Source organism: Pelodiscus sinensis, chromosome 4, assembly GCF_052426305.1.
Source record: "Pelodiscus sinensis isolate ZL-2025 chromosome 4, ASM5242630v1, whole genome shotgun sequence".
Lineage (NCBI taxonomy): Eukaryota > Metazoa > Chordata > Testudines > Trionychidae > Pelodiscus > Pelodiscus sinensis.
In genome coordinates, this window is record NC_143055.1 from 76,971,961 (window position 1) to 77,116,139 (window position 144,179).

Genomic DNA, 144,179 nt, shown 5'->3' on the forward strand with positions numbered 1-144,179 from the left:
TGGCCCCTGTCGGGCCCCTTGACCCTGCCTGGAGCCAGCGCTCGACCTGCCCTTGCTGCTGCTCCATTAACTCCCTCACCAGCCTTTGTTGTTCTTTCTGTTGCTCAGCCATTTGTTGGAGGAGCTGAGTTTGTTGTTGCTGCTGCTGGCGCTGGTTATCAGCCAGCCACTCCAGCAGCTTCCCTGCATCCATCTCCGTAACCTCAGTTGCCCTCAATCTACCTCGTCCTTTGGGTCTATACATCCATACATACGGTGCACCCCTATCCGCTACGGTGCACCCCTGTCTCCCCCCCTTTTTTTTCTTTTTTATATATATATATATATATATATATATATATATATATTTTTTTTTATTTTATTTTTTTTTTTTAAACGCACCCCCACTATACTACTCCTACACCCCCTTTTCCCCTTGGGGCAGTGCCCACATTCTCCACCAGTGTAACCGAGTCTCTCTTCGGGGGCCACCGGGCACGCCCCTCCCTGAGTCCGAGGGTCCCCGCCTTCGTTTGCCTGGCACCTCCCGATCCCGGTCTCTATCCTGTCGTCCCCCTGGACGCGGGCCCCCCCGTCGGTCCTCCCGGGGCCGACAGCCTCACTGCCTCTGCCTCGGCTCCGGTGCTGGATCCTCTCCGGTCCGCTCCCCGGCCGTTCCTCCCCTGGTGGGGCTTGGCTCCGTCCGGCTCCTCTCCGCTCCGGGCGTCCCCGCTGCGCAGTCGGCTCCTGCTGCTGGGCTCCCCGCCGCTCCTGCTGCTGGGCTCCCCGCCGCTCCCGGTGGGGTCCTGCTCGGGTCCTGCGGAGGAGGCTGAGAGCAGAATCCTCCCTGCTCTCCCCAAGCCTCCCTTGCTGCTCCTTCCTCCCCCCTTTTGAATTCCCCGCCCGGCGTCTGGCCGGCCCCCGCCCTTCCGGGCGCCGGCCCTGCGCTCCTGGGTCCTAGCGCTGGCCGGGTTCCAGCCGCGCCGTCTTGCGCATGCGCGCCAGTCACGCCGGGTTCCCCTTGCCCCGCCGGCTCCGGCACGCGGGGCTGGGTTCCTGTCCCCCGCTGACCTTCCCCGTGGGGCGCGGGGCCGCGGTCCCCGTGGCTGGGAGTGCGGGGGTAAGTTCCCCCGTCACAGGGCTTATCAGCAAACATTTAACAGTATATTAATTTGACAACAATCTTACATTTCTTACAGTGAAGGCATTTCTCCAGTTACAGAATTAATTGTTTGCATAGTTCTGCACACTTCAACTGAGTAGATTTCATAACATAATGTTCTAAGAATGATGCCCAAGGTACTTATAGCAGCATAATTTAAATGGAACTGTAAACAACTTATTTCAGTCAACCAGAACAAGATTATCTTCAACAAATGTTGCTGACTATTTCAACAACAACAAAAATGTTTTTATATTCAAAATTGTAGAGCGAATGGATGATACAATTTTTGTATAAACTGAAACTTTAATAGATGAGGACTTAAAAATACAAAACAATCCCTTTTCCTACAACAAACCTTCCCCCAGTAATGTTATGATTACTTTGTTGACAAGTTGTTTTGCATAGCAACACGAATAAATCAGAACATAAAATATATTAAAACAAGTGTTCTATCATGCAAAAAGAAATAAAATATTTAAAACCTAGATTTAACATTCCCTTCATCCTTCAACTCGTAAAGTTGAATTAAAACTTATCTTGATTCAATGACTTGTAGACCAATAGACTATACAATTATTTGAAACCCTTAGAATCCAGTTTTTGCTCTACAATCATCCAGAAAGACAACACTGGTATCTTCCAATATATTTTCTTGGAAATATTCCACATTATTCTTTGTTTCAGATGTAGAACAACTATGATGAATTTTCTCTGTTGTCAGAAAATAATTGGAATTAGGAATATTTGCCTGTTTCTTGCAAGAGTGAAGATCTATTAATCAGTTTAATAGATAAAATGCCAGAGATACATCTTCTTACAGTATTTTTATTAACTAGTAGCACCATCTGCTGGTCCAGGCAATCCTTTCAAATTTTAGAAAATGCTGTGGAGAGTGATCCAGCCAAAATGACACAAAATGCTATGGAGAGTAATAGGTAGTTTTTCAGTCCCTATGCAGTGAAAGAAAAAAAAAGAAAAGAAAAATGTAAAAATACTTGCATACAAGATAGTGGGGTTCTTTTTTTAAAAAGGGGAGGGAGAGAGTAAAATGAAAGTGAAGTTAGTTGTTTACAATAAATTGCATGAATAAGTGGGTTTCTGGGAATGGCATTTATCAAAAGCAAATGTTAAGTGAATTCTTATGGAAAGTTAATCCAGAGTTCATATAACATGAGTGCTTACAATAAAAGAATTACTCATCCAGTCAGGGAAAATAACATGATTGATGTGTCCATTTAAATCCAAAAGCCCTATAAAAGGGAATCTTTTTTGTTGATGTCAAAGACCTCAAAGATTGTTCACAAAGAAGTTCACAGTGGGTACTCTAAACAAACATTACTTTTATATAGGAATTAATCACAAGAACTATTCAGCAAATAATTTGGAGTATTTTTGAGAAATTTCATCCTATTCAAGGACAATTCTCAAACAGCAAATTAGCTGATCAGATTCTTCTAAATTAACTGAACAACTTGAGTTCTAATCTTGGTTTGGATGATGACTTGCTGTATGATGTTGGGTGAGTTAACCTCTTTGAGCCACACTTTCCTCATCTTTAGTGCTTGGACAATGGTATTTACCACCTTTATTTAAAGTTATGTATATGTGTTTATGGGTGTATCTACATGTCAGTACATGGCCTGTGGCATGGTTGTAGCTGACTCAGATCAGCTGACTTCAGCTCACAAATCTCAAAAATTGCAAAGTAAATATTTGGGCTCGATCTGCTGCCTGGGCTCAGAACCCCTGCTGGAGGAGGGAGGCATGAATTTCAACACCCAACCTCCGGTCAACTGTTTGAGCTCTGAGTCCCAAGAGGCTGCAGGCATCTATCACAGTGTGGATATACCCACAATCACGTCCTTAAGTATGTGAGTTGTCCGATTGAAATAAAAAAAACAATTTCTTGTATGTGCATCATCTTACATGTCAAATATCTCTGAGGATCTCGGCTTTAGGCCCCTTTCCAGGAAAAGCACTTAACTGCCATTGACTTTAAGGAAAATGGTTTTTCCATTTTTTCCAGAATAAAAACAAAATTAGAATTTTATGTAAATTTTACAAACTAGAAGCAAGCAAAGGTTGTTCAATTAGGGAAAACAAATTCTTATGTGTCATCCAATTGTAGACACTTAGAATTTTCCTGAAACAGAAGAGACTAAAAACGGAATACTGCTAAAATTAATCTTTCAAAATGTAAACATGTTAAAGTATATTTTTTAAAATTATAGCATAGCACATTATCTATGCATGAGACTTCAAAAATCTTCTTTCAGATATAGCATTAATGGAGTACTATTTTTGGATATCTATGTTGGTCCTTGTCAATCTAAAAGATGTTTAATACTCAAAAACAATCTTTAATTTTTTTTAAATATCAATTTGTTGTTGAACTCCTGATCCCGCTAGCAGTCCTTCATGCTGTGTCTCAGCTTTTTATGCAGATGTGGAATTCAATTTTTCATTGTTCTAAAGTGAATGAAAGCTCCCCCTAGTCACATCAAACCTTATCTTCCAAAAATTACTCTTGCATGACAACGAACCTTGCTCCATGTTGTATCTGCCCACTTATGAAAGGCACAGAAGAAGTCTCATGATACAGCATAGTACCATATATCAGGGGTTCCTAACCGTTTTGACATGCGGACCAGTAAATCCATTCACGAGCTTTTGGAGGACTGGTAACATTCATTTACATATTTGCATATTCATTAAGAAAACGATGAATATTCAAATAAGTTGTTTCTTGTCCCCCTAATGCCTCCAATTCCAGCGTTAGCAAAGCTTTTGATACAGTCACCCACAATATTCTTGCCAGTAAGTTAAGGGAATATGGATGGGATAAATGGACTGTAAGATGGATAGAAAGCTGGCTAGACCAGGGTTTCCCAAACTTTTTACTTTAGTTGGAACCCGTTTTTTTCAGTACTGTTTTTTGCAGCCCCAAAACATAAACACATATAAAAAAAAAGAATGAGGGGACCCGGCGCCACATGAGCACTCCAGGAGGAGCAGAGCAGATTGGGGGTAGGGTATCTGGCTAGAAGGGAGGGTGCAAAGAGGGGTAGGGTTGCCAGGTGTCCAGTTTTGTACCTGACAGTCCGGTATTTGAAGGTTTTGTCCGGGAAAGAAATTGAGAAATTACCAGACATATAAAATACCTGGTATTTTCTAATTAGGTACGTTTTATTATAATTAGGTGTATCAGTCCTTAGCTGCGAACTGCCTGGCTAGTAGATGTGCTCACGCTGTCTGTGTGTGTCTACCTGCCAGGCACTTCGCAACTACTCCAGGGAGTGTGTGTGTGTGTGTGTGGGGGGCAAAATGGAATCCCCGGCCAGACTCACTCGTCTGCATGTGCCCGGGGCAGTCCCGCTCCCCCCGCTCCCTTCTCCTCCTGATGTCCCCAGTCCAGCCCTGCTGCTCCCGGCCAGCCCTGCTTCCGACGACCAATCTCCCCTGGTCAGCCCCGCTCCCCCGACGGTCACCCCCCCCCCGACCAGCCCCGCTGCCCCTGTCCAGCCCTGCTTCCAGCAGCTGGTTCTCCCGTCCTCCTCCTCCTGATCTCCCCAAGCCAGCCCTCCCCAGCTCCTGTCCAGCCCTGGTTCTGCCGCCCGCCCCCTCCATCTCCACAGGACAGCCCCACTTCCCCCAGCCCTGCTTTCACCGCCTGCCCGGATCTCCGCGGGACAGTGCCACTGCCCCTAACCTTGTTTCCAGGCAGCCGGTTCCCCACTACCTCCTCCCAGCTCGCCCTGCTCTGCTCCCCTCCTGGCAGCCACGCTGAGGCCCGGTATTTTTTTCCTGTGGCCTGGTACTGGGCTGCGGCCCATAGTTTGGGAAACGCTGCCATGTATCATCAAGTCTCAGGTTTCACATGCAATTCTTGATGTTAGATACAGGTAAAGTTAAGACACCATTGGACTTACTTTTATTTCGTTAAATACCAGGACTCCCCACATAGCAGCTATAAAACCAGGACCCTAAAGAAAAAAGGTTAGCCATTATAGCATTTCTTAAAAATGGGCAATTTTATCAATACTTAATTCAGACCCTTTTTTTTTTTCCTGTAATGCAACTGTAAATGTTCATGAACAAAACAAACATTGTACAGATTTCAAAGGAAGGATCAATAAATCCTGCAGGAGGAAGAAAAGGGGGATGACATCTGAGGAGTAGGTACAATCTGGACCAAAATCAGACTGCAGAGACAGTATCTCGAACCTGCCACTTCATTCGTTCTTGATATTCTCCAAACTAGTAAATCTCACCTCAATCTCATCCATAGTTCAGATTGGAGGAGGCTATTCAGGTTTCTGCACATGATCTTAGCAGTTACCAAGATTATTTCTAATATTTACTTCATTTCTATAACTAACTAGTTGAACAAACTTAAAAAACAACAAATAGTCTGGCAGCACTTTAAAGACTAACAAAACATGTAGATGGTATCATGAGCTTTCATGGGCACAGCCTACTCGAACAAAGTTTGCCTTAAACACTCACTGTAAAAGTGAAAGACTAAAAATACATCTTCTTTTATCTATCAGTAATCGGAATTGTCCACATTAGGGATATGAATGTTTAACCGGTAAGCCTTAATGGATGAGGCTGGAGCAGCTCTCTCCTTGCCATGGGCAGTGGTCTGCTACAGTCCCGTGGGGAGGCCTACTGCAGACAGGGGTTGCTCCAGTTGTTCACTGGACCTGAGCAAAATTAAAGAGACTGACTCTCTTACTTAAAAGCTACTCATTCATTTAGCTCTGGAGACACCTAGTTCACCCCTTGATGCCACCCAAGATGGCTGTTGTCACAATTACACATGTTCCCAAAAGCCAAAGGCAGTGTGGAAGACATAGCAGTATGGATCTTAAGAAAAGGCCACAGACTGGCTGCACAGACTCAATCCCTCAATGTTGCAAATAACCCCCCTACCCCAAAATTAAATAATAATGACACAATATACAACCTTTAAAAAAAGCTACTTACAGCAGTGATTATTGGAAAGCTGACCACTGCACTGAGGTAGCGATTAGCTAGGAACCAGCAACAATTCGCTATTGCCCAAAGTACACCAGAAACAAACCCTAGGAACAACATATTCCAGTCAAAAAACTATGTACAACAACATATAGACGGGCAGTGAAAGACATTACAATTTACTACATGAAAATGTAAAATGGAATCTGAACAGTATGTTGAATACGGATTATCTAAATCTAACCTTAAGGGATAAAATAAACCTCTCCAAGTGAAATGGTTGCAGAGTGTTTCTGGATGACAAATTAGGTGGTGACACAATTCAGAGAAACTGCAACTGTATTTCCACCCAGTGGTTCGGCAAGGGCACTGATAGTCAAACTTCCAGTTGCTCTTGCAATGGACGCTCTCTCTCCCAAAATTCCACGTGAGTGAGGGAGGGCAGCAGCTGTGAGCTTCAGGATGGGGGTTTTCATCCCGTTCCCCGGACACTAAGGGAGCGAGAGGACAGTACTTGAATTCTGTCTGGCGAGCACTTTCACCTCACTCCCTGGTAGTCTGGGGAATGGGAAGAAAAGGAAACCACTTCCCAGAGTGCATGGCTGCTGCCTCCCCTCCCAAAATTCCATCTTTGTTCTCTCTCTTTCTTCTTCTTACAGGGGGGAATTTCAGACTGAACCGTTTCTTCCCTACGCTGTATTCCCAGCACTATTAGGCCAAGGCTCACCTTTCCTCCGTCCCTCCCTTCTGTATAACTGTTACAGTTACAAGGTACCACACAGCACTTTCAATGCAAACTTACTTTGTTCTTAAGGTTACAAAGAAAAAACATTAAAAACCAATAATAACCTGCACATGTGCTAATAAGCTTACTAGAGCTTACCCAATGCTAACATGGATTTTGGGGAGAGCTGTCCTTCAATCTTCCTCCCAAGGAGATTCCCTGTGGTTATAAGTTCAGCTCAAAGCAAATACCCAGTCTTATGAGGTCTCACTTGAGCCTGTCCTTCCAACCTATCCTAGGTTTGGGACTTTTTGAGGACCAGGAGTCCCATCCATTTACTAGATCAAAAATAAGGCTCTGGGACAGAGTAAAACCAGGTGATCAGTTAACCCCCCTTTTCTTTGTCTATTAGTCTCTACAGAATCTGGTTGAACCAATGTATGTTTACCTTTCACAGGCTTCAAAAGGCCGAAAATGGAGGAAGTGTATTAGTATCCCCCTTCCTACTAAAGAAGGTACATACAATAACAACACACAATTGCATTTTTAAAGAAGTATACCCCAAAGATATTAAACTTTAATTAATTTATTTAAGTTTATCTAAATTCCTTAAAGTTTGTTCAGGATATTACTGGATATTGTCTATCACAGCTAGCCCAGTCCTGGTTGGAGATGTGGCTTGATCTCCTGTGTGGATTTTCTAAGATCCACAGCAGGAACTGACAAACATCCAGGACTGATATAAAACATATTCTAAATTCATTTACAACACAATGTTTGCAATTAATAGTGCTAATTAAATTTAGTATCTTAACTGTTTCTGTTACTCAACATAAAGACAAAGTTTGAAGTGTGCCTTAATGTTACTAGGAACAAAATTTAAAAGGTGGGCTGAAAAGAGAACTTCTGCTGAAATCAAAAGTATCATTCTTTGTCACAGGCAGATTTAATTATTATACTTTTGTTCTCTTAGCACTTACAGCAAAGCCAGACAGCAGAAATTCAGGCACAGGACTCTCCTCCTCTTCCTGATTTGAACAACATATTATTTTATAAATGGCAATGAGATTGGTAATAATGCATTATTGTACTACGTGAAAGAGCACATACATGGAGTAATTAACTGCTTTAGTATTGTATTGCTGCTCAGAAAACTGGTTTTGCATTTATATGTGGGTCTAGATATTGTTTAGCATGGCTTTTTGTTTGTTGGTTTTTCTGTGTTCATTGGATGTTATTCATGGCATTAAATTATTAAAAAAATCAATTAATCACTGATCGTTTAGTAACAGGACATTAGTTTGAGTTTGAAGTAAGTATCTTTTCGCTTAAGACTATTTAAAATATATGGGTGTCACAAAAATCCTACTAGATACTGAGTTCTGGAAAAATATAGGTAATCCAAATGGATCAACCAATACTGAATTTACAGCAACTACTGTTGATTCAGTTTCTTTTTATTTTTCTTACGTTTGCAGTGACAAATTCTTCACCATCTGGCCTTTCACTAAGAGGATTTTTTTTCCTCATTCCTACCCTAAAGAAGTTGTAAAATTTTCAAAGGTCAGTATACTAAGTAGATATCAGATACAATTAGCTGGGCAATGTGTTCTCAGTTCCGGCGAAGTGTTAGAACATCTTTAACATGCAACATCACATTTCAAATTGGACCACAATTTGTCATGGTCTCCCAACCATTTCACATATGCTCTTTCAAATGATACCAAAAGTCAAGCAAATGTACTTCCAAGATTAACCATAATCCCAAGAATATTGTTTGGAATAATTACAGTAGTACAGTTTAAATGATTAGAGGAAGTAATTTACATTAATAGATACTTTATCAAATAGTCATACCTGGCATTATGACTTCAGGGTAAACTTTAGGTTTATTTTTCATGACTGCACAGTAAATCAAAAAGTATATGGTGCTTGTAAGAAAGATTCCACTGAAGTGTGCAAAGACATAGTCTAAATCTGAAACAGAAAAGGCACAAAGGTAAAGATATAAAATCACAGTTATGGTAAACATTGTTACTAAACTACGCTATGTTTCACACTGAGTGCATGAATACAAAAATGTGTAAGAAACTAACAACATGAAATCTGGCCATTGTTCATCCATTTTAAATAAAACAAAAATAAGACAAACGAAGGGTGTGTCTACACTACAAAGTTAATTCGAACTAACAGCCGTTAGTTCGAATTAACTTTCATAGCGTCTACACATGCAAACTGCTAGTTCGAACTTAATTTGAACTAGCGGAGCACTTAATTCGAACTAGGTAAACCTCATTCTACGAGGACTAACGTCTAGTTGGAATTAAGTAGTTTGAATTAAGGGCTGTGTAGCCACTTAATTCGAACTAGTTGGAGGCTAGCCCTTCCCAGGTTGCCCTGGTGGCAACTCTGGGCCAAACCAGGGAAACTTTTCTGCCCCAATCCTGGCCCCGGAGCCCTTAATGGGGCACGGTCTGGCTACAGTGCTCATGCCAGTTGCAAGCCTGCCAGTACCCAGCCAGCAGACCCTGCACCTGGCACGACATGAGCCAGCCACCCGCTGCCACCCAGCCTTCCACCTCTTCCTAGGACCAGGCTGGCAGTTCCCTGGAGCCTGTCCGAGGCCACAAGAGGGGGGTGCCCGCTTGGTCTAGTGCGGAGATCGTGGACCTCATAGAGGTTTGGGGGGAGGCCTCCAACGTCCACGACCTCCACACTAGGCACAGGAATGCAGCCATCTAGGGCAGGAGAGCTGCCAGACTGGCCACCAAAGGCCACATGCAAACCCAGGAGCAGGTTTGCGTGAAAATCAAGTTGGTCCAGTGAGACCCCCAACTCTGAGCTTAGAACATAAGAACAGCCGTACTGGGTCAGACCAAAGGTCCATCTAGCCCAGTAGCCTGTCTGCTGACAGCGGCCAGCACCAGGTACCCCGGAGGGAATGGACCGAAGACAATGACCAAACGATTTGTCTTGTGCCATCCATCTCCAGCCTTCCACAAGCAGAGGCCAGGGACACCGTTCCTACCCCCTGGCTAATAGCACTCCATGGACCCAACCTCCATGAATTTATCTAACTTCTCTTTAAACTCTGTTACAGTTCTAGCCTTCACAGCCTCCTGTGGCAAGGAGTTCCACAGGTTGACTATGTGCTGTGTGAAGAAGAACTTTCGCTTATTAGTTTTAAACCTGCTGTCCAGTCATTTCATTTAGTGTTCTCTAGTCCTTCTATTATGGAAACTAATGAAGAACTTTTCTTTATTCACCCACGCCACACCACTCATGATTTTATAGACCTCTATCATATCCCCCCTCAGTTTCCTCTTTTCTAAGCTCAGAAGTCCCAGTCTCTTTAACCTCTCTTCATATGGGACCCTAATTATTTTAGTTGCCCTTTTCTGAACCCTTTCCAAGGCCAAAATATATTTTTTGAGGTGAGGAGACCATATCTGCAAACAGTATTGAAGATATGGCGTACCATAGTTTTATACTTCTCCTCCTCCTTCTTCCCCTGGCTTCCCTCTTCCAGCTCCCTCCTCCCAGGTTTCCCCCTCCCCTCTTCCACCCTCTCTCTTCCCCTCTCCCATCTCCTTTTCCCAGTCTCCGCAGAGGTTAATCCTCCCCCCCAGTTTTGTTAAATAAAAGGAGTTTCTATTTTTCAACACACGTGTCCTTTATTTTTTCATCAGGAAGGGGGGCTAAGGAGGGGTAAGTGGAAGGAGGTGAGGGAGGAATGGGGCACGAGCCCCCGATGGGGAGGACTCCTGTGGGCTCCTTGGGGTGGAAGCTCTTCTGCAGGGCCTCCTGGATCCTGACAGCCTCCCGATTGACCCCCCCGGATGGCAGCCTGCGGCAAGCTCAGCCGGGCTGGTGGCCGAGTGCTATGATGTGCCGAGTGTGGGCACTCAGGACACTCCAAGAAAGGACTGCTTTGCTGTCCCTCATCGAGGTAGACAAGCAAGCGGGGAACCCTGAGAACTGTCTGTCTGGGGTGGGGGTCAGGTCCCTTTAAGCACAGTCCTCGGCTAGCCTGAGGCAGCAGCTCCACGCTCTAAGTCCTAACCTGATGCCCTGCCAGCACTGGTTCTGGCCAGCCTTAACTTCAGTTCAGGGGCCACTCAATGTGGACATGCTATTTCGAATTAGCAAAACGCTAATTCGAATTAGTTTTTAGGTCTAGATGCACTAGTTCGAATTAGCTTAGTTCGAATTAACTAATTTGAATTAAGTTAGTTCGAATTAGTGCTGTATAGTAAACATACCCACGGGAAGTAAATTTGTAGCATTATCCACGTGATACAAACACGACTGCAAATAGTACAGGTTAGACCTCCCTCGTCTGGCACCCTTGGGACCCGACTGGTCCCGAACAAGGGGATTTGCTGAATGAGAGAAGGTCCCTCCCAACATGGCCCATGTGGCCCCTGGCTAGGACTTCAGTCCAGCTCCGCTGCTGCCTAATGGCTCTGGCTCCCCAGGCTGCAGCTCCGTGGCTGTTGCTGCTGGAACCAGAGCTTTGCATCTGGGACTGGAGCTCCATGGCTGCTGTGGTCGGGGCTCTGGGGCCGGAGCTCTGCAGCTTCTCCTGGCCCGTGCTACTCAGCCACAGGGGCCAGAACTCCCTGCTACACTGCCCACCTGCCCTCCCACCCCCCAACACAGGGCTCCTGGCTGAATTGCTGCCCTTCCCCCTCCCCACTCTTGCCCTGCGGCCTGAACTCTTTATACCTGGGCTCTGTGGTCCAGGAACATCCTTGGTCCAGCAGAGAGTCCCAGTTAAGGGAGGTAACCTGTACTCTAGATAAAGTCAATCATGCAGGCTAAATTATATAAGGGGGTTGACACTGCCATAAAACCATAAAATTCTAGGGCTAGAAGGGACCTCAAGAATGTTGTCATCGTTGTTTCTCTCCTCTAGATCCCCTCCTATTTTCCTTGTTTTTTATAGTGTGGAACCCAGAATTGGGCAATTTGAGTTTAAATTCTGTCCTCCAAAGCGCTTGTAATGCCTCTCAGCTAGGTTTCACCCATACATTTAATAAGCTTCTTTTCCACTCCATTATCCAATTCATTAATAAAAATATTGATTAGTGCTGGACTCAAGACAGACCCCCATGTGATCCCACTATATTTGTCTTTCCACTTTGACAGTGAACCATTAAAAATTGCTGAGTACAATATTTCAACTCGCTATGCACCCACTGTACAGTACCTTCATCTAGCCCACATTTTCCTATTTTCTTTATAAAGTCACATGGTGCTGTCAAAAGCCTTATTAACGTAGCATGTCTACTACTTTTCTCCTATCTACTAGGACTGTAATCCAGTCAAAAAAAGAGCTCTTTTGGAAAAAGACTTCTTCCTCGTAGCAAGACGATTACCAATGTCAGAAAAGCCCCTCTGTTCTTTGTTTTCTTTTGGAAGAACATGACTGCAGTGTGGACTTAATTCAAGCTTTTTTCAGAAAAATGGCCGTAGTGTAGACATATCCCGAGTCAAGACTCAATCCTCACCTTATTCAATTACCTCTCAAAATCCCATTTCTACATCACCTACAAAGCATGTAGTTAAAATATATCTAGAAAGTGGGAAACCCATAATCCAATCCACCTGCTCCAATGACTTTTCAACAGGATCGTCCCAGCACTGGCAGAGAGGGGAGAATTGAACCTAGATTTTACCTATCCCTAGTGAGTGCTCTGATGGCTGGGCACAATCTCCATCTCTTTTTCCTCACATGACCAGATTTTGAATGGGATTTAATCCGGTGGCGTGTGAGTACCTCTGCTAGAGTAGGCCCTGCATACAAGTTAGGTGATCGAACGTTAATCTTCCTCTGGTTTGTGGACTGTTCTGTAGCTAAGATAGGAGGGAGATGCTCAGAAGCAGAAACATAGGGATAGAAAGAGCTATTATGCTGATAATTTAGGTACTCAGTGAGTTTAAGCACATATAAGCTACGTCTATACTGCATGATTATTTTGGAATAAGTTATTCCGGAAAAAAGTCTCTGAAATAGCTTATTCTGAAATAGCACGTCTACACAACAGGAAAGCCTGGAAATTAGTCCGAAAGAGGCTCCCCTAATGTGGGTGTGCTACCTCGATTTAGAACCCCAGGAAGCACTAAGGAGTAATTACTTTGGATGGCCCTGGGTGAGAAGTTATTTTGAAATCGCATCCGTGGAGCCTCCACACTCCTGCTATTCTGAAATAGCTATTTCGGAAGAGGCGTTATTCCTCATGGAATGAGGTTTACAAATACCAAAATAAGCCGCCCACTATTTTGAAATTATTTTGAAATATAGTAGCCCAATGTCTGTGACTCTGTAACGGTGTAACGCTTGGTGTTGCCTCTGGGTGGTGCTGTTGCTTCTGTAACGTCCTTCACCTCCTACGTGGTGCTTGGCTGACATCTGAGTGGCGCAGGAGTCAGCCGGGCGCCACGGCGGGAGGGGAAGGGAGGTGGTGCGGTGACATACACGGCCAGGGGGTGGGGCCTGGCCGTGTATGTCACCGCCCCACCTCCCTTCGCGCTCCCCTTAGTCTCCCGCCGTGGTGCTTGGCTCAATTCTGTGCCGCTCAGCCGGGCCGCCGCTTGCTCCCTCGCTCAGCCGGACCACTCCTGCGCTGCATGGGGAGTGCAGAGCCCAAACAGTCGCTTGCGCCACTTGCTCACGCGCAGCGGCCTGGCTGAGCGGCACAGAAGTCAGCTGAGCACCATGGCGGGAGGCGACGGGGGGCGGGGCGCTGACGTGCGCCGTGACAGTGGCTCCAGGCCCCACCCCCTGCCCGTAAACATCACTGCCCCTCCCCCTTCGCCTCCCGCAGTGGCGGTTGGCTGACTTCTGCGCCTCTCAGCCGGGCCGCCGTGCGGGAGCAAGTGACGCAAGTGACCGTTTGGGCTCTGCGCTCCCCAAGCTGTTTGGGCTCTGCTGTTCCCTGAGTGAGAGGCAGGAGGGGGAGGAGAGCTGAGAGAGAGAGGGGGAGGCAGTAGGAGGAGGAGAGAGAGACAGAGCGAGAGACTGGAGGCTCAGGAGAGAAGACCGACGTGGAGGAGAGACCTGAAAATCCCATCTTATGACGGGCGAATTGGCTAGTTTTGAAATAACAGGCTAGCTGTGTAGATGCTCACATAGTTATTTATTCCGAAATAACGCTGCTGTGTAGATGTACCCATAGAGTTTAGAGGGAATTTTGTGGTTCACAGTAAAGCCTAAAAGTGGGACTGGGTTGCTTAAACCTCACATGTAAGCACCTGTGTTTTTGACTCAAGAAGAAAAGGAATCCCTTGTTTCGGTTCTAATGCTGCACTGCTGAGTTTGTTGTGTGAACAGACATACTCTTCCCTTATATGTGCTATCTAGATTCTCCACTTGGCGTGTACTTATCATCTGATGAAGAATGCAGGAGCCAAGAGATTCATTGTCCACCTACCTAATCAGTGACTTTGGCTCATTATTGCTGCAGCAGTGTGAGCACACCAATTTATGAAGGCACCACGCCAACAAGAAATTGCAAGAGAATGACAATAGTATAATGTGCTTGCATGAATTGTTGGAAGATAGATAAGAAGCACCTAAGACTGCAATGAAGAGGATGGGTCAACCCTGAGGAAGGATGGCTTGAAATGCTCCTTATCAGCTCCGTTAGTAGGTACTAAACCACTTTCTCTCCCCTGGCTTGGGCTGGGCTCATGCCCTCAACAGACATACTTCTGGCACTGTGCTGGCCAGGCTGGAGGAACATGGAGTAGTAAATCCTTGTGTTCTCTCACACTCCCCTCAGGTAGAATTAATGCCTCTGGAAGCCTACAAGCTAGGGAAAGTAACTGAACTTGCCGGCTGCAGCTAAATGCATTGCCACTCTGAAAGCCCGTGGTCTCTCTATTTTCCCATATTTGATGATTACCCCCATTAAGTGTGAGGATAATTAATACAAACATCAAGTAAATATATTTTATGCACAGTAAAAGCAGAACATGAGCTGAAAAATGGATGAAGAAACCAAACATTTATATTAATTTGGTGCCTAACCTATTTGGAATATTGCCTACCAATGCAGTTGTGAAAATCTATAAGCCACATAATACACCACCCATAAGCAAAGTAAGTAGAAAATCTGACTAAATTTCAAAATGTTTAAGAACATTTTGTTGTGAATGAAATGGTGTCCAAACATCAGTGAAGTTTGGCATACACTGGGGCTGAGTGACCATTACCACACAACTTCTATGGTCATTTACACCTGAGCAAAATGGGTGTCAAACACTACCAGATCGGAATGGAAGTGATTGCATCCAGTTTGCACAGTTATAAATGACTAAAACTAGGCAGGAGGGCTGATAGCTTCCACGAGCCCCAGGGCAAGAAGTGTGGGAGAGGGCCTGGCTCTGCATCCCAGAAAAGGCAATTTAAAGGGGCCTGGGGCTCCAGCCATTACCTGCCAACGGGGCGAGGTAATGGAGAGTAAGATGCACTGATTCCTTTGTTGTCACATAATACCAGGAGGCAAAGCAAAAATCACCAAACCCATGTACAAAACTAATTGCTATACAGTAATTATAAGGTGAAATAAAAATGGCTCATTGGCTTTTACCAAATTGACTTGCTCCAGTGTATAATGTCCCATTTCTTCTACCATGGTCCTTGATGTAGAGCACTGGCACAAAACTGGAACCATAGAATATTCCAGCTACTACTGCTAGGGTACAACCTCTTGAGAGAGTGAAAAGAAACCATTATTAACCAGTACGCTGGATAATAACTTAAGGCATATGCAGGATTAGAATAATACTATATAAATCATGCTGAACATGCAAATTGCTAGTAATGATTTAGAATTTACACTTCTGTCACATGATTTTTATATGCGAGAGTAGTGCTTAGAGCAGAAGTGGGGAAAAAAAATCAGTCAGGGGCCGCACACAAGTGAGAAGCAAAAAACAATACAAAAAAAAACCCACCACAAACTCTCACTGACTAGAGGAGACACTCCCCACAATGCTCTAGCATATCAGAGTCTAGGAGGGCTCAGGCTACTAGATTGTGTGTGCTCCATGGTGATGTGGCAGGGGCTGGAGTGCCAGTGCAGGCTCTCCAATGCTGGGTGGGACCCTGAGCCTCAGAGGCCGGATCCAAGGAGTCTCTGCCCTAAAGAGTGGACAGTCAAGATTAATGAAAAACCACAACAACTAAATTACAGCAAGGGAGGTTTAGATTGGACATTAGGAAACACTTTGTCAGGTGGTTAAACACTGGAATAATCTATCTAGGGAGGCTGTGGAATCTCCATCATTGGAGATATTTAAGAGCACGTTGGATAAATCTCTATCAGGAATGATCTAGATGGTGCTTGCTCCTGCTGTGAGGGCAGGGGACTGGACTAGATGACCTCTCAAAGTCCCTTTCAGCCCTATGATTCTATGAATTTTACAAAGATGTGCTGGTAGATGTGAACACTTAGAACCACACTACATGTTGACCATTAAAGAGCTCATATTCATAGATTTTAAAAGCAAACTGAAGAATTAAAAGGACACACACTTTTATCCATTTAAAATGTATCTACGTTGTTTTGCAGTTAAACCTCTTTATTGCAGCACTAACATTTATAAATGTAAACTTAAAAAACAAAAAATAGTGTGCTAACACTTTAAAGACGAACAAAACATGTAGATGGTATCATGAGCTTTCGTGGACATAGCCCACTTCTTCAGATGACCGGACCTTTGTGTAGTTGATGGATTCCCACTCCATACGGCTGAATGCAGTGCCTTGCAAGTTCAAAAGCTTCAGAGGGGTAGCTGAGTTAGTCTGTCCAGGATAAACTTAAAAAACCAATAAATGGTCTGGTAGCACTTTAAAGACTAACAAAACATGTAGATGGTATCATGAGCTTTCGTGGGCACAGTCCACTTCTTCAGATGACTGGACCAGACTATTTGTTGTTTTTTAAGTTTATCCAGTACAGACTAACTCAGCTACCCCTCTGAAGGTTTAGAAATGTATTATTCATGCGTTACAAGTGTGACTATGCTTCATAGAGTACAGAAGTTCCTTTACTGTTTTGTAACAACTTTAAGAAACCCAGGTCAACTAGGCAGAATGAAGAAAAGAAAAGGTAACTACTTACATTACTCTTTTTTGTACTGGAGAAAGACTGTCCACCCATGAAGCATCAGAATAAGTATTTTCAGAATTGTTGACTGACTGCAGACAACAGTTACAATTTTAGTGTAAAATGTTTTGGAAAACATAAAAAAAGGCAAGTTTTGCTATAAATTAGGACAGTTACACATTAGGAAAAAACCCTCTGAACTAAGGTCAGGAGACATGGGTTTAGGGATAGGCCCAAGCCAAAAAGATTGGATCAGGATATCAAATGCTTCAGTAGTTCCTGGTTCTGGGCCTTGACTCAACATACTGTAGAGAGAGAATCCACTTACAAATTTGCTACTGAATTTAGTTTTAAATTTAAAAACATGTTTTCCCTTAAGTTTGCTGGGTGCTGCAATCCAGAAGTTTTGTTTGTTACTCCATTTTCAGTGTTGTTGACTATGCAGGTCCTTTGCCTTCACCATTTCATATGCATACCATTTCTATGTGTTCCCACCTTCCCATGCACATGCTGAATCCTTCTCTAATACAAGCTAATTCAGTGTCATTCTGCTTCCTTTGCTTCTCCTGATGAGGATTCCCTTGATATGGAGGAATCCCAGTGTGCATAATTGGCTCCTATACTTCCTTCCTGTGGTCCCCAGTTCAGGCAACATAAGGAGGGGGGTTAGAGCCTGACTGGAACGTGCTGTGCTCAAGTTATCCTTGCCTGGTTCATGTGCCCTATGAGACAATAGTCATCTGGCACCAGCCTCAAGTCTCTAACCTGTGCCCAGGCAAGGACCAAGAATCAAAGAGTCAATTACCTCTCTTAGCATGTGGACTGTGCTGTACAGCAAGGAATCTAGCTGTCAAGATTCATTGTTTGCTTGCTTGTATCTAACGGTGTACTTCTACAACTTCCAAAAGTTGTAATTAAAATTATTTCCCCTCTCTGACATGAAAGGATATTCTTAATCATTCATAAAACCCATGTCATAATGGGAAAGGATTCATGAACCTATAAAACATGCCAAGCCAGTAACAACAAGAATACAAATCTTTTTCTGTTGATAAAATGCATTGATCTTAGAAGACTCATAATTTGAAGTTTGTATAAATGGGCATCTCTGTTTGACCATGAATGTTGACAGATCTGGTTAACATCAAGTAATAGCTTTTCTTTTCTTTCTGCAGATGCATGGAATATTTTCAGTGATGTAAAACAGAGTACTTACACTCTCATTCAGTAGTGGGGTGGCTTCTGATGAAACTGAAGAGCTTTGAACTTCACTTTTTACAAAAAGAAATATGATAGTGCTATGAGGAGAAAAAGACATTAAAATATACCAAATATTCATTTGCGAGGTCATAACATTGAATATCCGAGGGCACAAACAAATAGTTAAAGGCATACTCCTCATTTTCATTTTGTTCCTGTTTTTCATCTTTCATTTGACAATGTCACATTTCAATGTATCTTGAAATGAACTCTTAGCTAGCATGATTACTCTTATTTATTAATTTAAAGGATAAGTATATAATCTGATCAAATCTACTTTTAAAAATTTAGTACAGTCCTTATAGTTATCCCTATCATAATAATAGGGTACAAATACCACTCTTCTGAGATATCATTGCATTATTTTTCTAAAGATGTTTGTCATAGCCACACACTGTATTTTCAAAGTATAGCAGATGTACACTGGGATGTCCTAAAAGCTGAGAGAAAGGAGGAAAAAAGGATGAGACCCTCTTTCTAAAAAAAGCAAAAGCATATTACATTTACCATAACTAGGATTTAAGGAGAGTAACTAAACAGTTCATAATGAGAATGTGTTAACACACATTTACATTCACAGTCTCTGTGCAGCTGGCTCAACAGCTTTCTGCACTTTTTTTGGCCTGGGATGTAAACAGAGAATAGAAACTCTAAAACCATTTCCTCTGATTTGTTTAAGTGCTACATGTTTTTCAGTTAAATTAAACTGGAAATATTAAGCCCCTCTTCAGATGGATAAAAGTGGGGGATGTTCAGGATTAGACAGAGGTACCAACATATTTAACTTTCATTTGATCAGGTAAATATGTGCAATCAGGATTAGCAGGGTTTATTTTTTAGTGCCAAGGAATGACGGGCATCATGAATAGTTCTTCTCCTTCCTGAGAGGACAGGAAGGAGTATTGGGAAGAAGGGAATGTCAGCTTCCTCAATGAAGACCAGGCAAACACACACTGTCCCCCCTCCAGGCCTCTGAGGCTTAGAAGAGATGCTTAAATCATGAGTTCCATCCTCCCTAAGGCTATGTCTACACTCGCGGCTTCTTGCGCAAGTATTATGCAAATGAGGCTAAGCGTGGAATATCGCTGAGCCTCATTTGCATACCTAATGAGCCACCATTTTTTTCAGAAGAGGCTCTTGCCTTGTCTACTTGCCTTGCCCCTTGCGCAAGAAAAACTCTCTTGTGCAATGCCATTCTTCCTGAAAAGTAATAGGTGTAACGGCGTTGCGCAAGAGGGTTTTTCTTGCGCAAGGGGCAGTGTAGACGCTCCTTCTTGCACAAGAGCCTCTTCTAAAAAAAATAGTGGCTCATTAGGTATGCAAATGAGGCTCCGCGATATTCCACACTTAGCCTCATTTACATATTACTTGCGCAAGAAGCCGCGAGTGTAGACATAGCCTAAGTGTTTGAAAAGTGTTTTGCAAAGAGTATCTGCTCCCATATATAAAGAAAGACTTGAAAGCCCTAGAGGTGAGATGTGAAGGATGCCATGGTTGGGAAATTCCTGGAAGCATGGCTTCAGAGCTTCACTACTGGGGGGTTGCCAGAGCCTCTGGGGACAAGAGACAGTGTGGATGCCCCTAGATTCAGATGAATCCACAGAGTCTACTGGGTTTGAGGAGGGGTCCTGTGGCCTAGTCTATGGAAAGGGGGAAAGAAGAAGCAAATTCCACCCCTGAAGGATTGATATAAGACAGATACCACCAGGAGATGATAGTTTTTTCCATGGAAGACTTTGCCAGACAACAATTAGGAAAGTGAAACATTTGAGGAATGTAACTATGACATCAATTATTCTACAGCTGGGATAGTATTTAACATGTCCATTGGCAGAAAAATGTTCTCCATTTATCAAGAACTATTTTGCCACTGAACTGGAATTCACATTTGTCTAATTCTGAAAATATTTCTCTATCATCCTGGATAAGACAACTTACTAAGTTTTAAACGATCTGCTTTTACAAAATTTATTCAACTTGCAAAAATCCTCTCCTATAAAATCAATACATCAGTTTTTAAATCTGATTTTTCAGATCAAAGGACTTGTTATTGGGAATAATATTTACCTTAACACTGAAAGTCCAGCTCCGATATAATTTAAGATGGGTTTTGATACCTCTTCTGGGTCAATTCCAAACCAGCCGAATCTGGAACATTTAACCACAGTTGCATTTGATTCCATCTATGATATACTTACAAATTTTAAATTAGAGTTCAGACTTGGAAATCCTTATTAATGCAACAGTCTTGCCAGACCCCTGGGTAAGGTGGGAGCCCTGCTTTGCACCACTGGAAGGGGCAGGGCTTTAGGCAGAATGGGCAGGGCTGGGCATCCCTCAGCATTGCCCAAAGAGTGGTGCATCACTCTAGAACCAATTTAAAGGGCCCATGGCTCCGTCTAGTCCTTTTGCCCCCACCATCTGCGAGCTTGTTAATGCAAGTAGTTCCACTGAAATTCAGATTACCAGAACTGGATTTGTGTTTAGTGAAGTTTTGCCAAAAGGTATATAATTGCCCAAGAGAAAAAAAAATTTAATCCCGCACAATTATGATAAAGAAAATAATGAAAGTACAAATAGCATTTCACATGCACATGACAAATATAATTGCATTTAATCAGATAAGTGAGCATCTAGGCTCTTTTGCAAAAAAGATGCAGTAAAACATTTTCTTCTTCTTGAGACTCTCACAAATAAGGAAGCACAATGGATTACAATTAGACTGAATATTTTAGTGGGAGAAAGAATTATTTTCTATTTGATACTTCTTTTATATTCTTGGCAAGTGTTTTCATTAGAGTTGTTAATGAAAAAATGACAGCAATCATGGAATGAATTTAAAGTTTAAATGCGGTTACCTTGAGCTTGCCCAGCCAGTTAGTAAATTAAAAGAAGCCCAGATTAAGAGCCCAAGACCTAAACCAATGGTTTTGACAATAGGGACAACTGTAATGTTACCTGCAATGTGGAAAAAAACAAAAGCAAAATTATTCTCTTGCTAAAATATTTTGGTTTTAAAATTAAGAGGTTGTATTGTATTTTGAACTGCAATGTGGTTTATATTAGAGATGTAAGCGACTATTTGACTATCCGATAAGCAAAAGCTTATCAGATAGTCGACTAGTTCATCGACTAGTTGCTCCCCAGCCCCGCCACCGCCTCTTGCAGTGAGGGGAGGAGCAAGAGCTGGAGCCAGTTTAAAAGCCGGTTTCCCCCAGCACAATCTCCGCAGAGGGTAGGGGATTAACAGGGGCTGGGCACAAGCCAGGAATCAGTTAATTCCTAATTCACGCCCAGTCTCAGACACTGCAGCTCTGCTCTTTAAATGTATTAAGAACCTGATGGCTCTTAATACATTTAAATATCAGAAGCGCAGCGGGAGAGGCGGGAGTTTAGTGAGAGGCAGTGCAAGCCAGGACAGCTGATTCCTGACTCGCGCTGGGTCTCCCCCCACTGAGCTGTAGCCTTTTAAATGTATTAAGAGCACGTGGGCTCTTAATACATTTAAAAATCAGCTCAGCAGGGGAACCCAGCACGAGCTGGCAATCACTGGTCCCCGCTCGCACTGGGTCCCCCCGGCTGTGCTTCAGCCTTTTAAATGTATTAAGAGCCTGATAGCAGAGCTGAAGCAGGATTAGCTGCTGGGACCGGGAGCTAACCATGCTGCAGCACCCCTGCTTATCAACTAATCGACTAGACTAGTTGATTAAACTATATTTAACATCCCTAGTTTATATGACCAGATCTTTTGAACACCACCACACACAATATGTGGTACAAAATGATGTTAAATATTTAACAAGTGCATGCACAAACAAACAAAAAAACCTCAACCTTTATTCAGTTCTTCATCATCCACCATTTTAAAAGCTAGCCTTCGTGTGAGTTTAGTGCTTACAAAAGGAAGATGCACACACCTCAGACCTATAAGAATCCTTGGTATTCTGGTCCTAAATCTCTCTTAAAAAGAGAATGCCATTTATGTTTTAGGAATAAAAAAGGCCTGTATTTCTGAGTTTTTATATTTGCCCTTATCTACTACAGGCAGTCCCCGGGTTACATGGATCCGACTTACATTGGATCCTTACTTACAAATGGGGTGAGGCAACCCCGCACTAGCTGCTTCCCCCCAGCAGACTAGGGAGATGCGAAGCTAGCACCTCCCTCCCCCCCAGCAGACCAGGGAGACGCGGAGTGGCTTTTCTCAGCAGACACCTCAGCTTGAGAATAAAGGACTGAGGGAAGTGAGGTGTGGGAGAATAAAACTGAGCTCTGGAGAAATGTTTGGCTAGAGTTTCCCCTACAATATGTACCAGTTCCGACTTACATACAAATTCAACTTAAGAACAAACCTACAGTCCCTAACTTGTACTTAACCCGGGGACTGCCTGTATATATTTGAGAGTTTGTCTGTCTGTTCAAGAATTCCTCCTAAACTATAAGGCTGTGTCTAGATTGCACCCCTTTTCCGTAAAAGGATGCAAATTAGACACAGCGGAATTGCAAATGAAGCGGGGATTTAAATCTTCCCCGCTTCATTTGCATAAACATGGCTGACGCTTTTTTCCAGCTCGGGGCTTTGCTGGCAAAAAGCGCCAGTCTAGACGGGGATCTTTCGGAAAATAAAGCCTTTTCCGAAAGATCCCTTATTCCTGATTTTAAAAGGCTTTATTTTCCAAAAGTTCCCCGTCTAGACTGGCGCTTTTTGCCGGCAAAGTCCCGAGCCGGAAAAGAGCGGCAGCCATGTTTATGCAAATGAAGCGGGGAAGATTTAAATCCCCGCTTCATTTGCAATTCCGCTGTGTCTAATTTGCATCCCTTTTACAGAAAAGGGGTGCAATCTAGACACAGCCTAAGAACTAGGATCACCAAATTTGGCATACAGCTTTTTCTTATAACTTAAAGCAAGGTAAGACTTCGGTTGTGGCAGGAAAATGAGATGTGCCTGGAATGGGATTGCTTCTCATAAAACCATAAAGAAAAGAGAAAGAATTACCAGGCAGGTGAAAGAGGATGGCTGGGGGTGCACTCCCCCATGTCTGGGACTGTCTCAACCCTGAGTCTTCAACTCTCACCTGACCCCAAGCTGCTGTGGTGAGAGAGGGCTGAGGTAGTCCTTTCTCTCTGGAGCAGCCTGCATTCTGAACCCCTCATTACCACCACAGAGCAATGATATTAATGAAGAAAAAAAGAGTTAAGAGCCTGAGCAATGCCAGGTAAATATTTGAGAGGGAAGAGCCTTAGCTTGGCCCATCCCTGCGGCCAGGGGGAGGGAGCTGGCCCAGGCTTGGCCCAGACTAACCCTCTGGCAGCCTGGGGGAAGGGACAGCCAGTGCTGGCCTGGCCTCAGGGGGGCCCGGTGGCTGGGGGGGAGAGAACCGGGGCAGTCCAGGGATGCCACGCCTCAGCCTGGCCTTCCCTAGCGGCCATGGGAAGAGCTGGGACTGCTGATCCTCAGAGAGGGGGTTTGGCAAGCAAAGTTTGAGCCGGGGGTGCAATCCCCTAGTGGCCATTTAAAATGTAAGCCTTTATCCTATCTTGCTGTATAGATAAGGTAACTTCAGCATCCTCTGTTTCTTCAGCCCTTATGAAATATGGGTATTATTTGGTACCTGTATAACTTTTAGTTTTTAAATAAGGCTATAAAAACTACTATCAGTGATAAAATTATAAAATACCACGTTCACAGTAATACACACAATAATGGCAGAGATCCAACAGTGCTGACAATAACAAAGATCTGTTTAGTATATCAATTATTTCAATGTTATTATCTCTGCCTCCTATAAGGAATTAGTTGTATTGTGTCTCTGAAGAAGTAGGATCTGTTCCTCTTTACCTGTAGCCCATACACAACCCCCAACCATAGCAAGAGGCCAAAACCTAGGGCTATTCCGAATAAGGTTCACCACCAACGATACTATCCATATCGCAGCACAGAGAATCCATTGGAAGAACATTCCTAGGTAGAAAACAGATATGTTAATGGTTACAATATTTTCCACAAGGTTATAATCTGGGGTAAGATATTAGCAAGCAACTAGTTATTTCTGAGTTCTCACATTCTCTGTACACTTGCTAACTATGCTTACGTGGATAAAGTTAATATAATCCCGATCCTCAGGTGCACATGAGCTCTGGTTGGCTCCTTGAAGAGGATCGAGTTAAATTACTTTCCCCCTTCAGTCCACTCTCCACCACAAACACATTAGAGTAGCTTCTAGGCTGGTTTAACTTGCACTGTGGGGTCCTAGAGCTATTTCATTAACACATAAGGAGGTTTGGCTGTATGCTCTGGCCAAACCTCCTCTACCTCCCAGCAGATCCTGTACTTGGAGTGGCTAAGCATGGGTGACATATTTGCTGGTTTTATGCACCTTCCCAGGAATTCCCTTACAAAAAGGAAATCCTTGGTTGAATATTTAAGCAAACTTTTTGTCACTTTAGCAGTGCTGAATTGGCATAAAAAGAGGATAAAACAGAGGCTAGGATTCAACCTGAAAAGCAGATATGGTTACAGAAAAGGAACCTGTGATAAGTCTTTTTTGATCATGGCACAGTGAAACCAATGAACAATAATATGCCTTCATATATACACAGATACAGCACAATCCCAGTGCAAAGCAAGTGAAGTGCTGTGGTAAAATCATAAATAGCAAGTAGGAAACTAAAGGGGTTATTTTGTGTTATCAGATTGCCAAGGCATACACACTCAAGCTTCCATTTCTTATTGCTTTTTATGTTATCTACAATAATAGGACTCAAGGGATGGCAATATTTAATACATCACCAGCTATCAAGGATAAATACACACTTCAGTGTGTACTTGAAAATCTGCAAACTGGTGGATTGAAAGGCACTTCACTTTTTGCTTTTCCATCTTGCAGCCCACCTGTAGTTTACTCTGTCACTCCTAAGTGGATGGCAACAAGGGCCTCTAAAAAGTGTTTCTGATTGTTTTTACTAAAAGCATTGTTGTGAAGAACAAATGCTGTACTTCCATCACCTCACTCTCTATAGCTTTAGGCTGAGCTGGACCTAATATTGATCTAGCTCAGTAGTCTCAATAACCAGACTCCACATTCTTTCTGCTAGTGTGTAAAACATAAACATTGTCCTTTCAAGTAATAAAACACAGAAACTATTTACCATCTCCAGTATCAAATTTCTTAACAGGTACAAAGTTTGTCCCAAATAAAAAGACAGCAATCGCAGAAGAGGTAAAGCCGATAGTGAGGTCTGTGCCACTGTTATTGACAGAGCTGTTATTTGCCCTCCAGTTGTTCATTTTGGGTCTGAAAGTGCTTCTTGTTATGGTGCTGTTTTAACGAAGATCCATTCAGGCAGCTTCTGAAAACAGACCAGAATTAAACCAATATATGTCATCGGATCATAACAGTCCTACAGGAGCATGATTTTTAGTAATGGGGGAGTTTAAAAAAACCTCCTGCTTTTCTACCTCCCCGAAACTGGAAAAAACTGTAGGAATAATATAGTCTAATGAGCTACTGCCATATAATTTAAATAAGGGGGAAACAAAAAGAACACACATGAAATACAGTATCATCTCAAAAGCAACTTCAAGCAGACAAGCCTTTGGAGATATAAAACATGAATAGTTAAAGAACAGATAGAGACATAATACAGAATTATGAATGCTCAAATGTATCTAGCTTAAAGGAAGGTCCATGGTTCTTTATAGAGAGGTGCGAATATTGGAACATTAGAATGATCCCAGCTCTAGAATGCTGCTATGGGAAACCACCTGGAACCAAGTAGGCTGATGTCTTTTGGGTTTGCATGACAGCAAATATTAGGCATTTCAGTGTAATCATCTTCCTACAGTGGAGGAAGTCTTGGCAGTGAGAGTCTAGTCCTACCACACTGCCTAGCAACCAGAATGGAGGGGAATGTGGGCAGTGCAGTGGTTCCAGAGTCAGTATGGAAGCTCAGGACTGATAGAATTTAAGGGGCAGAACCCTCAGTTTTTCTCTGTGGAGTGTAAGGGGGACTCGATGGGTTACTTTCTTAAATCTCCATAGAAACTTGGGAAGAACTCAGTGAGGGAAAGCTTATTAAGGTTTTCCTCACCCACTAGCCCCACTGCTTTGGACCTCCTTTCCACAGGAAGGGCTGCTTTGGACCTCTTTAAGTAAAATTTTTCTGAAATGTAATTTAGCCTTAGCAAGGGGAAAATGGTTTTTCATGGGTTTTTTGGTAGATTTAAGTCACAGTTTAATGTAAAGCTATTTCATGTTTTTTCTTTATTTCACTTATGTAAACTAGTATTTTGTTTGTTTGCTGACACAAACACTACTGAAATGCTGTTTAATGTAGGTAGAAGCATTTAACATGTTTGCTCACTGAGCCATTGTATTAATCTGCAAGTCAAGTAGGAGATCATATTTGCTCCTGCAAAAGAAAAATCTTACTCGTAGGAACACTGACTATTGGTTTTCCTGCTTTCATTACATTTCTGCAAATACAATATGCAATCCTGTAGCTTTTATTCTCATAAAACATGATAGTGCTTTCAGCTGCTTTTCAAAGGGGGGAAAGTTTGTGCTCTTTTGAACTTCACTACTGTGTATAAAGGAGCCCTGAAATGTTTTTATTTATGCCCAGGAGACAGAGACTGTGTCTAGACTGTAGGATTTTTTTCAAAAAAAAAAAAAAAAAAAAAATAGCCTTTTTTCGAAAAAACTTCACCTGCGTCTAGACTACAGCCACGTTCTTTCAAAGTTAAATCAAAAGAACGCTGCTTTTCTTTCGACGGCGGTACTCCTCATTTCACGAGGAAGAATGCCTTTTTTCAAAAGTGCTCTTTCGAAAAAAGGCGTTCTTGAATGCAAACAGGGCTTTTTCTAAAGAGAGCATCCAGACTGCCTGGGTGCTCTCTTTTGAAAAAGCGGCTCACTTTTTTGAAAGAAGAGATTGCAGTCTATATGCTCTTTTTCGAAAGTATCTTTCGAAAAAGCCTCTTTCGAAAGAGGCTTGCAGTCTAGACGTAGGCAGAGTGTGCAGTGGAAAACAAGAGATAGTTGTGCTTGTTTCTGACATTTAAATTGTTATATTGTGTGCTTTGGAAGACGATGTATGACTTGAGAAGTATTCACACTAAAGGTTGGACCTCCCAGGTCCAGCACTCTCGGGACCTGACCAGTCTCAAACAAGGGAATTTGCTGGACAGGGGAGTCCCTTGCCACTGGTCCCCAGCCCACAGCTGGATCCATTTCCAGCCCTGGCTGGTCACTGGCTCTGCAGGGCTGCCTGCCACCAGCCCAGGCTTGGCTTGCTCCTGAGATGTGGTGGCCGCATCTGCTATCTGGCTGCTGCCAGGCCCAATTCTCTTGCTGGGAACATCAGGAGAACATCCGTTCTCTGACTTGGGAACATCCGTTGTTTTTCCGGACCATGGATGTTGCTGGACCAGAAAGCCCTGGTTTAGGGAGATGTAATCTGTACATCACAAGTACAAAAGAAACCTCTGATTAAACTGTAAGTTTATAATTTTCTGTTTTCCTTAAAACCTATTTGTCTACAGCACTTAGAAGAAATGATAATTTTAAGATTCAGCACTTTCACTTCATTTAAGGTTTGAAAAAGTTTCCAATAGTCAGACAAAGTCTTCCAACAACAATTAGAGGAACAAAGAAGACAAGGCTTGTCATTTCTGCTAATTCAAAGCCAGGAGGAGCGGGGGGAAGGAGGAGAGGGCACAAAGCAGAAAATGAATTTTGTACATGAAGGAAAGGAACCTTCCAGTCTCCTTGCATACATCCTAAAAAAGGACACAAGGTAATGTTTTTTTTTTGATGATCACCTCTAAAGACTGAAGTGTCAAGGTTGCTTACTATTGATATAATATAAATACTGTTTTAAGGCAGGACACTGACAGCTACTAAGTATGCTCTAAGTAAGGAAACTCCAATTTTCATATATACACCCAGACCCTGTCTGCAGATTCTACACAATTTTATGTACTTTCTCTTTCTTACAAAAACTGGTCATTGCAATGCTCTTTTTTCTAATAATTCCTGATTCATCAACATTACTCACATGAGCAACTGCAGTTTGTCCATCTATGAATCAAATTCACCTAGCAAGAGGCTCTCATTACTAAATCAGGACCTTACTAAGTCTCCGTCACATCTCACCCAACCAAAGCAGTGGAATGAAAGCCAGGGTGGACTCAGGGCTTGAAGTATTGTACCTGGTTGTGGTTCAGTTCTGACAAGGACAACATAATGTTGCTAGGCTGGGGAGAGCAGCAGCCAGAAGAGTTGGCAAAACTCACATTGGCTTCCTTCACAAGAGGAGTATGATTTGCATTTATCAAACAGGAACATAACTTGGAGTTGATATTTGATCCTTGGTTGACTTATTGCTCCTACCCTTTCCTGTTATAGTCCAGGTTTGTTAACCTCCCAGACACGCCAAAGATTATCTTTTTCCTCTGGGTTGAGGTGAGTATGAACTGAGGGGGAATCTATTTACAGGCCACCCTTTGTTTATGAGTACGCTGATCTGGCACAGCTGGTCCTGCCCTACCACAGGGCTGACCACCCCTCTGCTGGCTGGCCCTTTACAGGGATTTGCAAAGGGCATGTTAACTGGTTATTAGGTAAGGATGCCAGTAAGGCTAATGTTTACAGGATAACCAGTTAACCTTTCACATCCCTAATTCTTCCAGATGTTGGGGTGACAGCAGCACTGCAGGATAGACGGTTGCTATAGTCTCTGTAGAAATCTTCCGTTCCCCTTCAGAACAAGGGGAAATCTGGGGTGTCCTGTTAAATGTGCTTTAAGTGTGTTTTGTATTGCCAATAGCAAGGCTGATGATCTGACAGCATTAGCAAGATTTTGAGCTGGTATAAACTGACACTGATTCATTGATGTCAGTGGAGTTTTGGTAATTTACACCAGCTGAAAATCATGTCCCATATTTTCATTGTATTTCTTTAGAAAATATCCCACCGTTAATTTGTGGGCCACAAAGAAAACACTTACAATACAGCATTTACAATTTGCTATGCTTCCTGTAGTTAAGTGTGAAGACAGGGATCCTACCCCAAAAGAACTTTCATCTCAAGATGGATGAAGGATGCTGTTAAGACTTCAGAGAAATTTTAGCTTGCTCTGGGATATGGAGCTTTGCTAATAAAACAGATGCTTTTTGAGGCTGCATGCATTATTGACACTTCATTCCTGCCCTGGTATCCTGGACCCCTTAACTTCATTCATCTGAAGAAATAGGTTGTGCCCATGAAAGCTCATGATACCATCTACATTTTTTGTTAGTCTCTAAGGGTACATCTACACTGCGGGCTAAAGTCAAGTTAAGAGATGCAACTTCAGCTACATTAAGGCTGTGTCTAGACTGCATCCCTTTTCTGTAAAAGGGATGCAAATTAGACACATTGCAATTGCAAATGAAGCTGGGATTTAAATCCCCCCTGCTTCATTTGCATAAATATGGCTGCCGCTTTTTTCCGGCTCGGAGCTTTGCCGGAAAAAAGCTCCAGTTTAGACACGGATCTTTCAGAAAATAAAGCCTTTTCCAAAAGATCCCTTATTCCTTATTTTAAGCCTGCCAGGGTGGAGATCATGTACCTTATTCAGGTTTGGGGGGTATGCCCCCAACGTCCATGATCTCTGCACTAGACAGAGAAATGTGGCCGTCTATGGCAGGATAGCTGTCAGCCTGGCAACCAAAGGCCACATGTGAAGCCAGGAGCAGGTCTGCATGAAAATCAAGTTGGTCCCATGAGACCTCCAACCCTGAGCTTCCCCTTGCTTCCCCCAATTTTTAAGGATTTGTTTCCCAGTCAGAGTTCTTGTACAGATGACCTAAGGTAAAATTGTCACTTGGTGGAATTGGGCTCAGCTTCAGAGACTTCAATAAAGCTGTGCTCATCTATATCAGCAGATATTTCATCCTTTTATCTCAATCACTCCAGAAGAATTAACTAGGTGAATTACTATATTCAGATCATTAACATACCCACAAAAACAGTGTAAACACCATACATACTCGCTTTCATTCACTTCATTCATTGCCTTTACATGATTAAATTTATTTTAATTATTGAAATTTCTTAATTTAAATAGCATTAGCTTGCTTTGATTTTAATGATATGGTTATATGGATTGAATTTTTTACTCTGTCAGTCCAACTGATGGCTTTAGTTTCATTTTTCTCTCCCCCCCCCTTTTGTTTATGAAATTTAACATTTCCTTTACAAATGTTTCCTCTCTTCATGTTCTGTTTTCGCTAGTGTGACTCTCCTTGCAGTCACTTTGCTCCCATTATAAAATCCTAAGCACATATCCATGTTTTCCTTTACTTACAATTGTTTCTTTGCAATTCCGACTTCCTGCACTGACTTGTTCTGCAGAAACTCCTGGGATCCAGCTGTAGCTCCTCCTCCTCATGTGATCAAGGCTCCCCCTTCTCTTGCATTTATTTATTGTCTTTGAGGCACATTTGCTACGGAAGGGAATGTGTAATACTACATATGTGCTGAGCGGGTCGGGGAAGGCATAACTCCCACATTGCAAATAAAGCACAATAGCCTTCTGATGCTGACCTCTATACCCCATCGTCTTCCCTTTTGTGGCTCCGATGTACAAGCAGCTGCTTCATGTCATGTGTTTGGGTCTGATCACGAGTCTAGGGCGCTGACAGGAGCAGGAGGAGGAGCCTGGGCTGCAATAGCTAAGGCAGTTTGGGTGCAGTGTTTGAAAAGTGCAGGCTTAATTTAACTCCATTTTTTTTTATTTCCAATACTTAAAGCATTCTTAACACCCCTCCCCCCAACCCTTTAATGCTTTGAAAGGAGACAGGCATACCACTGATATGTGCCTGCAGCTTTAACTAGCTAGTAGTTTAATTTTGTTGTGGGGAGATATACGTTGATAGATAAATAGACAGAGCCCTATCATACTAAAAAAGAATGAAAAGAACGTTCTTGAGGTTTCACAGTTAAATGCTTAAAATGTAGGAAATGCCAGAAGGAAGGTTGCTTGTGCAATGTTTATTCAGCCCCTTTGTGCCTGTGCATTAAAATACAGCCTTTAATTACTATTTTTTTCCTGCATCATTCAACGCTCAGGATGTATGGTGCTCAATGATTGAGCTGCTAATCAATATTCAGTTTTCTCCTTATTCCATGAGTGATCCCAATCCCAAGCCTGATTTACTGCACACTATTCCAACCCTGCTCTGGCAACAGGGTTGTTAACTTCCTGACAGGTGCTTCTGTAGAGCTTCTCTCTCTCATTTCTGAATGCTCCACAAACATTAATATTTTATTTTAACAATGCTCTGGTGAGGTAAGGGGGTGATACACATTTTACACATGTGGAACTGAGAGTTTAAGATCAAAAGTTTCTGACAGTTTTTAGTGCTCAATATTGATAGAGATGTAGCCGTGTTAGTCTGGTGTAGCTGAAACAAAATACAGGACTATGTAGCACTTTAAAGACTAACAAGATGGTTGATTAGATAAATGATAATCATCTAATAAACCATCTTGTTAGTCTTTAAAGTGCTACATAGTCCTGTATTTTGTTAGTGCTCAATATGGCTTTTTCAGAGGATTTGCAATTTTTATAATCACTTCTTAAGGTCAAAGCATCACTGGAATCTATTTCTTTTGCAGGAATGAGCATTCAGCTGTTCTGAAAAACTAGTTCTATGGGGGTGAAGCTTGACAACCCCAAAATTAGGAAGACATAATTAGTGGTCACGTGTGAAAGTTTTGGTTTAAATGGCTTGTCCAGTATCACTCTGTGGTAGAAACAAGGAATAGAATTTCCTGGGTGGGTTCTTGTGGAAAATCTACTGAGTGCTTATGTAATTAGAGACTGATTGGATCATAATGCACAAGCAGGCAGAATTAAGGTTGTGCCTTAATTATGGACTTTTCAACTTCCCCTTTCTGTTTCACTCCACTCCCACCTGCTGCTGTTCATTTCTCCCTCCCCCATTCTACTTTGCTGCTTACTCAATTTTGTCTCCTATATTCAAGTTTAAAGTATGTCTTCATCTTGTTTGTTTCTTCACTTTTTTTTTCAAATTAAGGTTCAATTCTATTAGTGTGTGAGATGCTTATGTTTTCAGAAATAAAACAACAAAGTTCATGCCTGAAATAATTCCTTAGAAGTTGAGGTATGCATGAGCAAAACCTTGCTTGCATCTTTCATTATGGCTATTTCTATTGTATGGATTGTGGGTTGCCTGAGGATGGCATAGATCTGATACACAGAGCTTTACCACGGTGCACAAATATGTTCTCTAGATAAATGCAACCAAGAACTGTCACAAAACTATAGGTAATTTTAAATTCACTTAGTGAAAACAGTGGCAGGGTTGTACCAAGGGGAGAGGGATTTTTATGTAAAAGTAAGTTGGAATGGGGGAGAACAAAATGTCTTGCACTGATAATTGGCTGATTCTTTGGTTGTGACTGCCCTGGCTGATTTCTATCTGGATTGGTTCCATGGAAAGGAATCTTTGAGAATACTTGATGGATGGTCATATTTTCCAGCCTTCATCATCTCTCACCAAATTCCTAATGCTTGTTCCAATACAAACTGCCTTGGGAAAGCTATGTTATCACATGAAAGGATTGGGAAAAAGATAATGCAGTGACATTGGCTGATTTTATACACAGGTAAGCAGGGTCTGCATCAATGCTTTCAGTACAGCCAGCTGGAATGGAAAAGGAATCCTGGGTGTGGTTTTGCTCACTTGGTTGTTTAGCCCTGTAAGGTATTCAACTGTTATGTAAATACAGTTCATGCTAGAATGGGAAAGAAATCCTGGATGTGGCTATGTAATTACAGTTCAGGCAGGTTGCTATAGGCCTGATAGATATTTAATTGTTAGAATGGTATTTTGCCTATTGTAACTAATTTGGCTGTTGTGGGGTCACAATCCATGTTAACCCTAAATGTAGGAATTATAAAATATGATCACCAGTGCTTGCGGTTATCGGGAATTCAGAAAAGTATGTGTTTAACTCAGTCAAAGGAGAGACACTGTCAGTGTAAAGAATCCCGGATGATCCCCCTGTCGCACCCCAAAAATGTAACCCTTCTGCCAGGTAGTGCCAGCAGCAGCCAGGGCTAGGTTCAGTATCTAGGGGCTCCTTTTCATCCATCCAAACACAGAACTGGCTTGAACTCCCACCCAGTAACCTGGGAAATTAACACACCATCGCTAGGCACCTCTGGGAGGCAAAGTGTCCCCACTCACATGCACAGAGTCTGAGTGTAGGAAAGAAACTTTTAATGAAAGAGGGAGAGAAGTTACGTGGCATTAATTTGGGAAAACATCACAAACAGAGTTCACAACCAAACCACAAGTAAACGTTCCAGCTCAAGTAGGTTTGACCATGTCCTTTGCCTCTTAGGCTCACAAGTCCAGCTATTCAAGTGTCCTATTCGTATGCCCAACTCTTCTCTGAACCCCACTCACAGTTGCTGCCCTTGGTCAGGAAAGACCAGACTTCAGAGGTGATCCCTGGAGGAAGGGATAGGAGGCATCTCACCCACTCTGCTGGTCACTCGCCATCCACCTACTTGCTGCTCTCTGGCACCGCTTTGCTGGCCGCCTGCCTGCTGCTCACCACTGCTACCGCTGGCCAATCCCATCAGCTGCCTGCTGGCTGCTTGCTCCAACCATCCTCCCCATTGCTGCCTGCCACTGCTCCCAGCCTCACTGGAATATTGGTGAATCCAACGTCTTTCTGAAGGTAGGTGAGACAATATGTGAAAGCAAACTGTCCTAATCAGTAACTGTTATATCATTATTATTTGTTTACATTATCTTACCAGCTGGAGGCCCCAATTAAGTTTGGGGCCCCTCTCCTGTCAGTAAAACACAGAATCAGAGACCTGTAGTAGTACCAGTATATTCTAAAATTATCATATATCGAATAGATTTTTAAATACAACTGGCCTCCTGTGATAAGGCATACAAACGTGCAATGGGCAGGAAATTGTTTAAGGAGCTGCTATGGGCTCAAGAGCTCAACTCCATCACACCTGCAAGGTATATCAGGCCTGCAAGAAGGGCCTTAGGAGGGAGAAGTCCTGCTTAATTGGTGGCTGCTGCCTTGGAAAAGAGGCCCGGCACTGAATTAATATTCCAGAACTCTTACCAGTAACTTGCCTGTGGGTGCTGAAATGTGCTGTTGTGAGGTCACAATCCATGTTAACCCTAAATGTAGGAATTATAAAATATGACCACCAGTGCTTGCAGTTATCGGGAATTCAGAAAAGTGACAGGGAAGGGAGTTTGGGTTTGCAGTGGTTATTTTTGTCTGGCTTAAGATGGGGTAGAGTTCCACAGCATTCAGCTGAAAGCCACAGGGGCTCGTTGCACACACAGGGATACTTGTGAGAGGCTGAGTCCATTACCCGCCTCCTCTCCAGTCAGTTCTGAAATCAGTGGTCATTATAATGTACTAAGGGACCAGTCTTCAGCTACTGTCTCTTATCAGCTTTTCATTCCACTTCTGCAGCACTTCAGGTTGAGTACACTGAGGTCATTTTACTGGTCCAGCTGGTCAGATGTGCGGGTGCCCCTGAGATTATTGTGATAGTGTCTCGACTGTCCTTGGCATGTGGCAGGCTGATACTGACTGACTTGTAGAAACAGAATTGGAACATAAGAATGGCCATATTAGGTCAGACCAAAGGTCCATCTAGGCCAATATCCTATCTTTCAACAGTGGCCAATGCACTGCCAGAGGGCCTGAAGCACTGCCATGCTGTTAGAAAATATTGGTGACTGGCATCCCAGCTGAATCTGAGCCCCAGAAACAGAGTGAAGATTTTTAAAGAATGAGTCCTGCTTTGAAAATCCCCCCAGTTTGCATGCCTAAACCAGGTGCTCTGCAAGGGATTTCAGACCTCTCAAGGAGGCCTTTTACAAATCCCACTGTAAGGATATTACCGAGACCAATTAAAGCCTAGACTGTTAATCAGCATTTTTGGTTACAAAAGAAACATTTTCCCTTTATCTTTTTTAAATGTAGTTTCCAAATGGCAGTTCCAATCAATCTCTTCTGAAATAGAGCATAAATCTTCAGAACCAAAATGCTTCATACTTCAAAGCACAAATCTACATCATCTGTCGTAATGACACAGAGTTTTTCCAGCTAACAGGTCCTCAGAACCATACATAACTGTAAGGCATAAATAGAAAGTGGTCAATCAGTCAATTTCACCACAATGTTTGTGTGTGGCACTTACAGAGATGAAGTGGATGATGTCTCTATGGAAACAATTTAGCGGCAGGGTATCTGAGAGGAACAACAGGTTACACCATAATGTTCAAATATTGTGCTGTGTGAAGAAGAGGGATCTGTCATCCCAGAGGCAATGTGTTCCTCTTTTGTGATTTTAATAATCATATTTAAAGCAAACTGGTAAACATCTTTAGCATTGAACTACTGCCAGTCCCCACAGAATAAGAGCCTCAACACAAAGCCAATATATTTCACCCTAGACCATCCTCTTCAGATATCAAAAGTAAAAGATCAGCTTACTGTCTTTGCACTTACCGTCACTACTGGAATGTGTTAAATAACGGTTAGTTTCATTTGCAAATTGTGGCAAAAATTTGTCACTAGGTTTTGTCTGAAAAATTCTGACCAACTCTAATTACAGCCTCTTTCTTTTTTAGACAGATCTTCAGCTGGTTTCTTCTCTCCTCCCCTCCCCCCACACACCTTGCTCAGATATTTGTTCCCTGTAGCTACTATGACAGACATGATGAAGTTGTAGAGCTGCATGTCATCTGTGTATTGAACACATTACAGCCCACATCTTCTCTTGAACCTTCCCATTGGCTTTCTATAAATAATGAACAAAAGGGGTGACACAATGGGCCCATCTGAACTCTGCATTGGGTTGTATAGAAAGGAGCTTGGGGGCCAGTTGTAATGTGGGGTTAATTAACTAGGGTTTCCAGGTGTCCGGTTTTGAACCGGACAGTCCAGTATTTGAGCTTTCTGTCCGGGAAACAAATTGAGAAAATACTGGACACACGAATATCTGATATTTTTTAATTCAGTAAGTTTTATTATTATCATGAGTATCAGTACGTAGTTGCATACTGCCTGGCTTGTAGACACGTTCACACTGTGTGAGTGTGTCTACCAGTCAGGCAGTATGCAACTACACAGTAGGGAGGAGGGGGGTGAGGCTGGGTAGGATGAAATCCCTGGGGCTGGACTCACCTGTGCACCCCACAGGGACCGTGCGCGAGACAGGCAGCACCCCAGGATCTGTGCACGCCCGGGCCAGCCCCGCTCTCCGCCAGCTGGTTCCACCCTGGCCAGCCCGGCGCCTCCCCTCCCCCCGACTCCTTCTCCGCCAACCCTGTTCCCCTCCCACTCGATCCCGCCTCCCCCCCATCCCGTTCTGAGATGTCCAGTATTTTTTTTTTAAACCCATCAGGTAACCCTATAATTAACCGACCGCATACTGTAAGGCAGACTCCACAAACATATAGTGTTGGTCACAATAATCCTAAGGGCCAGTTTACCCTCAAAACAGGGTCCTTGAAGGTTTACAATAGGGCAGCATTGTTTAAACTAGCACAACATGTGTACAGTAGAGATTTGCATTCATGCAGCTGCTTTGATAGAGCAACAGCGTGTCATAATCTGCATAGAACCTGGAGAAGATTGCAGGAGGTACGAGGAGACATCAGTAAGCCAGTCTGTGTGCACATGGTTTGAATGCTAATGGCAGTTGTGGCTAGGTGGCCAATTGTCCAGTTTTCAACCAGAAAGTCCAGTTGAAAATGGGGCCTGATGGTGTTCAGTCAGATCTACTCACTTCTCATCTAAAGTGCAGTTACTGTGGTTGGAGGAGGCATCAAGTAATCAACCGCACAAGCTCCTGCTGAGCCAGGGCTGCCTCCTCAAGTGAGTTGGGCAGCTGCAATTCTCAGCACTAGCTCTGCAGATGATGCCCTCCTCATCAATGCAGGGAGAGGAGTAGTAGGGAGGAAAAGCAGTGAATGACAGAGGGAGGGGAAAAGAGGAGCAAATTTGGGGGTGGGGCCTTAGGGAGAAGGGGCAGGGCAGAAGTAGGATATTGGGGAGTAGGCAGGACAGGATGAGGGAGGGAAGAGGCAAAGCAGGACAGAGCAGAGAGGGTGATCAGGGAAAACTCCAGCACTCCTGCTGGAGTGACCAGTTTTCAAATGTTACAAAGTTTGAAACCCTAGTTTGTAACATCTCAGTAAACAGGATTTTTAATGAAGAGTGAGTTTAGATGTAGAAATATGGAGTACATGACACAGCGTCAGGAGCAGGCTAGCCGGCTTACTTGCTGGCTTAACCCTTAGGGAGTCTAATGAGTGCTGCTGGGCCCGATGAGCTGCCTAATCGTCCAACAACTCAATTGTCTGAGGGGAGCAACAGTTCTGCTCTTAAGACCACCAGCAGCAGGAGGGTGGGGGCTGCTCATAGCATTTGCTCAGAGCTGTGTTAGCTCCTATGCCTGCTTGTTCCCAGCCTTGCTTCACTCCACTTGGCTTTGATTTGTTCTGACCTTTGGCGCAGGCATCTGGCCAGGGAAGGCATCTGGCTGTGGGTGGTTCTGCAGGGTGGCCAATGCTGCTATCTGGCAGCCATGACAGGGCCATGTGCATTGTCACAGAAACCCTGTGGAGATAAGTACCACTTCAAAAGACCAGACTGACAGCTTTCCTTTCCAACCATCCAGGCACCCTCTTTAAGATTAGGAGGAGTTTGAGGTAGTATCTTTGAAACATGTTGGACTCCCCTGTCAGTTGTAGTGACAGACCTACCTTTCAGCTTTCTCGTGGGCTCCTGACTCCAACTCTGACTTTCAGTGCTGTTCCCGATTTCTGTCCTCCCCAGCCTTATCACTCTGATCTTTGCCTCTGATTTCTGGCTACAGGCTCCTCCAGACATTAAAAATGTCCTGATCACTGATACACGAGGGTGCATAAATCCCTGCTGTGGATGGGGCCATGGGATTCATGCTTATTCACGAGGAAAAAGGAGGCCTGTATTTTCAGATGTCAATGGGAATTATAAATATCTGTCCATCAAGCAGATTAAAATGTATGCGGAAGATAAGAAGGCGGAGCCCAAAACAAGATGCCATTGAACAAAAAGAAAATTGAAACCCTATCTCGCATCACTATTTTCTGGGAATAAGCATAAGTGAATGTTCTGGGCTCCATCTGCTGGTTCAGAAGCAACACTTCTGTAAAAAAACATTCCCAAGATACGGTGACACCACAGAAGAAGCTGTTGCAAAGTGTTAAATATGAAAAGCCATTATGTATATTGCCAAGGTATTTTAATAAAAACATTGCTTCACCCCAGCATCCCAAGGTTTCTGTGTGCGGAGAAAGGAATATATCTATCCACAAACAAACACTGTGTGTGTGTGTGTGTGTGTGTGTGTATGTGTATATATATATATATATATATAGTTTTTACTAAAATGGAAAATGACACAACTGGGAAGGAGTTTCTAAATGTTGACTATTACAAGCAGTTCAATTTATAGAGCCCCTTTTATTGCAAAGTGCTTTGCAAACTATTCAAGGACAATTTTATTCGCTCTTAGGCAGAGAACACTGACATGTATGTGCCCTTCTGAGATGAAATATGACAACTGTTAAGCAGGCTGTAATGATAATAGTAACACCATCACTATGTAATTATAAATTACTTCCCTTGTGCTGTTCATGTGCATTTTGCTGGATAAATACTAAGTAAGAAACTAAAGAGTTTACATGCTAACGTGGACTAGCTGAAGAGCAGACATAGGAAGGGAAGGGCCACGAGGAGGGATTTAGGTAAGAAGAAAGAGGATGTTAAGAGGTACATGGAATACAGAAAAAGCAGTCATGTAGCACTTTAAAGACTAACAAGATAGTTTATTAGGTGTTGAACTTTTGTAGGGCAGATCCACTTCTTCAGATCATATTCTGAAAGTGAATTGGCATGACCATTATATAACAGAGGGATACAATGAAAAAAGTAAACAAATTACAAACTAACAAATCATCTACATAGAATAGAAGGTGGGGGCGAGGGGACAAGAAAGAGATAAGGAAGGAAGAAATTGCTTATTGTAAGAGTCAATTAAGTGGCTAATCAGGAGTTACTGCGAATATCAAAAGGTGGGGAAGCTGTCTTTGTAATGTGTAAGGTAATTATCATCTACATGACTGACCAGTTTGTCCAATACACATTGCAGAGGGACATTGCTGGCACATGATGGCATATATCACGTTGCTGGATGTACAGGAATATCAGTCACTTCGCCAGAAAAATTAATGCTCACAGATCAGACCTCAGAAATCTCCACACACACAAACCTGTCAGCCAAGCATTTCAATCAAGCTGGCCATTCCGTTAAAGACCTGACAACATGTGTCTTACTACAAAGAGACTTTAACACCAGATTACAGAGGAAGACTTCAGAACTTTTATTTATGCTAAAATTCGACACGTTGCAAATGGGCCTTAATATAGATAATTACCTTACACATTACAAAGACAGCCTCCCCACCTTTTGATATTCGTAGTAACTCCAGATTAGCCACTTAACTGACTCTTACAATAGCAATTTCCTCCTTCCTTGTCTCTTCCTTGTCCCCTCGCCCTCACGGTCTGTTCTATTTAGCTGATTTGTTAATTTGTAATTTGTTTTCTTTTTTCATTGTGTCCCTCTGTTATATAATGGTCATGTCAATTCACTTTCAGAGTATGATCTGAAGAAGTCGGTCTGCCCCTCGAAAGCTCAACACCTAATAAACTATCTTGTTGGTCTTTAAAGTGCTACATGACTGCTTTTTTTGTTTTACCAAGATCAGACTAATATGGCTACCTCTCTGTTACTTTTCATGATGGAGTACAGAGTGAGGCTTGTGAGGATTTGGGAGGCTGTTCCAAGTTTAGGCCACATGCACTATCAGTTCAGTGCACATTCTGATGAATTAATTATCACATCTTCCCTGTATTATCCCAATTTTAGAGATGTGGAATTTGAATCAGAGGGGTTAAGTAACTTGTCCCAGAGAAAAGGGAGGTCTGGATCAGGGCTTTGGCCTGAATGCAGATGTTTTAACACTCAGTCCTATATCTAATGCACTAGCCTGCTACCGAACTCTGCTGCCCATGCTCTTTTGACTGCCCACAGTTTGGCCAAAGGCCACACTGACTGCTTAGTAGATGATTTGGCATAGCTGCAGGCCTCTGGCTGGTCGGGAGCTTGAAGCAGTCTTAGCTCCAACAGCAGCTTGGGTGGTACCGTGTCCTAGAACTAAACATCGGACTGGATTTCTTCCAAATACTGAGGCACAGATAGTGGTGGATTTCACAAGTTAATAAACAAAGTGACATTTCTAGTCATCAGTTTACATTTCCAAGGCTGTCTGTAATGAAAAGTCAAGACAACACTTAAAAACAACAACAACAAACCCTGATGTTAGCCTTGATATTTCTGCATCTCTGAAACTGGCAATGGCCATGGGTTTCTCAGCTCCGTAGGCTGCTCAGCATCAGAAGGTACAAGCTAAGAGTTGAGGTGAAAAGGAGTAATACATGAAAAGGTTTCAGAGAAGGCAACAAATGTAATCAATAGGAGGAGAGGAGCTCAGGGGTGAGGGCAAAATTATGCAGGGCCCTGAAGTTCTGGATAAGGAACTTGAATATGATGCAGTCAGTGAAAGAAAGCCAAGATAGAGATGTGTGGAGGTGATAAGTACTGACATGAGAAGAAGATGACTTGCCAGTGGCAGATAGTAATTCTACAAAAAAGTTTAGGACAGGAAATGAAGATGAATACAGAATTCAATTGAAATTGCAAAAGAAATTTAGGAAGGCAAAGTGCAGTTAGCTGAGTTAGAATTTGACCAGAATACCCGTGATAATCATTCTACTCTTTCAAATAATACTCTATGACCACAAATGCTGGGATCTTGGTTTTTGTGTCCCACCTGAAAGAACACACCTTCAACTGAAGAGTGCTAAGGCATTATGCTGGGTTTTTAGTTCAGTATTGATCCAGAGATGAGTGCCACCCATGGGAACACAAATAACACTTTCTACTGGACTCTTCTTCATGTACCTGGGCAGTTTTCCAAACAAGCCCATATCCTGTCCAATATAGATTAGCTCTGGGAGCTCGTTTGAGATCCTAGCCTAAGGCAGAATGGCTATATGCTATGTGAGTTGAAAAACTAAGAACATTGTTTATGGGTTGTCCCTTAAAGGTCAGTCCAAAGTATATATGTTTGGGGGGGAAAAAAATCTCAGCTAGATTAGAAGAAAGTATATCCCTTTTTAGTCAAGTTCTTGGCAGCTTTCCATTTCACTGAAATGATTTATACCAAGAGAGAATAATATTGCTGGAGCACAAAAATAATAGAAGAATCACAAAAACAACAGTCACAAACTGTGTTTCCTGAGTGATCATCAGTACTTCAATTGCATGGGCTCTTCCAGAAAAGGAAATTGGGAGTGAAAAAACTGTGCTCTGAATCATCTATACTCCTTTTTAAAGAGTTGTATGAGTAGGTTTGTATAGCTTATAATGTTTAAAGGGGATGAGCTCAGCAGGACCGACAGCCTCTCTGGGCCTAGGCAAGGTGGGGTGGGAGGGAGAGGCTCTGCTTTGCGATCACCGAAACGATGAGGGTGGGGTGAAGCTGGGGTTGGGGCTAGGCCATCTTTAGCACTGCTGGGAGAGTGCTGTGTTTTCCTCAGTCAGCACTCAGTGCTGCCCAGAGTGCATTGCATGGTCTTTTGGCAGCGATTTAAAGAGCCCAGAGCTCTGGCTACTGCCACAGTAGCTTTTGTATTACCAGACCCCCAGGCCTGGATGAGCTAAAGGAAAACATTAGTAACTAAGACTATCCACATTCTAATCGCATCAACATGTCACTGACAAGTAATGGTATTCCCTGTATGCACTCACTAAAGTAGCTTCAATAGTAGGGAATATTATACAACGTAGGATGGATTCTGTCACAAGCGATACAAGGAATAAAACTATAAATATGGTAAACTCAGTGGACAGATTTCTTGCTGAACTGTGTCCCCAAATTCACTGTGTCAGTACTGAATCTAGCTCTCAGCAATTGAAATCTTTTTCATGCTCTCTGTAGTTTGTCCATATCTTGTGTGCTGTGGACCAAATGCTGCTTTCATTTGCAAGGCTTCCATGAAAAGAGCTCCCTTTCACTTATCTTTTCTCCACGTGTCATTGTATATCATTGCCCATACTTTTTTGCAGTTTAAAATGACATGCAGGGCCCAATTCTCACAAGGGTTTATTTACACTTTTTCATTGGCACAAAGGGCAGGAAACCTGGCAGCACCTAGCTGAATGAGAATTTCCCCTTTTTACAGGGAATTCTCAGGTAGCATATAGCTTCTTGCAACGACTCTTTTGGAGTCTCATTGCCAGGGCTTCTATGGCTATGTCAAGACTGCAGGCTTTTTTTGGAAGAAGCTTTTCCAGAAGAGAGCTTCTGAAAAACCTTCTTCTGAAAGAGAGCTTCCACGCTGCCAAAGCTCATTGAAAAAGCGATCTGTTTTTTCAAAAGATAACATCCACATTAATTGGATTGATTACTGTGGACGGAATGGCCACCAGGGCACCTGTGCTTTTCCCTGGAGGCCTTTTCTTTAAAAAAAAAACCTTCCTCTTCGTCATGCATACATGCCTTTTTCCAAAACAGCTTTTTTGGAAAAGGCGTTCTTCCTCGTAGAAAGAGGTTTGCCGCTGTTGGAACAAAACTCTCTGTTCTTTTGATTTTTTTTTTTTGCGAAAGAATGCGATTGTAGTGTGGACGTAACTCAGGTTTTTTCAGAAAAACGACTGTTTTAAAAAAAAAATCCTCTGCAGTGTAGACATACTCTATATGGCTATGTCTAGACTGCAGGCTTCTTTCGAAAGAGGCTCTTTCGAAAGCATCTTTCGAAAGAGCCTCTTTCGAAAGATCGCGTCTAGACTGCAGGCAGATCTTTCGAAATAGCAATCCGCTTTTTCGAAAGAGAGCACCCAGCGAGTCTGGATGCTCTCTTTCGAGGAAGCCCTATTTACATTGAAGAACGCCTTCTTTCGAAAGAGGAACTTTCGAAAGAAGGCGTTCTTCCTCGTGAAACGAGGTTTACCGCCATCGAAAGAAAAGCCGCGTTCTTTCGAAATAATTTCGAAAGAACGCGGCTTGAGTCTGGACGCAGGGGAAGTTTTTTCGGGAAAAGGCTACTTTTCCCGAAAAAACCCCTGAGTCTGGACACAGCCTATGTGGCCTTCCAAACTGGGGGTGGGGAGAAGGGAGGGAGAATCAGGGAATTATGTCTATGTCTTTCTACCTTAAGGACGAGCAGTGGCAGAAGAGGATGGGGCTGAGTGTGTGGCAGGAAGGAGTAGGACAAAGCTTTGGGGGAAGAGATAGAATGGGGAGCAGGACCATTGCTCAGGCATCAGTGGCTCCCCATGTCTAAGGAACTTCCAACACTTCTGTTGCTAAACCCTCTTACACAGAGGACCAAAAAATCTTTTGAGCAGAGAGGAACAGCCAAAAGTACTCACAAGACCAGTACAAAGTTATTAAAGTAAAAACTTGAAATAAACTAAGAGAGGGGGAGCCATAAGTTGAAGGGGAAAATTCTTTCTTATGTCTACATGTCACTCAAGGTACACACTGAAATCAAGTTTAGAGAGAACAGTTCACTGGAGCATTGTCCTCTCAGAAAATGTATGGGCATAGGGAGTTCCTAGCGTGATTCAGAATTCATAGTCAATACCCATATATAAAAATTACAAAGCCCAAGTTAATTTAAAATAAAACTACTAATTTGACAAAATTTTAAGTAATCTTGGAAAATATATACTCACCTTACAGTGCTTTTCCCATTATTTTTAGTAATTGGGGGGAAAGAAAAGATTCTCTGTATTATTATGAGCCATAAAGCAAATAGGAACTTGTGTGGAATGAATACATTTTTACTGTTTTACATTAATTTTATAGGAATTTGTGTGGTCTAGTTGGATAGGGAACCAAAGGAGGCATCAGAGATCCCAGGTTCTATGATTGGCTCTGCCACTATTCTTGTTGTGCAACCATGAACAAGTCACTTAACTTCTTTGTTCACAGGTTTCCCATCTGTAAAATGAGGCCAATGACATGTTCCCTTTTAGAACTAGCGATGAATAGCACTATGTAACTGAAAAATATTATTATTCTAGTATTTTTTAAAGCATGTTACCTTTTTAATATAAAGATGTATGATTACTGATATGTTAAAAGAGCAAGGTTTCCCCTTTACTTTGGAAGACTGGGATTTCTTAAACACATTTGCGTGCAATGCACTAGAGGGCCCTCCTGAGTTAGAAACTGCTGGAACCTACTTTAAGAAGACATACAGTTCACAGGACTTTTCACTGCAGAATTTAAAATAGAAGGGTTTTTTATAACAAGGTTCATGTAAGTTTATAGCAGTTCACATGCAAGCAGCCTCCCTATAAATCTAGTATATTTACAAAGAGCATTAAGCCTACAATCAAATATCTGAAATGTAGAGCACACTTAAATCTGGGTTGTGTGCCACAGTCCATTAAGAAACACTGCTTTTTCTAAGTTATTGGTATTACTATAGCATAAGGATTTACCAGAGCCAAGGATGGGACAAGCTGAATAGGTAAGACTATTTCTATATCTTTGTAGTAAATTGTGTTTTTTCTTCCTTGAGAGGAGATGACAGTGCTTTTTATTGTATTTGAAAATTATACTCAGTCATTCAGGAAATGCTATTTTATAGCTTCACAAGAGTGTATAGAATTAACAGTATTTTATCTTTAATGTGGCTTATGAAGCATGTGAACTGTTATTGTGCCAGAGTGTAACCATTGTTTGATAATGGAAATGTGCATATTTGTATTGGTACTGGATCGGTTAATGCACTATATTTTGAAACTAACAGCAGAAGTTGTGGTTTTAATTTGAGGACCTGCCTGTCATAAACATAAGGAGAGGAAATCTGGCTTTTCTGTGTTTTCCTCTTAATGCCGGAGTTCAGTTACTTGGGACTATAAATTGTTTCTCATGTTCCATGATGTTGGGGGTTTCTTTATTTTTCTCATTTTAATCTGAAATCTGTAAAATGGCATGTCTCTAGATCTCTGCCTTGTCTCCAGATCTATCAATTGAGAAAGAGTGATGCCATGATCTAGATCCGTGTGGATAAAGAAATATTATTTGTAATTCTTTTCCTTTTACAGCTTGCAGAGGGGACTCAGACATTTTGGATCGTGACTTGTTTAACTTTGTTTGTACAGTTGACTCCACTCATTCCCTGAAACAAGTCACTTCCCCTGTGCTGGCTGATAAGAGTTTTGCAGCTTGTTGCGGTGGAGTGTCAGAACCTTTAGTATTAAACATTTACATTCCCAGCCACACCACTAGCCCTGTGTACTGCTTGCTCTGGAAGCTATTTGGAAAAGAAAAATAGAGATCTGTGAAGGGAAATCATGCATCATCCTCCTGTCTGTAAACCACGGAAGACTATGAGCTGCTTTCATCATGTGGATTCACTGAAGAAATGACCTTCCTAGATCAGCCAGGGAAATTCATAAACTGGTTTGTTTGCTCACTGTGCACCCCACGGGTGCGGAGACTCTGGAGTGGCAGGCGCCTCAGGACCAGGAGGAATCTGTTGCTGGGGGTAGCCTGTGTGATATACCTGGGGTTTCTTGTCAGTCAAGTGGGTCACATTTTACCCCAACACAGAGGGGGACACCAGAAGGTAAATTCCAGGAGTCTTCAAAATGCTGGCCAAACACCTTTTCTGGGGATCCTGCTGGATGGCACCGTGTTCCCATCTGATCTCCAAGGGCCCCAGGTGGGTGTCAATGGGACCTCAGTCCCACACAATGTGGTGTATATCACACTGCGGTCCAAACGCAGTAAGCCCACCAACATCCGAGGCAGCGTGAAACCCAAGCTGAGGAAGAAGCATGCATTCCCTTTGCCCTTTGGGCCGCACTTTCCAGTAGATGGCCCTGGGCAGGAGGAGGCCTTGGCCCTGCAGCTGGGGAGGACTAGCCACTCTGTGGGAATAATGAGGGCAGCAGTAGCTTCAGAGACACCAGAGCACCAACTGGAGAAGCACTGGGGTAGAGAGAGGGAACTGGTGGGCAGGGGACGTCGGAGACAAGTTGGAATTTCAGGAGGTGTAAATGTGCTGCCCAAGGCTCTGGAGAGTAACATCAGGATATACAGTGAGAGGCCCCCCTCTTGGCTGAGCAAAGATGACATCTTAAGCATGCGCTTGCTGGCGGATTCCCGGATAGGCAGTATCCACGAAGCACCTTCTCAGCATGGAGTCCTGCTGGTGTTTGAGGGGAGTCCCACTGCCACAGGAGCATCTTGCAGTCAAGGGTACTGCGGCCTCATCAAGAGACCCCTTGATATGAGTGAGGTGTTTGCCTTCCACTTAGACAGGATCCTGGGGCTAAACAAGACCTTACCTTCTGTAAGCAGGAAATCGGAGTTCATCCAAGGTAACAAATTCACTTGATTTTTAGTTTCCAGCTGGGGGATTCCAGTATTTTGTGTTTGGGCAACAGCGGGCTTTAATTTCAGATGGTTCAAGAACTAACTGTACAGGGCACAGTTACAGGGAACTTAATCTGGCATCTCTGTTTTATGTAATTTCAGGGTTACCCTACAATGTAATAGTTCGGTCCTGAAGTATGTTATACACTGTACGTTTACTAATGCTTCTGGTTGCCTCATAGACTAACAGAGTAATTGAGAATAGACAGACAACTTCTTTTCCATCAAAGACTTAATGGGGGGGAGGAAGAAAGGGGTGATACTTTCTTATGTCATTTGTTGTGAATATTAAATTATATAGAAAGATGAAATTAAAGCAAGCCCAATTGAGAAGTCTGTCAGCACAGTGCTCTGTGCTTTAGGGGTTAGTTTTTACCCTTTCACTGCCCCTAGATTTCATGTTTATAAGATATTGCGGCTATCTTAAACTCATTTGTCACCAGTAGCAGATATGGGATACATTTCTGATAGCCCAAGCATCTATTTGGGGAAGTCCGAGGGCTCCTTCTTGAACTAATTTGGCATAATCCCAAAAGCACAAATACCTCTGGAAATTCAAACCGAAACTGTGTACTCACTGAAGTCTCAGAGGATTTTTCTGTTTGACAACGTAAAGCTCATGATACACTTGTGTCTAGCTAGTTAGCTAGACACACCTGCTATATTCATTGTGGTTGTACTATGTACAATGCAAATTGCTTTTAACAGAATATAATGTATTTGTTCATTCTAAAATTAAATTACATATATCTATATATAGGTAAAGCAAAAATATCATTGGAAATGTGTGATTTATCAACCCTGTGTAAGACTTCTCTCTGGAAGCCTTTACGACAATATGAATGAATCTCTAGGAATAACAGTTTGGTGGCTTTTGCATATTATTCATAGTAGCAGAGCATGGAAGGCACATTATGCATACTCTATTTTTAGGAACAGGATTTATTGCTGTAGAACTGTCATTAGGCATTAAGGTAGTTCAGTTTCAGGAATTCTGCAGAATATGGCTGCACAGAGAGAGTGCAAGCCCCTTGGAAACTGCCATTAAGTTAACTGTAGATTGAGTTGCTTAATGCCTTCAGCCTGCAACATCTTTTGGATTGACTGGGAGAGAGATTCTATTTTCTTCAGCCTCCTTTTCCCTGTAATTGGTTCTGTTCATACAGCATGAAAAGTGTTGCTAGGTAATGAGGAGAGAAAAAAGGCATTTTTCATTTGGGTCTTGTTTCATGTTTTCTAGCTAAACGGGCAAGTTTAGCTTCTGGAACAACCACAGCTCCTTATTTCTCTCCATTTGATTAATCTTGAAACATGCTGGTTTTCAAATGCTGTCTTGGTTGCCATGGTTACTTGCTTGAGTGTATTTGGCTTGGCTTGTTAATTAACTGCACAAATTTCAGTGGAGAACACCTCATCTGCTGTTCTCTTCTTATTTGGAAAAGGAGTGAAAATTATTTCAGGAAACAGGATGAACAAATAATGAACCTTCTCCTGTGGCCTTTACTCATTTGAGTAACCTGTCTGTGGGCAGCACAAGTGATTCCAGAGGGACTGTATGATAATAACTGCTCATGAGAAAGAGAGCAATGCAGGATTGGACCCTTTTACAGTTTCTAAGCTGACACATTCCTATAGCTTGCCTTAGTCATGGTGTAATTAATGTAACAAGACATGCTTGATGTAGCATTAAAATCTTTTTAAAAGGTCCTTCATTTTGTGAAAAATGTTAACATAAGAATGGCCATACTGAGTCAGACCAAAGATCCATCTAGTCCAGTATCTTGTCTTCAGACAGTGGCCAATGCCAGATGGCCCAGAGGAAATGAACAGAACAGGTAATCACCAAATGATCCCACCCCATCACCCATTCCCAGCTTCTGAAAACAGAAGCCTGGGATACCATTCCTACCCATCTTGGCTAATAACCATTGATGGACCTATCCTCCATGAATTTATCTAGTTCTTTTTTGAACCCTTTTAAAGTCCTGGCCTTCACAACATCCTCTGGCAAGGAGTTCCACAGGTTGACTGTCTGTTGTGTGAAGAAGTACTTCATTTTGTTTGTTTTAAACCTGCTACCTATTAATTTCATTTGGTGACCCCTAGTTTTTATGTTATGGAAACAAGTAAATAACTTCTCCTTATTCACTTTATACCAGTCATGATTTTATAGACCTCTATCATATCCCACCTAAGCTGAAAAGTCTTAGTCCCAGCTTTTTAATCACTCTTCATATGACAGCCATTTTCAAAGAGGTGCTTTGTAAATCCCCAAACAACTTTGATTTATTTGTTTGTTTTTGCAGCTCCTCCCCTAATAGGTGACAGAGAGGCTTGCAAAATACTTTACCTGAGCTCTCTGCTTGCCATTTTCCTATTTATTCTGTGACACTTCTGCCTTGCTAGAATGGAAAATTGGGCATAACTATTTCTTCAATGTCCTTTGCTAGTGATTTATCAAGAGTAACATAGCTATAAAGACTAATGCTGGACCAAATTTTTCACAGTTTTGATTTGAAAACCAAGCAAATATATTTCTATGCATGTGAAAATATAAATGCCAATTTGTGTTGGAAGATCGCCTTTCGTTCCAAGAGATAAATGAGCAAAGTAAGGTCCGCAAAGAAGTGGGAAAATTACATAAATGTATGGTAAGGACTTTGGTTCAAATAGTGGATGATCCTACATCCAAGCCTTCTGAAGTCCACATGAACATCCTAGGGCTAAAAATCTGGGCTTTAGGTCTGGTAATGTCAACATGGAGGTGTGGAATTAGGGAGAATCTCATGTACAGAGTATGCTTCCAAATAGATCAGTAGCTGTTCTTCATGCTGCCCTGAGGTTTTCAGGCCATTCCTGTCCCAGTTCTGTGCCCCCTTACCTAGAAAACAAGCAGGGATACCTATAGTTGTTTGGTGTCAGGGCACAGCCAATCTTATTCTGGACTTTGGCCAAGCAAAAGGACTGCATAGCATGTCCATAATTTCTTCACCTGTAGACTGGGGATGTGTGTGTTCAACTGGCATACTTAGGACCCAGTCTGTAGTGAAGTAGCAGGATATGGGGAAAAGGAAAGAGCAGGCAACTCCACAGGAACTGGTATGCATGGGGAGCCGACTTAAAACTGGCTCTCTGTGTGCACCGCTTGCTCTCCACGTGTAAACATGTAACTGTTGAAATTTTCAGCGGTTACATATTTACCTAAAGCAGTGTTTCTCAAAGTAGATCCACTCTGAGGCTATGTCTAGACTGCAAGCCTCTTTCGAAAGAGGCTCTTTCGAAAGATACTTTCGAAAGAGCCTCTTTCGAAAGAGCGCGTCTAGACTGCACGCGGAATTTCGAAAAAGCAAGCCGCTTTTTCGAAAGAAAGCACCCAGTGAGTCTGGATGCTCTCTTTCTAAAAAGCCTGTTTGCTGTCAAGAACGCCTTCTTTCGAAAGAGCACTTTCGAAAGAAGGCGTTCTTCCTCGTGGAATTAGGTTTACCACCGTCGAAAGAAAAGCCGCATTCTTTCGATTTAATTTTGAAAGAACGCGGCTGCAGTCTAGACGCAGGTGAAGTTTTTTCGAAAAAAGGCTACTTTTTTCGAAAAAACCCCTGAGTCTGGACACAGCCTGAGAGACCTGCTAACTGGCTGCTCTGGTTTGTATATTTACTGGCTCTGCAGTCACGGAACCTCATGGCTCCCATTGGCTCCGGTTTGTTGTTTGCAGTCAAAGGGAGCCAGCAGAAGTTGTGTGGGCTGGCTGCTGCTTCCTAATGGAGTGGCCCGTTAGCAGATGTCTCAGAGTGGATCAGCTGACCACTTTGAGAAACACTGACCTAAATAAACACATTATAACATCCTAAGTCCTTACTGGATCCACTAAATGTAACCCCAGAAGATTGATTTCTGGTGTTAAGAGAGATGATTCTGGTTTCATTGATTTCAGGACCAACCTCAGCTGAACATCTTTATTTTTGCTTAGGGCTTGCAATATTTCCCCTCTCAACCTCAGGTTTTCTGATGTACTGAAATGAGTCCTATATCTGTTTATGTGGGCTTGATCCTCATATGTCTTGAACTGGCATAGCTCCATTGAAATCAGCAGAGCTGTGCCAGTTTATACCAGCCGAAGATCTTGGCCACTGAATATTATGTAGTTGTTTTTGCACCAGAAACCTATTTAGAGTGCAGAAGTATTTGATTTTGAATAGCATTGTTTCTGCTCACTTCAAGATTGGCTGTGTGCAAATAGATGCTAGTAATTTGGCATAGAGATGATAGAAAGTTCCATTGAGTATAGATGCCATGTTTCTTTACAAAACTCTATACAGTGATAAATATAACAGAAGATTTTCTCTTATACCTGACACATTTAGCATGCTCTTTCCATCACACCAAATGATATGACATTCATATCAATGATTCATTGATTAATTTGTTATTAATCATTAATGTCAGGGTAGTGAGAACTCACTCTTATGTATTCAGCAGCTTTTAAATTATGCTTCTGTAGATGCCCTTTTTCAGACTGACACACTGAGACCTGCTTGTTGTCAAATAGCCGTTTCTGAGTGAGAGACCAGAGGGAATATTCTCACAACAATTTGTAAAACAAAAATCCAATACTTATGCACACCTCACACATTCTTTTAAATCTGCATTCATGCTCTAAGATTTTCTTCCCTTCCAAGATTTCTCCAAAGTGTGTAATGCTTACTGCTTAAGCGCTTCTGAGTATTGTTTCAATGGCTTACACCATTTCCTTATACAGTAGTTCAGAGGGTTAGCTTAACCTCAGAAGGTTTTATCAAGATAGCTATACCAGTCCCTAGTGGGGACACAGCTTGTATCAGCAAAATGAGGTGTGGGTTTTTGTTTTGTTTGTTATATATTTTTTGGCCACTGTAGTTAGCTCACCTTCCCCAATAAGCTGCACTAGCAAAAGACTCCTTTGCTGGTATAAGCTGTGTGCCATGTTCCTCCTCACAATTTAATTTTTTTTTTAATTAACAGACCTTGGGTATGCTCCAGTAATTCCATTTATGTTAGAAAGTTAAAAGGTTTTGTTTTGGTTTATCTTTGTTTCCTGTGAATCACAAACATTTCCTGTGTTTAGTCTTTTAAAAATTCTGAATGGAAATTGGCATGATATTGTCATAACCTTAAAATAATAAACAACAACGAGGTGATGGTCATTATGCTGACCTTTTTGGATGTGCGGGAAGGCATTTGCTTTGTTTAGAGGACATTGATATATCTGCTTTGGGAGAAAAGCCATAAATTATTGCATGCACGTTGATTATTGATATAAAGAAAATAGATTAAATTCTGGGCCCATCAACATATAATATTTTTAACTCTGATACAGAGCTTTTTTCTATGGGTTTCAAAGTGCTTTACAAAGGAAGGGAATTACCACTATCCCTACTGTATAAATAAAGAGAAAGCAATACTCAGAGGTCATCTGGCTAAAGTTAAGAGGTATGTTGGTGACAGACTCAGAAGTGGATCCCAGAATTAGAGATGCTGGGGGAATGGACTGAATATGGAAGATTTGGGCCAAGCTTTTCAAATGTAAATTCTCTGAAGTTATGCTCTTATATCCTTATTTAGGCAACTAAATAAGTGTCCTGATTTTTAAAACTGCTGAGCCTCATTGACTTCAGGGGAAGAAGAAGAGAAAGAAGCTGAATATGACAGAGGAAGATGGTGTAGCTATTAGTGAAGGAAGTGAAAGGAAGCAGATGGAAGGGCATATGAAGAAAAAAACTTAGTTCTGGGTTGGAGAGGCCTCGTTTAAGAAAACAGGCTAATAGGAAAGTTCTAGGGGTGGTTGGAGTTATACACTGAATTCATTTGTGTGTGATAACCTTGATTGTGTGTGAGTGCCAGGATTTGGTGAAGTTAGAAATATGCCTGGTCTTAATGGTACAGCCCATTTTGTTGCATCTCAGGTTTCTGAATCAGGTTGAGCAGGTTTTTATTAGTGAAGGATTGCTCAAGGTCATTGTGTCCTGGGAGAATTCAGTGGTATAAAAAGTACACTGACCTTGTTGGCAGATGAGACATTGCTAAGAATGGGCAAACACCAGTTGTCCTTCCTGATTTGTTGTCCTTGCTGATTATTTTAGGTTGGTCAGCATCTTCTGATGTTTTACGAACTTGGTTGCAGATCTTGTCAGGACTGGATAGATTCTTTCTTAAGTAAATCTGTTTGTTGCTCTCAGAAAGATGCCAGAGGGTGCTATTGGAATCAATGTTCTGGGAGTGTTCTGGACGCAATATGATTATTTAGATGTACCATAAAATGTGACCATTTTGCCCTGTACTTTTTTGCTCACTAATCACAACTACCACACAAAAATTACAAACCTTAGATCATATTCCAGTAACTGCAATCTAATAACTTGTCGTATAAATGTTTCCTTCTTTGCATACCATGTAATTTCCCTGCTTCCATCTCAAAAAATTACTCTGCTCTGAAGTGAAACAACAGTATTCAATCCTGATTCAGTGTTTTAGTGTCAAATTTAAGCCATCAGGCAGAACAACAGAGTTTGCCACAAGAACTTTTGTACCATTGGAAAAAAAATTCCCCAACAGGATATACAGCACTTATTTATAGCCTTGGTGTGGTATGTTCTGTGATATAGGACTTAAATATGGTGACATTATTACATAGTGAATGGCAATTTTGGGGTAATTTTTAGAGGTTTCTAAAATGTGTATTGAGGATTGAGTTGGAATGGCAAGCTGATATTTTAATAGGTGGGGGTTTCCTGGTCCTACTTGTGGGGAAGGGCATTCTGTAACAAAGCATCCTATCTGGTCAATCTAGAAAGAGCAATGTAAAAACAAGGTACGGATGATTGTGCTTCATTGCTTTAGGAAGGAGTCTCACTCTCTCTCTTGTTATCACTCTGAATTCTAAGAATTAAAGTAGTGTTACCTTAAATCTTCTATCAATTATTTTTTCATCTAGCTTATGTGATTAGAAATTCTTCCTCTCTCTGAGGTCTGCCTAAATGGAATCATCGTGCCTAAGGCACCTGTTTTTATATCTGGCAGGATAAGACAAATATAATTGATATGCATTTAGAAACTGATTAAACTTTCTAAAATGGATTTCCTGTAAGATATGTATCCTATATGAAGACACATGATGCTGTGGGGTGGAGTAAAGGTCTTTTTGGCCTCCTCTGGGATGACTGGTATGTCTCATTGGCATGGACATAGTGCTCATGAATGATAAAGCCCAAGTCATGCCACACCCTTACATAGTCTATCTATAATTTTTCTAGTTACAGGTGTGAAACCTTATCTCTGTAGGAGCAAAACTTTAAAGATGACAAAATAAATCCATTTGGGTTGGACTCCAGGGTTTGCTCTTTTCATATTTGCTTGAGAAAGGAGGAAACATTGGGCTAGAGCCTCCACTGGTGAAAAATCAACATTGTTTCATTACCCCTGCTGTGGATTGGCTGCCAAACTTTTTAAATGTGATTTTAATGAATAGCCTTCCAAAGCAGAGTGACTTTTAAGCAGACAGCTCTTATGGCAAACAGAGAGCAGTTCTCAGGTATTGAGACATTCTCCTTTTCTGTGGTGGCTGTTCTCATATGTGGAATATGAACACATAAACCAAACTATTGGGGCTTGATAGTTTTTTCCTGCCACATCTGAAAAGTCTGTTTTAAAAACAAATGCTGTAATCAATGATACCCAAGACCATGTTTAAAGACTGACCACATTCTTTTAGTTTCCAATAGAAAAGAATTATTCAAATATGGTAATGATTCTATTTTTCCTCTTCTCAGATGGTCTACCATGTCCCGTTATTCTCTGGGACTCTTCACTAACTCCAACAAATAATAGGACCCATTCGTCAGTGAAGCTAAATTGGGGGGCCTATCAGCAGCTATTGAAGCAGAAATGCTGGCAGAATGGCAAAGTTCCCAAAGCTGAGTGGGGCTGTACTGAGGTCCATCACCATGAGTGGTCTAAGATGGCACTCTTTGATTTCCTTCTGCAGGTAAGGGAGCAATGTGACGTTTTTACTGTTTACACAGAATATCAATGTTTGCAAGATTTATCTGAGCACCATTCTCCTTAAGGATAAACTGTTTCCACAGATGTATCCAATGAAAAAATTCACTCTTGGTTGCAGTTTTGCAGAAGGGGAGTGTTTAAAAAGATGGTTTTAGGTTTTGTCTTTAATGAGAAAGGTTTGTGTTTGTGTCCCTTTGCCTTGTTTCTGGTACGTTGTACAACCCTAAAGTTAAAAAAGATCAGGTCTTATTCAGCACTGCCTTGCACCTTTATTCATTTACACTTGTGCAAAGTGGGGGTAAACTGCTGCCATTCTAGTTTGGTAGCATTTTACATCCATAGGTGTAAATAAATATACAAGGCACTGGACAGTCAGGACCTCTATTTGTAAGGCACAGTGACAGATCCTTAGCTGATGTGACTCATTTTCATTCCATTTAGTAGAACTCAGCTATGGAGGATTTGGCCCTAAGCCATTTTGCAGCACCAGTCTCATGCTCTTGAAAAAGGCAGAGCATCACCTGCAATGACACCAGTTCCTTCATGTCCCCTTCTCCAGCAAAAGGCCGCTGGCACTGAGCCATAGATGCGAGAATCTCATTGGTCTTTCTTCTTGTTAATGTTTTTAAAAGAACATACGGCATTCCTTCTTCAGCATTCTTCCTGCCAAGAGGACATTGAGTGAATGTAACATGGGTCCCAGTGTGAAGGTGATGGCCAAAATGGCTAATGGAATCTTTGGATGTATAAAAAGGGGCATATTGAGTAGAGTCAAGAATATTTTACCCTTGTATCTGGCATTGGTGCAGCCACTACTGGAGTATGCTGTCCATTTCAAGTGCCAATAAGACAATCAGGATTTATGTTGAAAAAACGGAGATAGTTCAGAAGAGCAACAAGAATTATTTTAAAAATTTGAAAACATAGACTCAAGGAGTTCAATCTATTTATTTTTCTAAATACTGTACTGTAGAAGGTTATGAGATGATTTTATTCCGACATAAAAAATATTTAATATTAGAGGGCTCTTTATTGTAGTAGGCAAAGGCATAACAAGATACCATAGCCGGAAGATGAAGCAAGACAAATTTAAATTATTAATGAGACACACATTCTTAACACTTTGCCAAGGAATGTGGTGGATTCTCCATCGACAGACAATTCTAAACCAAAATCAGATTTTACTTTTTAACAGAAATGGTCTAATGGTGCATGGGAAATTCTGTGGCCAGTTTTATACAGGAAGTCAGACTAGATATTCACAAGTGGTCCCTTCTAGCTTTATAATCTATGACATGTGAATGCTCTTTCCACACATCCCTAGGATTTCACAATTGAGTGTGCAAACAAAAAATGGGAAAATGATTATGAAGCAGTATTGCAAGAAAGGACTTGGAAGTTATAGAGGATCACTGCTAAATATGAATCAACACTGTAACATTGATCAAAGAAGAAAACTTCATTTTGGGATGTAGCACATGGAGGGAATTTATGAAGGTCTTCCATTTCCCCCCTGCGTGATATGGAGATGTGGGTAAATTGTTTCTCCGGGAGCTACTGTTAGTTCAGTACACCTCTGCATAGTCCCCACCAGATACCTTCATCTAGGAGCTACAATAGTCCCTGGATATATTCTGCATTTCACTTCACATACAACTCTACTTTCTAGAAAGTTATGATTTTTTTAAGTGTAGAAATCTCTGTCCTTCCCAAGTTTTTTTTTTTTTAAACCAGGATGAATCGATGTTGAAATTTAGAGTTATATTTATGCAACACTGCTTGAGGTAATTATAGGATATGAATTTTCTGCTTAAATTAAGTTGTCATTTGTGTAATGATTCCATCCTCAATCCTACCACGTATGAGTAATGCTTGTAATCTGATATAAAGTCATATGTGGATTATATTGATCCTAAACATAGCAATAGCACTATAGGAATAGAACAGTGTGCGTCAGAGCATTTTAAATGGGTTTTGATTTGTTAATCTAAAAATGCTAATGTGTTCTCTTCTAATGGTGTAAAAGATAGCATGGTTCCTATACTGATGTACAGAAGTATCTATTATTTTTTAATTTAAGTATCTCCTAGAGTAAAGACAGCAATTTAGCAATGAACATTATGTTAACTCTGTGGTTATCCAGAAATAAAAGTTAACTACTCGATGAGATGCAGAAGGCTTGAGCCATTCATGAAATAAAAAGGAAGCAAATCACTTTTACAAGGCAGGCTATGAATCTGGGATGTCCTGTGATTCCAATAAATGCTCTGCCAATTGTCAGAAGTGTATGCCAAACAGCTGAATAGGTGTTTCAGAGATTTGCTCATTTGAATGCTGAAGTGCACTCAGGGTGTACTTGAACATAAAACAAACTTTAGAAACATTTCAGCAGGAGAAAACTGATGCCTGAAAAATCCATAAAAAAGGGACAGATTGACAAGGGAATCTGAGGTGACGTGACCAATATAATGAGTTTTAGTCATCATTAGTAAAAGTGATCAATATTCTAAGAGTATTGCACTTAAATGGATCGAGATGTTTCAGTTAGCTAGTAATTCTCTAACTGCATTTCAAGTATTGCATTTCAGTTTTAACCTCTGAGCTATTCCAGTACTAGTAAGCACACTTATTTTCCTGAATAACTTCAAACATGTTGATTCTCACATTTTCTCATCACCTGAGAGATGATGACTAGTTTCCCTTTATTCAAACTTGGAGATTTTCCTGATCATCGCCATTTCCAGCTAGCTTTCCCTTGATATATCACACAGTCACATTCACTATAGAGTATGGCATACCTGTGTAAAGATTTCCTAGGCCACGTCTTAGGAAAGTAACTAGCACTAAAAATCAAGGGAGTAAATTTCTGTTCGTGGAAAGATTTTGATTTTGAACTGAGAAGAAAGATACAGAGAAATTGGAGGGAATTTGAAGAACAAGGGACAGTAGTTGAAGGGATTAATGAAGAAAAAATAAAAGGAGTAAATATATGTAGCTTATCTGATGATAGAGGAGGGAGAGGTATAAGGTATGATAACAGGTTACAACTAGCTGAAATGTGTAACTGTCAGGAAAGCAAGGGGCTTACACAGGGTGGTCCTGGTAAACAGAAGAAGGATTAATGGAACGGATGACCTTGATCAAAGAGGAAAATAGTCTGCATACCAAGGAAAGTATGTTAAGAGTGCAATCTACTAGACCATGGAAGTGTTTTTTTCAAGTAAAACCTCCACCATATGAGTTATTTAAAACTAGGAAAATACATGAGACACAAGATATAAAAGTATATTAAGTACACAAAAACATTGCTAAACATTTAAAGTTGCAAAGCCAAGCTCTCAAAAGTTAGGACGTGCCAGATTTAAGGGCTGCCTATGTAATCCTAATTCAGACCTCTTGGGCAGATGCATTTTGATTCAGTAATTACATAAACACAAAATAAATGAACACTTTTAACCTGTACTTCAGTTCCCTCTCAGTAAAATCAGGATAATAATATCATCTCACCTTACTGACATGTTAAGAAGATAAATGAATGTTTTGTAAAGCACCATGTCCATGAGGGTAATTATCAGGAAACTGATAATTCTGTATTCACAACAGGGTTCAACTATTGAGCAGTAAATCAGGCTCTGGCCACACATTGAACAGTGAGGATAAAACTAAACATTGAATAGCTCATTTAATTGATTACCATCTGTCCTGGACATTGAATGAAACAGAGTATGGCATGATCACTTTTTTCCAAAATCTAACAAGTCTAAGTAATAGGAAGCCTGGATGCTTAACCAGAGTAAGACATGGTGATGCTGAGCATCACAGTGCCTGGCTTTGAACTTCTAGATGCCTAAATATGTTTCACAAAGTCTGAGTTTGTTACCAAAGCCCCTATGAAGCAAATGGGGAGAAATAGGTGGCTTTATAAGATTCATAACCATTAGGGAAGGAGCCTACGTTAGCCAATCAGATATACTGAAAAAGGAGTGTGTGGTAAGTGCCCCTCCCTTGAGATATGTGTCTAAGTTGACACTGCAGGGGGGCCCCTATCGCTGCTCGTATTTTACAGCTAGGGACCCTCTTTGGAATTATAGACCTATGCCATTTTTGCAAGAAGACAGCGGTGGGGGGGGGTAAAGGAGGCCAACCACTTCCTTCCCTCATATCTCTTGGCTCAGTGCTTAGGGTATGCACCTGAGATGTGGATTGAGGTCCCCCATTGTGAAGATGTGCCTCCTCATTGGTTGAGTGCTCTGACCATTTGCTGTGAGATATTCTGAGGTGGGGCTCCCTTCATCTCTCCCGTATGTGCTGTTGCAATCCAGATTAAATAACTGAAGACACATTTGGGCCAGAGAGGGAGAGCAGATAGAGGAGTGACTCAGTAGCTTGGTAGTTAGCTCTCTCACACAGGATGTGGGGATCCAGTGCCTCTACAACAGTGACTCTTTATTTAACCACAGTGGAACAGCTCCACATGGAGATCTACCGAGGATGTAGCACCTCAGCATAGCCCAGTGGTTAGACCACTCGTCTAACAAGTAGTAGACCCTAATCCCTTCATGTGGCTGGCAGCCTCTGACTGATGCTCTCCCACATCTCAGATGAGTATCCTGACTAGGGCTAAAAGTTACCAGGAAGAGTTTGCTTTTCTCGCCTTCTCCCTACCCCCATGTGTATTGAACTTGCCTAAGGGGCCCAATCTGGTAGGTGCACTCAGAGTCACCTTCATGTGTCTCAGTTGACTGAACACCTATCTTTCCCTGGAGCTAAGGTGGAAGATAGGCATCCAGATGCCTAAAGGAAAGCAGCAATGTGCTTGCTGAGAGACAGAAATGTAGGCTTCCGAGGACCTACTACTGTAAAAACTTTGGTGCTGAGTTTAGGTACCTACAATGTTCAGCAGGCATTTTGGTCATCACAATGGAACTTAAAACTCAGACTTGGGCACCCAACTCCTTTTGTGCCTCTAGACCAGTAGGACTAAATGAGTCAAACTTTGTATCCTGTTGCATTTCATTTTAGTCATATGTTATTTTCATTTCTAGGTCTACAATCGACTGGACAGAAACTGCTGTGGGTTCAAACCTCGCAAGGAGGATTCCTGTGTTCAGAAAGGACTGAAACTGAAATGTGAGGATCAAGACTCTGTTGACCTGGCGCACATTATTCAGAGAAGGCATGACCGTAGGCACTTGGTCTTTATAGATAATAAAGGTTTCTTTGACAGAAGCGAAGACAATCTGGATTTCAAAATATTACAAGGAATCAAAGAGTAAGTTTTAGAACATCCCTACAAATTTGCATGGGGTTCAGTAGATTTTTTCCTATCCACTCCTGAATGAAAAGGCTGTGCAGGAAGTCTGCGGGGATTAGGAGTTGGTGAATGGGATGAGGAATCTTTCTTGTTTTTCCCCAGGCACATTAAAGACGTGTCCCAGTGTCTGTCCTATGTCTCCTCCATAGGAAAATTTGACTAAACTAAGTTATAGAGATACACATGTTTGTGTGTAGGCAGGTATTATTTCTTGGACAGTCGCACACAGTTTTACAGCTAAGTGCTTTACAGAAAAGATGAGGCAAGATCTTTTCCTCAAAGGCATGATTGACAAAAGGGAGGTGAAGCGGAAGGGAACATGGAGCGGTGTGTGTGTGCAAGATCAATAAACCTATCTAGACTAGGAAAATCTGCACCACTCTAACTTCACTGGTGTCATTACATGGTAGAAACTTCTAATGTAGACATTCTGCAAATGGGTAAGTCACCACAGTAAACCCTCAGTGCAGAAACACCACATGCTGTCAGTTATTGATAGCGCAAGCCCCATTTATGTAGATTGTCCTGCACACATCTGTATTTCACACTGCTTTAAAAGAAAAACAAAACAAAAAGAGATCTTTATAAATATAGGTCCTAAAATGCAACTTTTCTCTCAAGCTTCTCAAGGAAAGAATTGCAGAACTCTACAGTCTTTAAAAAAAATGCAGCTAGAAAGCCGCTTTTTTTTTTTTTTAAGCCTAGAGAATTTAGGATATTTTTGAGTAATGTGGACTTGAATCATTGGTACATTTAAGTCACTATTGTGGGTAAAAATTGCTTTAACTGGACATTGGAGGGTTCCCTTTCAGTTCTGAATAGGGGGTCTCATTTGATGATGTAGAGTTTCCAAAGCAGCTCTCACATCCCCCCTTTCCTGGCCATCAGAATATATTGGGCATGGCCAGGTTAGCCCTGTGCCTGGTTGATCCCTAGCAGGCCAGATAACCCCAGAATCAGAGTACATACATTCATAAACATCCCATCGGGGACTGCTCAGCTAGTTGGCCAGACTGGAGAGCAAGTGCCATCATAGGTGCTGATTCCATGGTGTCCTGAAACTGGAGCACCCATTAGGAAAATTAGTAGATGTTCAACACTTACGGGCAGCTAAGCAATCCCTGTTTGCCTCTCTTTCCCCCTGTGCTTCTTGTCTGCAGATATCCCCATTGACCAACTCCTTCCCTGACCTCCCAGTGCTCTGGAGCCCCACAAACAGCTGATTCATGGTGCCCAGCAAGTTCTGGGAGTGCAGGGGAGGAGCAGAAGTGGGACACACTGTGGGGAGGAGAAGGAAGTGGGTAGGGACTTGAGGAAATGAGAGGAATGGAGGCAGAGTGGGGGGGGAGGTCGGATTTTGGAAGAGGTTGGAATGTAGTGGGGCAGGGACAGAGTTGGAATGGGAAGAGGCAGGCAGAGCAGGATCTAGGGGGAAGTGCTAGAGTGGGGGCAGGGCCTGGGCAGAGTGGGGGTTCAAGGACCCCAGCTAGAGGAGAAGTCAGAGCCTATGAGAGCCACTATCATAACTATGACCCTATCTCATCAAACTACTGCAGTGTCTAATTTAAATAGATGAGGTAGATATGAATGGGACTGTGTACATATATATAGGCAGGCACTGAAATACGTTGATGGCTACATAGCATTTGTTATTAAAACACAACATAAATATTGTAAAAAAGCTTAAAAGGGGTCGCCGAGTTAGTTTGTAACAGGAAAAACTTAAAAAATAACCAATAGTCTGGTAGCACTTTAAAGATCAACAAAATATGTAGATGGTATCATGAGCTTTCATGGGCACAACCCACGTAGCTCAGAGTGATGCCAAGGCTGATAAACTCCTTTATGTTTTTTCAGGTTCCCTGAATCAGCAATTTCAGTGTTGAAAAGCCAACGCTTGCGAGAGAAGCTTCTACAGTCTCTGTTCCTTGACAAAGTATATTGGGAGAGCCAAGGAGGTCGCCAAGGAATTGAGAAACTGATTGATGTGGTAGAAAGGCGGGCCAAAATTCTTCTGACCTATATAAATGCACATGGAGCCAAAGTATTACCCATGAATGAATAAAAGTCTTTTTATTTCTAACTCTAAAAATTATATAAAACTTTATATAAGGCAATAACTGATGGCAAAATTAGTGTTTCTTTTAAAATTCTTTTAAATTCCAAAACATAACATTAAAATGATAAGCCTGGGCTTTTTTAAAGCCATTTGGAAAAAAATGTTATATAGTATAAAAGTGCTAGTTCTCTAACATTTGAAATTCTTAAATACAGCTAGTTCTGTGTTTTTCTAAGAAAGATGTCTAAGCAGTGTAATAAAGAATGCAATAATTTAATTTTGGATTATTAATCTGCTAACGTTTCTTTTATGCTCTCAGGATATGTCTAGACTGAAGAGCTTTTCCAGCATACCGGAAAAGCTCAGCCATGTCCAAGGAACACATCCACTTTTTTGGAACAGTTTCTGAAAAAGCAGACATGTTCTTTCAGCATCTCTGTATTCCTTTCGGTGAGATGAATAAGGGATATTCCAAAAGAGGAGTTTTTTCCAAAATTTGGCAGCGTAGACAGGCCAAATTTCGGAAAAGACTCTTTCAGGAAAAAAAAGCGGAAAAAGATACGCAAAAAGATACGTGTTTCACAATTTGCATATCTTTTTCCTACTTTTCTCGGCAGCGTGGACATAGCCTCAGTTAAAGATAGATATATCTCCACTTGATTCTTTTGCCAGCTGTGTATTAATTAAGAGTGGGATTTTCAAAAACGCTTAGCACTGGCCAACTGCTCTTATCAGAATCAAGGAAGTTTTAGCATTAATTTAATTGGGAGCAGAATTAAGCCAATGTTGAGCACTTTTGATTGGAAGTCCCAAATCTTAATGCATAACCAAACCTCCAATAGAGAATGTTAATTCGGGGAGTTGCATTCTTTCTTTTTGTTCCTTAAGAACACAAAAACTTCTAGTTTATCCTATGGCTGATATTTGTACTGCATCTGTGACATCCAGGGACCAAATTCAGCTCTTTTGTAAACAGATATGACTTCAATTGAAGGCAATGAAACTGGGCCTTTTTGATGCTTAATACAGGTCAAAGAAAGAATCTAAATTTTGCCTGCGAACAAGAACCCAGGACACTTTGCACTTAAGCTAACTTTAAGGAGTGGAATTTTACTAAGTGGTAACCTTTAGCTTATATTGAAATTGCTGAACCAAATATTTTAGTAACACAATAGTGTGGAAGAGGTATAACAACATTGCTCTAACAAAGGAAATAAATAATGATTAACTACAAGCAGTGTTCTCTCTAAGCTGTGTGGCAGCATAGCTTCACAGGTGATTAATCAGCCCCACTCAGTCAGTCATCTCTGTGCACCCAGCCCTGAGCCTATGACTGGGTGGGGCTGATTAATCACCTGTGAAGCTGTGCTAGTGCACAGCTTAGAGGGAACTGCTGACTATAAGCTGTTGCCCTATTTGGAAAGTTACAAGAGAACAGCAGTTTTAGAAAATAACCTAAGATAAGAAGAATGTGTGAAAGGGAATAAATAGGTAAGGCTGGAATGATAAATAATAGAATAATAAGGGTATAATTACCCTGCGAAATCGAGAGAGAGAGCATTTGAAGATTGAACACAGGTTGTAAGAAAACTACGGGGTAGGTCTTCTGCAGTCTGGGGTGTCTTTAATAACTGTTAAATCAATAAATCCAATCAAACCTGACTTATTAAACTAACATCAGATCCAAAAGAACCCCTCTCACTAAACATACAAACATAGACATATAATCACAATTTAAATTTTTACTGGTAATCAATGAATAATTTATCAATAACCAACTTTCAATAGCTTGTTTATATCCCCACCACAAGGACAAATATTTTCTCACCAATGATTTATTTGGAACGCAACTGCCTTTTTTTGGTCCACAGTTTGTCTAGTTTGGTCTGCAGATTGACAAGTGCCTTTTTTTGAGTGTAATAAATATTCATCATTTTAATTGTTTGGTACTTATGGGTCAAATGGTAGATTTCTGTTTCCTGTTGGACTGAATCCAACTTCAAGAATCAGATTTCCAGTGCAGCTAATGGTGATTATAAATTCCATATCAGCTATCTGTGTGTATTCTGCTATATTAGAGTACATATTTTTACTTCTACAAATGTTCCTGGCAATAAACTCATTTTCTTGAATTCTGACAGAAAGGAAACAAGAAGGAAATTAATATTGTAAAATTTAAACTGAAAATGTTGTTTTCAATATTCTCTCAACTTCAAATGCAGTCTCTTGTGTTCCATTAAGAATGTCCACTATTCTTCAAGAAGATATTTTGCTGTTATATGTGATGAATCATGAAGTAACAACGAAGCATATCCTCAACAGGTTTAAACTGTAGCTGTGACTTCAAAAAGTTATGACAACCCACACTAGTTGAAATCTGTCAGAAGTATTTCTGAATAGAGGGGTATTGGGCAAGTGACAAACTCTCCACCGTTCATTATGAAAAAGACTTTTCCTAGGTCTTAATGTGCTTCCAGATATAATAAAACATAAATCATTATTGAATACCATGACAATATAGCTGTTTGTGGTACTCACTAGACATTCAAGAAAGTTTTTTTCCCCTTTGAACATGTAAGAAGGTTAGTAGGGCATGTTACACGTGTCTATATGTTCTCATCTCTGATCATGTATGCACAACAGTATTTTTCCAATGTGAGAAATTTAAAAAATGTTGTATAAGGTTTTTAATAAAAAGTTTTAAATGAGTTGAATCCCATCACTTACAGTGGATGCTGCTCTCACTTAACACAAATCAGAAGGAATATCTGTGGAGGTCTCCTGCCAGATGTTGTTATATTTCAATTTTACATTAACTTAGGGTCTGGCTAAGGCAAAGCCTAGAGAAAAGTAGTTAACAAAGAGGAGAAAGAAATGGAATGCAGAGAGAGCATTTTGATATTCTTTTATTTTAAATGGATTCATAGGTGCTTGAATATGGGGTTCTGGGGTGCTGCTGTATCCAGGGGTGCTGGAATGATATTTATAGTGGGGAGTGCTGTGAGCCATGGAACCAAACTGTTAACCCTGCATATGATGGAAACCACTTGAAGCCAGCAGGTCATGTATCAGTATATCTAGTACCATACCAACTGGCTTCAAGTAGTTTCCATCGTATACAGGGTTTACAGTTTGGTTCCATGGCTCACAGCACCCCCACTATACCTATTATTCCAGCTCCCCAAAATCAATTAATCATATTTTTGTGTAGAGTTCTCTTTTTCCCTGGATGCCATACAATGCTGTGTGTGAGTTTTACACATTTTGTGTATTTAGCCAAAGATAGTGCCAATACCTTAAGCAGCCACCACAGGGTGTAAGGTCTCTCTGAGGCTTATGACAAAGCCAGTATTAACTTTTCCTTACTGGGTGAAGGAGGCTAAAGTGTTAGTAGAACCATGGCTAGCCACTTAGGGCTAGACATTACTCTTTCCAGAAGTGATCAGCAGCACTGTCTGAGATGCAGGGATTAAAGTACAGTGTCTGCTTCAGCAACAACTCTTTCTGGTATTTGTGGAGGGCTCTGCACCTACACCTCCATTGTCCCCCAATATCATGGTGCCTTAATATTTCTATATATAGTCCTTAAGCACCTTATCTTGCACCCCATGTGGAAGGGCATACCACTCACAAATGCTCCCATTGACTTTAAGGAGTACTGATAGGAGAATAGGACACAAGATCACGGGTTGACTTATTAGTCATGGTGATAATAAATACAAATCCCAGGAAGCAACTCTCACTTTTGGCATTATTGTTATATTATTGGTTAATGTTGTGTGGAATATAGTATTGTTAATAAACCAAAGAATAATGACTGATCTAGGGAGTAGAATTACTGAATAGCTGAAGTAAGGATAACTGAGTTTTTAATTCATAAAAGGTGAAGGATTTCTTAGTAAAAGAATCCTGTACATTTCAAGCGTGTGTACATAACTGCTTATGCAGAAATAAACATTCTGCATAGTTTATATGCTACTAATATGTTCAAACAGAAGAGATCTCTCACCTCAACAGCTGGGATAAAGCTTAATATTAATTTACTTTATTTTAAAAATTACAACCTAAGGATGAAATGGCACTCCTGTCTGAAAGCCAGAATAAAATGAATCCGTTAAAAATAAGTTTTGCTGTGCCACTGTTAGGCATGCAGTCAGCAAGGAAATTGTGGGCACTTGCTTCATTCATTCACTCATACATCATCTGTGCTAGGCTACCTTCCATTTATGGACATATGGGACCAGACATAGCTTCATGTTCCATATTAGTTAGAGGGGTGTAGCTAGTGGTAGGAATCCAAGATCTGTGGGTGGGGAAAGGAGAATGTGTCATTCTTGAATCTGTCTGAAAGCCAGAACCACATAAATTGGAATTGTAAAAAAGTAAGGAGACTTGAACAGCAGATTAAATAGCATTGAAAGATATAGTACAAAGCAAGTGTTTTGTGAATACAAATCTCAATTGGTGTACTCATGTGGGGGCTGACAAATTGAAAGTTTCCTCCAAAAAGCACAGTATCTCCCTCTGATAATACTTTTGTTTAAGAAATCTTTTAGCTATTAAATGCAGAAAAATGGCAAAATGCTTGTTGTCTGAGTGTAAATTATCTATGAGTAGAATATTATTTCTGAGATATTTTCTTAGCACTATAAAACGGTCTATTTAGTGTTACATCCCACAGTCTCTCTCTCTTCTCTTTGACTTTGAATATTTTAAAAATGCCATTGTAGTGTCCTTTTCAATTAACCCTAAAACAGTGTCATAAGCAATGAATAATTTAGGCAATTATTTCTAGAAAGAGAGAGAGAGTGTGTTCTTGTCTGAGTTTTGAACCAAAAAGAATAAAATGAGTATGTTCACTGGGTTTTTAATTGAGATCCTTGTCATTTGCAGTAGTACTAAGATCTGAAGTAATAACAACTCTTACTGTACAGATGGTATGGCATTTTAAAAGAGCTGCAGGGTTGAAGCTACTTCTTTCAAGGAACTATCCAGATCTGAAGCTTTTCCCGTGGAAACATTTTCTAGCCATTTACTCATGAGCCTTATAACCCTTTCTTACTAAATGTGGTTGACTAGCAATGAAGCATGTGAGTACTGTGGTGTTACCGTAGCCTAGTCTTACTCAAGCATATATATTTAAATAAAAATACTTTTTAAATTTGAAAAGAAAAAACCCATATCCATTTGTGGTGATGTTCTGGTATCAGAAAGGGATGACTTATAGTGGTAAAATTTGTAACAGAATGAACAGGCTTTAGAACAGAAAGCTGACATTCCTGTCTCATAAACTATACAGATTACTTTTTTTGTGGGGAGGGAAGAATGCATAATAATCTTAGTGCTTCCTATTGCATTTTTGGGCTCCTGAAGAAATGCACACTCCAGAGACCTTAAGAATAAAAAAATCTTGGGCTACTTTATCCTCTTAGCTGTTATAATTCATACTTTTGTATTTGCCACCCCATGCTCTGAGTGTCTTGAAAACTTTGATTGCCAGATGCTCGGACTGGATACAGGGTGGATAACTGGATAATTGCCCCATTCTGTTTATTCCCTCTGAAGCACCTGGCCACTGTCAGAAAACAGGATTCTGGGCTAGAAAGACTATTGGTTAGTCCCAGCATGGTCATTTAGGTGTTCTTAAATTCTCAAGATTAATTATAATTTTGTATTTGATTGTCTTAACATTTTTCTATATTTTAGGTCAAATTCTCCTCTTACAGAGCTATAAATACACAGTAACACTGCTAAATTAATTACATTGTGAATAAAGCAAGGTTATAACTGAATGGGGTTACTTCAGATTTATAGTGGTATACTCAAGAGCAGGGGGACAATTGTGACCCTAATTCCGTGCACGGAGGGCAACCTCTACTTGCTGATATCAAATTGCTAATACAGATGGGTCTTGTCAATTGCTTCCACAACACCATCCCATCCCTTCCCATGACACATTGATGGCTTACTCTTATGGGCAAAGGGATAGACGAGAAATAGGGTTGGGTGGGGGCAGGGATGGGGAACACAAATCATGTCATCTGGCACTGCAGAGATTAGGATGAAAAGGTGATATACCCCTGACACCCCCAGGGATCCTTCCATGATCAGGAACCTGTTTTAAAGGACTAGGACCAGAGAAGTCCTGGCAGCATGACTCCAATGGACTGTGCAGGGGAGCTGCTGGGATGCTGAAGCGGAGTACAGGGCCTCCTGTCAGGAGACACTCAACTCCTACTAATACTCCTGGGTGTTGCAAGGTCTCCTGGGAATTGCAAGTTTCTGGAGCAAGCTGCAGAGTCAGTTCTACCACCAAACCTCATAAAAGAATGAGGTTGATCCAGCTCAGAATTTGGACATTTGAGATCAGTAATTTAAATTGACTAAATAATGGGTTGGCATCTGCAAAGTACTTCCTATACATTTTGAGGATATTTTTGAAACAAGATGTGATTGATCACATACCAATCATATCTTCACTGAAAATCTCAATGAAATTTTGTACAATAAAAATGTAGATATTCTCTTCCTTCCTAAAGTATAGCATAGCTCAATGGTGTGGGTCTCTCAGAATGATAAAAATAGGGTCTTAAGTCCTCCTAGTGATTTTTCCGTAGAGCTTAGCACATCCTTCTCTTCCTTGGTGATTGCTCTATGTAATACTAATAGGTATAGACACCTTATGTGAACACTGGTAGTTTAATGCACAGAGAATGGTCAGCTGGGAGCAATTTGATCTGAAGATCTTTCAAGAGATAAGATCATGTTCACTGGATCCAGATCCTTATGACGTGCAAGTCTGGTAACTGCTTGTGGTAGCAAGTTGATTTATGCCAGCTCAGGGCTTGGCACAAAATACAGTCCTGAAAAAGAAAGAAGATAGACTGTGTGATGTCCTGGAATGGATAAGAGATGGCAAAAAAAAACAAAACAAAACAAAAAAAACCCTACTAATGTATGGCAGTCTGCCAAAGGATGAGAAATGACTGTAATTAAATGGATACAAAACATAAAAACCTTCTTTCATTATGAAGTCCTATTCTTGGCAGACGTGAGATTGCACTGAATTTAACGTTTATATCAATATAGTCTGTTGAACTAAAACTGAGCTTGAAATAGGTGAATTTAACTTTCTCTAGAAACTGTTTGTCTCAGATTATCAGGACCTTTTCCTGGTTAGCCCTTGTACTGTACTTGTCATTTAATGATCTAAGATTGGCATGGCATCCTTTGCTAAGGAATGTTATCTGTGCTTCCTTGCATGAAAACATTAGCTTGGCAGTCGCTGGAGGGCTGCTAAGCAGTATTAGCATGCTTTATCAGTGATATTCTTCAGCTAGCCATGTGAAACACTTCAAGATTTGGATGGAATTTATTCACAAACTGTTACAGATAATGGTACCAATGTGAGAGACAATTTTATGAAGTGTGAGAACTACGTCTGACAGATGGTAAAAACTGGTGCTTTGATAACCTTTTTTGGTTTGGGAATTTCAAAAAACAGGTTATTCTTCTTAATTCCCTGCAATACATGACATACCAGAGATAAAAATGGACCATATTTCCTGCCTCCAGTCTCTCCAGAAAAGGAAATGCACGCTCATATTGCTAAAAATATTAGAGAGCTAAATGACGCTAGCAAGGTAGCTGTGGTGCAATTGTCGTAAACTTCAACAGGAAACTGCACATACCCAAACAGCAGCTATTTTTTATTATTATAAAAGCACCATACTCAAGGAAGATAAAGGAATTAGCTATTTGAAACACAACCTCTAGCTCTGAAAATTTGGGGTCTTTTCTGACATCTCCTCATGAATGTCTAGCCATCGACTCAAGCACAAAATTGGTAATAACAGCAGTCTGAACCTTCCCCCTCAAGCCTACCCTCCTACTTCTTTTCTCAGCCATGGTGACCAGTGCCACCATCCTACTTGTCTTTCAGGACTGTAACCTGGGCATCATCTTTAACTCAGATCTTTCTCTAAGGCTATATCGAGACTGCATCCCTCTGTCAACAGAGGGATGCAAATCAAGCACGTCGAAATTGCTAATGAAGCAGGGATTTAAATATCCTGTGCTTCATTAGCATAAGCATGGCCATTGCTTTTTTCTAAACAGAGCTTTTTTTAAAAAAACAGCAGTCTAGACACAGATCTGTCAAAAATAAAACCTTTATCGACAAATCCTGTAAACCTCATTTTTTGAGGAATACAGGATCTGTCGAAAAAGGGTTTATTTTCCACAGATCCACATCTAGACTGCCATTTTTTTCAAAAAAGCTCTATTTCGAAAAGAAGCAGTGGACATGTTTATGCTAATGAAGCATAGGATATTTAAATCTCTGCTTCATTAGCAATTTCGACGTGCCTAATCTACATCTCTCTGTCGACAGAAAGGTGTAGTCTAGACACAGCCTAAGTTCCCACCTTTAGGCTCTATCTAAATCTTATCAGTTCTTTCTCAAAACATCTCTAAGGGTGTGTCTACATTACAGGGTTTTGTCAACAAATGTGGACTTTTGTCGACAAAACTATACCTGCGTCTACAATGCCTCTGAGTTCTTTCGACATAACATCGACAGAACTCAGCAGTTTTGTCGACAGCTGTAAAACTCATTCTACGAGGAATAATGCCTTTTGTCGACAGAGGTCTGTCGACAGACGGCATTATTGCATATACACTGTCCTTTGCGTCTACACTGTCATGTCGACAAAGCGGCTTGCTTTGTTGACAGAACTGGATGTAGTCTTGACGCTCTTTGTTGACAGAAGCTTTGTTGACAGTATCTGTCGACAAAACTTCTGTCGACAAAGGCCTGTAGTCTAGACATACCCCAAGACACCACTTTTCCTATCTATCCTCTCAGCTCTAACACTCACCCATACACTTACCTTGTGGCAAAATTTACTGCAACATCCTTTTCTCTGGCCTTTGCAAAAGCAGTCGTGCCCTGTTCATATGTTTGCAGCCATCCATTGACTCCTCCTCCATTGTGTCAAAGGTAAGCTACTTGGTTTACTTTCAAGACCCTTGATGGTTTATCCTCACCCTCCCTATAATCTCTTATTCATCGAGTCCATCCTTTGAATTGTCATCTGAGTACCATTAGCTAGATCCCAGTTGACTAGTTATGTAGAAAGACCAAAAAGTGACTGGGCAGAGAGATTGAATTACCTTTTTACTCCTAGTGAGTGTTCCATTAAGAGACCATTCCTGGGGAATCGTGAGTAAGATGGCATGCTGTTGCCGATGCTATGGATTAAAAACTTTGGTTCTGGAGCTGCCAGTCCAGCAGCTATCAAAAGACTGAATTCATTTATAAAAGGGAGAGAAAGAGAATGAACAACTGTGTATGGAAGATAAGTCTTACTATACTCAAACTTACAGTTTAAAAAGTATAATGAAAAGTTGTATTTAATCAACTACATTTTCTCTGACACTTCCAACCTGCCTTTGACTTCTGCAAAGGAGAGACAAGGGAGATGTGGGAGTTTTTTGCAGATTCACTCTGCAATCTGGTCATGATGCTACTTCCCTCTTTTGCAATGATCACTAGCACAGGCCCAGTGCTTGAATCTGCTGACTCATGGATTTGGGCTTTACTGCTTAGTGCTTTGGGATACCTGCACCTGGAAATGGTACAAAATGCCACCAAAATCTATGCTTCTAGTTGTAATTGGATGCATAAATGGCTAAAGCAGCATCTACTGAGCTGATAAGGTAATTCATGCGACAGAAGTGTTGATATATTCTGAGAGCTACAAAAGGTCAAAGAACAAAAGAGGTTAATGCCTCTTAAAATCACAGTCTTCCTCTTCATTGTGCTTTATGTCTAAACTTGAACTTGAAATGCTAGTGTGCAAGTAGATATAATGCTCAAATACAGCTTTTGTCATCTTGTTAGTGTTTGTGTTCTGAAGCAAGAGATCTGAAAGGCAAAGAACAACAGATTAAAGCTCATGCAGTGTCAACACCACACTGGGAAACAATTCTTACCTTCCATCATCATGTGAGTGATAATCTGCGTGACCACGGAGAGCTGACACATTTTTTTATGTTACACTGTTGCCTTAGTGCTAAGGTTTCTTTGATTTTTTTCCTGTCAGCTTTACCACCCATTGGGAATATCCTTCAGCTTTCACAATGGCTGTCTTGCCTACTAAGAAAATAAAACGTACATCTGTTTCAGTGCTACTTGGAACACCATCTTCTGCTCATAATCTAGGGCAGCATTTTCAGCACAAATGCTCCATGTCTGTTTTTTTTAAGTATAGTTATAATCAGGAAAAATAAATCCATGTACTGCCTATGGGTGGGTACATTTCTGCCAAAGTCTTACTAAAAAAGCATTGTGTGGTAGATAAATGAAGTGTTGGATTGGGAGGGATAATAGAATCCCACCCTACAAGCAGGGAGTGGAGAACATACATAGCTTGATTGTGGATAGTGGTTCAACCCAGAAGTTGAATGGATGAGGCAAGTCATGAAACTGGAAAGTGAAGAATATTATGGCAAAAGGGGCTGGCAGGATCTATTCGCTGTAGCTTTCCAAGCTTTTTAACATGGCATTCCTTCTTGAGATATGAAATTTTTGCAAACAATATATACAAATTCTTGATACTACAACTGAACTCCATTGAATCACTTTTTTCAGCTAGTCATTTCTTTTAACTAAGTTTCTCATTTAGGAGTCTCCAAAGTGGTGACAAGTGCTTTCCATTTTCATGTATGGAATTGAATTGGTGATATTCACTCATAAGCATAGAAAATTAGTTCAGTGCCATAGTTATAGATTTATTTAAGAACAGGATGCGTGACTACCAAAGAAGAGTCCCCCGCCACCCCCAAATAAACTCTGTTAGAATCTTCTGAACTGAAATATCACAGGTTTAATGTGATTGCAGCCAGCAAAGCCCTGCATCATGGGACACGTTCATTGGAGTGCATGGGTAAAAAGACACTGTGTTTTCCCAGTCAGCTTTAGTCCCCTGCTGCCTGCATTCCATCCCAGGAATGTGGACTTCACTGGCATCAGAACCAGATTGTGCTTGTCATGGTGTTGCATCAGAATTCAGATTTAATCTGCCAAACTTTGGCCCTGATCCTGACCATAAAGTGGCAAAATTCCTGTTGACATAAATCAGAGCTTTTCTGTCTTAGTCTAACGCTCTTGATATTCACCCTTCCAGTGTACTGGTTAAAAAATACAGCTCTGAGCAATGTTTCCGGTTTGACGACACATTCTCAGGCTTGGTTCTCCATTTTCCTGTTCACTCAGTATATCTATGTTCCAATCAAACACCCTTTCAAATAAAATTTAATTTTGAATTGAAATGAAAATGTTCAGATTTTACCATGAAAAATGTTAAAATGTCAAAAGAAAATTCTCAAAAGTTTTTTTGTTATTCAGAATGTTTGTGGGGGAAAGTTCTGAGACTAACCCTTTGGTTTGTAAATCAAAGCAATGGCTAAATTTCAATAGGAATAAATATGCCTTTTTTTCCTATTTATGTTATTATAAAGAATCACACTTTCAGAGTACAATTAAGATATCCTTAAAAACAACATGGTTCCTAACAATGTCTGTGGTTATGTCTAGACTGCCGCTTTTTATCAGTAAAAGGTATGCAAATTGTGCTCTGCAATTTGCATACCTTTTTCTGTTAGTTTTGTCAGAAGAGGCTTTTCTGAAATTTGGCCCATCTACACTAGGCTAAATTTCATAAAAACCTCCTCTTTTGCAAGAGCCCTTCCTCCTCATGGAAGGAGGAAGACAGGGCTTCTGAAAGAGTGCGTCTGCTCTTCCACAAAAAATGTCAGAAGAGCAGACGTGTTCCCTGGACATAGCTTGTATTTGGTAGTTTAAGGGTTAGGATATAGTGTGAAATAAAGCAACAGCAATTTTGGTTTCTTTTAGGATACATAGCTGTATAATTTTCATGGTTTGCGCTTATGGAGCTCACTTCACATTATTCTACTGCAGAAGTAGCCAAGAGTCCCTGCAACCCAAGAGAAATAGAAAAACTACAGAGATCTTGTAAGATAGGCAAAGGGCCATCTGTTCAGAGTTTCAAGACCACCGTTTCACACAGACCCATCCTGTCCCTGTCCCTTGTTCATTCATCTTCACCAGCTCTTGCCCTTCGATCCACTGTAGGGAAGGGTAGATTGCAGGGTTCTGTATTGCCATTAATAACTTAATTAATAACAATTAATAACTTTCTACTGAATGGATAAGCAGTTTTGCTTCTGCTGAACCAGATTTTTGCTGAATTTCTGGCCTAACCAGAGAAAGTCAGAAACCTTATAGGAGAGTTTGTTCCCGCTGACAGATTTCTAAATTAGTTTTGAAGACTTAGAAGACGATATAAACAAAATTTGGTGAAGCTTCCTATCTTTTAGTTGGAGAATAAGTATCTGTGCTGGGGGAGCTACCTTTCCTACTTGGTGCTATAGTGCTTAAAGTGTAATGGGGACTGCTCTTTGTTTTTTGTGGTTGCAACTGTAATACAGATGATAAAGGAGATATATAGTAATGGAATAAGGACAAGTAAAGAAAAAGGGTGTGTTAATAGATAACCGAGAACATAGGAGTAAACTAAGAATCAAAGGAAAATCAGGAATCTCCAAGCTTGACCATCCTGTAACATGAAGGTAAGATTCAGAAAACTGAAGCATATTAATGAAGTTAATATGGCACTTTCCCTCCCTAAGAGATGACAATACATACATTTTCTTCCTCTGAAGGAATATATGGAAGTTGTCTTGGCCCTAGGGTGTAGTTTGATTAAAAGATAGTTTAAGCCTTTCACACTAGTTATTTATTCATTCCTACCTAAAACTGCTGACTCTAGTTACTGTTATCACTAAGGTTTCTCTACAGTGCTCTGGCAGAGCAGAGTAAAGGTGACTTAAATTTGGTGAAAATATAAATGGTATCGAAGGAGCATAAATGACTCTAAGGTCAAAAGTTTTCATAGCATATTTCATGAGCACAATATATTTCATATATATGCTAAAATAAGCAATGTCTCAGCTGAAGCATGAAGCTTCTAGTTCAGATATGGCATTACATATCTCTCAGCTAATTCCGGATACAAAATCCATCCCTCACATTTTCATGTATACACAAGGGACTGAGAGAGCATAAAAAATGAGTGGAGTATAGTCATCATCCATTCATTCAGATTTCCACCTGCAGCTGATGTTACATTGGTAATAGTCTTTATTTAATAAGTAATCCAAGCATTATTCCACAGAGGTTACTAATATAATTTAGAATTTTTTTTTCAATTTATTTAACTGTTTCAAAACATCCTGTGTGGAAGGATGAAAATTGCTTATACAATCATAAAGAAAGGACTACATTACTTTCTCAAAGGTGGTTTGCCTCTCACTATATTTAAAAGCACTCAGTGCTATGAATTTTTGACTGAAGAATACTACCTCTTGTCTGTTGGATTTCACAGCTGGTTGGTCCCTTTGCTGAAAGATGTATGCCATTTGCTATCGAATGCTACAAGCCAAAAGGCAAATGCATGTGGCTTATGTATATGGTCTCAATTAAAATCTTCATAAATTTACATCTATATCTGGAAAAATTGGTGTGTATCCTAGAGGGAGTTTGGCTCTGTGAGTTTTCTTTCCTGCTCAAACATATGTCTCCTAAACTGTCTGAATGCTGCCATTTCAGCCAAAGGTTATTTCTCATTTCAGGTATTGCTCCAAAGCCTGTTGAAATCAATGGAAAGATTTGGAATGACTTCTCTGGGTTTGGATCATAATTACTTAATAATTACAGTCTGGTAAAATAATAAAACTAGACTATAGGAATCTGATTGCAGATAGGTAGCCAGAATAAGACACAGAGGGAGATTTAAAATAATATACGCAGTACAATAAGCCCAGATGTAATAATAGTATAATAGTGCTCAGTATAGCTGCAGCGGCCATGGAGAAGCACTTTTCACCTGGTCCCAAGCTGCTGCAGTGAGAGAGGGCTGGGATTGTCCTCTCCCCTAGGGCAGCCTGCATACTGAACCCCTCATCCCGAGCCCCACCCCAGAGCAATGATTCAAATGAAGAAAAACAAAAATTATTTGCGTTATGGACCCAAGCAATGCTGGGTAAATCTTCTAGTAACAGTACATACAAATGATTGAACTAGATTTAAAAAAGTAAGCACAGAGACCATTCCCACAGCTGAACTTCCCATACAAAATACCAAGATTTAGCTACTTCTATCAGTTCATTTTTTCAGAGCAGAGGTGAGCCCCACATGTTTACTGAAGAAGTCAAGGACCATTAACAGGGCAGCGAACTTCTAGAGCTGAATTACTGTTAATAATAAAATGTCAATTATTTTGGCTTGACACAGTGGAAAAGTAGACATCCGGAAATGACCACTGATCCTGACTTACTGTGTCCATGTACAGTCACTTTTGGGAACTGTGGCATATATGCTACATGAATTGTTTTACTGGAGACATGGTGGTTTATATACAACATCAAGTAGCATAAGTTTTGAAAAGAACAACAATCAGGAAGGTCACACCGTTAATATAAGCATTAGGAACATGAGCACTTTAGGTCTGTATTATATTTTTAACTGAATGACAAATGAGTGTGATCAGAAGAACACCTTTTCAGCTCAAATATTGTGACACTTCTGTTACACAGCTGAGAAAAATACACTCCGGCAGTATTGTTGCTATAACAAGGAGACTTGCTATAATTTTATTTATAACTTATTATGCCTGGTCCCTGCATGTAGGGCATTATCCAAAGGGATATTATCATATCCCTTGAATGAACAGAAAAGCTCCCATTTACTACAATACATTTTGGATCAGGCTAATAACAAACTTCAAAGGGCTTGAAGAGATTTACTGCCATCACATTTAAACTAGACAGCTTTAATTTATTTATGAAAGGACTTGCAGTTCACACTTCAAGTGAAGTTGAACACTAATAAATATTCAACACATAAAGTTAATCTTCAATCTGACCATTTTGATAAATAACAAGATAAATTCTGGGCTCAGTTACACCTGTACAAACTCACTGTCTTCAGTGGGTTGGATTGTGTAAGTGAAGGCCTAAATTGGCTCAAAATGTAGAAAAGGGAAACATGGCTCTTGCCAACAAAAATTCTCTGTTGTGTCCTGCTTTTCTGAGGGGTTTCTTCTTTTGTTATATTTCTTTGAGCACCTGCTTTCCATAGTGGTTTTTTCATTGTGCAGGTTGCACCTCCCTTAACTGGGACTCTCAGGGGGTATGTCTACACTACCCTCCTAGTTCGAACTAGGAGGGTAATGTATGCATACCGCACTTGCTAATGAAGCCCGGGATTTGAATTTCCCGGGCTTCATTAGCATAAGCGGGGAGCCGCCATTTTTAAATCCCCGCTGCTTCGAACCCCGTGTAGCGCGGCTACACGGGGCTCGAACTAGGTAGTTCGGACTAGGGTGCCTATTCCGAACTACCGGTACACCTCGTTTCACGAGGAGTACCGGTAGTTCGGAATAGGACCCTAGTCCGAACTACCTAGTTCGAGCCCCGTGTAGCCGCGCTACACGGGGTTCGAAGCAGCGGGGATTTAAAAATGGCGGCTCCCCGCTTATGCTAATGAAGCCCGGGAAATTCAAATCCCGGGCTTCATTAGCAAGTGCGGTATGCATACATTACCCCGCTAGTTCGAACTAGCGGGGTAGTGTAGACATACCCTGGTTCAGCAACATCCGTAGTCTGGCAGGACCACAGAGGTTCCTGGACCACAGACCAGGTATAAGGCAGTCGGGCCGTAGGGCAGGAGTGGGAGTGGGGGGAGGGGTACAACTCAGCCAGGAGCTCCGTGTTGAGGGAGGGGGGCACAGCAGGGAGTTCTGGCCAGCAATTGTGGACCCTCTGCAGCAGACGCAGAGCCCTGGCAGCCCCAGCAGCCATTGAGCTCCAGCTTGGGGAGCCTTGGCCGGGCAAGCAGCAGTGGGGCTGGGCTGGAGTCCTAGCTGGGGGCAGCACAGGCCATGTTGGAAGGGATCTCCCCTCGTTCGACAAATCCCCTTGTTTGGGACCAGTCATGTCCCAAAGGTGCCAGCCAAGGGAGGTCCAACCTATAGCAAAAAAGGGTGGACAAACGTCTCTCTTAGTAGCAGGTGATGTCCAAGCTACTGCCCATAGGACAGAGCTGTGCACATTTTGTTTATCTGATTGGTTTGTTAAATCATACACAAGATCTAACCTGATTCATGGGACAGTTTTGCGTGAGGTATTGACACACTCAGAAAACGTAAATTTTCATGCAATTTCTCAAGCACTACCGGAAAGCATACAATGAAGTTGAGGAGTTTGGACAAGTTTAGGCTTGAGACAAGTCTGAAACAAAATATCTGATCGGATCACTCCAAAATCTTAATGTACCTAGATTTGGATCTGAATTTTGCAGATGGTCCCCATATTCAAAATTAACCAAACTTATATCTCTCATCTGAAGACCCTGAAAACTTTGAGGTTTTCAAATTCAGATTTGGAATTGAGTTTAGACTTTAACTGGGATGTATATTCAATTACATGGTTATTCTATGAAATTTACTTTTTGCTTTAGTTCAGATCTCTTTCCCCAGCTCTTGTCCTGCGGTTCTATTTCCTCAAACACATCCACCCATGGATTCTTACTTTTAGTCCTTCAGTAATTCATGCAAATCTCCCCTCTGCACTGCCCATACACCTACAGTGCATATAAACCCCTTTGGCTAGGCTCAGCCCCCATGCTGGACTGTAGGGAAACCTGATAGCAGCAGTAGGGCAGTACAATATTATAAATACTTATTTATATGAAAACATTAAAATATAGATAATGCAAAACTTTGCCCTGTATATAAACAAGCAGCTCCCTATAGCCTTGTTTTTCCAATTAAAATTAAAAGATATTTCTCAGCAAGCCAAAGCAAACAGTAAATTTGGTGCCTAATGAGACAAAAATGACAGGAATATTTTAAAAATCTGACCAATGAAAAAAAATTCAAAACCGAATATCTTCCTCTCTGATTTTTACCAAACTTTCCATAAAACCTCTATCTTATGTTGAAACACAACATATAAAATATTTAAGCTATTGGTGACTTTTTGGCTCATTTAAAGTGGTTGAAACAAGTGATGGCTTATATCTGAAATTATTTTCAAAATTAACTGTGGAGTGGCTATGAGGGAGTGAGATCAAAGAAGACCCCTTGGGGCTGCTTCCTGCTGTTCTGATAAAGCCACTGATACTTGCCACCTTGCTCTCTGGAGCTTCTCAGCATCCCGTCTTGCTGGGCTACATCTGGTCTCCCTCAGCCAAGGCACAGAGCTGAGATCATGATCCCCCTCCCCCTACCGCTTTCCCCCATCCTTATACCCCTCCCTCCCTAAACAACAGTAAAGACACTGAAACTCTTCAGGTCTGAGGAGAATGCAGTTTTGGGCCCAGCTTCCAGGAGCCCAGTCCCAAATAGGATCAGAACCCTCCCCTGCTCCCCCCCCCAAAAAAAAAACATTCAGGTATGTCCCATTTAACAATGAAAGGAGGATTTACACACCAGGGAAGAAGATCTTTTCCTCTGGGGTCTCTGGTTCATTCTCTTGGGTGTGACATGCCAGCTAAAAACCAAGAGCCTGAAAACTTCACATCTTAAATAACCTTCCTTTTAGGCAGGAATTCTTTGCTTCATATTCCATAGAAAATTATCTAGTCAGATCCTACCAGTTGGGGAGGTTACATGTCTTCCTAAGACCAACCACTACTTAGACTTAAAGGACAAAAGGGGCTGTGAATAGGTAATTACCCAAACATTGAGGTGTCCCAGCACTGGAGACACAACTGATGGCTTTCATTTGCACATTTAAAACCATAAACCATTTTCTACCCCATATTTCTAACTTTATACACAAGAATGATACATACACCAAAATAAAATATACAGATCCAACAGATTGTGATATTAAAATCGATAGGTATTCTGTCCAAAGCATCTTTGAGTTATGCATATTTGTATCCATAAGTCAAATTCATAAAGCATGGGATGTGGGGATCTGTCTCAGTGACTACTGCTGATCCATAAATCCAAAAGTGAGTATGTGTATTATGCAGATGTTCTGCTTTACCCTACTTTGTTGTTGGACTCCAAACACATATGAGGCCTTCCTCTCTGCACAAAAAGTGCAATTAGTAAATTCTGACCTTTATTATTATTACTAAATGTCCCCTCTGTGCTCTGATAATATAGTATGATCGTCCTTCTCCCCTACAAGGTTTTTATTTAGTTGATAACTGAAGGTATTTTTGTTATGCAGAATAACTGGTAATACTCTGAATGATTTTGTGTAAATACAAGAGAGTATTATGCAGTGTCATGAACAGTTTTCGTACTGCTTTTATAAGATCTCAAAAGAATGTGGGTGCCCGCCTATCATGTTTGTTGAATAGAATCTTTGCTGATCAGTTTTGATAAAACAAGAAGAAAAACTGCAAGAAGGTCTTTATTGGATTCATTTTGCAGTTGCTGATTTGGCTCACCCTACACCATTACAAGAGCTTTGTGTCCTAAGCAATCTTAAGAAATGGAAAATGAAGTCTTACAGTCATTTAGGCAAATAAGTTCATTCCTACAGGACGTGCATTGGCACAGCTCCAAGCAGCTGGGTTTGCACAAAGAAGTCTCTTTTTCTGTAACAGATTCTGGTGTAATTTTGTCTCACTCCATAAAATTGCTGCTTCTTTTTTTTCTTTTCTTTTTTTTTTAAACAAAAAGAAAAGTTCATCAGCTGAGCTTTACATGAGAAAAAAAGATAAAGTTTTAAATTTTTTTGTATTAAAAAACTTAATTTAATTTAGTTCTAAAACTTCCGACTAAGACTGATTTAATTTTTTTTAGAAAAACAAAAAAACAACAAGTAGTCTAGTAGCATCTTAAAGACTAACAAAATATGTTTAAGGTACTACAAGACTATTTGTTGTTTTTTAAGTTTTTCTAGTAACAGACTAACTCGGCTACCCCTCTGAAGCTTTTCAATTTTTTAGGAAGGCAAAGGAGACAAATGTGTACCTTGTGTAAACTTGTTCTCTTACTTACTGTAGATCTTGCATTTTTTTTACATTCCGAATTTCTATGGAGGTGTATGAGAGGTTTCTGAACACAAAAAATGCAGAGTAGTGCCCTATGCACAGGTTTCCCCAATAATATCTTGTGTTATGTCAGTAGAACTGGAGCAAACTTTTTTGAGATGTAGGACTTGGATCGTTGTACCACAAAAGTGTTTTAATTGCCCATGGAACAGATACTGCACCATTCCCTGAAATCAAACAAAGAAATGGAATAGCTATGTTTAGAAGAATGACATAGTTACACTTTCTTTTCTTTTTGGCTAGGAATACTGGGCCTGAGAATCCTTCCCAAAGAAAGCTTCACCGACACCAGAATGTTTCTGGGAATCATTTCAGTTTTGCCAAACTGGCATTTTCTGATGAAAAAATATTTTGTCCAAAAATTCCCAACCAGCTCTATTCATTTCCAATAATGTATTATTAAAAAATATTAACAAGGCAATAAGAAAATGTATCTAGGTTTATCTTGGCAATTTTATGTAATGGTATGTGCAATATTGTGAATAAGTAATGGACTAAGGTACAAAGTGGTATCCACTTAATTCCTATTCCAATTAATTTTGGTGATTGTGTTGATGGAAAATATACTTTACCATGATAACTTGAAGGGTACCCAAGTGTTTTGTATGGGTATTTCTTATGTGCGTGTTTCTCTCTCTTTCTCTTCTCCCCTTCTTCTTCTAGTAGGGCAAACATGCAAAGTTTCCTCCTGCCCTGCCCCCATCTTGCAAGGGGTGCATGCCGCTTAGAGTCAATTTTGGCACTTCACTCTAAGTGCTGTGCACCCCTGGTGGGGGACGAGACTTCGTACTCTCCCCCCTGTCCCTAGGCCCTGATTGGCCTGGGGGTGGAGGAGCGGTGGGGCATCCTTTGGGCTGGATCAACCCATTTGGTGGGCTGGATTCAGCCCGTGGAGGCCCTTTTGCCCACCCCTGTGGTAATTCTAAACTACTGACAGATTTACTTATATCTTCCAGAAAAGAATATGGTCGTGAGACAGGATAGTTACATACATAATAAAAGGGATTTAATCATCATACTACCAAACGTCAATATCCTTAACAATAAAACTATTTACCAGTCCTTACATGATATAGTAAATCACAATGGAACAGTTTCTTTTTATTTTAATATTCAGTAATTACTGGCTTAACACATGCGCGCTTAACACGTTTTCATGATAGCACGCTTTTTGGGGTGGAACGTTTTTTGAACAACACGACTATCCATGAAATAACACGGTTTCCCCAGCCTGCCGGTTGCCGGTGGCTGCTCGGGGCTTCCTCTGCCTCCCTGCAAAGCGGCAGAGGGTTTGCTGCACCGTTCTCCGGTGACCCCCTCTCACTGGGCACCTTGCTCCCTCTCCTCCGACCCAGCTTGCAGGCCGGCAGCTGGGTTTCCCCATTCCCCACCACTTGAAACGCAACCCCCACCTTTTCCATTATTTTCAATGGGAAAATTGACCCCACATAACACATTTTCATGTAACACAATCATTTTCTGAAACGTATATACCGTGTTAAATGAGGAATTACTGTATGTATAAGAGAGAAGCTATAGGTGAAATCCATACTTCACTGAATAGTAGTTTTTCTAAAGAGCTCAGTGGGGCCAGGATTTCACCCATGTTGAATAATATAGAGGAATATTTAAAGCTGTAATTATACTCTATATACAAAAGAACTAATCCTTAATTTTAGTCAACAGTGCAGTACATTGAAATAATGATAATAATGATTAATAACTGGATTCCATATACTACTGTAGTAGCATGGATTAGACCCTCTAGTAGTAAATCTTCAATAGAATGAACCTGGTGGTGTTTTTCCCTCTAAGGATAAGTTGGCAGTGTTTTTTCCAGTGGAAAAGGCAGCTAACCTTTCTGGTAGTATGTAATTTCCCTGGTACAGCTGCACAATTATGTATACCATGAAGAGAACACAAGTGCCAATTTGTGCTTTGTGTTTTAAGTATAACTCTACAAATGGAAGAAGTTAAAACAGAATACGCCCACCAGTGAACACAGAGTCCATTCTGTGCTTTGTGTGTGCTGTGTATGATAAATTGGATGGCGTGAACAAAGAGAAGTTAAGCAAACCACATGGTTAATCTATATTAATTCTTTAGAAAGGCCATACATTTTTTCTAGAGAATTTGTTTGCTAGAATAGGCTCAGATAAAAAATGATGAAGTGGTGCAAACACAATTCATTAAAAAAGGGGGGGGAGGGAACACTGTATTAATATGTAGAATTTCCACTGAATTCACACCAGTGTAAATAAAAACACAATTTGGGTTGTATGTACCCAAATTATACAAATGGTTACTTTTCTGACAAATAAAACATCCCGGAGCATATCTTCATTACCTTGGATTGCCAGATGAGAAATTATTTAAAAAAGAAACTGTAAAATTTAGATTTGCAGGGTAACAAATATGATAATTAATAATCAAAATATCATTTCTATAAAGTGATGGGGTCTGGGAAGAATTTGGCAATAACACAATTGCAATATTGTTTGAAAATGGGGAGTATGTTTTAAATTAACTTACTCGGGTGATGTAGCTCACCCTTAGTGTGTGTAGGAGGATTTGCAAATGTAGTCAACAACAGTCATTTGGTGTAGTCTTGACTAGAGCCAGACAAGTAATAATAATAAAAAAGTCTTTGGCTACATTATTCAGAATATGTAATGGTATGCATCAAATCAGTTATTTGTTGTATTTTTTTGACAATCTACCCAGTTGTATAGCTGAATTTAAAAAAAGCTACAGATCATAAATAATTAATAAAACATACAATTTGACACATATTAATATATATTTGACAAATGTTAATAAGCCAGATCTTGTCTTGACCCTTGAAGAAGGCCAATTGCGTTGGCAGGCAATAGCAGTACTCTGTCTTCTGAGAATAAAAGTAGCCTTTATCTATTGATGGGATTGATTTTGTGTTTTCATGTTTACTGTGCCAAATTCTTGGGTCAGATCCCCAATATATCTTTCTTTATTAATGTAGCTGGGGATGATAGTGTAGTATTCAGTATAAGTGTCTAATACTATTCAAAAAAAGGACTAAACTGTTTGTCTCAGTTTCATAGCTGAGAGTTTCCCAGGTTAACTATATGCTGTGTAATGGTCCAGTCCTGAGCATACGGAGCTTGGTCCTGCCTTGAGGGCGGGGGGCTGGACTCGATGACCTCTCGAGGTCCCTTCCAGTCCTAGTATTCTATGATTCTATACTTTAAAAGCAAGTGATTCATGTGTTTATGTTTTTCATCTACTTAAATATTTTCAGAATCAGTTCCCATCAAGCGTTGCGTTTAATAATTTTAAATGTATTATCTTTTAACCTAATTTAGAGTGTATTTGTTTTTGTATTATGTGAAAGGGTAAATAGCAACTCCTTTCTGCCATTCATGATACCACCCATTAGCTCAGATATGTCTCTTCTATCATGTCCCTTTGTCTTCCTAAATTATAAAATGCAATGTTTTCAATTCCTTTTTCTATTAAGCCCATTCTTGGTACCTTTTCCTGGACCTTTTCTATTTCTGTTCATTGTTTTGGGTATGGGATCAACCATGCTGCCCATATTGGGCAAGGAGAGGGTCTGGGAGCTTTGTGGAGGAACTAAAGATGGTGGGAAGTATGCAGGGTTGTTAGCTTATTTTCACAGGGTATGTCTACACTACAGCGTTATTTTGAAATATATTATTTCAAAATAGTTAATTCGAAATAAGTTATTTCGAAATAACGCATCTGCATACAACATGCATTTTTAAATAGCGTTTTGCTATTTTAAATACCACGTCCACACTGAGTGGACATTGATTCGGAGTTAAGGCTGGCCGGAACCAGGTCAGGGCTAGGGCATCAGGTAAGGAGTGTCTTTGTGTGGCTGCTGCCTGAGGCTATCTGAGGCCTGTGCTTAAAGGGACACCCCCCCACCCCCAGGCAGCCAGTTCTCAGGTGTCCCTGCTTGCTTGCCTACCTTCCACTTATCCTTCCCTAACCCTCCTTCCTGATGTAAAATAAAATACACGTATTTTCAAAAATATAAACTCTCTTTATTTAACACAACTGGGGGGCGGGCGGGGGGGATGAAACTCTGGGGAGACTGGGGAAAGGAGGCAGGAAAGGGGAGAAGAGAGGGTGGGACAGGGGAGGGAGAAAACTGGGAGGAGGAAGCTGGAAGGGGGAAGCAAGGGAAATAAGGGGGAGGGGAAGCTCAGGGGTGGGAGTCTCGCCGGGCCAAGTGTCTCACAGCACGGCAGATGTGGGGGCCTCAGTGCCCTCGGGGGGATGGGGAGGAGGGTGTGGAGATTGAGGAGGGAGAGGCGGAAGGGGGAGAAGGAGTGGGAGGAGGAGTGGCAGCTGGGGAGGCAGTAGGCGCTGGAGCGGCATGAGGCAGTGGGAGGATGTCCCGGTGCACCCTGCACGCGCAACTGGTGTGGCTGTAGAGAAAGAAGAGAAGTGGTCAGTTCTCCCTGGGGACACAGTGGGTGAAGCCCAGCCCCCCTCTGTGAGGTGAGGATGACAGTGCCCTGCACAGTCAGAGCCATTGTGCTTGCACAGAGGCCATGGTTGGAATGTCCAGCTATCCCCGTGAGTGGGAGCTGCCCCGAGACTGCACCCATGCCCCTGTGTGGCCGAGGTCGGGGGGAGATGTCCCCTGCTTCTGTGTAGAGGAGGCTTGTGAAGGGAGGGCGTCCTGCTGGGTCCTGCCCCAGGGTCAGGAGCATTTCAGGTCTCTTCACACACGCATGTGGCTATCAGGCCACAGCCCCTGTCCTGTGGGGCAGCCAGCTGGAGCCACCTGCCCAGGAGTGGCACGGCATGTGCTCGCACATGCACAGGTTGCTGCGTGATGCGTGGTAAGCAAAGGCCACGTGTGTGGTCCCTGGTCTCCCTCCCCACCCTCCCCCCCCAGAAGGGTACGGTGACGGCACTTTCGTGGTGTGGTCTCCCTGGACGACCCTGCTGACTCCTCTCCTGGGACTGCTCGGGGGTCCTGCTGGCGTGGCGGCTCCTCCTCCATGCCCTGGTCAGGGCCCTCAGGTCCCAGCTCGCTGCCACCCAGGGTGGCATGGACCGCACCACCCCCCAGGATGCGGTCTAGGGCATTAAAATAGGGGCAGATGTCTGCCCCTGCTGCAGAGCTGCCCCGAGTGGCCCTGGCATATGCCTGCCTCAGCTCCTTGATCTTGAAGCACACCTGCTCCTGGGTGCACCTATGGCCTTTGTTGCCCATGGTGGCAGCTATGCGGCCGTAGACGGCCGCGTTCCTCAGTCTAGTACGGAGATCATGGATCTTGGGGGCCTGCTCCCAACACTCAATGAGGTCCATGATCTCTGCACTAGTCCAGGAGGGTGCTTGCCATTTATGGCCTCTGGCTGGCTCCTGGGTGCTGGGAGACTGGGCGGGGACCGCTGGTTGGCTCTGGCTGCCTGGCTCATGGTGGGGCCACTGGGTCAGGGGCAGCAACTGCTGGCAGGCCTGGATCTGGTACGTGCTGTGTAGCCAGAGTCTACCCCTTTAAGGGCTCTGAGGCTAGGGGAGAGGAGAAGAGTTTTCCTGGTTTGGCCCAGAGTGGCCACCAGGGGAAACTGGGAAGGGCTGGAGGCCCTCTATTTCGAAATAAGCGTCTACACAGTGTTTATTTCGCATTAGCTATTTCAAATTTGGCAATATTCCTCGTAGAATGAGATTTAACTAATTCGAATTAAGCACCCCGCTATTCCGATTTTATTTTGAAATAGCGGTTTGCCTGTATTAAATAGCGGTTTGTACGCTATTAAAGTTAATTTGAAATAAGGGCTGTTATTTCAAATTAATTTTGCTGTGTAGACATGCCCACAGAGATTTCTAGTCCATTTATGGGTATCTCACCCAATACCTGTGGTGGACCACCACTGCGGGGCCTACACATTCAAGAAGATGATGCAGTTAGAACTATGTTCCATCAGATGCCCATGGTGTTGTGATGTGAGTACTCTCTTTTCACATGCTTTTACTCAGGGGAGGAAGATATGGCCCACTAATTTTGATGGAAATGTAGGGCAGCAAGACATCCTGATATTGTGGAGGATAGTTCAGGGAGGGGAGGAACCTCCATGAGGCTTCTCCAGTACAGGTGGTCAGGGAGTAGGTGCACAAGGATGAGAAGTAGCCTTGTCTCCACCCATCAAATGCACAGGCCACAGGGCTGAGCTGACAAAGAGAGGGCACGAAGTTTGGCACAGATTATGTCTCCCTTAGAGCAAGCAGGAAACCAAAGACCACATTGTGAATGGTCTGGTCCTGGCGTAGCACAACTCCATGCTACCACTTTATTAGGGTTTATTATCACTTCACAATTAAGGTGTTAGGTAATAATAAAAGACAAGTACCGTATAATATAGCAAAAGCCAGACATGTAAAATATAATTGCATAAGACAGCTATTACTAGGCAGATAACATCTCTACGTGCATACAACTTCAAACTGTGGCAGATGAAGAGAAACACTGTTTTTGTACATAATTTTTCTGTCTTCGTATACAGTGTGAAACAAACAACAATAATAACAAAGGGAGAAGAGGACAGAAATGTTGATGCCTGGAAGGTACAGCTGGACTATGGGGGAGGTACCATTTTGATGCTGCTAATGTTATTATCTAAATAAGTTCTTCAGAAAATTACAGCTGTGAGCAGGTGTCAGAGATCAGCCCTTCTTTGGCTAAGTGTGCATGTACGGCATGAAGACTGGCCTCTCATAGGACCTGCTGTGGTTTTTCATGCTCAGCTGAAAACCTAGTTTTATGATGGCAGACAAAGAAATAAAGAACTTCACAATAAGACAGAAAAGTGTTTTAGGCTAAAGCCTTTCTATTTTTGTTTCCTTTCATTTACACAATGTACTGTATGACTGAATAAATCTTTAGAAAAATGCCAGAGGAGGTAAGTATACTTAACTTCATTTTTCTCCTGTGTAAGCGGCTAGAGGGGAGAGATTTTATAGTAATTGGGAAACATACAAATCTTTCCCTTGTTCCTACCACTTTTTTCCATGGAGAATTGATTTGAATCTTCTCCAAACATTATTTCCTGTACTTACAGAAAGGAAATGTTTGTTCTATATTTCTAATGCATAGAAACATTGTAATGGCTTGCTCACAAGGATGGAAAATGTAAGTCAATTAAGACTAATTAATTCCTTTATGATCGTACTGGAAAACGGCCCTGGTATAATATATATAGCACGTTGGAAAATCCGATTCCATCTAGACAAGTTGAAAAAAAAAAGCTTTCCTAAAAAGGAGTCTAATTTCAGGCAAACTGGGAGTAAAGTAAATTTAAAAATGAACTACAAAGAGGTTAATATACTGAAGAGAAATGGGAAACAAGTTTATACTGTGCTCAGCTCACAGGGATTTATTAGCAGACTGATGCCTCCCTATCATTGGCAGAAGTTCACTATTGGCTAAGCAGATGCTGTATTCCTTTGAAGTCCATGAAGTTATAGCTGTCTGCATCAGCAGAGATTCTGGCATGTTGAGAGGGGAGTATACCAATATTAATCATTTAATCACTTTAATTAACTGTATTTATTGTGATTTGATTAAAGCGTGGCATCCAAAGGACAAGTTAAGATAGCTCAGCAGAAAACTTAAAATGCAACTTTTGTCAGGGGTCACTTGACTTGCTACCTTCTTGATGCTATAGCTATAGCATGTACAAAAACCTCAACCCAGGAAATCTAAAATCTTGTCTACATGGGAATGTTTTACCAGTTATATCAATGCTGTTATATAGGCAAAATACCTTTCCCAAATGAATAAGCCAAGCCACATAGTGCTTTTACACCAGGTTTAAAAGGGGTTATGCTGAGATAACAATATTGATTATACTAAAAAACATAGACAAGGCCAGAGGTTACTGTTTACTTTTATTGTTCTTTGGCCCAGACACTGCTGACATTAAAAAACAAAAACAAAAAAAAAAAAAACCCCAGAGGCAGGGAGAAAGACTGATAGTAGTTGCATAATGAAAAAGCAGCTGCTATTATTTATGTTTGATCTATTAACAAAACTTTAAGCTATTGTTAAGGAACCTCTCTATTCAAATAATGAAAAACTTGGCTTGGATAGCCAGTTCTCTTCCTGTTTGTAATTAGAAGAAAAGCTGTCAAAGCTTTGTAATAACTTCCATTAAAATAATTTTCAGTACTTTACAGTGTCCTCCTTCAGCCTTGACTCTGTTTTGCCATGCTGTTGCTGGGTTGGAGAGCAATGTCAGCTCTAAAAATACCATTCTTCTTTTGCTTCTTTCCCAGCTGCATTTTTCCACTCTCTGGGCCTACTTTGAGCCAGAGGACACAATAAACAAGAAGTCTAATCTACTCCCTTCTCATTTCCTTCTGCCAATATTCATTTGAAGAGATGATGCCTAAAATAAAAATCTTCCTTTCTGTGTCTCCTCCACATGCTAGATGTTGACCTTACTGAACATCCAATATCACTTTTTTACTATAATGTTAAAGTCACAGTAATGATTTGAGCTAACCGAGAAAAAAAGTTATACTTGCTAGTTGTACAAAATTGATCTTGATGGAGGAATTGTGGTTTTATGAGCATTGGAACTTTGTTCTTTTTGCATTTTTTGAATGCACTCTAAGCCACGTTACACCAGATACAACCTCTTTCCCATTTTTATAAGCGCTTTTAAAATTATAGGTAAAATTCAGGAACATTGTTAATGTTCTTTTTAATTGATGCAGTAGTGCATAAAGTAAATTATGTCTAGCTTGCATGAATTTTGCACTCATCTATCCTGATTGTGACAGGGCTGGTCAGCCCCGCACTGAACAAGGGGGCGGAATCCGCCCCTTGCCCGCAGCCCTGCTGGGCATGCTCACAGTGCAGCCCAGGTATAAAAAGCTGCAGGACTGCTCAGTTGGGGCTAGCCACCAGAGGGGAAGGAGCTCCTGTCCAGACACAGGAGCCACAGCCATTGCAGCTGGAACAAGAGGTGCTGGACCAGTTACCCCTGCTGCTGTTGTTCCCGGGATGAGCCAGACTGCAACGCTGGCTGAACTGTGCAGCCCTCCTAGAAGCTGTCGCTGCACCAGCCACTCCCGTCTCCACGGCCATGCCTGCCAACGTTGCTGCTGTAGCCAGACCTGCATCCACAGGTGGGACCGCTGGCTGCCAGGGCAAGGGGGTAGGAAGCAACCCAGGGTGGGGACCAGGAAAGTACCCAGCGGGCTCGGCGAGTTTTGGGGAGAACTCCCCACTGAGCCAGTGGTGGGAACCACCTGCCACAGATAGGGCCCTGGGTTGGGGCCCGGTGGAGAGGGAGGACCCTTGAGGGTCTGCCCCCCCCCCCCCCGTCCTCCCAGATCCCGGACGAAGAGGGGATCCTATAAAGGACTAGGCCGTTGGGCCTGCGTTTAAAGGACTGGGTGGCTGGGCCTTCATTTAAAGGACCAGGCCTTGGGGATTGGAGGGGGTGGGGTCGGTGACCCCACCACACTGATGCAAATAAAGAAGATAGCATATATGAATGCTAATGCCTTTATGGTAGCTTTGATATTAAATAATTTCATTATAATCCTCAATATTAGTTTTATTTAATAGCTTCATTATTGATCTGAATGAACATATAATGTATAGAGAGCTTAGACCCTAAGATGACATTAAATTGGAAGGAAACACCATCTACATGTGGGGACAAGGAAGAAATACAAAAGAACCCAGATTGACTGCAAACATGACTGGGACATAAAAAATGCTTTGGTGTGGGAAAATAAAGACCAACAGATTTAGAACAAATAATGTGAAATACATAGGGTCAAATGCTGGCTCCACTAAAGTCAAAGGGAGCATTGCGACTGACTTCAATGGAGGCAGGATTTCATTCATTCATTCATTCATTCATTCATTCATTCATGAAGAGGGAAAATCTGGGAATCAGTAGTGCTGTATAGATCAAAATGTGGCATAGGACATCAAATTACATACGTCTGCAATATGATCTGGCTGCTGCAAAACACCAACATGAATGTTTTTTGATGTAAATGTAACTGCATTGTGTCATGAAAAGGGTATGTGATTGTCTCACTCTTTATGAATCTGATTCAACTGTACCTTGAATATTGCACAGAGTTCTATATAAGATACTGACAAACTAAAAAGAATTCAGAGAAAACTAACAAATGTTATTAATGGGCTGGAGGGATTGGGTTATGAAGGAGGATTAAAAGAGCTTAAAATATGTATTACTTGGCTAAGCAATGGATAAGTGAGGGATTAAAGGAGATATATCTATCTGAAGCAATCTGAAAGATGTAAACACGAAAGGGGAAGGATGAAATATTTCATATGAAACAGCGATATAAATAGGAGAAAACTAAGGGTATGTCTACACAGTAAAGTTATTTCAAAATAACTTTACTAGCGTCTACACAGACATGGACCTTATTCAGGTTGGGGGGGGGATGCCCCCCAACGTCCATGATATCCACAGTAGATGGAGGAACGCGGCTGTCTATGGCAGGATAGCTGCCAGCCTGGCCACCAAAGGCCACATGCGAACCCAGGAGCAGGTTTGCATGAAAATCAAGTTGGTCTGGTGAAACCCCCCAACCCTGAGCCCTGAGCTTCCCCTCCCCCCTTTTCCCCCCTTGCTTCCCCGTTCCAGCTCCTTCCTCCCAGGTTTCCCTCTCCCCTCCTCTCTTCCCTCTCTCCCTCCTCCTTTCCCCAGCCTCACCAGAGTTTCATTCCCCCCCAGTTTTGTTAAAATACACGGATTTTCATGAACACAAACTCTGTTTATTTATTTGACATCAGGAAGGGGGGTTAGGGAGGGGTAAATGGAAGGAGGTGAGGGAGGAATGAGGCACAAGCCCCCAGTGGGGCAGACCAGGGAGGAAGTGCTCCTCAGGATGGAAGCTCTCCCACAAGGCCTCCTGGATACTGACAGCCCCCCGATGGACCTCCCAGAAGGCAGCCTGCAGAAAGTGCAGCCAGGCTCGCAGCAACATGTCCAAGAGAAGCACCATGGAATCCAGCTCTGGTTCCATGTTACAGAGCACACAGAGACAAAATGCTTTGCTGTCCCTCATTGAGGTAGGCAAACAAGCAGGGAAAGCTGAGAGCTGGCTGTCCGGGAGGTTGAGGGGGGGCGGTCCCTTTAAGCACAGGCCTCAGATAGCCTCAGCCAGCAGCCACGCAAAGTAATTCTTGACCTGATGCCCTGCTGGACCTGGTTCCGGCCGGCCTTAAATGCGATTCAGTACCCACTCAGTAAAAAATAGCAAAATGCTATTTTGAAATGCATTTTGTGTGTAGACGCGTTATCTTGAAATAACTTATTTTGAATTAACTATTTTGAAATAAGATATTTCAAAATAACTCTGTGGTGTAGACATACCCTAAGAGAACTAAGATGAAACTAAGAGAGGGAAAATTGAGCTGAATATTGGGGTACATTTTCTGACAGTGAACTGTATGAGGCCATAGAAAAGTCTCCCAAGGAAATTGTTATACCCCAATAATTGGCACAATAAAATTAGGGAGCACAGAACACTAAAACATTAATGGAACAATCATTTATTGGCAAAAAGATGATGTAATGTTTCCAGGACTAATTGCACTTCTGCCCCCTTCCTGGTCTCTCTGTGTGCATTCTCACAGGTGTCAGGCCCTGTTCTTTGACCAATCCTGGGTGGAATTTTGCAATTCTCCCGGCTCTGAGCATCATTACACTGTGTTTCCACCATTCTTATCCACTTGATCTGGCTGTGTGAGCACGGGTAGCACATCCCTTCAGGAATCTGTGGCCAGTGGAATACATTGAGAAAGTGGCTTTCTGAAATCAAAGATGTTGTTTATTTTGCAATAGGAACAAAGCATTTAGATTTTTTTCAATGACCATTCTACATCCACATCTGTCGTACCTAAATTCTTGCCATACCTTCAGGCGGACCTGAGTTCTTCAGAGGCCTCCATTCTGATTCCTGTGCCTCAGCATGGTTTTCCTGAACACCTGCTGCCCCCTTTTAATCAGAGTTCTTTTGACTCCTGTGTTCTGTTGTGGTTCAAACCACTTTTGGAGGTTGGCTCGAAACAACCGACAGAAACGGATAGTTCTGGCATTGTTCCTTATCTCTCAAAAGAGGTGGCTATCTTGAGCCCATTCTCCTCCCACTTGTTTTTTTTTTTCCAGACAGGCCTCTATTGAGTTAAACAAATATAGTCATATGGAAAACACACCAATAACAGGGCAACATATAATGTTAATAAATTATCACAGAACAGCTCCAAGTCCATCACAGTCAGGATGAATGATCTATTTAATATTAGCCATCACTATCATGCTAGTGGTTCCTAGACTTTTTGATCTGCGTCCCATCTCTCTCAATGCAAACCTTTCTGCGGCCCATCAGCCAACCACACATGATAACAAAATGGATGCAGCAAGGGTGGGAAGGGTGCAACCATACAAGATGACAAAATGGTGGTGCAGGATCTGAGTGGAAAGTAGGGTGCAGGCAGGCCCACTAACAGGGGGAAAAGAAAGCATTTGCCTTGGGGTCCAGTCATTCAAAGGGGCATAGAGCTCCTTTGAACTGCTGCAGGAGTGCCGGAGTGCCATTCCACATGGCTTTGGGGGCTGGGGAGGGCCCAGTGCCGTGATCTGTATGGCACTAAGGACTGACTGCCCTTGGACCCAATGCTTCTGGGGGTGCTGAGCCAGCCACCCCGCACTTTGCCCTAGGGCCCATGGTGGCTGTTGTCTGTGCTCGGTACAGGAGCAGGCTGAGAGTGGGGGGTCTTGGTGGGAGGTTGGCTGCAGGAATGGGCTCACGGTGCAGAGTCCGGATGGGAGGGAGGATGCAGGAATGGGCTGTGGGGTGGGGAGTCTTGATGGGAGGGAGTCTGCATGAGGGGGCTGCAGATCGGGTGTCTGGCCAGGAGGAAGGGGTGGTGCAGGAGTGGGCTGGGGTTGGGGGTCTGTGCAGGAGGGAGGGTGCAGGAGTAAGATGGGAGTGTCGGGTCTTGGCAGGGGGTGCATGAGAAGGATGGGAGTGTGGGATCCGGGAATGAGGAGGATGGGGCGGGAGTGCGGGTGCTTACCTGGCTGAGTCTCGAGCTGTGGCCCACCTGCAAGGCACTTTGAAAACCACTGTGCTAGAATAATGACACAGAGTTTAAAACAGCAATTTTATCATCATATTTGCATCCTGCAGGATTGGTCCAAGATACACGAACACCAAAAGATAAAACCTGATAATCAGCAAAGAAACAAACATATATTTTTTCACATACCCCTCACATGCCTGCTGGCAGTGAACGACATTTTATTGTTTGGTGTGTGTGATATGTTGTTTCCTTAAGGAAAATATAGGCAGAGAGCATAAAGACAGATGACAAGAATAGGAGGACTGATAGCTGAAGGAATTAGGTGATTAGTGAATATAAATCAGTTCTTCAAACAGCTCTGCTAAATTCAAATGGAGAGATTTGTTGGTTTTTGAATGCTTGACTATGTGTTTGACACAGAAGTAATTAAACTAAGTTTTAATACAGGCCTTCCTAATAAAAGGCCACCTTCCTTCTACTGATTGGGGAGGCTTTATATCGCTGTTAAGCAACAAGAAATGATCAGTTAACTCGGAAACTGATTCACAGAGCTCCCTTATGACAGTGGAAAAATCTAGGTTTTTAAACCTTTATGGTGGCAGAAAATAAGTCTCACAATGTCACAACCCTAAAAAAAGGTGAATAAAGGATGAGATCGTGGTGAGAAATGTGATGAGAATAGTTTGTCACTATCTGGCAGCGTATGTTACTCCTCCAGAATTTGGTTCACAGGGTTTCCTGCAAACCTCCCTGTAACTCACAAGCCATACATTCATATTTGCAGATTTGTGAACAGAACATCCTGTTTGTGTTTTTATGAGCACAACCTTTGGTTTGTTACAATCTAATAGGCTTTGACAACTCCAACTGGTTACAGCCCGATGCCAGCACTTTCAATAGCTGTGATGTCAAAATGGTAGGAAGCAAAGAAAGAGCCAGTGCAACAAATGTTGAGATCATTCGTAATTGCAGTTCCCACACACATACAGTGTTCTTCTGACTCAGTCAACCCTTCTGTCTACTTTTCTTAACCTAAAATAATCATTTACACACTCTAGCTGCACTTTCTCCTCTCCAGAGACCAAGTGGTCTGGTCAATCTATTTTGAAGACCTTGCAAAACTATCATAACCCTGCTCTATTCATCAGAACCATCAGTTTGTGAAATAGCACCATAGTTAAAGGAGTAACTGAGTTATCATTATTGGACTGATTTTGGCATATCCTTTCCATTCCTTTAGACTGATCTATGTGCTTTGAATTTGCATGCGTCAGCTATTCCTTAGGGGTAATTTTTGGCTTAATCAGAGGTGAATTATATAACTACTACGGAGTAAACAGTCTTAAGGCTTAATAGATCATTTCATTTTTTGAAAAGAACTCTAGCACTTATTGTATATCTCTTATCAATAGATTAGCCTAGAAACATCAAATGTGGTTAACTCATGAACCCTTGAAGAGATCTTAGTGCAAAGATTTTTGAGATCTTGATATCCTTATTTTTGAAATATTTACCTTGGTAACAGAAATGAATAAATACGCTGAGCTCTAGAATTTTATACAGTTGACATATGTGTGTAAATTCTAACATATATATACACACATATAGCTTATGATGGTCTCAGTATGCTGATGATATCAAGTTGCATGTTCCTCTCTTGTGAGAAACTGGCAGTATGACTGAGTACCTTTCCCAGAATCTGGTGGATTTTGGTGTAGGAGTAATAGTGAAGTAACTGAGGCTCAACCTAGAGAAGCCAGGGTTCATACCAGTAGGTTAGGGGAAACAACTGTGAGCTAGGGTAAAGACTGTGTCTGCTCTGCCAACTAATGGTGTATTTCCATAATGTGTTATGCATATTGACATCTAGAACTCAGATTAGCTGTCCAATTACCACTCGATTATTATCTTCCACCATTTGTCAAGATAGCAGGGAGACAGGAGAGTTGGCTTTCATTGCCAGCTCTGCTACTGATTTGGTGTGACTTTGGACAAGTCACTTTACTTGTCTACCTCAGTTTCCTCATTTGTAAAATGGAGATATCAATACCTCCTTTTTGGTTTGAGATTTCAACTTTTTGTCCCAGTCAGTGGTAGGAAAATGTTCCAAAATCTCAAAAATTCTCTCAGGATGGGTAAATTGTTTCTTGTCCACATATACTTAAAATGGAACCATTTGTAAACTTACTTCATAAGCTAAGTTCAACTCTCAGGCCTGGTCTATGGCAGATAATCATGTTGTCATAACTACGTCGGTCAGGGGTATGAAAAAAGTCCACATTTGTGAGCAGACCTGTTAAGTCAACCTAACCTTTGGTGTAAACAGCACAGATTGATGGAAGAATTCTTCAGTTGACCTAGCTACACCTCTCAGGGAAGTGGGTTACCTACACTGATGGACAAATCCCTCCATCTGGCATAGGGAGTGTCAACCCTGAATTGGAGTACTGAACACTCAATTGGAGTACTGTGTCCAGTTCTGGGCACCACATTTCATGGTTGTATAGACATCTATTAGGGATGTTCTAGCTGATGCTTGGTCCTGCCGTGAGAGCAGGGGACTGGACTTGATGATCGCTTGAGGTTCCTTCCAGTTCTAGTGTTCTATGATTCTGTGAAGAGTTGCAGCACTTATGGTAGGCATACTCTAAATTACAAATATGGTAGTCTGCCATAAGTTCATTAATTTCAAAGGAATTACTCCAGTTTTTATACAAATTAAAGGTAGACTGTCCCATCAACATGTCTGGCATTGATGAAATTTGAGATCAGTGTTAGTTGGCAGAAGGTGGTGGAGGTGGAAGCACGATTATTTAAAAAGTTAACATATTTTTAGAGCAACTCATTACTCCAAATCTAATATTACTCTTACCATGTGATTCCTATTTTTCTTATATACTTTACCATCTATTAGCTATTTCTGTTATCATTGTCATGAAGCTAATATTGGTTAATTTCCAGAAACAACATAAATAACTTTTGGTGATACTTTGGAAGAATGATTTGGTAGAGCTAATTTCAGTTTGAGAACAAGTGGCTGCTGCTCTTGGGTTTTGTTCTGACGACACAAAGTTGGCACCAGTGAAATAAAACATGTATAATACTTTCAGAAGGAGACTAGATGTCACTATTCAGTGGCTTTTTTCCAGCTAAAATCATAGCATATCATTTTTTATATAAAAAGTGCACTAGGTGCAATGTATGAAGTGAATGACTTGTATGCAAAATAGATGTTGTATTATACTCTAGACTTCTTCACTTCTGGAATTTACAGAAATAAAACGATGGGTCAAATTTTTCTCTTGCACCTGTGAAGACCTCACTGTCTGCAATGGGTTAGCAATAGATTTGTGAAGGAAAAATTTAGAATAATATTAAAGACTCTCTCTCTTATTAGCTAGCAAACAGTGGTTTGTTATATAGCAGAAAAGACACAGATACTTCTAGTTAGATCCAATAGTAATTTTTAATTTTCTATTTTAACATATATCTTTACTTCAGTTTGTCACTCTCTATGTATTACAAGACAATTTTGGGACCTGATTTTCCACCACCTTGCATCTTTTATAGACATTTTTCCTCTGTAAAAATAATTTTTGAGACTAGAAAAACACAACTACATTTTAAAAACCATTCAACCATACTGTGAGCACACATGTAAGCCTTAATTGGAGTAAAATGAAAGTTTTTCAACCTGTAGCAGGTGTTGAAAGTAAAGATCATCCCTTGAAAGTAAAGATCAAAGAAACAACATCTGCCAATATGCTCTGATCTTCACTCTGTCTCATTCCTTTGAGTGTGCCTACCACATTACTTGTGTTGCTGCTTTTGATTTTTTGATAGTTTAACATTTGTCTGTTCAAATGCTAAATTCTTTGATCTATAATATGTCCACGAGAATCTTTAGAATCTCTACCAAGTTTGGTAGATAAAATGTTTTTTTCTTCCATGTTTTGTTGCCTCCTGGAAGCTCTCAGATTAAGGAAGAACCCTTAGAATATTATTGAAAAGGAACCCAAATGCTGAACAATTATTCTAGAAGGCACTGCACAATTAAAAAAAAAAAAGTTCATCCTGACACATGCCTCCTTATTACTGCAGCTAGTGTTGTGACTTAAGTGCAGTGGAATGTACAAACTGCCTAGCTGAAATGTTTTCATTAAGCTACTGAGAATGGTTTTGAAGGTATTTGAACTGAAAATACGTTTCTTAAAAAAATTAAATCCTTGAAGTAAAATTCATCTCTGAGGTAGTTCTTGGATTTGATAGGCTATTCTTCTTGCAAATTTGGCTTGTGCTTATTGATTAAATGTGTGGCCTAAAACTCATGATGTACTTTGTTGACTTAGAGACAATTTTGACATTCATTTTTCATTCTCTTTTCCAGCTAGATTTCGGGAAAGGAGAATATTGTTTTAAATGTAGTCTTTTGCTATTTGTTCCTTCCTGAAACTTTGTTAGTGCTTTCATGCTTTCAAGCTAGCCAATTTATGAGGAAAGTCTAACTAGCACTGAGACATTCACGTTGTGAAGGCTCATTGCAAAATAAGTTGAGGGTACTTGCAGAGGATTACTATTATTCTCTATAGCCGATTTTCAGAGATATGAAGAGATAGGCTTGAACTCATGGCAAAGGAGAATGAAATTGTTTGATCTTTTAATGAAGCATGGATTGTACAGACATTGGTCTCCCTTCAGCCTTGTTGTTAGATTGGAAATCACAACAGATGATGAGTATCACATAAACCTTTTCAGTTATGTTCAAATATGGTATTCAACATAACTTCCTCTACTGCATTTTACTGAATCAAACCATTAAGGATTAATGTGGGAAATATTCTTCCCAAACCTGTGAAAAAATTCTTCTCCAGATGCTACATTATGGCTGTCTACAATACAAAGAAAAGTCAGAAAAAGATACACAAATTGCAGTTCTTTTCCTGCTTTTCTTCCAAAAGAGGCTTTTCCGACATTAGGCATCTACATGAGGCCAAATTTTGGAAAAAAAAACCCCTCTTTCAGAACATCCCTTCTTCCCTGTAGAACGAAGTTTACGGGAATGCTGAAAAAATGTGTCTGCTTTTCCAAAAAATTTTTTGGAAAAGCAGACACATTCCTTGGACATGGCAGAACTTTTCCGGGATACCTCCAGTATCCCGGAAAAGCTCGGCAGTGTAGACATAGCTTTAATGATGACATGTCCTATAACGCAGTCTGGCAGTCTATTCTAATCAGAATAGACCAATTTTATGCTGAATTTGCTAGATCATTAGCTTCAGAATTTTAACTTAGTTCCCTACAGGACTTATGTTACTTTTCAGCATTAATTTATTTCTAAACCTCTCCTGATGGGTGGGGGTATTGAGTACTGTTTCTATGACAGTGCCTTCTGTAATCTTTAGCATCATTACACAACATTAATTTATGTACAGAAATTAACTGAATGTAAAGAAAAAGCTGTAGAAATGATTAAAACATAACATAACCTTTCTACTGTCATGGAGCAATGAGTTGTGCTGCAGTATTTATGATATGTTTTAAGAAAAAAGTTAAAAAATATCAATTGTAATTACTGTAAACATATATGCCTCATGGCAAATACATGAATGTTTGAAGCTTTGCCACTGTTTGATAAACAATCTGAGTTATTCCCTTGTGGTACGCTAGCAGACTCTTTAATATAAAGCACCACAAATTATTATTACATTGTATTTTGCTACAAATGTATATTAATGTGGGGCCCAAATTATGCAACTCTATCGGTAGTTCCAAGAGGATCTGGGAAAGTAATTGCTACAATGGAGCTGATACACTTTTGGGGTTACCCCCATTGAGGAAATGTACTACACTGAGGGAATTCATGATCAGATGCACAAATTCAACTTAGGCAGAGTCACAACACAAAAAATAGACTTGTATTTGTGTGCCATGCTATTTGATCAATTGATTTTGCAGTTAACTATTAGCTGAGATAGGGTCACCACTACTGTGAGACCTAAAGTAGACTGTTCAGCACTTTTAGTACACATGCAGGAGTGATCAATGTTGGGGGGAGGATTTAAGTGAGCTCATCGAACAGAAATCAAGCCAAAGTTCAATGAATTATGCAAGAAGATTGCCCCTAGTTCTGTGAGGGCTACGCAATCCTGCTAACTAAAATATAGCCTCAGTACCTAAGACGGTAACTGAGGCTTCAGCGTGAAGACATTTTTAAAAGGAGCAATATCATTTACACTCTAGAGAATGAAATTGCTCCTTGGGATGAAAAAGTGACTCAGACTGGAAAATAATTCTGTCAGACTCCAGCTGACAACCAGCATAGTTCTGCTGCACAAAGATGTAGTAAGGGTGTAGGGGCACAGCTGTCTCCCCCACAGCACAAGTAGGCCATACAGGTGAGCATAATAACATGCTATAATGATAAAAAAGGAGATAAAATTACACCCCCCAATAAAGAAATGTCAAAAATGTTTTCATTATGAAGACTTTGAAAAGGATTTTTCAACAATTTTTCATTTTGAATTTTAAAAAAATTCTTACTTTTTTCCTTCCTTCCCCTTTCCAGTCTTGAAAAAAGATCTTTTTCATTGAAAAATATTTTTATTTGGAAAAATCTGACCAGTTCTAGTTGTTATGAAGAGTCTCATGGGGAGTATTAGTGTCTCAGGAGTACAGAGCCAAGGAAAAGAATTCCTTTCCACCTCACCCTGAATGGCGATACAGCATTGGGCTATGTACTGGATGAAAAGATTTGGGATTGTGTGAAAAATATTTCTCTCAGTGCTGATCACATACAGCACCAATTTTGGGGTATACATAAAGAGCAGATTTGGAATCAATAATAATTCTGCACCATATATTAGGGATGTAAAGACTCATTAAAAAGTAAACTGGTAAAACAATATAAATTGAATTATTTAACCAGTTAACTATAGAGGGCTGGAATCCTGCAGTGGGGGCTGCTCCAGGCCACGGCCCCATGTTTTGGGTCCTGCTGGCCATTCCACTCCTCCAGCCCGGCCCTCCATGGTTGGGGCTGCTCCAACTCATCCTGGGCAATTACACTTGGTGGGCCCATTGTTCCATGGGCAGGAAGCTGCTCTGGCTGGCCAGGCCCACTCCAGCTAGGGTCCTGTCAGCTGGGCCGCTGCAGTTGAGGGTCTGTTCCCACAGGACCTGGCCCTCTGGGGGTAATTAGATACTGGGTAAGCATGCAACTAGGGCTAACGTTTACTAGGTTAACTGGTTAAATTTTTCCATCTCTACCCCATATTGCTACTGGCCATCCCAATAAAAATTAGTTTACCAGAGCCTTTGATACAACATAGAAACAGGAAACTAAGGAACCTATTTTTGGGCAACTCAAGAAATGCTGCATTTTTTTGCTGCTGGATAGACACACCAAACTGCGAAATTTAAGAAAAATGCCTGAAAAGAATGTTGACATCCAGTTCAAAGCAATATATGATATGGTAACCTTCTTAGTTTATACTGGCATTCATAACTCCAGAGGGGTTTTCACTTTGTGTCAGATATAGAATACAAGAAGTATGTTTGAAGTAAGAAGATAACAAGAGTCATTTCCGAGGTTGCACTGAAATAATTGAAGGGCAAAATAGGTTCCATATTTGAAGTATGCAACTGTGTCAGTGATTTTACAGTCCTGACAGACACAAGGGGGCCAGTACACCTTTTAGGTCAGGACATTTACCATGAACAATACATGTATCTTATTCTATCACGGGTATTATAAGGGTTACACAAAAATACAAGCCCTCCTACAGGAGAACAGGGTTAAACCTTAAAATAAGTGAGAAATAAAATATACATCTATATAAAGGTTCAGTATGTGACTCTCAACAACAAATGTTCAGATTTATGTTCATGAATTTATGAGGTTTTTAAAGCAGCAATAATCAAGTTGTCTATAAATCATTTTATTTTCTACTTTGGGGGAGTCATATTTCCTGAGTATATCTCATTTCTCATTACTTAGCACTAGTACTGAGAATCTCTTGAAGATGGGTAATTGGAATCCTTCCAGAGATTGTGTTAGCTTTGTAACCATTTGCTAAATGTCAGAGGGCAAAAAGCTGCAGTTGGGTCAACAGGGTAGATAGCTGACAGGGCAGAACAGAAAACAATGTAACATTTGTGGCTTCACCTCTGATTCCCCTTTTTGATGGATGATTTTTTTTTCCATGGAAACGTCCGTGTCAAATTCAGTAATGCTTTTGTTATTCTTGTTTTCTTCTGAAATACGTGTAATGTTCATGTTGCTGACAGTTCCAGTCAGAGGGCTGTAGTTACAAAAAATACGGGACATTTTCACACAGAGGTCACATTCCTTATATGAAAACAGTGTTGAGCATTTAAAAAAAAATCCATGCAAAAATGCTTTTTTCCCCCTCCATAATAATTTAATTTTATTTTCCCTGGTGAAACTGGAGACATCTGTTATGTGTAACTAGGACTCATAAATCTGCAAAGACACAGAAAATGAGCATTCCTAGATCTTACACAAGCTACGTATATTCTTTTCATACACTGAAAAAATTATATTTCCCAAACACAAGTTGTGCAGAGATCCATGTTGCAGGTAGGCTGAGACCTACAGCTGTACTCTGTTGGGTGTGGTCACTTTCCTATCTTGGTATAGCTACTATCATTGTAATAAAGTCAATCAGAATAATTGACAGCACAAGTTATTTCCATACGTTAATGATAAACAGCAGGAAATGAGATAATGCAGCTTAGGGTACGTCTACACTAGCCCCCTAGACCGATCTAGTTTAAAGCCCTAACTCAAATTAGCCGGTATTCCTCCTGCAATGAGGTTTACCAGCTAATTTGATTTAGGGGCTTTATTTCAGAATCCCGTTTCACTGCCGCGTGTAGATGCGGGCAGTAACTTCAGGCTAGTCAATTTCTAAAGTGGCGACTGGCCGGGAACAGGCCGGGAACAGGCAAATTAAGCATGCGATATTTAAATCCAGGGCTTGATTTGCAATTTCAATCTAGGGGGCTAGTGTAGACGTACCCATAATTTTTGTAACCGGCAAATTACTGTAATGTCCATCTGCTTTTTACCAATAACAATGTTCAAAAGTCTATAGCTGGATAGTGCAAACAGTGCATATTTGACATTTGTTTATTGGAGCAATAGTTTGTTGCTCTGCTGTGCAGAGAGGTGAGCAGATCCGCCAATGGAGAAAGACAAAGAGACAACTGCCTTGAGGCCTAGTGATGCTAACAGGTCCAGGGCTACCTGACACTGTCACTACTATTGCAGAAGAGGCAGTGCCCAGAGTCCCAGATGCTTTAAATCACTTTCAGAGTATGCAGTCCCAGGCAGCTTTAAGGGCTGGGAGGGGCAGTGGGTGGCACGGCATGCTCCAGGTGGTGCTGAGGGCTGACTGTCCCACTCCTTCTGTTTGAGACACCTCCCCTTCTGAGCTCATGGAGCAGCCTCCCCACACCTTGCCCAAGGACCAGACATAGCTATTGGCTTCTCTTGAGGTAAAGGCATGGGTATGATGTGTTACAGAATATTGACTAGATGGTTTTGGGGGTAGAGCTGCAAAAAAACTTTATTTTATTCTTCTAGGTTGTATGGTCTTTTCTTAAGTACATTTTTGAAGTTATTCTTTCTGGCATCTAGCAATTCATATTTAAGCTTGAAAGTTTGTCTATCTCATCAACAGATGTTGGTCTAATAAAATATATTACTTTACCCACCTTGTTTCTAATATCTTGAAACCTACTAGGATACAAGAACACTGCACTGTGTATATATTAAAGTGGAGCAGACAGTATTAAGCCATTCAGTAAAATTTAAGAGTAGAAACTACCCCAGATAACGTACCTGGTGATAAAGGAAAAAAATTGAATAGGAAATCATTCTGTAATATGCAATTTGTGTTGCATATGATATGACTGGTAAATAGAATCTTGCCACCATGCATTTCATGCACAAACAGCTACAGCTTTCTAGCATGACTGCATAGTCGAATGGACAGGCATTAAATCTAATTTCAGCAACAAGCACTCGATGACATCATATTCTGCTCCTTTTGACTGCAATCCAAAGGCCGTCAGTCAGTGAGTCAATAGAAAGATGCCCACAGACTCAAGTGAGCTTTGGATCACGGTCTCTGGAAGGAGTGGAAATATATACTCTTCCAGTCCATACACAGAGCTGGCCTGAAGCATGGCATTCTGGTCAATGAAAGTAAGATTGACCTCAAGTAAGACATCTGCCAGTGTAGCTATGCATGTACTGCTGCCAATGCCGCATGGACTGTGTGAGATACAGCCATGATTTGGCATTAGTAATGATAAATCTTTCTCCACAATTTCCTCATAGTTCACTTTCTCAAAGTAGTTGGGTCTAAAAATGAGCTTCTTATCTTCTACCTCTTTGCATCTCCTCTTTCTGCTTCCTTTTATGACAGTTCTATAAGCTTCCCTTGTCCAGCCTTGCAATTTTGGTTATTTTTTACTTCTCTTACCTTCTTTCTTCACATCCCCAGGCTTTCACCAAGTCCTGCTGCTCTTAAACCTTCCAAAATATCTTCATCCACGTGCTTAAACTCCAATCTCTACCTTTATCAAGGTAGATACAACCTGCATTTCTAGGATATAAAGAAAAAAAGCAGAAGAGCCTCCTTCCCTAAACATCCTATCCTCTTAAAGTATCATAAAAAAGGCACATGTCTAACTTACTTTTTGTTTACGAGGCTTTCTTAAATCCTGCAAGAGATGTTTGATATGGGCTACATGGATCAGCTTCTGCATCATGCATTTTTAGATTCTGGCACTGGACCAAGCAAAACCTGCGGAGTCACTTCATAGGGAAGTCAAGAGATGATCTTGGTTTAAGACAGTTTGTTTAGGACAGACTACTCATGGGGATAGGGCCAGAAGGGTCCCATCTTAACTCTGAGTTCAGCAACTTTGAAAACTAAGCCATATGACTTAGAGAATCTCTGGGGTCCACCGTATGAAAAATGCAATTGATTGTGTTCTTCTAAGATTGTGTGTGTAACTTCAGGTTTCCTAATGTAATTCCTCCAGTTATCAGCTCTTTGAAGCCATCCTCTGGAGAGGTTCCCATATACTAATTCAAACTGAATTCTCCAGGGATCAGGCCTGCCAACAGGGGTCAGGAAAGGGGGCAGTTGTTCCAGGGCCTGGTGATACAAAGGAGCCTGGGCTCCAGGGCTACAGTGGTAGCAGTGGTGGCCATAGCCCTGGGCCCTTTAAATTGCTGCTGGAGTTCCTCACAATGCACTCTGTGCAACTCTGAGGGCTGAGGTGGTGGTATGGAGTGCTGGCTGCCCCTAGGTCCATCTCTTCTTCCTGAGGCCCTTCCAGGAGCACAGAGCCACCCTCCCAACCTTGCCCACATGTCCATGCCGGTTGTCGAGCACCTCATCAAGGATCATCAGACAAAGAATTTTGTGTAAATAGCCTGGTTTTAAACAGGTTCAGGGTCTTTTCTGTGATTCTGCAAATGGACAGGATCTGGTCCATGGGAGGTCCCAGTCCTTTGGGAAGGGTTGGAAGGACTGGCCCAACTGAGGCTTGTTCTGAGCCAAAGCTGTGATGAACCTGAAACCATACGGAAACCCAGGAGCGGCCCTAGACAAGCTGCCAGCAACTGGCGCCCTAGGCAAAATGCGCGATGGGCGTGCGATCAGTACCCCCCACCTCCAAAGCCCTCAACATCCGTTTACCTTGGCACCCTAGGCGACCGCCTAGTTTGCCTGTATTGATGGACTGCCAGCGCGGAAACCCTTAGGTGGATTTCGAAGGGCTGCTTCTTCCAGAGCCCATGTTAGGGTTGGGATGATCTCTGCTCTTTTATTTGTCTGCAGTGTTTTTACCATATGAATAACCTAGGCTTTCATAGGAAGTGATGTGGGGTTCTTTATAGTGGTGGACAATCACTTTGCTTTTAGTTTCTAAAGACAAGGCAAGACAAGAATAACACAGTGCAGTCAGGAATCTGTTGAACATGGAAACACCATGGTCAGAATGGAGAGAGATTCATGCCTCCAACCAAGAATGGCAACAGACAGGGGGAACCAACATCTTGAGACTTGGTGCCTTTTCAGAACCATTGAGCAGAAGCTCAAATTGTAACAATTGACCTTTGTGTTAAAAATACCAAGAGCAAAAAGATGCTTTACCAACAAGTCTGAAGACAAAGGACTTGACTCACTGTAAAGGAAACACGGAAGAATGCTTCTGATGTAGTGGGATTCCTCAGAAGGCGTGGAGTTGATATAGAAAGTGATAGCAAGATTGTAGGAATGGAGGGTTGGGATTGTCATGATTATGAGGGTTAGCCAGCAGCCTGGGGATTAAGGGGTTAACTACACCTAGCCAGGTGGAGTGACCAATAGGAATGTAGGTGGGACTTTTCAAACTGGGACAAAGGAATTTGGGTTTTTTTCTTTTCTCCCTTTTGTCTCTCTGAGGGAGTTCTCTGCAACTACAGAGAGGGACAAGCATGTCTCTCTCTCTCTCCAAGACACCATTCTTCATTTTCTGTAAGTAGGGTAAAGTTTAGGCAGTTTCGTTAGGTTTTATTGTTTTAAGGATTGGGTATGGGATCTGAGATCTGGCACTGTGTAAAAGATGTTTTGGCTTTTCTTTGTAACTAAGTTCTAGGCCCATGGAGTTTCTCCATGAGTATATTTTGTTACCTCCCTATCTAGTCATTATGGTTGCAACAGGAATATTGTTGTAATAATAAAAGTTCTTTCTTTTCTTTTAATTAACCTGGCAGTGGTTAATTGTGTGCCTTGATTTTTATTTTAGGGGTAAGATTTCCCAAATGATCTTTCCCCTGATTTCTTTATCAACATTTGGGTGGTGGCAGCGGAAGTTTTATTCCCAAGATCCAGGTTTTTAAGATCTTGGGGGAAGTTTTATACCAAAGCCTGGTAGATAAGGCTTTGGGGTACACTTGCTGGCCCCCACTTCTGCATTTATCATGCCAGAGTGGGGAAGGAGCCATGACAGGGATAGTGCCAATAGTGATAGAGAAGAATGAAGAAAGGAGGTCTTGAGTGCAAATAAATAGGCTCATAAGAGCCCAAGCCATTTTTGTAAATGGGACTGAAGTGCCTATTTCAGGAAGGTGCTTTCAAAAAAAAAATTACTGTTTTTGTGTGTCTTCACTCCACACACTTTGCATGGAATCCTTCAAGCTGAACCCATAGCTTAACCTCTTACAACTTCATTTACTAGGTGTGCTTATGCCAGGCAAGAAAGTAAGAGCAACACATGCTAGCAGTGTGTTATGTTCTCTTCTAGAGGGCAGTGGCCTACTACAACTATGAGGTGATATATTTAGCTTAAGTGATGGAGGGTTCTGCTCTGCCATGAATTGAAAGCCATGTATTGAAAGCTTGCTGATCAGTTTTGCCATGAGTCTTTGCATTATTTACTACCCTACAGTAAAACTGTACACTAAAAGGAATCTGGTAGAACCTTTACATTAAATGTATGTATATGACACTCCTTATGCATTACTCTTCTGTAGATGGATAAATATTAAAGACAGAAAAACACAGTAGAAGCATTTATATTAATTGAATATAAAATAAATGAGAAATTGGGAATCCTGATTGGACAGAAAAGACAAATAGATAAAATATGTTCTAATATAATTAATAAATATGCAAATAACCATACTTAGACATTTGTGTAGGAGCACACTGTATCAGCCAACATATAGAGAAAACACTTCTCTTTTCTCTGTGAAAAATCACTGTCCTAATTCCCAGCACTATAACAGTACTTCTTAATCTTATCTATCCACCGAGTCTCATTAGAAGAGGCAGGAAACACACTCTGTGACTTCCCAATTCATTCTACCATGAATTAGGAAAACACTGTACAGGCATTCACAATTTAAATAAAAATATAGAGACCTAGAAAATAATATATAGATTACTTTGGCTTGGATCAGATGCAATTGTGTTTACTGTATTTTGCTTCCCCGCGGCTAAGCCTTCTAAAATACGATATGTTTTTTAGATTCTGTAATCAATAGGATATTACTTCAAACCCTTAAAATGAAAAAAATGGGTTTTTTTTAGAATCTTTCTGCAGCACTTGTTATGAAAAGAATCAAAACTGAGCAAAAAATATATTTCCTTCTATAGCACAGATGAGCCTCAAGAGATTTCCTTCCTTTAAGACTCCCAAACACAGCATGATATTTTAAGATGCTGAGCAGCTTTGATTTACATCTCGTAGGGAAGTCTCCTTTGACTACTGGGAGATATACTGATGGATTAGCCAGACAAGCAAAGCTTTGCAAGAGGGCAGGACCTAATAAACAGAAAGTGAGCTAGGAGGCTATAATACTTATTACTGTTGACAGGTAAGCAATGAAAAGACATGTGAAAAACCAATCTTTCCCAATAGGATATCTTGAAGGCCACTAGCCTTTAGAGATTCTCTTTGATTCCAATCAGTCAGCTCACCAGTGATGATGGGCATGAATTGTTGAAAATAACATATCCTTTTATCATTGTGTTTACAAGGATTTCATGAAAGGGCAGAATTATTGCCTTGGAAATAGTTTAAACAATTGGCCAAATTCAGCGATCTAAGTGGTGGCTTCTCCTGCACATCAGTTTTTAGAATTTTTTACTGAAAATGTCTTGTACAAAATGGAAGTGGAGGATCTGAGGGTGCCATCTCCTTATGCTCCCACCTCCAAAACTGAAGGACAGAAATACGCCTAGCTGTTGTTTAACTGCCTTTGCATCCTGCCTGTTCTGATTAATTTGGAATTTTATGTGATATGATAAAGGTTTGCCATCACTGATATAGAGAGTTGCATAATTAATGAAAGTTAACAGCTTGAATTGCACCTACCTTCAATGCAGTTGTCTAAGAACTGATTTAAAGTTCTCATTGTGACTACCCTGCAGGTTCTTGTGATTTCTGTTCATGAGCAGATTCTAGCAATAATCTAGTCTAGCAGTCACAAGGCTTTGGATAATTATAGACACATCTAAATCAGAAAAAAAAATCTTTATTAGGTGAAAGACATTTTTGGTCTAGGCTTTCATCTGATATGTGAAGAATATACTAAAATTTAAAAGTGCCCCCAAACTTTGAGCCACATGAATAATGATGGATAAATTCCCTGATGTGGAAGCATCCCTGTTCTACCCTTAAGAAAATTATTTTGAAAAAGTCAGCTCGTGTGGGATTTAATTCTCCTCTAGTAACAAACATGCCAAGGAAAATCAGTGGAAAGTTTTCTTATACTTTTAAGTGGGAGTAGAATGTGATACCTTCTGCCTGAACAATTATCTTAAAAAATTCCCAAATTTCTCTTTGGCAGTGGTTGTAGCTGTATGTGTTATACTAATCTTTTTTGCTGAGGAACAATATAAGCAATCATCTAAATATTAAAGGCTAATTGAAAAATATCTTCCTTTTGTGAATTCAACATGTGAGCTTTATTGGGCAGAGCCTGTGTTCCCACTCCTTAGAGACAGGTCAGGATGGCTGTTTTCTCTCAATTATTTACACTGTAAATCTGCTTAGTTTATAAGTAAAACAATGACCTTTTCTTTATAACTGACAGCTCTGCAGACTCAGCCTAGCATCAGAGAGTGAAATAAAGGTTCTGTAGTCCAAATTATACCCTATCTGCCTGTGCAATCCCACCGTCTTCTTTTCAACCAAATCCAAGGGGGAAGCACAATCATGTACTGTACAACCTTTGTACCTGTCTACCCAATGGCTTAGAATGCTCAGATGAGATGAAACGTAAGTTAGTAAAGTCCTAAAAGTTGTCATCTGCCTGTGTTACTCACTGAATGCCACATACTGTTGACATATCATTGATTTAATTGGTTTAAATAGATGTAGGTATTTCCTATAAGATGACAGGTCTGGAAATGTTAATTTGCTGTTGTAAATTCAGCATTGTCCTTTCCAACAGTCATATCTCATTATGGTAATGTCATTTTTCAGATTCTTTATTTTATGCCTTGCTTAGACATTATAATGATAGGTACCATACAAACATCTAAGACACTACAGATAAATGATAGTGTACTTCTGGGACTTCTCATCGTGATTCAGGATTATATGGTACCAGCCTGCTTCAGATTGTTACTTACCATCAGAGGAGAAATCTAGATTACAATTGGAATGTGTAACTATGTAAGCACCAAACATAAAGTAAAGATGAAAAAGTTTTGGATGACCATTGAAAGGTGGGTGAAGTACTGGGATATGAAGTTTGCATGTCCTAGTTGCAGGGGAGAATATAAATTGACATGCTTAATATACCTGAATAAAGATCATTTTTGTGATACTTCTAACCCAGACAGAAACACTAGATTCTACGCAGGACTTGTCTCACAAGATTTCCAGCCCAAGTTTGCTTATTTGCATGGTTCCAAAGCATAGGTATAATTGAGGTTCTAATTTGAAGACATTGGGGTTGCATAGGTGGATATGAGGGTATAATTTGGACTGCAAAATCCTTATTTCACCCTCTGATGCTAGGCTGAGTCTGCAACACTGTCAGTTATAAAGAAAAGGTCATCATTTTACATGTAAACATAGCAGACTTGCAGTGGAAATAATTGAGAGGAAATAGACAATTTGGACCCCGTTATGCATTTCATAGAGTCATTTTTCACAGTATAACTGCACTTAAAAGTCTGAACTGAAGGGAAACACCACACTTTTTTGCGGTTCACACACAAGGTCACAAAATATGAGGATTTATGATACAATTAAAATGTAGGAGTGAGACTCAGAAGTGGACATGTATATTATGCTTTTCTCAAAACAATAGTTTTCCTAGTTTTAACAGGTATAGGCATGGTTTCCAAAACAAACACTATTTGCTCCTTAATTTGAAAATCCTTGTGATGCAATATAAACTGAAATTCTTCCAGAAATTGTTAAGCAAGAAGAAAAAGCCCCAAATTACAGGATTCATCATGGGAATTTTCCAGTTAATGAGGAAATATCAGACTCTCAGTCTGCAGTTCTGATTCAGCTTGGAGGGCAGAGAAGAGGGGAGGGTGGAAGGAAGAAGGGAGGATTTGGTGACATAATGACTGGGCACTGCTCCAGCAGGCCATTTCCTAATAAAAATAGTTGTTATTATTATGCCATTAACATGATAAGCAGCTTGCACTGCTTAAGGAACCTGCAAAGTTTAAGGAAAAGGAAGCAGGACTATCTTGACTCACATCCCTCCTAAGGAAACTCTGCCATCAGTATGGGTCAGAACATTGTTATGCTCAAAATAACTTGGACAATTAAAGTCTGCATCATTGTCACTTTTTCCCCTTGAGTGTTTGCCACATAAAGTAAGGCATTTAAAAAGTAAACTTTGGCACTGAAGTGCTGTGAGCGTTCATCTATTCTTGTTTTCTTTGTCCTTGGCAAAGGTTTCTTCTTGGCTAGCTTATATCTACACTTGAATGTGGATTAGTTGGGAAGAAAATCTGTAGGGACTCTGTGGCAGAACTAGTAAGATATAGGTCAAGTCACTTGTCCAATGAAATACCTAGTGTAAAACAACCTCCCTGTTCATGCTTTAAACTCTTTCTGTAGCTAATATGAAATTTCCATTCTAAAAGGATCTGATATCTGTTAAAAATTCACATGTGGTGAATATGGATAATACTGTGGCTCAATTATGATAGTCTGCATTACATGTTAGCTAATGTAATTTGAAACCCCATTTTAGCATTTAGTGGTGCGAACATAGAACATGTTACAATCTTGTTAGCTAGTCGTATTGTAAACCAGAAAAGAGCCTCATTTAAAAAGCATCTGATTCCTTAGTTTGTTCTATGTAGACACTCCCTTATGGAGTATTCCTAAATCCTCTCTGCTTCCCCTGATGTTGGTTGTTGTTGCTTTCCTGTTTTCTGAAAATGGCAGATTCTGAGTCCAGGTGGTAGCAGAGCAATAGTAGAAGGGCAGAGGAAGACAAAAACAGAAAAAGGAAAGTACTAAAGGGGACAAAGGAGCGAGGGGGAGACCCAGGAACAGACAGGAGACAATGAGGTGGGATAGGATAGGAAGCTCCGGTCCTAGCTGGCAAAGGCTAAAAAATGTTCCTCTTTGTTCTCTGGATGGTCACTGTTGTCATTTCAAGGTATCTTAACTGAAACTGTAGTAGTGTCTAAGACTCATACTGTCCTGAAAGATGGAGTATATGGGGGAGGGATACAGGTCTGCAAAAGAGAGCATACAGTGATTACTACTGTTTTACAATGTTGCATGTCTCATGTTTGGCATAGTCTATCTGTATACTCTGACAAGGGCAGTCTTTGAAAAGCCCTTACATACATTAGCTGGAGTTACTCTGCTTCTATTTATAGGTGACTAAATGAGTGCTTGTCTGAATGCTAAGCTCTGTGGACAGCAGAGCGAAAGTGCACATTCTGATCTGCCAGTCCCGGCACATGCTCACTGACTGGATGTACTGGAGTTGTCAAACAGTGGGATTTTTCTTGTGTAGAGGGAAAATCAAGAACACCATTGTAATTCACCTAACTTCCTGACTCAGTGGCTGCTATTCTTGCCACTTTATTCACCCATGATTTGTCACCAAGGCCTCACTTTGCAGTTCTCCATTCTTCAGGTCTTTGCATCTATGTTTGATGTTCTTCTCCGCTCTATAATGGATGGGATATAATGAGATCATAATGAGAATGATGACACCAGCTGACTGACAACTGACAGCTTCCTCTGTTTGTTCATGTTCTTCAACGAGATGCAGCCATACTTTGACCTAATTTACAGCAGGCTGCAGAAGGTCCACCAGATCTATGCAAACTCCCTCCACTGGTGTTAATTTGCGTGCAAACAAAGCTCAAAAGCTTCCCCTGGACTTTGGCAACTTGTGTGCATGCAGTCTCTCTGCCCAGTTTTCAGTGCATCTCCTTACACTAAGGCGCTGATCCAACTCCTAATAAAGCAAATGGAAAAGCTCCCATTCATTTCTATGGGTCTTGGATCAGGCCCTACACTCATTTGCCATATGTTTTGTGCATCCACAATGGCCACCTAATTCACAGATGAATGTGTCCAACAGTGGCCTTTGATAACTGAGCCCAAAACTTCTATCTCGTGAAACAGCACTTTTTAAGATTAGATTGCAAAACCTACATTTCCCATTTTGCCTAACTAAAGGGAATAGAAATCTTTAGGAAACATCTGGTTTCTCAATTTGTAAGAAGCTTGTGGTTAACTTCCTCAGCATGATTTCAGAAGAATCTGTTAGCATGAAATAAATGTACAATAATAAAGCAACAAACATTATAAGGAAAATTACATTTAAAGATAATATTTACATTCTGTCAAATGAAAAATATGCCTGTTTATTCATATTGCGACCATATCAGGCAAAGAGGTTACTAAATAAGCATAATGATAGTGAACCAATAACTGCAAAGATCTGCTCCTAAAATTATATAGTCAAATAATATTAAAAATGTCTTCATAATCTTGCAAGTAAAAACAATTAAAAAAACCCCTTCAAGTTATGTTTGAGTTTACTATGTTTATTAATGCAGGGACTAAATATAAGTGGGGAAAACTGGATGAGGGTGGGATGGGAAAGAGACTGTTATTTTGAATAGCTGTGCTGGCAAATTCTAAGCTCTATAGGAACAGGCTGATAAAATACTGGCTCTTTTGGCAAGATAGTTCTCCAACACCTGAACCAAAAAAGTTTGCACAATTAAAGGATTCTGTAGATTCTGATAACAGATTTGGGCCAGACTGCAGGCAGAGCTCAGTTTTAAGAAGTTTGCTGCCATCTAATGTCTAAATTTTTTTTGTCCCCCCCTCCCACATTTATATAATTTTATATATAGTTTTATTGAACTGTGGAACAAATTAGTGAAAAATAATTAGGGACAGATCAGAACACAGTTCCACAGTTGATGCTGCATGGGTGGACAAAAATTGAATGGGTTTCCATGTAAACTCTGGAGTCTGCTTGTATCCAAATCAGGGCTAGGTTGCTTTGTTCTTCTTACAGTGAAATATCAACAAATCTGCAGATCCTGGCTAGTATTTTTGGTTTATTGCAAGTCTGTAAAAGTGAAAAGCACTTTTTTGGAATAAACAAGGAAATTGCTGAAAATAAAATTCAAATGTAATTACTGGAAAAAGGCTTAAATGATACATAAGTGTAAACAAGATTTGGGAATATCTAAATAGTCTTGTTGTCTAAAATAAAATAAAATAAAAAAATATGAAAAGATTTAAATTCACAAATATATTTACAATTATGACCAACTTTAATGCTAAAAGTACAATTTAACTGAGGGAGGCAGGGAGCTGAAGGCCTTCTAATTGAAGAATGACTTTGCCTGTAGGATGGAAAAAATCTGTAAAGACTGCATATAGTTTGGCACTGGTGGTGGGAGAAGCTTGGATGAGTAAAGACATGGGTGTTGTACAACTCTGAAGTCTCTGAGCCTTACTTGAGACAGTGACTAACACCCTGGGGGGGGGGGGGGGAGGCAGGCTGTGCAGCCTGTTACACTCCCCCTTTCTATCTCCTGCCCCATTCCTCTACCCACACTGGTAATCCCTACCCATTCCTCCACTCCTTTTGCTCATCTTCTGCTCCTGCCCCTATCTCCCATTTTCAATCTCCTTTTATCTCTGTCTTCCATCTCTTGGCTCTGCTCTCGATCCTAACTTCTTCCCCACATTCAGTCCCTAAGCCCTGCCCATATCCTTGTGCTGCATATTTTCCCCTTTCCACATTCATCACCCTCTCCCTCTTGCCCCAGATTTCAGTCACACCATTTGTGACTTGCCCCTCATGCTGCCTGGGCTCCATCTGGGGCACTGCTGAGCGCACAGGACAGAGTCTCCCCACTCACAGTTCTGGGACCCAGTAAATCATGGCCACAAGGGGTAGGAATTGCAGAAAATGTCCTGCTCCGCTCCTGCACCCCTAAGATGGAGTATGACCAGTGAGGTCATGTCTAGACTACATGGAAGATCGATGCTGCCATGGTCGATCTTCTGGGGTTTGATTTAGCAGATCCAGTGAAGACTTGCTAATCCGAACTGAAATGGTGCCCCCATCAGCACTAGGGCTCCTGCTCCTCACAAGGAGTAAGGGAAGCTGACGGGAGTGATTGCTCCAGTCAACCTCCCGCTGTGTGGACGGTGATTTAAGATACGTTAATTGCTTAGCTGGAATCGACGTAGCTGGAGTTGTATATCTTAAGTTGACTTTCCCCTTTAGTGTAGACTAGGTCTCACTGTGTTGGGATGGAGCCTACTCAATGCAGAAGGAGTCTCTGGGGAATGTAACTGCCATGCTCTAACTTGTCTCCACTGAATATGTATAAACTGAAATTTCCTAGATTTAGCCAAATTTGGGCAGTTTTTCATGGAAACTGCATGGTACCCATGACACCATGAAAAAATTCCCTGCCAAGTTTCAAGTCCCTTCTCCAAAGATGTAAGTGGTGTTCAATTACATGGTTGTAGCAATTACTTTAGCATGGGCATAGCAGTTTTATGGCTAAACCATTTTTGCTGGAGCACCTAAAAAATCAGTGATGCAGTATTTCCATTTGCCCCAGAGATGATTTCTATGGTGTGAGTAAGACACGGCCATAAATTCAAACTCCCATATTCTCTTCTTTTGAAATGAAAACTATATCCCTGACAAAGCACTTCTCTTGATTTTCAGTCAGTTCTGACTAGGTCTGAGGACTATCATTTATAAATATACGGGGACAGCACATGAGTCACAATACATCAGTGGGATCGTAAACCATTTGGGACAAGACCCTTCCTGTAAAATGACTCACACTTTTGGGCATTCAAAAATGATTGCTAATCTCAATGTAAAAGAGTTATGATGGGGGAAGGTTTTCTTAGGATCACTATTATGGGTTTATCTACATTGCAGAGAGAGAGAGAGAACTCCTCCCCCCCCCCCCAACAACACTGACATTTTCAGTGCTCAGATATGGGTTTGGGCTATGACTCTAAAAATAGCACCATAGATGGTCCTGCTTGGACTGGAGCTCAGGTTCTGAGACCTACCCTCCTTACCAGGTTTTGAAGCCTGAGAAGAAACATCTGTGCTATTTTTAGTAGCAGTGTGTGAGTCCCATTAGCCTGTGTCAGGCCCTGAGACTCACAGGGATTGGTGGGGTTTTTTTCAGTGCAGAACATACCCTAAAGTCAGTTTGTTCCCAGAAAAAAGAACACTCCTGTCCTTGTACATGTGCAAACAGCTATTCACAACTGTAATTCTGCTGCTACTAAGGAAGCAGGACACATTCTTCAATGGGAACGTTGGGGTTCTAAGATGAAGTGGCAGTCTGCCCCCCACCTGCCTATTCATCAGATAGAAGAAGATTCTATACCTCTGAAAATTCACAGCCCTAGAATGCTTTTTCTTCGTACTTGGGAAGTTCTGCCCTGATAGTTAAGTCTTCAGGGAGTCCATAATATGAAACATCTTTACATGATTGTGCAATTTATATTTTAATGTTGTAACTCATGTCCTAGATGGAGATAATATAATAGGAATCCTGAGAAATGATGGTTATGCAGCTAGGGTAGAGTGGCTGAAGTAACTAATCTCACTAAGTAAAAAGTAATTGAAGTAAAATCCAATTTATCCCTATTACACTGTGGTATTAATGCAGTTAACACTTCAAGGTTATAGTACACTAATATCTGTTTATAGCTAGACATTAATTGCTGTTAATATGGATCTTCATTTCTGTGAATCAGTTAAAACTTTGGTGGATTAATCATATAAATATGAAGAATCACACCATCTCATAGAACTGGAAGGGACTTTGGGAGGTCATTAAGTCCAGTCCCTTGCCCTCATGGTAGGATCAAGTACCATCCCTGACAGATTTGCCCCAGACCCTAAATAGCTCCCTCAAGGATTGAACTCCCCACCCTGGGTTTAAGCAGGCCAATACTCAAACTGAGCTATCCCTCCTCCCCATATTAGTTTGCATTCATTTGTGAATGTCAGTGCAGTTCTCTTTTATAATATTCAAGGACTATTAACTTGAATTAGTTTAAATTATTAAAAAAGCTTGAAGATAAACATAGTATGTATACAAATGGGTGCTCACATAAGTAGGCAGGATATTTTGCCAGCAAATGTGTCTGTAATGTAATTTTAAATGAATAAATGGGATTGTGCAAATTCTGAATCCAGTGCAAGACTGAAAAGTGTTTGAAGGTTTGTGGTTTGGTTCTTTGTTGGATCCTGGTTTCAAATTGAGCTAGAACATACTACGACAATGTAAAACTTAGTTATAATTATTACATAGGAAGCCAAGCTCTTTAAAGCATTTGTTTTTGACATATGAATATTGTGAACATTATGTTTCTGTTCCATCTGAGTACCATAAAGATTTAGCTATATGTTTATTTAACTTTACATATTTGCTTTTGATTTATAAACAGTAAAATGTGTCACGGGATTTGAACATGAAATTTTAACTCCCACAGTGATTGGCAACTGGGCCTCTTCCAGTATTCATCTTCAGATCTTCCATAGCCTTTTTTTAAGGTCAGGCGAAACAAATGTGTCCTGTAGCATATTCTGAAAGTTAATAAAGCTGGCCTACCTATATGGCCTACCTCTGTCATCCAGAGAAGACCTGATGTACCTCTACTGATTACAACTGTCCTCTCATAAGAAGAGAGGTAGATTCTTCCCAGGTAATTTGGGGCTTTATATGTCCATGCCAATGCCTTAATATCCATCTGGAAGCTCACAGGTATCCAGTGCAGGTCCTTGGAGCATGTATCTGCTGCTCTTTATAGATGCCTGTTAACCAAGGTAGATGCTTTCTTCACCACTTCCAGATTTTGAATTTGGTTATAATTCAGCCACTTGTAGAGAACACTGCAGTCTCTAACCATGAAGTGACTATGGCACAGAGGATGGAAGCAAGTTCCATCTTCAAAGGATAAGGCTGCATTTCGCCTGTGCAGAGGATAATAATATTCCCTCCTGATTACTGCTTCTACCTGCTCTAAATGCTGTAACTGGTTTAACCTCACTCCCAAGACTTGAATTGCCAATAAACATTGAATTCCCTCAATCTTGGGAGTAGATATTTCTGCTGTTTCTTCCAATCCATAAGCCGCAGTTATTATACCTAGCTCTCTGTTAACCACTCCCAATTCCCTAACCATAGCATAGGGAGCCCCATGCTCCTTAAAAGGCAGAGCAAAGAGAAGAAAAGTCATTCTTAAATCTGTTCCTGTGTTTCTTCCAATGTGTCATTGCTGGACCCACCATATGTCTGACAGTGGTATATGGAGGAATCCTGAACATTAAAGTTTTATAATAAGTAAGTGATTGTCAGCTGGGCCGTCTCCTGTAGCCCTTCACACCTTTGGTCTCATGTTACTTCCTTTTCTATATGCGGATGCTGTTCTCTTTTCCTTCTCCTGTTTTCCTTGTTTTTGCTGCCTGGGATTGTTTGCTCCCCAGAAGCAGAGGCATGAAGCTTTGTCCAGTGACCTGCTTCCTGGATCTGTAACCTTCCATTCACAAGCTGTTTCTGTGATAACCCATACTAGGGACCCCTGCAGGAAAAGTAAAATAAGGTGGGATTTCAAGAAATCCCCCACTACTTTACTTATAGCATCATAACTGCAGTGGGAAGTCAGAGTGTATCCAGACTCATGCAGCTTTCTCTACTACCTTTGCTCTTCTGTCTTTCCCTGGCCCTTGTTTCCTTCTTTGAAGTGGTTTTAAGGGGGATGCTGCACTTGCTGTTGTGTTCTCTATCTCTGCTGGCTTATATTTCCAGTCCTTTTGTCTGTCTTGGCTTCCTAAGGTCTCCTTTCCTGTGCTTCACTTCCCACCAGTCCTCCTTCCACCCCAATCCCTTGCCAGCTTATATATTCTCTCTCCCTCCCACATCAGCCCGCCCCAGATTTCAGTTTTCATCATATTCTATGTCTCCTCTCGCTCTTCTCTTGTCTTCTCTTCTCTTTTCCTTGCTGTGGTGGCCCCCACGTGGGGAAACATTGAGGAGACCATAAAGAGTGAAAGAGCTGAGTTATTGTTTTATATAATAATTTATTATTATATCCTAAAGAAGTCAGATGCATAGTTACTATTGAATATTAATGGAAGTTGGGCCTCCAAGTCTCCTTTGAAAATACCAGTATAACCTTTGCACCTAACTTTAGACCAGACTTCCTGGTGGAGAGCTTCTCTTCTGTTGTACTAAGGCACAATCTTGTTTTGTTTGGCTAGTACTTTTGCAACTCTGGCATAATAAAAGCTAACATTCATTTGAATGCTCTAAAACACAGAGGGAAGGCTTTCATTTCAAAGAGAAAGAAGTGTTGTGAAGATTTCAGACACTGTTGTCTTACTGTGCAGTGTAAAATGGTGTCTTTCTCTCTTGATTACAGATGATGGAAGCCAGAACATATCTTTTGGAACACTAGAGGGCACTGGCGTATTGAAGGAGGAAGATGCTTTGTAAAGGACATTCCAGAAAATAATGAATGTTTCCTGGTATGAAAAGGGGATGGGGGAGTAGAAGATGGCAGAACAATGACAATTCATTACCCTGCTTCTGAATACTCCTTTATCTTGAGCATTAAAGTTTTATATAGCCCTGAGAACATCTGAAAAAACATGTGTTCAGGCATGCTCTGCAATCCCCAAACTGAATCGATCTGATATTTCCTTGTCAGATGTTAGCATTTTCCTTGCATACTTTTCATTATAAGTATTAATAGATTAAGCTTGAAATACTATTAAACAATATACCCACTGAGTTCTACCTACTCCTAATACTGGAATCCTGTGGAACTTGGTTTTTTAGCCTTAGCACATCACTTAAAATCTGCATCCACAATATGAACCTAATTTAGGCCATTCTTGGAATTTTTTGTAAAAGCACAAACAGGTTTCATGTCTTCATGCCTTCCCCACTCAGTATTCTCAGCCATATCTTTTTGAGTTTATATGGAAATGATATCCAGCTCTTTGCAGTTACAGAAAGAAAATAACAGCCTGTATTAGATGTCCTGACACATCCCTGTTTCTAAAGGAATTACTTCTTGGCAAAGCAGACAGCTCTTAAGGAGGCTGGTTTTAAGGAGGATGATGCCCTTGCTGTCTGTGTTCTCTGTCTCTGCCGGCTTGTATTTCCAGTCCTTTTGTCTGTCTTGGCTTCCTAAGGTCTCCTTTCCTGTGCTTTACATCCCACCAGCCCTCCTTCCACCCCAATCCCGTGCCAGCTTTTGTATTCTCCCCCCACATCAGCCCTCCCCAGGCTTTCGTCATACTCCATGTATTCTCTCTCCCTTCTCTTGTCTTTCCTTGCAATGGAGGAACCGAAGACTCCTTTCCACTGGGCAAAGAGCGACCATTGCTAAAGCACTCCTATAACATCTCTCATTTGAGCTTCTCTCAGCAGTAGCCTTAAGCAGGCATGACTTCCGGTCACCAGGATGGTGGTTGGCAGCATGAAAGGGAGCTGCAGGGAGGAGAGATGGCCAGCAATAATAAAGCTTTTCAAAACAGACGATAGCACTCAAATAGGAAAGAGGCAAATGACTCCTTGGCTTCACTGAAACTGGATCAAAACCTTGGTACCTACAAAAGCAGGAAGGAACCCACAATGACTCCAGATTACAATACTCTCAGTAAACAGGGCTGTCCCATCACTCTATTGCTCAGGTCTTCGTCGCAATGTGGCGAACAATGATTTAATACAAATCAATGATGACACCAACATTTGTAGTTCCCAAGACCTGTAATTACAGCCTAGAGAAATGAAAGCATTAGTCTCTCATTTGTGTAATGTATTGTTCCAACTCCCATCTATGACACTCTGTGCAACCAGTTTAAGGAAGAGGACTCAGATTTGCTTTAAGTAGTCCAGACTGGGCCAAACAATGTGGAATTATAAATCATTCTTTGACTCCATCCTAAATTTGATCTATCCAAATTGGGCGGCCAGAACTGAGTTTAAACACAATTCCTTGAATCAGGTCATGGATTTATATTTCTAGCGGTGAAAATTGAAAACAGAATTTGGTCTTTTTCCACACAATTTTAACAGAATTATATATGCACAACAAAAGATACAGCTGTTTCAAAATGTCTATAGTCAGCTTCTCCAGTCATTTAAACCTTAGCAGATACAGGCTGAATTTTTCCAGGTTCACACTTCCCCCTACTATACTTTTATTTTTGTTGCTCCATTAAACTGAAAAAAGATATACCACCTAAATAAAAAGTGCTCAGGCTTGCGAAGACTAAACAAAAGCTGATTTCTTGTTGCCTACCAACTAATCATTGATGGGGGAGAAAGTTGCCAGAAATACTTTTGTGCTTGGAATCACCTATGCTGTTTTATCATAACAGTATGCTGGAAAAACTCATTCATCACCCAAACAAACTTCTTCAGTCAAAAAGGTTACTTAAAAATGTAGGGCAAAGAGTTCCCTTTTGTGATGCAGCAGCTGGAAAGTTTAATAAAGTTTCTGTTCCCACATGAAATAAAACCATTCAAAGATGGCAAGCCAATTGGCTGCATATAGTATGGTACAGATGCGATGAGGAGTCCTGTGGCACCTTATAGACTAACTGAAGAGTAGGAGCATAAGCTTTCGTGGGCAAAGACCCACTTCAGATGCATCTGACGAAGTGGGTCTTTGCCCACGAAAGCTTATGCTCCTACACTTCAGTTAGTCTATAAGGTGCCACAGGACTCCTCGTCGCTTTTGCAGATTCAGACTAACACGGCTACCCCTCTGATACTTGACACCATGCAAGGCACTGCATTTAGCCGTATGGAGTGGAAATCTATCTTTAGACATGCATCTGACAAAGTGGGTCTTTGCCCACGAAAGCTTATGCTCCTACACTTCAGTTAGTCTATAAGGTGCCACAGGACTCCTCGTCGCTTTTGCAGATTCAGACTAACACGACTACCCCTCTGATATATGGTACAGATGGAGAACTTTGCTTAGATGTTATTCTGGTATGAAAGAGGTGATCTCTGGGCCAGTTTGCAGCGCTGCACAGGAGAATGAATAACTATACGGCACCTTGCTATGAGGAATACAAGCCCACACAGTGGAGAAGAAGAGACTCTAGGCAGTTCCATCCCAGCACACCTGAAATGCATGCATGAGCTAAAGGAGAAGCTTAAAAGAGATCTATGCTCTAAAGCACTGCAAAAAGAGTGCTGTGAGAGGCCTAATGATGAGGTTTCTGCTTCTTAATGGTTTCCCCAACCTATTGAGAGCAAAGGATACAGGATATTTGAAAGGCTGGCGATTTATTCTTTGATTTATTTTATTACATCTTTGTTGTTTCCTGTTGTGTGGAGAGGCTGGGAGGAATTGATTCAGAGTGAGCTGCCCACCTTTGGGATGTATATTAGAATCTGCTGGAGAAGGTGTGCTGGATATTCTCAATCTACCCTTTGACAGGGCCGGGGGTGTAAAGCCTATATCTGCTACTAGACAACCAGATGTAGCAAAGCCCCATATCACACTGGGCGCATCTATACAGCAGTGCAAAAGTCGAATTACGATACGCAACTTCAGCTGCGTCAATTGCGTAGCTAAAGTTGAAATAGCTTTTTTTTTAACCTTTGGTGCTGTCTACACAGCAGGAAGTCAAAGAAAGAGCACTCTTCCTCCAACTTCTCTTACTCCTCATGAAATGAGGGTTACCATGAGTCGGAGTAAGAAGTCCTCCAGCTCAACATTATTTCAGAATAATGTAGACGTGCATTTTGTTGTTTTGAAATACAGTCAGTTTTTCTGAAATAACACTGCTGTGTAGATGTACCCAGAGAGTCTTGATTTTGAGACTTTGGCCTGGTGAAGTGTAACTAGCCTTTATGCAATGTTTTGACTATGTCTATGCAATATTCTGGACTGACTCTCCCAACCTGGATCAACAGACTAAGGCTAGCAGGGTTCATGCCAGCTCTAAAAGAAGCTGTGTAGGCAGCACTTTGAAGTTGTAGCTTGGGCTTGAGCTCAGATTCTGAGTCTCAAGAAGAACTAGTATGAGCTCTGATCACCTGAATCTGTCCATTTCAGGCCAGGAAACTTGCTCCTAAATTCCAGAAAGGACAGAAACAGATTGTAGCCCATATGGAGGGCTGAGTCACAGGAGAGGGCAGACCACTGTATGGTAGGGGCAATCATATATATAGTAGCCCAGTGTCTGTGAGTCTGTATCGCCGAAATGCTGGCTGTTCCCTCTGGGGGGGCGCTGTTGCCTGAAATGCTGGCTGTTCCCTCTGGGCTGCCCATACTGCCTGGGGAGTGCGGGGCCCAAACAGCCGCTTGCACAGCTTGCTCCCCCATGGCGGCACGGCTGAGCGGCGCAGAAGTCAGCCAAGTGCCACGGTGGGCGGGGAAGGGGGGTGGGGCGGTGACGTGCGGCGTGACAGTGGCTCCAGGCCCCGCCCTCTGGCTGTGAACATCATCACCCCGCCCACCTTCGCCTCCCATCGTGGTGCTCGGCTGACTTCTGTGCCGCTCAGCCAGGCTGCCGCGTGGGAGCAAGCGGCTCAAGTGACCGTTGGGCTCTGCACCCTCCATGCAGCACGGGGAGTGCGGAGCCCAAATGGCATTTGGGCTTCGTGGTCCCTCGAGTGACAGAGTCACAGAGTGACAGAGAGAGAGAGAGAGAGAGAGAGAGAGACATGGAGCGAGAGACCGGAAGCTCAGGAGAGAAGACCGACATGGAGGAGAGACCTGAAAATCCCGTGTTATGACGGGCTAATTGGCTAGTTTATCAATAGGTGGCATCATGATAGAAAAGTACCTTCTGCTGCCTTGCCTGACCACTAGGTGGAAGACGAAAGGGACCCCACATCTCTGCATAAACTACCTCATAGTGTGTGTGGCAGCCTGGGAAGGTACAGTCTCCTCAGAGCTACTAGGCTTGCTCCAAGCTTGTGGGATGGGGCAGGGAATGAGTCTTGTCTTTGCCCATCATCCACATGCACTGGCCACATAATTGGGTCAGTGCTCCAGGGCATATATCATGCATAAGGTGTAGAGGAGTAGGGTTACCATGTTCTTGACTGGATGCCATTGCTGCAAATGGATCTGGTCCATCCTGGGCTACTTTTTATATCTTTGCTCTGAGCTTGGGGGTAGGGGAGGAAGCAGTCCCACTTCACCCTCAAGAAGCTATAAGAATCTGTGAAAGCATTTCAGATTGAAAATGATGCTAACATATGTGAAATGTATATACTTATACGTGGGAGACTGTTTAAAGCTCACAAAACAGAACAAGCTAATCTGATTGTGCCCGGTGCAATTCGGCAGGGAAAGCATGTTCCGTTCATGTTGCTAGGTTACCAGTCTTATTTACAGATAGTTCGAAGTTTCTGGAGCACAGACATTTGAGAATAGTGATAGAAATGTAGCCGTGTTAGTCTGGGGTAGTTGAAACAAAATGCAGGACAATGTAGCACTTTAAAGACTAACAAGATGGTTTATTAGATGATGAGCTTTCTTGGGCCAGACCCACTTCCTCAGATCAAATTGATCTGAGGAAGTGGGTCTGGCCCACGAAAGCTCATCATCTAATAAACCATCTTGTTAGTCTTTAAAGTGCTACATTGTCAGACATTTGAGAAGCGTTGTGAGAAGGGGACACACACCCTAAGATAGACCTTTTTAACTACATCACACAGGGAGGGCTAGAAAGAAAGGTGAAGACCAGGAGAAGCCGTGCAACATACAAGTAGAGGTGCTACACTCCAAGCAATTCAGACTTCAGACAACATTGTTAGATAATCATAGAGAAGGGAAATGGGAGTGAGGCAGAGTATAAATACTGTCTTCAGCAGCCAGAAAGGGAGAATTGCTGAGAGATACAAATATGCCTGCTAAAGGCAATGAGTGTAAATTGTAGCTCCATTAATGTAGTTATACCAATGTACCTCATCTCAGGATGGGGCCCTTTGTTTTTTGCCTAGCATGTGCAAGAGGGAAGGGAAAACAGTGGAGAATGAGGGACAGAGACTACGATCAGATCTTTCCCCCATAGCAATGATGTAGGACCAAGAAATATGAGCAGAATCTTCTTTTGGGAAGGAGCCTCAAGATGTGATAGAGAGGAGCAAATGGCTGTGGTAATATTTTCTCTGTGATAGAAGTGAAACAGGCAGACTAGAAGGATACACATTTGGGTGTGTATCCTGTGAGAGACTGGGATGAACTATTTAATGAGACTCATTGGTTGGCCTTTTCTTGTCTGGTTTGAGCCTTACGTACTACATTCAACTTTATATGGATGATGTGAACAAAATCCAGCTTTCTGTTTTAGAATTTTGCCAGCTCCATACATAGTGGCTTTCTGATTTATTTTTTGACTTGATTCGTCTTAGATAACTTGCTTTTCAAATACAAATTTGTCTTTATCGGCTCATATTTGGGCATAATATAGGGGAGCATAGTGGACAGACAATGCCACACAACTTTGTGGGGTGCCACTTACAACCTCCAGTCAAGCCAGCTAACTTTGCAGGCAGAGCAATAGGTTACTCTGTAAAAATTGTGTCCTGGGCTAATGAATTATCTTGGCTGAACAGAAATTTGTCTCAATTTATGAAGTATGCCTCCCCCCCAAAAACAGATCAGAAAGTATAGTCCTACTGATGATTAGAGCACCTAGAATATTTTCATAGTCATATACAAGACTTGGGCACTTCATTTTTCTTTAATTCTTTAAGCGGTTTTCAATATGACAACTTAATATTTAAATGTGAGAATAGGATTTTTTTTTACTTTTTTATTGTTGCCTAAATCATATGTAAACATAGCTAGGGAAAAGCACAGCAGAATGATCTTTTACAATTCCTTAGTAGCATACAATCAGACTCCATTAAGCCTTCAGATCTACTGTAATTGACTCTAAAATGTTTGCTAGTTCTAACTGGGGACTAAACTGAAGCAGTTGGGAATAGCATAAATACTGAAATTTGAGTGCTAAAACCAATCAAAGTAGGAATCTGAACACTGCCTGGTTACTGAAACCTCCCACACATTATGAGTCAGATATTGGACTGTCTCTCTGCAGTCTGATTGAATGGCCCCAGCCAATCTCAGTGCAATACAGTGCAGGAGAGAAAGAACACATATTAAAAAAAAATGTGTGAATATCCTATTCTGCTGATCTGTAGCTAGCATGAACTAACATCCGTCTTGTACGCATTTTAGACTGTTACTCAAGGAGCTTGAGTTATGCTGGAAAGTAGCAGTAGCTCTAGGCACTGGACAAAATTCTGCTCTAACTCTGCAATTTCATCTGAAATAACTTCTGTCCTGATTTCTCTAGAGTTCCTCTGGTACATGCTGGTATAACTGAGAACACTTTGGCATAGCTTATTCAGAGGAGTGGGCACATTTTTTTTTTAGCAGGCAGAGCTGGTGCTGCTTCTGAAGGCCAGCTGGTGTGTAATATGGTCAATGGTCATGGCCTGACTCCTTCACTAAGCTCAGTCATAGGGTGAAATTCAGTGGCCTGTGTATGCACTAGGTAAGACTAGATAATTGTAATGGCCTTTAAGCCTGAGCCCCCCTTTGGGGGGGTTGGAATAGTAAAAGCTTTAACATTCTAGACACTCAAGCAACCAAATCTTGGCTGCCTCCTGCAGAAGTATCCTGGGACTTCATCTTGCAAGGTGCTCAGCGCTCTAAGCTTGAACCATCTGCTTAATTCGAAGACTGTCTCCTGCCACTTCAGTGGAAATATTCAAGTGCGTAAAGGTGAGTGTGTGATTCTGTGCTTTGCTGCTCAAGGGATTGTGCACTTTGCAGGATGACACTCTATCTGGTGAAGTCACCTCGTGTGGCCTCCCCCCTCCAAGAACCTGCCAGGAAATTGGAACAGATATACTTTTTAGTCAGATTTGTAATTTTAGTCAGAATCATAAGTATGTAAAAACAATGAATAGTCCTGTGGCAACTTAGAGACTAACAAAAATATCTATAGGATCATGAGTTTTTCCGGGTAAATCCACTTCATCAGATGAATTGGAGTGGAAAAATTGTGTATGGGCAGTAGATATGGGTGTTTCATTTTCAAAGCTCATTCGGTAGCTAAAGATGCAAACAGGTTTCAGCAGGACTTTTTAAACTCATTAGATGCCTCAGTGTTTTTCAAAGACCCCTAAGTGACTTGGTGAGTTTTCAGAGCAGTGATATTGGAGATGGATTTGGCTAACCTTTGCTAATACAGAGTTGTCATTTTTCTAGTTTTTGGTCTTTTGTGAATAATCTTACATCAGCCCACTGACTAAATATGGAGCTTTGTATCAAATATTTGGTCTCTTCTCTAAAGTTTAATGTTCTCATATTAGGCTGTAGAACTCACTCATTCTTCTCTCTCACTGTAAGTAGTCTAAGTGCCACTACATGGGACAGTGAACTACACCCACTAGGTGTGTGGGTTCCATACTTCCCCTAGCTGAGGAAGCATGTCCTGAGCTTCAGAGACCGAGGCAATGTCTGCATTATGGGGTTTTTCTGGGATACCATAGGTTTTTCCATAAGTATCCCGAAAAAACTCCACTGCATCCAGGGAACGCGTCTGCTCTTCTGCTTTTTTTTTTTTTTTTTTTTACAGAAGACCAGACAAGCTCTTTCAGAAGCCCTGTCTTCCTCCTTCCATGAGGAAGAAGGGCTCTTCTGAAAGAGGTGGTTTTTCCAAAATTTGGCCCAGTGTAGACAGGCCAAATTTTGGAAAAGTCTCTTCCAAAAAAAAAACCTGTTGGAAAACATATACATATAATATTGTAATACAGACTTATATGCCCGTTCAATATCAAATGATAAAGTTGCTGCCCTAATATTGTGAAAGCCATGGGAATAATTTTCCAGGCAAGAGAACTGTTTTCCTATTCAGTGCTTTTTCCTTTAAGATTCTTATTTTGTGTGCGCTAATTTGGTGAAGTAATCAGATACAAGTAGGCTACCCTTATATGAAGTGGTTTTAAGGATCTGATATTTTTTTTCAGAAATTGTGTTGAAAGTGAAGATTCTGAAGTCACCCTACATAAATTTCATGCAAAGTTAGCCTGATGGTTTGTATTGTATTATACATGGAATACTGCTAAATTCAACCACAATTCTAAAGAAGAGGTTTGTTTTTCATAATATGTTTTTATACTGATAAACTTGAAAAGATGCTATGGTTGGATCATTTTTTATTCAATACCTAATTATCTGTCAGAAGCTTTTGGCTTTGTAAATTTGTTCTTGCATACGCAGGGGTGAAAATTTGGGTCTTTTTTTAACATGGGTTTAGTCAAATATTTTATCTTCTGTGTGATTTCCTATTCAGAAGAAAATCAAAGATCAACAACAAAATTTAGGACATGGTACTGTTTAGGCATACTAAACCAAGGTATGAGCATACAAATTACTGGATGGCAACATGAAGGAGAAAGTGTGTCCTCATCAGTGAAACAAAATAGTCAGACCAAAATGCCTGGATCTAAACTCTTCTGAAGTCAGAATTTACCCTAAATGTTTATAATAAACTATATTCATGCCCTTGAAGTCGAGGCCCAGATATAGACTTGAACTTTGCATTTCCTATGCTGCAAAAGACCTGCAGTGTAGACATAGCCTCAAGCGTGGTATCTCTGTTGGTGAGCGTCTCAGGGTATAGCCGCATTGTAATTTAAAACATGCAGCTTGTCCCTACCAGTTGACTGTGCTAAGGAGCTGTTTCATTGCTGTGTAAATATTTGGGATCTGATTGGAGCCTGAGATCTAGGACCTTTCCTTTGTGAGGTCCCATAGAGTGGGGTCCAATCAGAGCCTGACCATCTACATTGCAATTAAAGACCTCCAGGAGCCCAATTCAGCTAAAGTGGGTGAGCCATGGAGTCTTAATTGCAGAGTAGAGATCTGTACTAGAAATAACCCAAGTACCTGTGTCACCACTGCCCAAACTACTACAGCTACACTTAAATTTTTAGTGTGTTAGCTCAATGACAGCAAGTAATAGTGTGTCTGCAGCTTTTTCCCATGCTGCCAAATTGGTGCCCTGAAAGCAGGCTAATTCCATCTCCTCACATGTCTTATCCCTCCTCAAGCCAACCCTGCCACCTGAGCTGTTTGTGTGGTGTATACTCACTAACTACTACTGTGTGTTAAACTTTCACACAACTCAGCAATTACTATCACCACTTCACAATATGCCCTTCAGAGCCAGCCCTGTAACACTATAGGGAACAATATAAATAATGAAAGTTTACCAATGTTTCCATGGGATAAAATACAGTAGGTGGATTTTTTTTGACTCAGAAAAAAAGCAGAAAAATATTTCAAGCTTTCATTTAGCTGAGACACTTGCTAATACTCCAACAAAGTTTGAAGTAATATTTGTCACAATTTGTCCCCATCTAGCCTCACCCTGTCTGTGAGTTGAACTGATCTCTGCATTATGTACTTCTAAGATCTGTTGGATCTTGGTGGTGACTAATGATCACTCTTTCTCGTTCTGGGTTTCTCAAGCAGGCTTGTAGATGGGGATCCTCTGTCTGTTATCTCTTTCTTGGGCAGTGAGACCTTCAGTCTAGCCATTTTAGACTTGTGTCCCAGCCCCTTCAGGGCCCCAGTTGCCTATACACATCCATCACTGTTTTCCCTCACTGAACATCTTCCAGGACACTATGGAAGGCAACCAATAAACACAGCCTTGGAAAAGATTTGTTAACAATAGACACTTTATGCTTAAAGCACCCTTGAACTACAGTTTGAGGGGAAAAAACCAGTCTTAACTTCATTCCTGCCCAAGTTTTCATGCCTCCTATGGGGACTGCATTTGGTCAGCATCCTTATGCTATAGCCTGGTACTTTTTGCCTGTGTTGGGGATCTGGTCCCCTGCATAGAAAAGCACCTCTCTTTTAAAAAGCATGTTTGGCCCCTTTATGCCCATGTGCTTCAACTGGAGAGGTTTCAGGTTCTAGTCCCACTTGCTTCCATGTAAATAATTATTCAAAGTCAATGAAGAGTTGCTTTATGAGGAGAGATTAAAAAGACTCAGACTTTCTCAGCTTAGAGAAGAGGTGATTTTTGTTTTTTATAAACTGGTGTAGAGAAAGCGAGCAAGGAAGTGTCATTTACTGCTTCACATCACACAGGAATGAGGGGTCACAATGAAATTAATAGGCAGCAGGTTAAAAACAAACAAGAAAATACTTCACACAGTGCATAGTCACCCCGTGGAATTCATTTCCAAGGAATGCTGTGAAGACCAAACATGGTTCATGCAAGAATTAGATTAATTCATAGGGGATAGGCCTGTCAAAGGCTATGAGCCAACATAGTCAGGAATGCAATCTTATACTCTGGGTTTCCCTAGCTCTTATTGCCACAAACTGAGAGTGGATGATATGGTGTGGATTACTAGACGATTGCCAAGGCTAGATGGACTATTGCTTTGACCCAGGATGGGAATTCTTATGTTCTTAATGGCCCTCCCCATAGAAAAACTCATTTTCCAGTATGTAGGTCATTCAACGTTGATGACCCTCTCAGCTTCTTAGACATAGTGTTTCTACTAGGTGTTAAGCCTCTACTACAAAATGGGTCCTCTAAAGAATTCACAAAGGAGGATGCAATACAACACAAAGGAAGCACTCAAAACTGAATGTTAAGCAGAGCACCTGAAACAAAATAGGCTTTACCAAAGATGGAGTTCAGTTCATGGGGATACATCTGCCATAGTCTCAATCACCTTTTTCCCTATTAGGGAGGTACATTTATCTGAATATTAATGTTCAAAGAGCTGAAATCACTCGAGTCTTTATTTTGGCCAGCCTTTAACATTAGAGTAATAAAACTAATTCTCAGCAGTCACATTACTCTGTTTGAAGTGTATTCAATTGAGAATATGCCATACAAAAACTCCTTAGGAAACAGCACAGGCAACTGCATGTATGGGAGTATGCAAACTGGCCAGTGAGACAAGACTAATATTTAGTTCTGAAGACATGTAAAGTTGCTCCTAATGACATATACTATTCATCTTGTACATGCCTCACTGACTAGTCATACTGCATTCAGTAGTGTTGTAGCTGTGTTCATCCTAAGATATTGGGGGAGAGTGAAGGGGGGAAAGCTCATATCTTTTATTGGACCAACTTCTGTTGGTTAGAGTCAAGCTTTCCAGGTAAACAAAACACTTCTTCTTTATTGGTCCAATAACATTTTTTCTCACTCACCATAACTCAGCAACAGGCAAGTGTGTTTCAAAAGACAATAGAATATGAAGCTCATGTTTATCTTAATGGGATTTTTGACAATCATCTAGGCAGCTAAACAAATGATATACAGTATCTAAAATGTTTTTCCACACAATTTTTCTAGCAAAATGTTGTCTTGCTAGAGTTGCCCTATATACTCCCCTTAAGATAAAATGACTTATGAGTAATTAATGAGCCATATAGGCTCCTAACAGGACTTGCAACATTTTCTAGCACTAATGTGCCTCATGCTTATTAATGAGGAACAACTGACCTATTTTTTTTAAACAGACCTGAATCTTGATCTAAAAGTACATTTGTTGAATGTCCTGATATTGTGATTGTCACTTGTCCTTATTTTTAATGGTAACTAAAGCTATGTCTATGCAGCAGCATTATTTCAGAGTAACTGACGTTATTCCAAAACAACAAAGAGTGTGTCTACACTGAAAGCTATTATTTCAAAATAATAGCGAGATGGAGGACTTCTTATGCCACCTCCTTTAACCCTCCTTTTATGGTGCCTGTAGCCAGGGTGCATCTGAAATGGGGGGCGAAGGAAGGCCTCAAGGAAGTGGGGGTGCACCCGCACTTGCCCACCGAGGTGCTGATGGGGAATGACCTAGAGGAGTGGTCCCATGAATCTCAGCGGGCTCTAGTCACTACCCGGAGCCAGAGCCAGTGGGGGGCTGACAGCGTGGGTCCAGGGTTATTTTTCCTTTGACTTCCTACTGGGAAGACAGCGCCAAAAGCAGAATTAAGCTATTTCAACTTAAGCTACACAATTGACGTAGCTCAAGTTTCATAGCTTAATTCAACTTTAGCCCTGCTGTGTAGATGTTCCCTAACTCTGTCTAGCAAATACAGACTGATGGATGAATAGTACTTCTCTGTATAATAGTTTTTTGAAAGTAATACCTTCTGTTGAAATCCTAGAGACTAGCAAAAAACTTTAATACACAGTAGCTAATATTGAAAATGAGATTTCCAAGGGAATACATGAGCTTTTATGCTAACAAACTGAATGCACAGATGCTCAGAGATCATTCTAGTAAGTATTTGGAGTAGACTGCATTTTTGCATCACCTCATCCAAAATCAAACTCTAAAGCTAAATAGCCAGGCAGTCTTTCTGTTTCATAATTTTTTCAGTCAGATGGAAGCAACTTACTGTAATTCGTTATGCATGGTTAAAATGTCTGTTTCTCACTTTAGTCCAAGAAAGTGAAAGTGAAGTAACATCTTAATAAATGCATGAGCTCTAAAGCACACTAGCCATTTCAATATAATCAGTGCTGATAAAACACTACTTGACAATAGTGAAGATGCTGGCTCTTTCAAAAACCACATTTTAAACAATTATAAATAGCTACACAATCTTTCTGGATAAAAAGGGAAGAAGAGGCGTGAGGTTGGTGCTGCATTTCAAAAGTGTATGTAGTACTGGGACAGACTCTTTGAGAATGAAGTGTGATTCTTTGGGTATTGATGTAAGGGGAAAAAACTGTATGCACCTGCTTTAAGCCATCAGAATTGGAGACACATGAGATCAAAAATATAACTGGACCATGACCTGAGTTTAGGTACTGTGATAGGCCTAGGGAACCCTTCTAGCTTTCTTGACCTTGGCAACTTACTACTTGCAGATGATAGGCAACAAGAGACTTATTCCAACTTCCCTTGTTGGCATAAACTTAAGGTTTTACAGGCTGTCATAGGTCCAAATTCTCAGCCTGGGTGTGGTTTACAGCAGCCCTAAGTGACCATTGCCAGCTGGCACAGTTCAGAGCATCATGCAAGTTTCTCTAAACTGCAGCATGGCTGAGAATCAGTGAGCTGGAACTGGCCTCATGACAGTATCTTACTCTTTGCTGCTTCAGATGTGAGCTGGGTGAAGCAGAGAATGTGGCCTAGTATGAAGAAAGGAAAAGAGAAACATCAAAAAAAGGGCCAAGCCAGCTCCATTCTGCCCTTTCTCCTATGGGACCAACAGAGCAAATTAGACTTCCCAACAGTAAGGATGTAGAAGGTGGAATTTATTAGGTATCTTTTCCATTCTCACTTTCTTTTTACTCGTATGGTCTTCAACCTACTATCTAGATATGCAAATACAAAAGGAACCACGGTTGTATGTATTAATTTTTCTTTATGCTTCAGAGTTCTTTCTACTGTAACAGCCCTCCTCAGAGCTTCTGTTGCTCCTTCTGTTACTGATGAACTGTGTCTCAGCAGTAAAATCAGTAAGAGCTGTACTGTATTTCTGATCAGCATCACTCATCTACTTTTTTTGGCTTAGGTTGATTTGTAAAAATGAATACAGGTTTCTGGTTATCTCTTACAGTTGTAAGCTGCAGCTCATTTGGCATGCAAAGTGTAGTCTCCAAACATTAAAGATGAAAGGCAAATGAAATGATTCCCATAAGAACTCTTATTTGCTCTTCTATTGCTAAAGTGGAATTTTGAGTTCAGTGTGATAGATGAGATGCTTTGGATTTACCGAATATTCCAAGACTACTAAGTCAACTTTATAAGTGTTTATATGTATCTTTATGGGCTAGCTAATGATTGTATTACTGACTAAAACAAGTCTGTGGATGTTTCACTCCCTGAGGGAAATATCATTTGTAGGTTTGACTAAAGAAGATTTGGTTTTCAGGTAACCTAGAATAGTAAAGTTTATAAAGCAATCACCTAGGTCTGAAAAAAAGGATCACATACTCTTTCCAAGAAATGACAGCTATGAACTTGTGACCAAGAGTGACAGACACTTTAGGAAGGATCTGATGTACTTTGAAATCTGCCAGGGTCTCCCTGTGGAAGATGGTGATGCCTGATAGGCTAGGAATGCATAGAAACATGTTTCCTTAAGATATGCATTCTCTCTGATGCTTTTGTTCTGTATAAACAATACTTTGCTTTGTGAAGGCTGGTTGGCCCTCTCATTGCTCTGAGAACACAGGATGGAAGTTAGGGTATGTCTACACTAGCCCCCTAGTTTGAACTAAGGAGGCTAATGTAGGCATTCGAAGTTGCAAATCAAGCCTGGGATTTAAATATCCTGCGCTTGATTTGCATCTTCCCGGACGGTCACCATTTTTGAAATTTACAAGTCCGCACTAACTGCCCGCGTCTACACGTGGCAGGGACCTGATATTTTGAATTAAAGCCCTAAATCAAACTACCTGTTATTTCTCCTTCAAGGAGGTTTAGGGGCTTTAATTCGAAATACGGGGTCCCTGCCACATGTAGATGTGGGCAGTTAGTCTGGACATGTAAATTTCAAAAAATGGCGACTGGCCGGGAAGATGCAAATCAAGCACGGGATATTTAAATCCCAGGCTTGATTTACAACTTCGAATGCCTACATTAGCCTCCCTAGTTCTAACTAGGGGGCTAATGTAGACATACCCTTACTGAATTGAAAGGCCTGAGATAGTCACATTGAACTGTAGAAGTTTGCAGCATAAAATCTCTCTTCCAGTAAGGGCTGCCTTTGTAGGACCATCCACAATTTAGGCTTACAGAAAAAACCAAACTATTCACAGATTGTTGTCTTGAGCACTGGGCCATTAAGCCCCATAAGTACCACTAATGGTTCTCACTAGAAATTGGAAATTAGTAAGCAGGTAAACACTTAATATTTTGTTACTTCACACATAGTACATGCACACAAATAGAATATACAACTGCAGGGATCACAAGCTCTTGAATGGCAGGATACGCTGCCTGTTTTACATAAAGCATATGAATTATGCATATTCATATTCAAAACATATTTCCATAAAAATAGTGGCACAACAACCATTTAGCATAAATGTAAATGATTAGGCTGTAAAGAATCAGTCCCAGGACTTTCAATAAGCTACCCATCCCTCTTTATTGAAGTTAGCTATAGCTGGGGAGATAAATATTTCTAGGGGAAAAATAAACGGCTTCTGAATTCTGAAACAAGAATCCAATTTCTTGATCTAATGAATCTGTAAGAAATTTCCGTGGGTGAATATATACTTGTTGGCAAGAATTCTTCTTAAATGCGTATGTGTGTTTCGTACTCATAGAAACAGATGTTTACATTCCTGTGTAGCCTGTATAAATACTGACCTTGAAAAATGCGGACAACAATAATTAATTTGTACTCTATAAAAATTGATGCAGTCTCCCCCCCTCTCCCTTTATGGGAAACAGCAGACATACTCTGTTGAACAGTGTTCTCATTTATGAGAGATTACCCATAGATTGAGCTCTTTCAGTTATAGAACTTGAAAATGAGAACTTGCCAATTTGGAGAAACAAGGAAGCAAACTTAACTGTATATCCAAGACTGCAGGATGCTCTATGGTAGTTATATCTCTCTAATGTGCACTGTAATGCTTTATATTGTTTTTATATTGTAGTCTGATGGTAATTTGATTCAAAGCCCATATAATAGTCAGACTTGGCTTTAACCAGGTACCAATTTGTAATACACCAAGCTTTTTTTTAAAGGCATGCAGTGAGTAGACAAGAATCCAGCAGAATGCGGAGTAGAGATAGTGTTTTCAGAAAATGATCCTATCCAGGCCATAGAAAATCAAGGTCATTCCAATCAAGGCAAGAACCAGGGTAAGTTTTTATAGCACATGTACAGGGGATTTTACAGACTGTTCCCATTAAAGTTAATGAGATTTGCACAGCTGAATTCCCTTGTTACCGCTATTTAGGATGACCAGATAGCCAGTTTAAAAAATTAGGACAGAGGGTGAAAGGTAATAGGAGCATATATGAGACAAAGATGCAAATATGGGACTAACCCTCTAAAATCAGAACAACTGGTCATCCTACCATTGTTAGTGAGGCATGACTTTTATGACCAGTATATGGTGCAAATTGTTAAATGCCTCTTTATCATACATAATGGAGAAACATGAGAAATGGAAGAACTTAAGTAAAAGCTGTGTGTTTCAATTCACAGAAAACGACACTACAACATTTGGCTACGAATTGAATGCATTTGCTCACTTTCACTTTATGACACAGAGGAGCAAAATGTACCATTGAAAAGCTAAGGATAATATTTTCCAATGACTTTGGAGCCAAAATCTCATTTCTTTGGAAAAGGGGTCATATACTCTTAAGCCACTGGGGCTTTTGAAAATGTTGCCCTGCAGCGTTTGCTAATATATTGTACATTACAATGTTTTGTTTGTTTTATTTTTTTGAAAACCCTCATATTAGCAATGTCTATCCACTCTTCACCAGCCCTTCTCAGTTTTCCCTATGTTTTGTTTCACAAACACATCTTTTGTCATCCTGAATAGTTTTTAAAAACCAGTTGGATAGTTGCTTAATTTTTCATTACCTGAAAAGCATCTCGCACATTGTAAATGTTAATGCAGAACACTAGCCTAAACAGAAAGGCTATTTACAGGCTATGTGGAGTTCATGTTCTCATAGCTCATAATATCAGCAGTGTCTCAGCTAAATTGCTGCCCTGTGTGGAAGAGACATCAATTAGTAATCAGTTGGCCCATATAATTAGTTTGAAGTTTTTTATCCTTATTTTTCAGATTAAATATCTGATCAACCATTTTGCTTAATAAAAAATAGTTTAGTATAAAAAGTTTAGAATGGGAAGTTTGGATATAAAAGATGACTGAATGTTACATTGTCTAGGATATGTAACATGGGGATGAGAATATACTTACAAAGTAATTTTTGTAATTTATATGCATATTTCATTCAGTATACACTCCAGTCCCTCTAGACTATTGAAGGCTGAACTGCAGTCTTCCAGACATCTATTTAAAAAATAGATCTCTTAAAAGGATGATAAGATCAGAGATACAATGTATATATGGCATGGGTGAAAGATAACAGTCCTATAGGGCAATGAAGCTACAATATTTTAATTGCATAATGTAACACTTGTGAAGTTGTATTACTTGTAATGGGATTGGGAAAAGCAGAATGTGTTGTCAGGATCTTCTAAGGATATTAAAGAATAAATCATGACATCCAGCCCTTGCTCATTCAGGCCTTGTCTACACTACAGAGTTTTTTTTCGGAAAAACGGACATTCTTCTGAAAAAAATTCACTAATGTCCACACGGCAATCAAGTTCTTTCAATAAAAAATTGAAAGAACAGAGGAGTTTTTCCGACATTGGTAAACCTCTTTCTATGAGGAAGAAACCTTTTTCTGAAAGATCTCTTTCGGAAAAAAGGCGTGTGTGGATGGGGAAGAGGGAGTTCTTTCGAAAGAAGAGGGAAGAGGAAAAGGCACAGGTGTCCTGGTGGCCACTCTGTCCATAGTAATCACAGTTTAAATGTGAGATAGTGACCACACTGAATGGACGCTATCTTTTGAAAAAGCAGATTGCTTTTTCGATGTGCTTTGGCAGTGTGGACACTCTCTTTCAGAAGTTTTTTCGGAAGATCTCTTCCGGAAAAGCTTCTTCTGAAAGAAGCCTTCAGTCTAGACATAGCCATAGAAGGGCATTGTGGAGAAACACATGTCATGATCTTCTGGCATGATTCCTTCCTTCCCAGCAATAAGAGCTATCTATTCTTCCTTGGCCTCTTTGGATAGCTCTACTCCTCTGAGCAAAGGACACTGTAATTGAGACAGGCTCTTATGCAGGCTGCCCAAATGAGAGGCTTTTTGGGTTAGTTTTGCAAGTGGGCCTTACGTTCCTAAGTTCAACATTTAACTGCCACTGGTATGCACTGATCTCCTCTCATGTCCTATCTAGCCGTATGGATGCCCAGAGTCCTTAGATGCCTACATCTCCACCACTGAAGTCCCCTGCATTTCTGCTACAGGGCATGCATGAAGCCATTGAAGTCATGATACTGCCAAGGGACATCGTGCCTCACATAGGCCCAAGCCCCAGCAGGATACATAACCTAGTCATCCTCCTGTTTCTTTCCTGTGGGGCCTAATCCAGAAAGTATGTGTGAATCACACCTAAACCTGTGCAAGGGACATCCAGGAGAAATAAGTGACAACCAATGTTCCCTCTAATCTTTTCCATCAATGTGTGGATTTTTTTTTCATTCAGTTGTGGGATAAATTTTGTTATGTGCACCACCAGGAGGAACACAAACCTAGCTGTGGGTGTTTTGCTAATCAGCTGGGCAGGATTGGAATAGTGCCTGAGTGGCCACACAAGAATATAGCTTACAGGGCATTCTGGTAACCACCTTTCCCATAGCCTGGTGGTTAACCCACTCAGCTGGGATGAAAAAGTTCAGATCATCATGGTGCCTGATTTGGTGTACAGCCTTGAACCCCAGTATTCTGGGGAGTGGCAGGAGTGCTGGGCTACACAGCTGATCTCTGGTTCAATGACTCAGTATTTTGTACAAAACTGAATAGCTTCCACAGGCAATATTGAAAGACCTGTCACAGAATGTCCTCCTCTAATCCAGTTAGAAGACTTCATCTGGGACACTTGGGCTACGTCTACACTACGAGTTTTCTCTGCAAAAATTATGCTAATGAGGGACTCATTTGCATGAGTCGTGATCTCATTTGAATATTTCCTGCCGATCCTCTTTTGTGCTGGGGTTTTTGCGCAAAAACAAGCAGTATGGACTTTTCCCCACAAGATCGGTAAACCCCCTTTTTTTGAAGCAGAAGGCTCTTGCGGGAAAAGGGATTTCTGCACAAAAAGAAAACATCCACACTTCTTCTTTATGCACAAAAACCCTAGCAAAAAGTGGGATCCGCAGAAACCATGCAAATGAGATTGTGACTCATGCAAATGAGTCCCTCATTAGCATATTTTTTGCAGAGAAAACTTGCAGTGTAGACGTAGCCTTGGGTTAATGTTCCGGCTCTGAATTAGACATGAACCTGCATTCCCTACATACTGGGTGAATGTTCTAACCACTGGGATATTGGTTAGAATTTTAGCCTCCCAACCACGACAAGCTTTTTACATGACAGTGTTTGGGTCTGGAGTCAGTACTTAACCCCAGAAGAATCCCAGCGGGGATAGCCATCTCCCTCCAACCTGGAGTCTGGCACCAAAGAAGCACAGGTTAGGCCACACTTCTCCCATGGGCAAGTCATATGGACTAACTTAGCAAGGAGTTGTCTCACTCTGCTTGCTGGCTTTTGTGATTTCCTCTGTTAAGTGTATTGTATAGGGAGCCTGGGTGTCCCTAACCTGAGCTTGGGCTCTGCAATGTTCAACACTTAAGTCCTTTGTTTCTAGCTTCCTCCACTTACAGAAAACAGCTTTTCACAGATTTTCTTTCACTTGCATATCCTGATGGTTCATAATGCTGGAATTTTCTTCCACAAAGTTTTCACCAGGATACAGCAATTGACTGTAGCATTCTGCAGATGAAGATTCAAGATCTTTCTGTTTTGTTTCCTCCCTCCCCTGATGTTGTTGGCTTGCTTATTTGCTTTTATACATTTTGCTTTGGCTCTTGGAATTACTTGGATAAATTGTGCTAGTTGTGATAGTGTTTAATTTCCAAAGTCATGACCCAGGTTGTTCAGAAAAATTTGAATATTCAGTTTATCCAGTGTAGTCACATAATTGCGCAAACATAACTGATCCATCTAGCATTTGTTTATACAGTTACCACAGAGTATGGAAAACTTGACACAGTTTTATTGTAAATTGGCGACATATACGAAGATGCTTGGTGTCCTAAGTGAGAACTACAAATTAATGATCCTATTATACAGTATTATGGACAAAACAACTAGTGAAATCAGGGAGGGCAAAGAATGCAGAACTGGTGTCTAAAATATATTAATTTTGTTATAAAATTATAATCTGCTTACAGTAGTAAGAGAAACATGAACACACAATTTCAATCACCATCATGCCCTGAATCTTTTTAGAAGCAGCATTATGACCCACTTTTTATATAGTAATTAGATCATGACCTGGCACCTGTTTTATAAGTTACTAATTATTTTCCCTCTCATTTGAACTTGTACTTTTCCTGCAGAGATATTATTGGAAGATAACAGAATAGAAGTCAAAGCGCTAGGATTCCTTGGTGCAGTTCCTTGCTCTGCCACTTACTTTGTGGTATAACCTTGGTCAAGTCACTTAACCCCATCTTTCCTCTTCAGTAAAAGAGGAAAAATAATATATCCTGTGAGAAAAAGAAGTATGGAAGATTAATTCTTGTTTAAAAAAGAAGGGAGAGTATTGTTTAGAGAGGAGAAAAATAAAGATGATGATAGTAATAATGAATAGAATAGAGAAGACAGATTGAGCACTTTTATTCATTCTGTCTTTATTCAACCCTTAACTCAAGAACAAAGGGGGCACTACATAAAATTTCACAGTAACACATTTAAATCTGATACTTTTTCATGTTTCATTGTTATTTCCTTTTACCTTGGTGCAGTGAGTTGCAGAGGATAAATTACTCTAAGTATCAATCCATATTAAAAAAAAAAAGAGTGAACACTTAATGATAAGGAAAATTCCCTCAGCTGTTGTAATAAGGTTTAAGGGTATTCTCGTTCATTGCGCTCCTCCTCGGCCTCACACTGTGCACGCTTTGCCTTTGCTTCTGCTTCTATTTGTGCTAGCCTTGCCTGGTGTTCTCGTTCCTCGCACTCATCCTCCATCCGTAGGAGAAATTCAAACTCTTTTTCAGTTAGAGATCTGCCTGCCGTTAAGGCATAATCCCACATTGAAGGCATTGGTGAGGGGGGAGAAGCGCTGCTATACATTGCAACTGCCCTCTCCTTGGGAAATGAATCTGTCCTAGAGCTGGACATCCTGTCTTAACAGGCCTAGCTATCCAGTTGTTTTTTCCCGAAAGCTAGAAAAAAACAAACTGTTTGGGTAGGTCTGTGTCTGGCTTAAGGTCTCCTCCCTGAGGCAGCCCAGAAACAAAAGAAAAAACAAAAGGAAAAAACTGCAAAGCTTGCAACTCAAAAGAAAACTTGTGCCCTTTTAAAAATCCTGGGTTCTCAAAATAATCCCACCGCTATGCCACCATGTCATGGCTCCTTCCCCACTCTGGCATGATAAATGCAGAAGTGGGGGCCAGCAAGTGTACCCCAAAGCCTTATCTACCAGGCTTTGGTATAAAACTTCCCCCAAAATCTTAAAAACCTAGATCTTGGGAATAAAACTTCCGCTGCCACCACACAAATGTTGATAAAGAAATCAGGGAAAGATCATTTGGGAAATCTCACCCCTAAAATAAAAATCAAGGCACACAATTAATCACTGCCAGGTTAATAAAAAGAAAAGAAAGAACTTTTATTATTACAACAATATTCCAGTTGCAGGTATAATGACTAGACAGGAAGGTAACAAAATATACTCATGGGCTACGTCTACATTGGCCCCTTCTCCGGAAGAGGCATGTTAATTTCCAACTTCAGAATAGGGAAATCCGCGGGGGATTTAAATATCCCCCGCGGGATTTAAATAAACATGGCCGCCGCTTTTTTTCCGGCTTGGGGAAAAGCTTAGGAATAAGAGATCCTCCGGAAAAGGGCTTTATTCCGGAGGATCGCGCCAGTCTAGACGCTTTTTTCCGGCTTTTCCCCAAGCCGGAATAAAAGTGGAGGCCATGTTTATTTAAATCCCGCGGGGGATATTTAAATCCCCCGCGGATTTCCCTATTCTGAAGTTGGAAATGAACATGCCTCTTCCGGAGAAGGGGCCAATGTAGACGTAGCCATGGAGAAACTCCATGGGCCTAGAACTTAGTTACAAAGAAAAGCCAAAACATCTTTTAAACAGTGCCAGATCCCATACCCCATCCTTAAAACAATAAAACCTAACGAAACTACCTAAACTTTACCCTACTTACAGAAAATGAAGAATGGTGTCTTGGAGAGAGAGAGACATGCTTGTCCCTCTCTGTTGCTGCAGAGAACTCTTAGGCTGTGTACAGACTCAGGGGTTTTTTCGAAAAAAGTAGCCTTTTTTCGAAAAAACATCACCTGCGTCTAGACTGCAGCTGCGTTCTTTCGAAATTAAATCAAAAGAACGCGGCTTTTCTTTCGACGGCGGTAAACCTCATTTCACGAGGAAGAACGCCTTTTTTCGAAAGTGCTCTTTCGAAAAAAGGCGTTCTTGAATGCCAACAGGGCTTTTTAGAAAGAGAGCATCCAGACTCATTTGCTGCTTTCTTTCGAAAAAGCGGCTTGCTTTTTCGAAAGTACTGCTTGCAGTCTAGACATAGCCTTAGAGATACAAAAGGACAAAGGAAAAAACCCAAACTCCTTTGTCCCAGGTTGAAAGTCCCACCTACATTCCTACTGGTCACCACCTGGCTAGGTGTAGTTAACCCTTTAATCCCCAGGCTGCTGGCTAACCCTCATAATCATGACATGGGGTACCTCATTAATCTGAATTTGAAATACAAAATCTGTTTCTTTCTAGTACTTAGTTTCTTTAATTTGTGACCTGAGAAACTACAGTGAAATAAATGTGACTATAAGAGGTATGCCCATTGCAATGGACACCGTTGCTAATGACACTTTTTTGTGGCAGCTATAGCAGAAAAAAACCTAGGGTTAAATTGGCACCTTAAGGGATTTAGCATGGAGATTGCATATATCACATAGATGTTACTGCCATGAGGGCAAAAAATAGAACATTGGAAAGATCAATGGCAGGAGTAATTGGTGGGAGCATGAATGTGCTGCAGCAGGACACTTGCAAAAACAACAACAAACAAACAAACAAACAAAAAACCCAACCCCCCTCCCACTCTCAAAACCCTGTTATAATGTCAGAAATACTTGGGGATGTGAAGTTACATTATTTTGAGAAGTGGCTTTGTATTTTTAAAAACTGAATCAATGAAGGGGCTTGTTTACATAATTATATTGATAAAAGACAAAAAACTGTCTTCCTTGACTAGATGCCTGAAGCCTTTATCTAGATAGCTGTACTAAAACTTCTCACTTTCTTGTTTGAAAAATAACAGTAGAACGGTATGCTAAATGATCTGCTCCTTTTCCCCTTTGAATTCAAACAAAGGCTTCCTCAGTCTTTCACATAGCATGCTTTTTTAAATCAGTCCTCTCACTGGTTGTGCTTTTGCCACAAACAACACACTCAGGATCACAGGAAGATTATGGTAGAGCCAAGAACTGAACACAGATTTAAATCCTATGCTGGTTCCTCCTACTTTAGTGGACATAGCACCTGTGTAAGTCTCCATGGGGAGATCCCCTGTAGCAGAGGATTACTTAGGAGGCAAACAGCAGTCATAGAAAGTCCAGTGCTATCTCACCCCACACAATAGGTTTGTGCATAAGGGGATATAGGAAAACTTAAGCTATGTCCTAGCCATTCCCAGCTACTATTCTGGGGCTAAGTAGCCTTCAGGATGCTA

At 41.1% G+C, this 144,179-nt stretch overlaps 2 protein-coding genes and 1 long non-coding RNA gene across 5 annotated transcripts; 2 read left to right on the forward strand and 1 right to left on the reverse strand.

Moving 5' to 3' along the window:
- Positions 1 to 897: 897 nt before the first annotated feature.
- On the reverse strand, positions 898 to 30,883 carry TMEM144 (transmembrane protein 144). Of its 3 annotated transcripts, XM_006121864.4 has the most exons (13): positions 30,578 to 30,883; positions 27,613 to 27,685; positions 25,376 to 25,576; positions 24,066 to 24,188; positions 21,085 to 21,184; positions 20,294 to 20,374; positions 18,183 to 18,264; positions 16,982 to 17,058; positions 15,446 to 15,564; positions 8,706 to 8,825; positions 6,134 to 6,231; positions 5,074 to 5,127; positions 898 to 2,094 (listed from the first exon to the last, which is right to left on the reverse strand). In XM_006121864.4, the coding sequence occupies exons 3-13, from the start codon at positions 25,512 to 25,514 to the stop codon at positions 2,011 to 2,013; spliced, it is 1,077 nt and encodes a 358-aa protein (XP_006121926.2). In that variant the 5' UTR covers positions 25,515 to 25,576; positions 27,613 to 27,685; positions 30,578 to 30,883; the 3' UTR covers positions 898 to 2,010. The 3 variants fall into 3 exon arrangements, with proteins under 3 accessions (XP_006121926.2, XP_006121927.2, XP_006121925.2); XM_006121865.4 differs by lacking the exon at positions 27,613 to 27,685 and having other exon boundaries at positions 25,376 to 25,573; XM_006121863.4 differs by lacking the exon at positions 27,613 to 27,685 and having other exon boundaries at positions 899 to 2,094; positions 30,578 to 30,882.
- A 956-nt stretch (positions 30,884 to 31,839) lies between these two features.
- LOC142829612 (uncharacterized) lies at positions 31,840 to 38,581 on the forward strand. Its single transcript, XR_012904190.2, has 3 exons — positions 31,840 to 32,904; positions 33,646 to 33,987; positions 38,177 to 38,581. It is a non-coding gene; the product is annotated as an uncharacterized LOC142829612 (long non-coding RNA).
- A 6,098-nt stretch (positions 38,582 to 44,679) lies between these two features.
- Positions 44,680 to 64,991, forward strand: GASK1B (golgi associated kinase 1B). Its single transcript, XM_006121862.5, has 5 exons — positions 44,680 to 44,949; positions 45,530 to 46,810; positions 54,668 to 54,882; positions 59,945 to 60,171; positions 62,071 to 64,991. Exons 2-5 carry the CDS (start codon positions 45,850 to 45,852, stop codon positions 62,276 to 62,278), a joined length of 1,611 nt encoding a protein of 536 aa, XP_006121924.3. The 5' UTR covers positions 44,680 to 44,949; positions 45,530 to 45,849; the 3' UTR covers positions 62,279 to 64,991.
- The last annotated feature ends 79,188 nt before the right edge of the window (positions 64,992 to 144,179 follow it).

What these genes read in the sequence shown, in the direction of transcription:
- GASK1B (XM_006121862.5), top strand. Translation starts at nt 45,850, where the DNA reads ATGACCTTCCTAGATCAGCCAGGGAAATTCATAAACTGGTTTGTTTGC. An exon ending in GAAATCGGAGTTCATCCAAG is followed by an intron (nt 46,811 to 54,667) that starts GTAACAAATTCA and finishes TCCTCTTCTCAG; the next exon opens with ATGGTCTACCATGTCCCGTT. An exon ending in ATATTACAAGGAATCAAAGA is followed by an intron (nt 60,172 to 62,070) that starts GTAAGTTTTAGA and finishes ATGTTTTTTCAG; the next exon opens with GTTCCCTGAATCAGCAATTT.
- TMEM144 (XM_006121865.4), bottom strand. Translation starts at nt 25,514, where the DNA reads ATGAACAACTGGAGGGCAAATAACAGCTCTGTCAATAACAGTGGCACA. An exon ending in GCTGGACTTTCAGTGTTAAG is followed by an intron (nt 18,265 to 20,293) that starts GTAAATATTATT and finishes TTCTCCTCATAG; the next exon opens with CACTATCATATTTCTTTTTG. An exon ending in TGGTATTTAACGAAATAAAA is followed by an intron (nt 2,095 to 5,073) that starts GTAAGTCCAATG and finishes TTCACTGCATAG; the next exon opens with GGACTGAAAAACTACCTATT.